Source organism: Corvus moneduloides, chromosome 15 (assembly GCF_009650955.1).
Source record: "Corvus moneduloides isolate bCorMon1 chromosome 15, bCorMon1.pri, whole genome shotgun sequence".
NCBI lineage: Eukaryota > Metazoa > Chordata > Aves > Passeriformes > Corvidae > Corvus > Corvus moneduloides.
In genome coordinates, this window is record NC_045490.1 from 317,398 (window position 1) to 453,043 (window position 135,646).

Consider the following 135,646-nt stretch of genomic DNA (forward strand, 5'->3'; position numbering starts at 1 on the left):
CAGACAACTCTTCACTGCGAGATCTTTGCCAGGAAAAAAATGTGACTGAAGGGCCATGCAAGGATATAGTCAGGAGTTTTGCCCAAGAAAAACTACAGAAAAACTGATAGCAACATTTATAACATACCCAGCCCCAAAATCCTCTTCAGAGCTCCCTCCCCATGCCAAATGCTCAAGGAAAAAGAAAATACATGAATGAGGATTATCTATTGCACCATAATTAATTCTGTTTGTGAGCACACACTGCACAAACCCTGCAGTGACACAAGCATTGCCCTTCAAATGAGGCATTTTGAGTAAGTTTTAAACAAGACCCAAGAAAATGTTAAAATCAGGTGTGCTGGGCAACAGACCCCAAGCAGCGCCAAACATATGGTCCCTGCCAGTGCCTTGTGGGGACACCATCAAGTCAGTCAGCCAAAAGAGGTGTTGGTTAAAACACCAAGGCAACCCCAAAGCATCACAGGTTGCCCAGTGCCCTGAAGGTACAAGACACTGCTGCTCAAAAAGCAAGAGACAGCGAGTGGAGCACAAAAGGATGGGATGGTCCTGCTCCCTGTTAGGCTGAGGGAGAGAGAGCAACACCAAATGATGGCACCAGCAAGCACGGAGACTACAGCTTGGGTCTCCTCTCTCTGACTGCTTTTATACTTATGCATGACCACAAAGCACCTGGCACTTACCGTGCTCATCCAGTAAAATGTTGTCGGGCTTGATATCTCTGAGAAGAAAAGCAGAGGAAAGACAGCCATTAGCCTAGAGAAGTGAGAGGAAACACGGCTGCAGGCACCTCAGGACAGCCCAGGCTCTGGGACCCTGGCAGAGACACTGCGCCCTCAGAGCCTCGGGGCTTCTCAGCTCTGATGTTCCTGTTTGATTTAGGTGTAAGAGAATGACTAATCAAACGGCATCAGCAGCAGTGGGTACCCTTCGAAAGCTGCAGGGGTTGGGGTGAGCAGCACTCAGGTCTAAGTCCACCCACAGTTAAGTTAGAGCTTCTTTTAATTGTTTTCCTCCTGTTACTTTTCAATCTGTTTCGATACTGTATTGAGAAGGGTTCTCCATTCACTCAGTACACATTAAATTATTGTAACATCTCTGTTCTAGATACAAATGGGTTACCCACAGGTTTTATTCCTGAGTAAAAGAACCCCACAAAATATTACCTATAGCAATGCTGTAGGGAAACACTTTCACTGAAGGGAGAAAATGTACACCTGATACTCTGATACAGCTGTGTTCACCTGAGTGACTTTACAAACCATTACCTGGCTTTAATGAGCTCATTACACCAGTCCCCACTGAGCACTTGGCCAGCTGATGCCCCAGGGAGAAGGTCCCAGCCGAGAGGCAGGCAACAGGTGCAGTGACCCTGTGCCAGCTGGTGCTCCCCACCAGGCCCAGGAGTTCCAAGTGAAGAAATGAGCACATTTAGGATTTTATCTTTAAAAATTCAATCCTTAAGACACATTTGAGTTCTCCAAGCCACCTGGAATCAAAACCCCACAATATATCTACTTGTCATCTAATAGCTTACAGGTCTCTGGCATCTTGTCACCCAAACTACTTCCAGTGGGTTATAAACATTTGTTACCTTGCTGGTGCCATCCCATCATACAGGTGAATATGGGGACAGGCATTGTTACCAGAGCACAAGGCAGTATCAGGTAAGTGGCTGATTTTCCCCCTAAGCACAGAGAAATGGTTTCAATTTTTTTTTTTTTTATTTTTTAATTTCTACTGTGGCTGTTTCTGATCTCCCTCAGTCTGGCATGCAGCCTCTGGAATTACACCAGCACAGTAAGATCATTCTCAGGATGCAAACAATGACCAGAGATAATTCTGGTTATTGTTCTTTTGTATACTTCTTTTTTATAAACTGGTTATATCATTTCCTAACCTAAAATATATTAATATTTCCCCTTCTTTTACATCCAGGTGGGAAATAATTCCAGCCTGAGTTTGCTGTCTCTGAACAGTTTTGTTCAGCCAAACAAAGCCATTGCTTCCCTGTCTCCTGATGTTCTCAATTACAGCTGTTTCAGTGTAATTGACTCAGCTGAATCACTTTATCAATCAAATACTATCCCACTGGGTTACAGTGTTAATTAAACAACTTGCATTACAGTGTTAATTAAATAACTTGCAATTTTTACAGCCTGCCATACATGTTTTGTTGTACTTGAGTTACCTTAAACACATGCAGCTGTGTGAAAAGCACAATGCAATCTCACCTGCAGTTTCTCCCACTCCTATTCACACTGGGGCAAAGATCCATGCATGTAAAGCACAAAACAAGCAGCATGAAAGAGGAGACTCCTGAGAATGTGGGAGCTGACCCCAGCGCCCAGCCCGGACTGCAGCAGAGCAGAACTGCTCTAGGCTCTTGTGGCTGCAGGGACAGGCAAGGGGTCATTCTGCCCTCACAACCTGGACATGGCAGCTGGACACTGTGGACAGGAACAGGCATTCATCCTCACCAGTGTGTGCCTTACCCACTAACAAACAGGACCATTTTAATTTTACACTTTCCATGCTTAATTCTTATACTGCACAAGAATGCTCATGTGGAGTGGTATTTCTAAATGAAGTGACCTCCCTGCAATTACTGATGCTATAGTCCCTCCCTGTTCATCCTCCCTGACAGCAGCTAACTTGGCTAAACTCTTGGGCCCCCAAGGTTTGTGCTGTCCATGACACCAGCAGAAGAGCTGTGTGTCCATCCATCCAGAGGCAAACCCTGCTTCCCAGCCAGGGGAAACCTCTGCCTCCTCTGCTATTCTGCAAGTTTTCAAAGGTATGGGAAAAGCTCATGCATTTTTTCACTGGCCATGAGAAATTGTGGTAGCCAAAAAGAAACTCTCAGCACTTCTAGAAAGGGATTTACCTCATACACAAAAAAGCTGTGTTTGGGACCAGTCCTCTTATTTTGGTGCAATACAGACAGGGGGGGCAAAGAGAGACATCTTCAAGCATGAACACAGGAGTTCTGGCTGCTGACACCTACCCTCCCTGGACCAGGATGGATATTAATGAGCTACAGCTAATTAAAACCTATCAGAGACAATCATTTGCAGGATCAGCGGACAACCAAATTTGCTATTTCCCAGCTACCCCAGAGGGAGAAGTCAGATGCTCTCTGCCGTATATGAAATACTTTTCTCGGGGAAGCCTTATGTTTCACATAAAAGCAAATATGTGGGAGAATATGTTGTTTATCACTTAAGCTTCTATTTGTCATTTCACATCAAAGAGGAACAAGCCTGCCCACAGCATAGCCTGTGGCCTGGCTGACCTGTGGATGATGTGCCTACTCTGCAGGTAGTCAAGGGCCAGCACCAGCTCACAGATGAAGAGTTTCACAGTTCCCTCTTGGAACCGCACATTTTGTTGGAGATGGTAGCGCAGGTCCCCTCCAAGCAGCAGGTCAACCACCATGAACATATCCTCTTCATCCTGAAATGAGTACCTAAAACAGCATACACATGGTTCAAGGACATTAGCACTGAAAAATGACAGGTAATAAAGGAACCTCTGGGAATACTAATCATTTCTTGGAATTTTTCACTTGAGAAATTACAATTTCATGACCTTTCCATGCTCCGTTTCCCACTATTGTCACACTTATGATGACATTAATTTAGTCTCAGATCCATAAGATCTGAGAACAGATTGCACGAACAACTCAAGATGGGCCTTCTGTCTTCTCTGAGCACCAATGGGAATTGACCACAGGAGCAATGCAGAGGAGCCCAGGACCAGCACAGCCCTGCCCAGACCCCCAGCACTGGAGGTCTCTCTGTCAGGCACTGGCTCGCATGGCAGCAGTCTGTCCATGAACCCATGTGCTCAATACAACAGGGGGGCAGCTGGTCTCTGCTGGTCCTCTGTAGACGACCTCATTTGATGGACTGTGTCTCTCTGAAAGGGCCTGACAACCAGCTTTCCTCATGGATTTTTCTTTATCAACATCCTGATTGCTTGATGTGATGAGCAGCACTACAAGCCAGACTTTTAAATGCAGGTGCAGTTATGGTGATAGCCAATACCTGCCTGCAGGGACACTGCAAAGGAACACATGAACAAATTATCTTGTGCTGTCTGCAGGGGACAAGGGAGATAACTGCTTGTTTAACTAAACAGGATTCCCCTGAAACAAGAGCCCCAGTCAGTGGAACACGCCAGCTGCTTTCAAGACAGGCTTGAAGCATATGACGAAGGTCCGGTCTCGAAGGTGTCTGTAATTGACTGCACTGACTCAACCAGTGAGCCAAGGAGCCATGTCTTACCATAAGTTAACCAAGAAAGGGTGTTCCAGGCCCTGCATAATTTGCAGCTCCTTGAAAACATTTCTCACTTCATTACGCTCCACACACTTCTGTTTGTTCATGTATTTCATGGCATACATCTTCTTGGTGTCAGTCTTTTGCACCACACAGACCTAAGAGAGCAAATCGGGACAAATCAGAGATGATTTGTCAGCAAATTGGGGCAGGTAAAACCCAGTGACACGAGTGCTTTCCAGCAGCTCTGGCAGTGCCCACAATGCCAAGGCACAACTCCACCCACCGATGCTGCAACACTGGACACTGCCTGGGAATCTATTGGGTATTTCACCCAAAGAGAAATTTTTGGGGGAAGAAGAGAGGAAGGAATTTATCATCACAACATGGGAGACAGGGAATCACAGAGAAGTCAACATTTTATTTAATGCCACTCAGTAACCATCATGTCCATCCCTCCCACACTAGTTACTGTTGGGAAGAGCCCCCTCCACCACAGAACTACAGGTCAAACACTGGGACCAGCACCTGATCCTCACTTTCCTGAGAAGTGTCACTCAGTTCACAGTTAATCTTGGGCTTTGTTTAAGGGGTACTGGGCTTAGAATTTTAACCTTTCTTATATGTCACCCAATCTAGAAAGAAACATGACTTCAAGGAAGGCCTCAGAACCTGTGAGAGCGCAGCACAAAACAGGCTTTGTTTACATAATAGTTCAGGAGTTTGGGAGGAACCTGATGCTTAATAACAAACACTGTGTCTCACAGAGAAACATTTAACACATTAAATAATGTGTTAAAAAAACTTGCCAGGATTTCATGTTGATTGTAGTTCTTTATCAAAAATGCATCATGATGTTCAGTGCTGATTTGTTGAGAAATAATAGAAAATGCTTTTTCAGAAATCTAATGAAATTCAGATCATTTGATTGATCAGTTTCTCACTTTAATCTCATGTAATATGATTTGTGGCCACAGAATGGATAAAGAATTGGGCTCTGATTTCCTCCTGATGACCAGGAATTAAAGCTCAGGTCAAGGCTCACTGATAGTACATGGGCTTTGGTTCTGTACTCTCATGTGAGCCTCCAACTCATCCATTTCCACTCAGTTACATCTCCAGCTGTCCACACGGTGATTAGTTCCCAAAACACTCACTTTTCCAAAGCTGCCCTTCCCAATAGCTCGCAAAATCTCAAAATGGTCGAAGGTAACTGCAAGAAAGAGCAAACATTTCAATATTAAGTGGCTGAGCAGACATTTGATAATATTATGTTATTTCTACTTTTTCTCCGTATGAGCTGAGAAAAATGAGGGATGCTCTGGAAATGTTCTGTTCCTTTTGAAGATTTGGGTGTTCTTTAAACTTGGCGTTTAACAGGGGGGTTTTTTCTCTACAGTTCAGCCATGAAGGCAAGTTCCTTAGGTCAGCCTCTGTCAATGGCAGATCAGGCAGGAAACCACCAAGTGAATGTTCTCACTCTGCCCTCCTGCACTGTTAGAGATATTAGCCTCACCTTGCTCCTGCTGAGAACAAATTCAAGGCTGAGTCCATAAAACCCTTGTATCACATAAAGATACTGCCATTACCTTTTCAGGTATGATGGCACAGTCTAACCATAGCAAAGTTTGCAGTGACCAGCTACAGCACTCAGAAGGAATGCAAGCTTTTAGGCACAGATGCCCTTTCTCAAAGCTGGAACAGCTGTAAATACCAAAGTAAATAGAAACCGATGATGATTGAGAAATGGATGTTTACCAGTCAGACCATCTGGGAGAAGGGTGGTGAATACCTGCAGAATAAAAAGGGAGAGTGAAGATGCTTATCACCTGCAAGGAAAGAGGAGAGTGGTGCCCGCTTCGGGGAGAGGTCAGCTGCTGTAGCCCCGTGCCATGACACACAGCCACAGCTGTGGGGAGAGGGGCATCTCTGGTCCCTGGCACTGGGACCCCGCATGGAGCTCTGCAGAGCAGGGCAGACCACAGCATTAACAGTTGGGCAATAACATCTGGAACAGCTGCAAATCCAGAGGAGTTAAGCTAGCAGCCACATTTTGTATGTTCACACCCTTCATCCCTATTGTCCTTTACAGGAATGCTTTCATGAGCATGTTCACACCCTCTGCCTTCTTGTTGTTTAAGACTGAGCTGGGTGTAAGAAAGCTAAGTTGCATACTTTATTAAAGACTCTCAAACTAGGTGCAAGCACATTTGCACTTCTCTCTGGTTTAGCTTTCCTACTAGCCCCAGCTTTCACAGGGAACTAGTCCAGAGTCTTGCTCCCAAAGAACACTGAAATTCGTGGTGTCTGAATCAGGAACCAAACGTGTACTCTTCATTCTGAATCCATACCTACAGATAAATCTCATTTCCCTGCCTGATAGCATATAAAGAAAAAGCCAAAGCTTTTGCCCTTCAGGGACAAAATTCACATACTCTGCCAGCTCAGACAAACTGTGTTTAAGAGATGCAAAGAAAGATAATACAATTGCCATAAAGAAGCAACTGGTGTATAATCATGAAACACTGTTTTGTAAGCAAGGGGTCATATTTCTAAACCAAGGTTTAAGGAACAATATTTAGGTAAAAAGACACGGTCCCTAACTAGCCACAAAAAACATCCTTAGCAAAGACCAGTCAACGTCGCCGAAATCCCCAGGCTCATCTGTCAAGCCAAGTCAATGTTTTCAGGGCTCAGGCTCCCCCATCCCTGTTGCCCACCCCAGCACAGCACCACATGGTCTGTTACAACTCATCTTCCTTTTCTCACTATTTCCCCAATTTTCACTGTATTCTCTCCCTGCCTCTCTCCTCTGCTCTGCAGCCTCAGGAAAACAAGTACTGCCACACGACTGGGAACAACCATGCCAATCCCTCCATACCGGGGAGCAGGATGTGACACAGACCCAGGCAGAGGAACAATAACACAGCTGATGCTCTGCTTGGTCCAAGGGAGATTTAAATCCAGAACAGCTGCTGGTGGGCTGAGCAGGACAGCACCAAAGGCCCACAGAATGATGTGCGTCCTTCTCAACCTGCTACTGTCCTCGCCTGCTATTTCTGCTTTATCTTGCAGCAAACTTTCCCCCCAGCGGGGGGAAACATCTGGCTGCCATCCCCCCAGGACACTTCCTACACCCTTCCGCCCAGGACCAGCACAAACAAAATCTGGCTTTTTGTATGGTTTCATCTTGACTACACCAGGAATCAGATCACCTTGTAGCCTTGAACCTTCTGTCTGGTTATTACATTTTCTTTTCATTTCACTTGCTCATTATCCACAACTGTCTGCTCAGAGGAAATGCTGAGAGAAAAATAATCCTGTCACCCCACTTCAGCTGAAGGTAAACAGAACCCTTCAAGAAGTTCAAACAGAAATCATGGTGCCACAGAAAATAGTGAAATTATAGCAACAGCAATTTGGAAAAACATGCAAGAATTGTTAGGACTGGAAATGGAGCACCTACACCACTTGTGCTATTCCACCGACTGTCACAGGTCCCAAAGAGAAAGTCTCCCTGTGGCACAGCTGCAGAGATGGGACTGGTTCCCACCACCTGCAGCCTGGGGGAGGGACCTGCCCATGCCAGGGAGCAGTGTGTTGTTTCCTACTGTACCCAGAAGCTCTTAATTAATTACAATTTTAATTGAAATCAGAATGAGCACAAGATTGTGACATCTAACGTGACATAGCCTCTGGTCACCGATTTGCAAGATAATGGAAAATTCCCTAGGGGACATCTCTGCTCCAGCTGGGTTCCTCTCCCCTCAGTATAGTAAAACATGACTAATTAGAGAAAAAATGTGCTACCACTTTTCAAATTTGTGCAGGGCCATGGAAACAGAACTACACTAGTCTGCATGCTGTGTCAGCATGCAAGGGTGGCCCTGAGCCCACTGAAACCTAACAAACTGACAGTGAACCACCTGACATGGTCGGGACGGGACCTTTCCTGGCATTGTGTTTCTCAGTCACAGAAGCTGATGCTGTATGAACACTGGACCCAGAGAGAGACCCAGCAGAGACCAGCCACTCCCAGGAAAATCCCACAGCCAGGGCACATCACCCTGAGGAAGGTGGTCAGGAACAGAGCTGCTCATTATCCCGAGCAAGCATAAGTGGTTGTTTATGAGAAATGCCAATACTGAGCATTTAAATGCACCAGGAATAAAATCTCCGGGAAAACCTCACAGCAAGGATTTCTTTTGCACTATAGAAACTGGGAAAAAATATGAAAAACAAAGAAAAACTGCAAGCAGTTGCATTAATAATTTGGAAACTGAAGCTGGTTTAGCTGAGCAGCTGCAGACTGGCAGTGGCACCTCATGGCACACTGGGACACTGGTTGATGGGGTATCCAGCTCCTCATATATTTTATGTTTATTACTATGTATTTGTATTTATCTACATATGCATATTGCTGTACCTAGGTAGAAGCCCATATCGCAGTCAGCAAGCTGACTCATGCAATGGCAAATACATTTATGGAGCAATCTTTCACTGACTGTCTCTCTAATCTTGGCAGCACGGGGACTCTGGCCTCCAATACTGCTCCCAGCAGTACTTTTCCAACTCTCCTTTTCCAGACAACCGAGCCTGCAGGCTTGGCCTCCCAGTGCCTGCAGGCAGCCTTGCCCAGCTGGGCAGCCACCAGGAACACCCACAGGAGCATGCATCACTCCAGCCACCTTCACACCATACTTCCTACCAGTCCTCCCTACACTGAGACCTCCAGAACGAACCTCTCTGGCCTCCAGAGCAGCAGCATTTTGTCCCTGCCTTCGAGGTGCCTGGCAGTGTCCCAGGGACACCTCAACACCAAACCTCTGCTGACGATCCTGCTTTCAGAGCCAGCTGCTGGGAGGGGAGGCAAAAGGACCCCAACATCAGACCGCAGCTCTGTAGGGACCACGAGCACACTACTGCTGCTACTGCTGACCTCCACACACCTCTGCTGACCCGGGATGCCCAGGCAGTTGCAGCCTCAGGACAGGTGCTGGCTGTGACCCTCACAGTCAGTCTGCACTGGAGAACTCTGCAGTCCCAGACAACAACCAGGAGAAGCTCTTACCATCCTCATTCCCATCAAAGGGTGGTGACTTGCTGGAGGTGGTTGCCCCCATGATGTGTTCAGCCCAGGCTCAGCACTTTCCACTCCTCTGGGTTCTGCTCCCACACTCGAAGGCTCTGGTACAGTGCTGATGTGGGTCAGTCCTGTCAGACGTTGGCAATGTCCTGCTGATGCATCCTGGAGAAGGCAGGAAGCAAAAGTTCATCATCAGTCAGGATGAAGAAACATTTACAGCTTGCGAATGTCTCACTGGAGATTCATTGCTCTGAGGACAAGACTGACTGTCAGGGAAAAGCACATTGTAATGGAGCTTACTAGAGAAACCAGTAACACCATAACCTTGTAACTCAGATCAGGACTGCTGCCCACTACAGGAAGGGTAGAAATAGACCAGCAGACCCAAAGATCCAAGGATCTGGATCATGTTTGCTGTTTCATCCAGCACCTATTTTGTAGCTTCAGGGGTGACTAATTGTAGTGAGGTCAATATCCAAGATAAATGAACATACTGACTTGGCTAGATAAAAACAAAAGGCACTTTTGACTACTGAGGTCATGCGGAAGGGTAAAAGCTATGGAAGAAGAAATTCACAGTGTCAAACTTTTGATTTAAGCAGTTACACAAGTTTTTCATTTGGGACAAAATCATACCATTCTGGTATTTTTAATGAAAAGATTCCATGTAAAAATCAAGGTATAGTTTCCACTCAGGTTCTTCAGAATTTTTTTTTGGATATGAACTATGAACAAAACAGAAAACCTGATTTCTGGCTTGTTGCTGGCTGCAGTAACTGGCTCTCCTGTCCCACTGCAAAGGGACAGGAATTTTCCAATCTCCCCTGACATATATAGGAATGCTGAAGCGTAGAACTCTGTAGAATTTAGTGACACTTGAGAGAGCCTGAACACTCTCTGTAGGATACAGCAGCCACTATGTTTTTAAAGCATTCACATGCAATGCACCTTTATGTGCTTGTTTTTGATACTGACATCCCTGTGACATACAAGTTTATTCCTTGTTGGAGGTACAAAGCCCTAAAAGAACAAAATGAGGGAGTAACAGTGCAGCAAGATCTGGACTGGGTCCAGCCCAGAGCATTCTCCAGGGCATCCGTATGTTCACTGAACATTTTCTCAGATCTACACTCCAGAAACGCCTACTAACTAACTTCACTTTACTTTAAATTAACTAAATTATGTTACTGAAGCAGAAAAGGGAGGAATCATAAGAAAGATGCTGGAAAAAAGAGAATTACTGGGAACTGGGTCTATCATGGGATACTATGAGTTACCCCACCAGCACACCCAGCTCCTTCTCTCCAGCTAACCAAAATAAAATCTGAATTTCCCACCTCAGAACTGAAACAAGATCCAGCAATAAAACAAATGAAGCAGCAAATGTTTATGATTCCCATCAGTGCTTCTGAAGAGAACAGATCAAGCCTTTAGTCTCAAAGCCACAGCGGTACCTCTTTTTGAGCTCCAAAACTTACTCTTCAGAGGAAAAATAGACTTTCAGACACAACAGCCATAAATCAGGTATTCATATCACAGGTTCCCAAGGAAACTTTCTTGCACAGCAGTTTGGAGCCGAATTCGTTTTTGAAAATACGTCAGTACATACAAGCTCTGAGGAAGGAGTGCAGATATTCCTTGAAGTTAAGCTAGCCTGAGTAATAATTACAAGGATTTGCACCTTTACAAAGTGTAGCTGGGGTATGGTAATGATAAATCTTTCACTGTTTCCCGCTGCAAAGTCACAAAATTATTAAAATCATTACTTTTCCTCGGGCCAAGCCTACTAAGGCTTCCACGCTAACATCATGCTCAGTCAGACCCTGGTTCCATCAGCAGCGTGGCAGCAGCTCCACTCCGCAGTGCTCCTCATCAGTCACAGCGGGAATTTTACAGGCGTGAAGGCAGCCTCCGGCTCCCAGCCCCGGAGCCCGCAGCACACCTGCACATGGCTGAGCACACCTTAGTCCCAACAGATGAATGTAAACCCAAAGCAAAACACAGGAATCCAGCCACCTGCGTGGTTTGCACTCGCAGCGCGAGCAGGATGTGCTCTGAGGGGGACGGGAGCGCAGGGGGACTGAGGGAGGGGCTGGAGGTCCACCCGAAGGATGGGCAGCAGCCGCACCGTTGGAGTCATCCCTGATGGGGACTGCCGAAACCCTGGATGGGGACGGCTACCTCCAAGGGTTCACAGACCATTTCTCTCACCACCTCTGCACTACCCGAACACTGCTCGGAGGGAAGCTGTGGCTCCGCCAAGGAGCCGGGACTGGGCGTTGACACAGCCCGGAGGGACATCACCCTGAGCTTTGGTCCCAGAGGAACTAACGATCACCCTGAACTCCCCCGCAGCCACAACAGCGTTGGGGAAGGACGAGAGCAGGTGCTCTAAATTTCACCATCAGTGCACTGGGCGTCTCCTACGGAGCTATCGGTGTCTTCTGCGGTTCTCCTCGCCGCAGCCAGGCCCCCGGCAGCACGGCCCCCGGCCCAAATGCGCTGCGGGCAGCGGCGGGGCTGCTGCCGGGGAACCCCGCACGTCCCGAGCCGCCGCCAGCAGTGAGCGACCTTGCCCCCCCGCCCCGCCCTGCCACGGGGACAGCGGATCAGACCCCGGTCCGGGGAGGTGCCTACCTGGGGGGAGCGGAGCGCAGGGGCCGCGGCGGGACCGAGCAGCCGCCGGCGCGGGCGGCAGCAGCCTGCGGGAGGAGAGGAGCCGAGGAACCGGAGCAGCCCCGCCCGCGGGGTCCCGGCCGGGCTCGGTGGCGGCGGGAGGAGCCTGCGGCACCGCGAGCGACACTCGCGTGGGGCCGCGCCACGGACACGCCGCCGCCCCCCGGGGCCGCCGCGCCGTCAGGAGGGTGTCCCTGTCCCCGCCCTGCGGCGAGGAGCGGCAGTCCCTCTGATGGCCCCACCGCCCGAACCCCTCTGCCGCCCCTCGCTGCGGGCTTATCCTTTCTCTTCTACAAGCGTCGTGCCGTGACTTCTGCTGTTTTTGGAAGGGTGATACAGGCTCTGCTTTCCGTGCCCGGGTGCATACACCCCCGCCTCGGGGGACAGGTCACATAGGGGGATCCCGTCGGAGCCTAGCCTCGGTCACTCTGATCTGGGTAAGGCCGAGTGCCGGGGTCACGCTGCCTCCCCTTCCTGTTCGCATTCCCACTGTAAGGATCCCATAGGAAGAGAGACACCTCACTGCCCACCTCATTGTCCATACTCTTCGGACACTGGCTTTCCCTCTCTCATTCCTGAGTGCTAGGAGCAGGCTCAGACTCCCAGGGCTCTAAGGGAGAGCAATCTTTGCCCCAGGGAGGACAGAATTTAGAGCAATTACCCAATTTTAGCCGTATTCATGTATTACTTGGAGAAGAACCAATAAGCCGAAACACAGCTGGGGCTCCCCTAAAACTATCTAAACCAATTCACATTGTCTGAAATATAGACCCGTGGGCTGCAGAGGGAGAAAGAGGCTAGATTCCTGCAGAGCTGGCCTGGACCAGGGAACAGCTGTCCTCAACACCCAGCTCTGAGGTGAGGACACGTACAAGGGCTCCCGCACCAGGTGAGCTCTATGTCAGGACACCAGCTCCTGTCCTGGGAGATGACCTGCACAGCCCTACAGCAAGGATGGGGATCCAGCAGTTACCACGCAGAAGTCAAGTAACAAAGTGGTTTAAACTAAACCATCTGTGGTGGGTAGGATAAGGTGTTCATGCTGCAGGGAATGGTTAGTGATTTATCTACAGCTCCAGCATCAGGGGATGCCCAAGACTTCCTTCCCAGCCCAAGGTCAAACTTTACCTTTCAGAGGACCCACCTGTGGTCTTCTGCATGTCCAAAGCAGCTTTTCCTGAATAGACTAAAATTTGCTGGATTGAGAATCCTTTCTATTTGACCTTTCACATGAGTGATTTAAATGAAGTTTGAAAATTGTTACCTTAAGTAATTAGAATTCTTTTCTAAACATTATTCTTCAGATTTTATTTCCAACAGAAGCTAGAATCCAGGACAAATCCAATAAAATTAGTGGACTCAGTTGTGGAAACGTTACAAAAGTAGTAGTCCAGAGTTGGTCCCTGGGTCATCTGGAGAGTTTCAGGATCTCTGTATGTTGGCAGAAATAAAATATTAAAGCCTAATTGCTGAGTAAGCCAAAGAAACAGCAAATGAGATAACAGAAGGCTCTTCTGCAACAGCTCCTGTGAAACAGCCAACTCTGTTCCCCATAGGGCAATGGGAGAAGACTGCTCTGCTTGGTGCAGCAGAGGGATTAATTTTCCATGGGAAACAGAGACCCTCGTGTCCTAGAGCTGGGGCTTTGGTCTGCAATAGAAAGAGGGCACACTTAGAAAAAAAAAATCAGTAGAACATTTCCCCCAGTTTTCTCAAGAAAACTGTACTTGTGAGTGTCAGCTCAGAAACAGGAGGCATGTCCCAAGTAGGGGAATTTTTTCACTCGTACTAGAAGAAGAAACTCAGGGAACTGAAGTGGGCTCTCTAAGTCACCCATCATGCACAACAGCCACCTCCAGCTTTCCTGGCTCGAGAAATGGGAGAGCCATGGTGGATCTCTGGTGCCTTCTAATGGAGAGGAGGCACGGCTGATCCCTCTCTTCCAAGAGGCTCCTGCCACCAACCCACACACTCTGCCAGCACATGAACCCCACCTCTCCCCAGGCCTGGCCATGCCAGGCAAACCCCTGGGGTGTGCAAAGGTCAGAGGGGGTAAAGACCCTAATGGCTGCCACTGAATTAAAAAATAATTTTTAAAAGTTTTATTCACTTTTACAATTTTAACTATTCAGCTAACTATACTTTTGGTTCAAGTATCAAGCTAATTTTTGTCAATGGCTTACAAAAACCGAGAAGTTTTGCTATACTTATTCTATGTATTTTCTGGAACCTTAAGTCTTAAAAGAAGTGAAATTATACTGAGCAGCCCTAACTCAGCTGTAATCTTCTAGTGAACTGTTAACATTATGGTATGCTTGCAATGTGTTAGATTTCAATACCCATTGCTGGCATCTCCTGTGATTAAAGTGGGCTCACCTTCACACACTGCCCACAGCTCGTACTGTGGATTAGAATGGTCTTGAATGCTTTGCAGGTGGCTGCCAGTCCCAAAGTGTAGGTATTGATATACATATTTAATCGAGGTTAAAACTCACTGCAGCCTGTGCAGAGGTTTGGACCACCCAGGGCTCCCCTCCTGTAGCACGGGCTCTCCCATGGTCAGGGATCAAGTTTTTTCTGGATGGGCAAATCTGTCCCTGGTGCCTTATCCCGTTCACAGTTTCCCCAGCCCTTGACACAGCAAAGACAATGGCACCTGCACTCACTCTGATATATGCTGTGAGGTGTCTGCTTCTGAAAATACCTTGGACATCCTTTTCATAATGCAAACCACAGTGTCCCAGAGCCTGCATTTTTAAACACACCAATCCCAGCAAGATTTCTGTAGAGTCTGAGCTCCAGTTCAGAGAACACACTGAGGAATGACTTTTCCTGGCTGCAGGATGTGAAGCACTTGGATTCCTCAGCTAGGGGTCACTAGAATTTAAGGCAGAACAGGACTTTGGAATCTAAAGTGCGTCCAGAGGGAAGACATTCTCTACAGAGAGACTACTGGATAAAAGCTTTTATATATTAATGGTGGCATTAACTGCGCCATTAATATATTAGTATTCTCCAGTATTCTCCAATACTGCTCCTGGTAAGTGAATCCACTGGCAATGCAGAGTCCTTGTCCCAGTCTCTGTCACATACGGTCAGAGGATTCTGACCTCTGGCTCTCCACATTCCCTCCTATACCAAGGGGTTTCCCTTCACTGCAGCCTTCCTTTCACACTGAATTATGCTTCACACATTCCCTTCCTCCAGCTCTACTTACACCTGGAATAAGGAGAGTCTCTTTCCAACATAAATAGATAAAAGAAAATCCACCTCACTTCACTTACGTGTTTTCCTTCTTTTGGCACAATGAAAACCACCTAACAGTCATTGTTTTGATTTTTTAAAACCCTTTCCATAATATTTACATTGCAAAAAACAACTAAGGGGAAAATCATAAATATGGAAATGAAGTTAAGTAAAGTTTTAAGTAAGTTTCTACTGAAACAAATGCTTTATGCATAGCTTTGTGCACACAAGTCAACAGTGAGTGTGTGACAGCTCTCCTCCAGCAAGCTGGGTTGTTAACAGTGACTAACAACTTCTCTGTGTGTCTGTTTTCATTGCAGTGAAGTGGAGCTCATTAGTTAACACTGGTTCGTGGTCAAACAAGGTGTCAATAGGTGGCTGGGATGTAAAAGTATTCCTCCCACTCCTTTTCACTAGTATGTACCATAATCTCTCCCACTGGGACAGGACCCCTGTGTACATCATCCACTTCCATCAGCATTCCAGGCCTGTCGTGTGCACCTCAAACAGATGCTCTCCCACAGCATTTGGACTTGTTCAGTCCCAGGGCTGGATTCAGTACAGATAAAACTAATCAATATCCATGTGCAGCCTTTCCCCAGGCATATTTGATTTTTAAAAGAGTTCTTCAAATTCTTACACTGAAAAGGCTTTTAATTTGCATGCTGGCAAGAGAGACCAAGCTTGCAGGCAAGATTTTCCTATACATCAATATCATAAGACATGCACTTCATTAGTGAACTTTCATCCTGAAAGCAAGAACTGGTGTGCTAAGAGAAAGAACTCCAAAAATTACAGGTGAGGTCTACACAGTCCAGAGAGAAATTTCAGAAATTAAGTTAGCAATAAACCTTAAAAACCACAACTTCCTTTAAATCACCTATCTCCAACATATGAAAGGGGGGCTCGGTTACTACAGGCTTTTTCCCAGCCTGGTGTCTGTAACAGTCTGGGGGTACCAAGGGCTAAGAAACCCTGTCTGCTACTGTCAGCAATTCCAGTGCAAATCAGGAATAAACCACCCCTGGTGTCAGTGTGAGAACCACAGTGGTGAGGACAGGAACAAATCCTGTCAGAGACTGTTGGGCAAAAAATACATTGAACAGCAATGTTTATGACAGTGAAGATCTGAGACAGAACCCTGCAAACTGCCCAGATGTTAGACTTACTGTCACTCTTATCGAAGTTTCTGCCCAAGCAGCAAGAAGCACCACAGAGCCTCTGGAAAATGGCCATCTCCCCATTGCCTGGATGCAGCATTTAATCCTCACCCTCCCCCTTTCGTATCCTTAAAGCTCCATCTTCCCCTTATATTTGGCTTGAATAATCCAATAAAATAAAAATCACTCTTGACTTTGTACCTATTATGTATTCCACATGATTACATTACTTTTAATATATACCTGTATTAATGTACAAAAACATAAAATCTGACAGAAATCTCACATTCAGTTAGGCTACAGCATAGTCCGTATAGCTTGGTCATATCCCTTACTGGACGTTATCTCCCAGTACCATGTTTTCCTTTTCTTTTGTAGAGAAGTAACAAGTCTGAGTCTCCATGGCATGATCCCAGACTGACCTCAATATCACACCTGTCGACTTTGAAATAATACCCACATTTTCTGTTACCCATTTCACCTGTGTGTAAAACAGGTGAGACGACATTTACTGTTCCTCATGGCTCCATTTTCCTGCTTTCTTCATGCCTGGAAATGCTTTGAGATAAAACGTGCTAGGATGAAAGGAAGCAAGTTGTCCTTTGAAGCAGTGGATTTTCCTTTGTCCTTTGAAGGAACAGTGAAAACTGTGTTACAGAAAGGGAAATTTTGCTGACCTGTCAAGAAAACAAGGAGCAGTGGTAGATGAAATCCTAATTTCTCTCAGAGAGTCTTAACACAGAGTATTGCTGCAGCATCAAACACAGTTGAAAGCACTACAGCTTAACAATATCCCTTGCAATAGAAATGTCTGTAGTAATCTTTTAAAGCAGCTATAAGGCACTTGTGATTGCAGGCAGATTTTGATGAAAGTGTTATAATGTATTGTAAAGCAGCTCCATGCTGCTTGGGTTCATTGCCAAGCAGTTCACAACTACACTGACCACAAATGGGAAAAAAATTTTTTGTGGCAGTAGTTCTTTTTCCTGTTTCACTCCCTCTCTAACAGTGCTGGAAATGACTGGGAGCATTAGTATTCTGATGGAGAGAGGCTGTGACAAAGACCATGACTATAGGGCCTCCTGACTGCTGTGCTGCTGCCAGTGATGTGGAGGGGACTGACTCCGACGGCTCCACTTCCCAACAGCCCTGCCATGGCACAGAGAGAACAGACGGGTGATTCATAACGCAGGCACGATGCTCTCAGCTTTGCAGTGTTAGCTTTGCACTTTGCATGGAAGTATGACACCAGGTGAGCAGATATTTATCTTCATGCAGAGATTTCACGTTGTATGTGCATGTGTGTACATGTATGGTCATTTAAAAAAGGACAAGCTGTGTACCTATGTGACTGTATCTTCTTTCTGAATGTGTTTTCCTGGCAGGATTTGGAAGCCTCATGCAGGATGTGCTGTGGTGCTTCAGTCAAGTAAAAGGAACTATAGATACTGGGGTGACAGAAGGTACGTTTATTTTTCCTTTTGTTGCTGTGACCAAAAATAACTTCTCACATACATCTTGCCTAGCTGGTGTGCAGGAAGGTCATTTGCGTGCTGTTGGGAGCTGCTGGTACAGAGCTAAGCTATGCTCCTTGGTTTCTGCCCTTGTTATGTACTTGTGCATCTGAAAGAGATGGGCCTCTTAAATTAGCTACTGATGCAAGAATTCATTTGAAGGTATTATAGCTTAATCATATTAATAGCCTTTGAAATAGATTTTCTTCTGGTTTTCAGCTGTTATTTACAGAGTTTTTCAGGGAATTATGAGACAGCTTCTCCAACTATAATTCTTACTGGAAGCAATTCTGGAACTGAGATGGACTATTAGATATATTTCTTCTATTTTGTTGTGGTCCACAAAGTGTGATGACTTCTTTAAAAGCACTGTCTTATGAGACTAAGAGGACTGAGTCGGCCCAGGCCTCTGACAGCAGAGCTCTGACTTCTCCTGGTGGGAATGCAGCTCTGGGAATGCCTGGAGCACTGTCACCTGTCCTGCTTCAGCGACAGTTTTGTTATGCTGCTTTTGCAGAAGAGGGTTTCAGTCTGTAATCTCTAGAGAGTACAGTGGGGCACAACACTCAGAAGCATATCTAACAATTTATTAAATCTCTAGAGGAAAACACCACCATAGCAATTAAAGTAAAAATATTTTTTTACTGAGGTTTTTTGTTGGTTTTTGTTTTTGTTTTTCCAAATTATTTACCAGTGTTTTGAGCTTTTACTGTAGAATATGCAGATCATTGTAACTGGTCAGGAGTACTTGTTTGCTACTTTAGAATTAGTGAAATGTTAGGTTGCCTCTCTTGCTCTCTTTCCTTTTCTTAATGTAACCATTTATCAGCTGAGGGCTATAAGGGTTTGTTTTGTTTTGTTTTGTTTTTAACCATTGGAGAGAGTTAGTGGATGAATCCAGAGGCATGATGGTAGGAAAGGACTCCTGTGATTTTTTCTTGGGGTAATCTGGGCTCACAGAACAGTAAAGGCTGATGGATAATACTTAAAAGCTAGTAATGAAAAGGTGATACCATTGGTGCATTCAATCTGAACAGTCACAAACAGCGTGACCATGACTGAGGAGGAAGCTCAGAGTGTTACATGTGGGATGGGCTTTGGTTCTTGTGCAGAGGTACTAATGCATGTACATACACATGAATTAAGTCATAAACGGAATATTACAGATGCCTCACCTTCGTCAGAAGTTTATCCACAACTTGTTACTATTATGCTAGTCTTTATGACACATTTTTGACCTTCAGAACTTTTGGTAACATCTAGGCATCCTGAACTTGCACAATGTGGTTTCTTTAGTGATTAGGAAGCATGCAGTCATCTATGGTCAGGTAAAAAGAGATGTTACTATTATTACAATGCTCTGCATCTTTGAATGTGGTAGAGCCTACCTCCTTCAGCAGAATGGACCGTCATTCTGGCTTTCAAATGATACTTCAAATGTTGCCAACAACAATTCTACATTAATTTTGTGATAATTGCGTGCTCTTATCCACACACAAGCCGCACAAACAGATCTACATAAACCTTAGTTGTTGCTTCATTTAACTTGGAGAATGGTGTCACAGTCCGTGGTACTTGTCCCGATAAAACCAGGGGTGTAATGGATCCTTTAACTAAAGCAACTGTGTGGATGAATGAGCTCCCTTGTGCATAGATGGGAGGCCTGGGATATGTTTCAGCTGCTCAAACACTGATTTCAGTGTTAAATGTGAAGTACATGATGTTGCTGAGTGCCATTGTCATATCACAGTGCTTTGAACTACATTTCAGTACTGCCAAAAGGAAACAAATTTTAGAGATCTTGCCTTATTCTGATATATTGATTATTAGCAATCTACTGTAGAAAACTGATTAGCGCGAACGTAAGAGGTGAAATCTCCTCGAGGCTGGTGCGGTGCGGGGCTGGCTCGCTCGGCTCCGGGCGTGCGGCAGTTTTGGGACACGCGTCCGTCTCTCCGGCCCTGCTGGCCCTGGGACGCGCTCCCGGTGCGATGCGCCCTGCGCGGCCCCGACGGCGGCTCCCGGCGGCCGGGGGGGACTGCGGCGGAGCGGGGCGGGCTGGGGCGGCCCGGGCCCCGGGCTCTGCGGCTCCCTGCGGGGCCGGGCGCGGGGCGCCGGGGGTGTGTTCGCGGGCGGGACGGGCTTAGTCAGCGCTCCCGGCCGCGCCGCAACCGATGCAGCGGCGGCGGGGCCGGGCCGGGCGAGCCGGGGCGCTCCGCTCCGCTCCGCCGGCAGCGCGGGGACCGGCCCTCCCCGCTGCTCCGCGCGGGCCGGGGGTACCGCTCTCCCCCCGGTATTGGTCGGTGTCTTAGCTCGGTCCGGCGCGGAAGATGAAATGCTTCTCGCGGTACCTCCCGTACCTCTTCCGGCCGCACGGCGCACTCCGCTCCGCCAGCTGCCACGCGGAAGGTACGCGGGACGCGGGGGGCGCGGGGCCGCGGGCGGGGGACCGGCGGACACGGCCGGTGCCTCCCTTGCACTGGCGGGGCCGCCGGTAAACGCCGAGCCGCGGGACCGGCGCGGGAGCTGCGGTGATAGTGCTGCACGGCTCCAGGTGTGTGTAGTTTGTAGATGTGGCCTTAAATGCATCCGGATATTCCCGAGGAAATGGAATAATCCTACCACGCTCTGCCCGCCTCCGGTCACCCGACCTCTCTCTTGCCGTCAGCAGAGCATGTTTGGCGAAACAGCTCTGCAGCAATTTGGGGAAAAGGAAGTGTTCTCAGCAGTGTTTCAACTTCACATTTCCAGGGTAGGAATGCAAAGCAGTAGGACTATGTTTGCCGAGACTTCCGTGGGACTCTCGCAGCGGACAGCCCATTCTTGCGGATTCATCCCCGTGTGACGCGGTGTGGGAGCTGTCGGACAGGTCTACGGGTCATCCGCAGGCACCAAACAGCTCCGTGGGATTTACATTCCCAGTACTGCTGCTCCCCGTGTGGAACCACAGCGGTTTTCCTCATTTGCTCTAAACAAAATCAGTTAATGAGAAAAACCACCACCCTGTCACCCAGTTTTCTGCAGACCCATCAGTCTGTGTATATGGCTGAATTACCAACCTGATCCAAGAGGAAAATCCAGGCAAATGCTGGAGGGATGTTTGGTTGCTGAGGATGTGGAGTGGAAGGGGCAAGCAAGGAGCACTTGGCAGCAGGTGATGACACTCTAGTCTAAGTTACTACAGCTACTCAGGCTGCTGTAGTTCAATCCAAGCAGACAGTATAGACTTTTTTGTTTTAAAGTTTCTCTGAAGTTCTAAGCAGATAAAATTATCCAATTAGATAACTGACTCTGAAGTTCTTTCTTTGAGAATTTTTCTGAAGATTTCTCTTGTTTTCATGTTGACTTTGTCCAAAGGCACAGTCCCTTAAGATATCCTGAACAAGTCACTTCTGGATTATTGTATGGGAACAAGTAACTCAGTGGAGAAGCACACCTCTGTGCTCTTTTAAGGGAGGTCATATGACAGGAATGAGGTGAAAAAAAAAAAAGAGTTAAAGAAAAAATGTCACACAGGTGTGCTATGCATTCTTCTTCATAGCAAACAACATAGAAAAAATGAAACTTGAACAGCACCCTTTCTTAGACCCATGATTAGATGCATGTAATAAACTTGGGGTAAAACTGAGGTCTGGAGAGTTTAAAAGACCCTGTTCCACCCTAACTCATTAGCAAAACTAAGAAGAGAAGGTAAGAGCTGCCTCCTGCCTGAAAAAGCAGTTTAATAAATAGCTTTAAAAACCCAGTGGGTTAAGTATTATGTATTTGGCAAAGAATGTTTCTTTCAAGGCCTCTGAAGAACGGCTGGCATCGCGCCGAGGCTCTGCCTGGGCTGCAGCTGCCGGGACACAGGGCAGGGACTGTACGCAGCGAGGGTGAGCACTGGCCCGTGGTGCAGCCTCGCTCCGCCCTGCCGCTGGGGACACAAAGTCCTTGTCCTCGACCTCCAGCATCCCCCGAGAGAGGGCACAGCCTCCGGAGTTATCCCGAGGAGCGCTAGGACAAGTGGTGGCTGTCGGCTTGGTGTCGGTGTAGTGCCCACTGCTGCCGCCCTGCCGTGAGCCCGTGGCGAGCTCGCCTGGCAGAGGGAGCTTGGCTGGCCGTGGGGAGCTCTCCTCCCGCCAGCAGTCCAGGTCTGTCCTTCAGCAGTTGAAACAGAAAGAGAATTTATATTTCATCTTCAGAAATTACATGAGCTTCCAAATTACACACTGAATGACAAGAGAGTGGCACAGATGAATTCTGATCCCTGCTGCTTGGTAAGTCACAGCAACTCCTCTGTCATCCTTTGGGTAGCTCTGTGTGTTTTCCTGTTTGGAAGTTATGATAATTTCCAGAATATTTGTGTAATAGTACCCTGGCTCACAAATGCTCCAAAGAGTGGAGCAATGCCTGTGTTTCACTAGCCCATTGGTATCTCTCTGTTTGTTTTCTCTGAAGCCTTTTACGATTTCCTGGTTTTCCACATCTCTCAGTTTGTGTCCAGGCTCTGAACCAGCATTTTAGGAGGTTCCAGTGGAGGTGACATGAAGGCCAGGATGTTCAGTCACTTATGTTAGAGCTGATACTAAAGCTTAGCTCAAAGGTGCCCTTAAACTTGAGGGTTAGCTTTGTAGGGGCCTTTAAGATGAAAGCTCAGCCAGAGGCACCTTAAAACTAAGCTCTTTACCTAGGGGCACCTCTAGGCTAAGCTTTTGGCCTTTGAAATACTTTGGAGTGATGCATGTAAAAAGTAATAATTATTTCCTCATATGCTCCAGACAGCAGATTCCTCCATGGGTAACCACAGAAAGTGTGGTTAGGTTTCAGTGGGATCAGTAGAAGAGGCCAATTAACAACATGAAGGAAGGTCTGCTTGGGAACTGTTTAAAATGTGCCTCAAAGCTCCTGGTCCCTGACGCCAGCTTGTAGGTGGGATGGAGTGGTGAAGGGACCAGCTGGCTGGTGGCTGACAGGCTCCTCCGCTGCGCTCAGTCATGTCACAGAGCACACCTCAGTCCACATGCAGGAGAGCTCTAACACAAGATCGTTCACCTGGAGTGAACCTAAATTAGTCCATTTTCTGGTTTGGAGACTTTACCTTTGTTTTTATGATGACTATTACACTTACCACCAGCTTGTAAGTTTTGTTCCTGCTGTGTTGACCACAAGTGGGTTTATTTTCCTGGTGAGTCATTCCAATGGTTCTGACCAGAGTTAATCAGGCACCAGCAGCTCGGAGCTTCATGGAAGTCCTTATGACTCTGGAGGGAAACCCACAGAAATTAAGTTTACAGCAGTCCTAATTTTACAGGATGGTGTGTGAATTTGAGGTACAGTACGATTGCAAAAGTATGCAAATATGGTTTGGTGTAATTAATAGTCTATAATTACATGAATAGAGGCCATTAGTGTAAGGCTGATGGAGGAGAACACTGAGTTAAGATTGAGCTTTCTACAATAACTGCATCTCCTGATTTAGCTGTTTTGCAGTTTCTCATTCTGAATGCCACATCAATCCTTGCTTTTGAGTGAAGAACATCAGACTGGCTGTAATTTCAGGTCTTATTTATCAGGACATAAACCATGTGCAAGAGTCCAGCTGCCTGGTCGGTTCATTTCCTAATAGTAAATGAGGTTAATTCTGTGTGGCTACAAAGAACTGGATTGTGGCTAGGGAGAAAAGGGCTAATTCCCTTTCCAAAATACAAGGCGTAGAGTCAAACTGAAGCAGTGTGGAAATTATTTCTTCTCCCAGTGAGCTTAAGTCCTTGTTTCTGTGATAACCATTTCTTCTCTTTTATTCCTCTTTGCCTGAGGGAGTGGAATCCCAGAGCACGGCCCTGTTCCTGTAGCAGTGCCTGGTGTGAGGCAGGTGATGTGCTGCAGCAGCGGACAGGAGAGATGCAGGTGAATTGTTGGGCTGCTTTAATTTGAGATGTGATGAACTGTGTCCTGGCAGGACATGGTGGGGAGCTCCCATGTCAGAACATGGCGGGATGCCCAACCCACAGCCTCAGGCTCTGGTACTGGTACTCAGGCTCGGCAGCGGTGCAGGTGGGTCAGTTTTCTCCATTGGGGATGATCAGTGCACCTGTATTTTTCTTGTGGTGACTCAGGAGCTGGAAATACCTTTCATTAAAGGCTGAACTGATTGCATTTCCCTTGCACTTTTTCTTACTCTGCCCGTATCAAGGCCTTTTACAAAAAATAACATTTTTGTGTCTGCTGCTGCTCCTTGCACGAGCAGGCCCCATCCCCATGTGAACACTGGGCTACGAGCTGGGAGCTCATGTGCGAAAGCCGGATAAACAGGAACAGAGGTCTAGGTTCACACTGTGCTCACATCAGTTCAGGGTGGAATTTTTAAATTCTTATGAGTGGCATTTCTAAACCTCTTAATGCCACATAAAAGTGCTTTGTGTCTGTAAGTGAGCTCTGATAGTATAAAAATTTTTATATTGAGGCCATGATCCCTCACATGACCTTACACTGTTGAAAGTTTACAGCCAGAAGTGATAGAACTCTGCTGAAATAGGTAGTTTTTAAAGGAGGAAAAAGTAAAAATCCTGGTAGCTCCTAGGCTCAGACACGGCCTGACATGGAGATCAGCTTCAATTATGTCAAAAGTCTGTGCTTTTTGCACCTATTTCCCAGGCTCAGGACCTCATTTGTGTTCTCTCAAAGCTGTTGGGTAGAGAGTGGGGTTGAATTTGTTTTGAGTCATGGGCATGACACTGAGCTGCTGTTTTAAACAAATTAATGTTCATGTTCCCGTGTGACCCTTCTGAGTGAGAGAGTAAGCATTGCTGAGGGCATTGTTGGGGTGTTCCCTCAGGGTGGGCAGTGGGCAAGGCCACAGGACTTATGTGGAGAACATGGGGCTGGTTTTGATCAGACTTTGAGGGTGATCAGCTGGAATCAGAGTGCTCTGCGGGCTGGTTCATGGGACCATACATTACGGGTGTGGTAAGCTGGAACCAGTCTGTCCTTTTAGGTTTTGCTCTTGAGCAATACTCTTCATGCTGGTTGGCCAAGAAAGGGAAAATTCCTGACCACAGAGTTCATTATAGAGAGTGGAGCTGAATATAGAGCAGGAGGTGATTCTGATGAGTTTGGAGCCTTGAAAGTTTTGATTAAATGCAGTTGAAATGGTGGCTCTCGATTCGCTCTGCCAGGAGTGGGTCATGAGTAATGCTTGTGGTTTGCTTAAATAACTCCTTGAGGGCACTGTGTGTGGTCTGTGCTGAAGCTTTGTCTCCAGGCTTCGAAGCTGCAGATTTTATCTTAAAAAAACAAACGAGAGGAGGCGAACTCCACCTGCGGGGAGATGTCACTGCTGGACAGGGCAGGGATTCAAAGTTCTGCTCAAAGATACCCCTGGAACAACCCTGCTTCTGGCCGCGCCCCTGGCCCCGCCCCTCCGGCCCCGCCCCCGGGTGCGCTCCCGCCGGCTGCCGCGCGGGGGCGGTGTCGGTGCCGCTGGGGGTCCCGGTGCCGGGAGCGCCCCGGGCCTGCGCGGTCCCGCGGGCGGGGCCCCCCCGGCGCGGAGGCGGCCGCAGCGCGTCCCGGCGCACGCCCGATGCCGGCTCTGTGCTTTCGCCTCTCCCCGCGGGGCCCGGACTCCCTCCGGATCGGACATCTCTCCGGGGGATGCTCGGAGTGGCCCCGCCGCGGCCCGCCTCGACCGGCGCTGACCCGCTGGACGAGCGCTCGTCCTTAATGACAGAAAATGTCGCTGAGGGATTTTTAAATCAAAAATACTTTCAGTTGTGAATGTTCCGTCCTGGCATTGGAGGATTTTGAAAATTATTTTTCTTCTCCCCCAGTTTGTGCCGGGATGCTGCTCCCCACACCTCTCCCGCGCTGATCCCATTCCTGTGTGACCATCGGCCTCTACAGGCTACCTGGACCTCAGACTTCCTGCAATTTTCCATGTCGAACGGCTCCAACAAAAGCATAAGCCGAATTATAAGCACATTTCCAAGATATCTCTGGAGATATTTCCATTCTGTGACTGTATTTTCCTCACTACAGATGAGTTCAGCTGTAGCTTCCCAGCGTTCCCCTACTGTCTATATTTAGTTAGTGCTTAAATCAGCACAAAGGTGCCTTCTGTTATCCCTCCCACTCGGAAGGGACCTGATGGAGGTTGCAGGGAAATGCTTCAGAGCGAGAAGGAAGAGCAGCTGACGGGGGCTGAGCTTCAGAGCAGATCTCGGGCTACGGCTGCCTTTAAATGGAGTTATTTTAAGCGCTTTTGGGGAGGGCAGGATGGTGAGTGTGGTGTGGTCAGGATGACCTACCAATAAGAAAAACCAGGGAAATTGTCTCTATTTGTTGTCCCTGCGACGGGCAGCTTTGTGTATCAGTGGAATTGCTGAAACCGTTCTCCTGCCCAGGCCAGGGGCAAGGGTGCCCGTTTTCCCCACCATCATGGACTGCCTTTGACACACCCACAGGCACAGTTCAGTGTCTCTGATCAGACCCAGAGATGTGTTCAGCTGCTGTACTGGCTCGGTAGACGAGATGGGAAATACCCAGTGACAGCCTGCAGCCCCTTGGGTTTTGGGTGCCATCTCTACCAAGCCCATCCAGGAATGTCACAGGTGACCACATGAAGGCTCACAGGGCCACACATGGGACTCAATGAAAACATTAAAAAAGCCAGTAGTTTGAGATTTAACCCTGTTTTCTCTGCAGGCAGCTTTACAGAACAAGGTCACCAAAAAGGTCTCCGAAATCCCTTACATATGTTGATGTTGTGGTGGAGCTGTGCAGGTGTAATTGCTGTACATGAGACGCTGCTCTTACTGTGAACTCCTTGTGTTACACCAGTCACCCAACAAACCCTGTTTGATACTACACTCTAAATAATTTTCTGACATGGATTATAAAAGAAAACCCGGCTGTCAGAGGCTGATCTGGCTATATTTGGGAAATAAACACACTCGCAGCTTTGTAAAGCCATATGGTGGATTTATTCACAATCAGCAGTTCCTTTCAAATGCAAGTTCATGTCATTTAATAATACATTTTCCAGTATACAACTCAGCACTCTGTTTTCTCTGTTTCCTCTTCCAGCGTGTGATCTGGGAGCAGTCAGCTGGCCTCAGCCTGGGCCACCTCTTGTCTCGGCAATGCACATTCAGCAGTATAATTAAGCACTTACATTAGTGAGTTCTTACCAGCTCCTGTGGACTTCATCAGCAGTTTTTGTCCCTGCACGTTTCCAGTGCTGCTGGCTGCTATTTTCCTTTCTGTGCAGTGTTGCACAACAGTGCAACTTTTGGCTTGGTTTCTTCTGAAAATAGGGCTATAAGATGCTGCATGGAGTGTGTGTCTGAGTAGCCATCAGACCTGCTCTCCTCCACTGCTTCAGGCACTTGCTTGGCCAGCTCCATCTCTGGGCTTGGGGATCTCAGAGGCACCAGCTCTGTGGGAACATGGACAGGGACATCCTCCTTGTGCCCTTTGGGGGGGGGGGGGGGCAGTGTTATCCCAAGGGAGGGGGCTCTGTGTCTAGAGCCAGTGTCAGATGCCTGATGCTGGGCACCAGGTCCCTGGTGCTGACGAGCAGGGTCTGCATGCAGGCAGGTGTGCTCAGCACCTGGCCAGGGTGCATCCAGTCCCCATCATGGCTGTGGCGGGTTTAGCAGAGAGCATGAGAGCTTGTGTAGCTGCAAGCAGTAGGGTGCACTGCTGGTCACAGACATGTGACTCTTGGGTCTCCTCCTGGCCCAGCCTTCTTCCAGTAGAAGTACCCACTGACACCCACAGGTAACTTCTGCTGTGGGCTGCTCTGGTCCATGTGAGTACTGACAGCCACGGTTAACCCTGGTGAGTGCTGTGACCTTTCTGCTGTGCAGTTTGCAGAGAGTGCTCAGCTCCTCTCCCTTGCAGGACTCCGGTCTGTACCTGTGTATCCCTTCGGGATCGTTGCTGCATGTGGGAGCTCAGCCTATCCCAGCCTGCTTCTCTTACTGCACTGGGTCTGATCTCCAGCACAGATCTTTCTCTTGTGCCAATTCCAAATGCTCTGCCCACCTGTATAATGACAGCACTTAGCACTAAATAGCTGCAAAAAGGCCTTTTACACATTAACTAAAGAATCCACACAACACATCTGTGAGGGAGCTATGCATTATGTCAGAAACTCAAGGAGAGAACAGAAAAGGAACAGCAAAGGAGGCCATGTTCAGGATTGGGTTCCTCTGGTGTAGATGCACTTTGTACTTAAATCCTGAGCTGCTCTGGTGGCCTTTTTATTCCCTTTGTTTCCCCTGAAGGAGGTGCCTCTCAGGAAGCACCACGGCAGTTCGGCTGGGAGCTCTGGCAGAGCCTGGGGGTGAGCACCCACCTGTGTGGCTCCTGGCCGTGTTTTTTATTCCTGCCCAGGGAGAGATCACTGCTGTCGGCACCTGCACTGCATCTGCTGGAACCAGGTGTGATCAGGTCACTGAGCCTGAGCAAGTGGAGGGGTGTAGTGCTCGATTCTGTTGAATGAACATTTTTTGTAGAACGCTTTGTCTTCCCTTCCTGTGACATTCATGAAGTGATTTAAAGTAGCACAGGGTGCTTACATGGTGCTGTGAAAGCGTGGGCCCTGTCACTTGTGCAGCGTGATAAGCACAGGGGCACTTGGCCATCCTGGCAGCGTGGCACAGCCATGGCCTGAGCGCTCTGTTACTGCTCACTTGTGTTCTAAGCATAAAGTCTCTAGGTCTGAAAGGTCAAGGAACTTGTTCAAGCTTATAAAATATAACATTAAGAAAAACCATGGTTGAGTCACGCAGAGGATTTTCACACATGCATCCATACAAAAAGGCAGATACATGTGTCCACACCCTGCCAATACAAGCCTGCATGCAGGTGTTACTTGTCTTTAATTTGGTTTCTCAGTAACCCTCCTGAAGTGGAAATTTCACAACAAAACCAAAGTGTTCAAAAGCAGGAGCTGATGAGAAGGCTTCCCTTTTATCTTTGCCTTGATTCTGTCTTTAAATTTGATGTTCCTCAGCTGAAATCAAAGAGTAATCAACTCACAAGCAGATGGCAACAAACCCACCACACTAACCCACAAAGAAAAGCCATGAAGGGGCATTTTTTGACCCCCTGCCATATAGTCAGATGTTGTTCCATTGAAGGAGGCTAATTGACTTGCCTGTTTCAGCTAATACTGGCTTAGGCTTCTCTCCATCCCCACTGTTAATCTGAAGTCTTAAATGACAGACTAAGGAAGAAGAAAATAAATAATACGACTGATTAAAATCAGGAGCAGCCTAAGAGCAAGGGGCAAAAGTGCTTGGGAAACAAGAGGCAGTTGTGCTCCTCCTGTGGTTCTTGTCTGTGGTGGCCCCACAGGCATGAGCACCGCCATGGGCCATTGCTCCCCATGGTGGGGAGCCTGTGTCCCCAGGATGGGGCCCTATGGGGACTCCAGGAGGGCTCCCATCCTGAGGATCTGGAGCCCTGCAGCCTGTGGGAGGAGAAAGTCAAGAGTTGCTGAGAGGTGCTCATTTTCAGGAGATGAAGGATGGCAGTGAGAATTCCTGGTGCATGAGCGGGTTCAGGCCCAAGGACGCCTGGTGCAGAGCAAGAAGCAGAGCTTGGCCTGTGTGGGGCGAGCAGGTGCTGCCCAGGGCTGTTGTGTGCCCCCATGGGCGTCCTGTGCCTTCCCCATCTTCTTCTGAGGGTTCTGTGTCCTGACTGTGAGCGCATGCGCAGCTGGACAGCAAAGGCATTGCCTGCAGAATTACAGTCCCCTGCTGCTTGGGCTGCCCTGAAATAATCTTCTTCTCTTTTTTGTGCCAGCTTTGTAATTTCTCGAGGGTAGTTGTCCTTGAGAGGAAAGATATTGCAGGTTTGTTGTGCTTGATGTCACTCTCCCTGTTGTCGAAACTGAAAAGCCATAAAATTCACACTGATGAATTTTCACGTGTGAGTCTGCGAAGGCCATGGAGAATGTGTTTGATGGACTGTCATCCCCATATTTTTCTGACACCCATTTTTGGAGGGCAGGAGTATGGGGAACCTTGCTGTTACACCTTTGACACTCTTTTCCCATAAATTTGGGCCTCAGGAAAATGAAGCAGTGGAGCCTCTTTGTCATAGCACATTGGCAAAAGATTTGTATGATGGTGGTGGATAGGTCTAAAATAGACTCTGCAGTCAGCAGGATGAAAACTGACTCTTTCTCGTAGGTTATGGCAGACTGGAGTGGAAGGGCTGATTGAGCTAAGTGTGGGAAGTGCTTGGGACAAGCTGGGGAACAAGAGCTGCGAGAGCGAATGCCTGTGGTTCCTGTGGGGGAGCGGGGTGTTCAGGCTTCTGTCCAGGATGTCCTTTTGTGGCAGTACCATGTGCATTGCTGCCGAGTGGCAGAGGGAGTTGCTAATATGTGTGACCTCATGCGAAATACACTGTTCAAATGCCTCTTTTTAATGAGCACAAGTACTTGTTCTATGTGAGCAGTCATGGTAAGACTGCTACAAGCTGGCACCCAGTAGTTGCATATATACGGTGTGAAGGAGGGGTGTGCAGCATTCCATGGACTGCGCTGAGTGTCCAGAGAACACACGGATGGATTGACAGTGTTCATGCTAACGAATTAATTACTCTCCCTGCGCAGATGTTTCTCCCTTGTTCAGAAATCACTCACAAACGTAACAGGAATTAAATCAGTTTTGTTTATTCAATTGGATTAAAGTAGCTGTATTCCCATGTTTACAGGGGCAATTTGATTTAATGTTACTTTGTATATTGTTCTGCTCTCACCTTCAGGGGAGTAGTTGTCTGTTTTAGGAAGTAATTTTTTTTTAAAGGACAATAAAATCTTAATGATCACATCATCACATTTCAATGTAGACTTCTATGCCTAGTGTCATACTGACCTCATTGCTGATGTTGTTATATGTAATTCAGAAAAAGGCCTTGGGAAAGGCATGTGTGTGTGTTCATGTGTGCTGGAGCCCATGTGCTGCTGCTTGATTCATGGCTGGGTTGGGGCTATTAGATTTCCTTCCCCAGGCATTTTATAATCTGTTTAACATAACACAGTCGTTTGTCTTGTTTGCTGACTGCTTAACAGATGGATATGTGATTTTCGTAATTACTATATGAACATTAATAAGACGTGCTATCTTTTATTAATTAACAGTTTTCCAGGTTTATTTTTCCAAATGACACGAGGGAGATTATATGTAAATATTAGCGACATACAAATATTAGTTTTACAGCATTGGCATTCTGAGAAGTCAGGCAAACTTTTAAGGCTCCCCATGGTGTCTCTTGTTTTCCTTTTCCCCTCCCCTCAGCTGTACTTCTGAAGATTCTTTGGTAGCACTGTTGGGTTTATGTCTTGTTAAAGGTTGGTCTCCTTTTAGTGTAAGCAAAGACCAGATCTGGCCAATGTCCTAGGCCATCCTCTATATTTATCCTGACAGTGCAGCATTCTTCCAGCCCATTTCTATCCTTGTATGATACTATCATCCCATCCTTCCTGTTGGAGATCTCCAGAAGTGGGAATCACTGTAAACAAGTATGAAGACCGCACACTACACAGAAGAGAAATCTTCTCTCACTGTGACCACGGCTGTTCCTGGGAACTCTCCCAGTTCCATGACTGAAGAGGATCCTGGAGAAAGGAGGTCAGTTCTCCTGGGAAGCGGTGGGAAGCTGGCAGTGCCAGGCAGGGCTCCCCAAAGCCTCACTTGTCTCTCTCACTGGGACTTCAAAAAGGAGGTATAGTTTTGTTTTGTGATGAAGCAGCCCCTTTGCTACCTGGGAGGGGGCCAGCAGGTCCCAGGGCCCTCCCAGGGTTGGGGACCCTGGCCAGCCCCAGTGCCACCTTTCCCAAGCTGCAGTTTTTTGCTGGAGGCACCTGGAGGACCCACGGGGGAGGAGGCACAGCCCCGGGAATGATGGGTCACACTGGAATGCTGAATTTCAGGTGTTCACAGAGAACGAATGACTGACCTGGGGTGAGGTGGAGGGCAGGGCAGGGCAGGGCAGAGCCGGAGCCGAAGGGCTGGAGCTGCTCCAGTTGCTGTCGTTGGCCATTCCCTGTTTGTGGCTCTGAGTCACGGAGGAGTAGTGTAACTGGGTGGATTTAGGGCCATGTGCACATAAGAAATGTTGAACAGGATCAGTGTAACACTCCCTGACCCTCTGTCAATGCTTATGAACTTCGAACACAAACTCAATTTAAGCTGGAACGTTCCCTTCTTGGGGGCTTTGTTTTGTGGGACGATCTGGTATAATGTATCATATCATAATGGCAAGTGTGGGCGTGAGTGGAGAGCAGTGCAGGCTCACCCTGCCAGCCCCCAGCCCGGGCTGCAGCCCACCAGTGCTCCCAGGCCTGGCCAGGTCTGGCGGGAGGCTCCCGGGCACCCTCAGGGCCGCGGCTGCGGTCGCTCATGGCAGTGCTGCCATGCTCGTGGCACCTGGGCCCATAGAGACCAGACTGAATCAGAGCATGCTTGTTATTTTCCCCGGCAAATACCAGAATAGTTTCATGCTTAGAATACGTTCTGAGTTAACCAAAGCATGCATGAGCCAGGCTGGCTCTCCAGTGCTTTGCTGGCTTCCAGACGTGGTTTGCTACGGAGCGTTGCCGTCTGCCAGGGCACCACGGGGTAGGCTTGGTTATTGGGGCAGGCAGGCCCTTCACTCATGTTGGCTGTTGCTTTGTGAAGTACCACTAAAAACTGACAAATTCCTGTTAATGTGGAAACAGTTGGCGAGTTGATCGGTCCTGACAGGCTCTCTTGGTTCCCTAGCTCTTAGCATTGCAGCAGCAGCAGCTGTATTTTGCTGTACCCCATTTTGCACTTCCCACCAGGGTGATTTTGGGTCACCATCTGTCCTTCTGACAGTTGTGGAACTTCAGCTAATCCGTGTGCAGGTTAGGAGTGCTGCTCTGCCAGACACAAAGTTTCCTTTTCTTTGGGGAGTTAACTCTGACTGATTAGCCTTTGTGTTTCCCATTCTGCAAGGCTGGCCAGGCTACATCTGTGTGTGCTTCACTCTGCTGCTGCTGGGTGACATCTGAGGACAAGCAGAATGATTTTTATAAGGTAGTAATCCCAGCCTCAGGTTCCCAGTGCTCTGAAACTTACTATGTTTGTGTTGCAAGACATGGGCAGCCCTATTTTAATTTATACCATGATTTCATTACTTTTTGATGTGGGACATTCAATTAACTGAAGGCTGTGAAGTAATTGCAGTTTAGGAAATACAATTCACAGTGACCTGGATGTGTTGGTGTTTCATTGGTGAACATTCTTTCAAATAAAATCCACCTTTGAGGCCGTATGAAATTTTGCATATTAATTGCTAATTTAACCGAATAAATGCTAAATTGTCATTCTCGCACATAATATCCCGGGATATGTGGGGAAGCATCTGAGTGTCCAGTGTAAATACATGACAAAGTTCACTTTTTCAGGAGTCAGACTGATCCCTGTTTCTCTTTTGTTGGTTCTTCTGACCGTCATCTGATGGGTTGACAGTCTGCAAATTGTTGACTGTTTAGTAGTTTTAAAGGTTACGGGGTTTTTTTGTTTGGTTTGGTTTTTTTTTTTATTACTGTGTGTGTGATTGCCAGCTTTGCTCTGTGGAATTGGTTTTCGCCTTTGTCCTGGTGACTGACATTTTTAAAGCAGTGGAGCGACAAAGGGGCCACAGCGTGGAGAAGGCAGGTCCCACTCACCCCTGCCCAGCCCTGATGCCTGTGTGGAGGGCCTGGCCTGTGCAGGCTGCAGGTTGTGAGCAGGGGCTGAGGTGTGCAGCCAGCTGATGGCAAGCAGTTGTATCTGTTCTACTCAAATGCACGTGTGAGTTCACATGTTCCCTCCCATAGGGTGACCTAACCTAATTAAAAACATTTTGAGAGCTGTATTTTCATATGAAATAGTCAAATTAACACAGTGATTTTCTTCCCCAACCAAAAATAAATCAACAGAAAAATCCAAGAAACAAAATACTGTCCTTATTTTTGCATTCTGTGCTTACTAGATTTAGTAATTCAGCCTGAGACGTGCTCTCATGGTTCTCTCATGAACAATGTTCCAGTGTCCTCTTGTATCCTCTTTAACCCCCTATCACATTATGCTGCAGCAGCCTGTGAGCCCTTTAGGTCAACGAGCCCGTGTATGTGACGTGGTGCCTGTACCTGGGCTGTGTGTTCTGTGTCCAGTGCTCCCCAGGACACCTGCACTCGTGCCCTGCAATGTGTTTCACTCCCAGATACCCAATCAATGCCTGTCAGTTTTGGCCTTCCACTGTCACCTGTAGTAGAGTTTGTTACTCCAGGTAAAACCCAAACCCAGAGGAGCAGACAAAACACCAACATAGACAGGCCTCACCTGCAGCATGGCTCAGAGTAGCTGTTTTCAAGTAAAAACTTATTCCTTAGCATCGACTGTGCTACAAGCATCGACTGTGCTACACTGGTTCAGATGCTCCAATGCTATAGCATGTGGCCTTAATCTTCAGAAGTGGCAAATCCTATTTACTGTGTAAGTATTTAAGCTAATTATATCTCTGATGTGAGGAACATGTGACAAACTGTTCACACTGTATCCTTTAAAAGACATTGATGTCTCAGACCCTCCTGAAATATTCTGTGCCTCATTCCATTCTTGGGGTATTGTATGTGTTCTGCAGTGTATTTAGCAATAGTATAATTTACTAATAGTATAGAGGAAATAAGTACACTATGCCAGGATGGTCTGTAGAGTAGAATAAGAAATAACTCATAGCAAGTTTTTCCAGGAAGCACCATGTTTGTGTTGCTGCTGCACAGTTGCATTATATTGTTGCTGTGTGGTTGTTGCATTATAGGAGAGACCTGATGAACGGGAAGATGCCTGGGCTTTTCTAAAGCCTGGCATAAAATGCTTAGTAGGGAAAGACTGCATCTGAAGAAAGGGCTGCTGAAATGCAGCAGAAGCTGGTTGGTCTAATGGAAGGCAGGAGAGAAAGCCCTTGGGGAACAGCTGTTCCCTGAGCCAGGCTGGGTGTGTGGCAGTACTCGTTACTGGCGTGTTGTTAATCATGTACAGCTTGTACCAGCACCTGTAACGGCGCAGCAGGGGTCAAGGCCAAGTAGATCAATTTATCATTTGACCTTTGGGAGGCAGAAGTCTTCACCTACTTTGCATTCAATGAACTGATTCTTCCCTTTTCTGCCCCGAGGTCTTGACTCTTGTTCTCCATCATTTGGGAAGAAGAGGGCTGCAGCTTGTCCTCTGCATTCAACCTGGATTCCCAATTTTCTTGATCTTGGTTAATCTGGTAAATTATTGGCCTTCTTCAAATCATGCTAATTAAGGTTCATATGATTGGGACTTCATCACGGGTATGGGTTATGGCTTCCCCAGCTTGCTTACATGACTTATAGGAGAAAACATGAAAAACAAATTGACTTAGTGCAGTGAAATCACAGTGAGGATATTAACATGTGGTGGGGGGTGTAAACATTCCCTGGGGACCACACAGCAGCCCAGCACACTGTCTGCAGGTACAGGGGATGGTCCTGCACAAGGCATTGACCATGAGGGTGTTCATCCAGAGAGGGTTCACCCTCTCTGCATGTCCCTTCATGGCTGGATGGGAATGGTCTTTGTTGGCTGGTGCAAGCTGGTGCCCTTCCTGAGCCTTGCCCAGGCTTCCTAGGCTGGAAGAGATGAGCATCAGTCTCTCTGGGTGCTCAGCTCTACTGCTGGCACAATATTTATGAACTGGCTGTGGAGGACTCAGTTGTCTGTGGTCCTCTGGAGAACTGGATCCCTGACCTGATGTCTCTGTCTCTGGCCATCCCAGGGAACCTGTGCCTATGGCAGTGGATATGTTCAGCACTGGAGATGGTGAGAAGCTCTGGGTTCCTGCAGGGTATGCAGCACGGGGGCCTCTGCCCTGAGACAGCCTTTTCCCTTTGGGGTTGTCCCTTAAATATGGGCCAGCCAGCCACCAGCCCAGGTGGCTGTCACCAATTATATGTTGAGAATAGGAGTATAATTACCCCATTTTTGCTGCATAATTAGCTCTTCAGATTTGTGAAGCTAAAGTGCTGTCTCTACTGAAATCTGTGAGCTGAAGGACTTGGAGCACATTGGGAACTGGACATGATTGGAGAAATTAAGTGCTCTCCTTCTCAGAGTACTAATTGTGTGCCATGACCTTCATCCAGATCAAAGACCAGGTGCTGGCTCTGATATGAGATGTTGAGGGGTGTCATGAAAGCCCTGGTTTCCCTTCCTTAGCAGAGATGGGCTTTCAGGTAAAGCATCTCAGACTTGGTTAGGGCAGGTGGAGGTGGCCACCCCCTGTGTTGGTCCATAGTTTGATAAGTCTACGAAGCTGAGATGCTGCAGAGTGAGAGTATGTCCTGCTTCCAGGGAGCAGTTCCCTGTCCCACCCTGGAACAGGGGGATGTTCCACCCACAGGAAGGGACAAAGAGCGGGGCAGCAGTGTCTGCCTGCAGCTGCAGGTTGTTGTGCTGCTCACAGACCTGTGGCAGGCAGAGCACAGGACCCTGGGGCTTTCACTGCCAGTCCTGTCCCCTGTGCCATGGGCATGTGCTGTCACCAGTGCTCCTGCACACAAGCTGACCTCCGGCACCGTCCAGCGAGCTGGTGCCCACTGAGGGCACTGAGCTAACAATCAGTCAACCAACAGAAATAATTCTTACAAGTTTAAAAGAAATTTTGTTATCTGTGCTTAATGGTTAAAAGATATGGGTATTGTTCTAACCCAAAACAGTAATTAGGAAAATAGATTTACTGCTCATGGGTGGGAGGCTAAAGTAAGTGCTGTGAAGGAAGTTCTGTATTGAGCATAAAATTGGAAGTTTGATTCAATTATTCTTCACACACTGTTTAGATCCCACAGAAACCTGAGCATGGAACTCTTCAGCCTCTCTAATTGAAGCAAAAATCATTGGAGTGGAAAGTGTCCTGGCTCTTCAGGAGATGTCAAAGTACAGATCATGGCGGACACCTGGGGGTTTGGGAAACAGTGACAGCTACAAGCTGACCTTTGGCAAATTTAATCTGCAAATGGATTCCTGCTTAGGACAGCTAATGCTTTTAGTTATTGTAAATGCTTGCTCCTGGATTTTAAAAAGCTGAGAATAAATGGATTTCATGATGCAGCTCCTATGCATGTTGCATAACAAACAGGTGGCTTCTGGATGTGTTTAAATGATACAGTGTGTTGAAAAACTTTGCAGGACTTACAAATGTGTAAGTATAATTCATGCACAATGGAGGAATAATTTTTGCTACTTAAAAAAGGAGAAGGGACTTGGCACTTGTTAGAATGAAAATACACTGACGACGGTGTATACTGAAAAGGAAGGGAAGGAAGTCACTGGTTGTGTTCATGATATTCATGGGCATTGCAGGGGCTCATTATTCAGCTGGGCATTGCCTTTGGCCTGGGGTTTGGCATCTGGGGTCTGATGGAAGGAGGCAATATGGTAACAACTGCTTATTCAAAATCTGTCTTTATTTTTCTTGTCTGAAGCTGCTCTTGCCTCTTACAGGACACCTGCAGGTGAATGTAGCTTGTAGACAGAGGGAGCCCAGTTCCTGGGGATAGTGTTGTGGTGCGGTTTTAATCTTTCTTTTCCATCTCTCTTTTCCTGTGGGAGGTCCACATCCTTCCCTCGGGAGACAGGAGACCACAGACAGAGGTGTCAGCTGAGTTGCCCAGAGCCAGCAGCAGTTCCAAGTCCTGTGGTGTGTTGGCGTCTGGTCTCCTGTGCTGTTGCATGCATGAGGACCTGCCAGCAACACAAAAATTATTTCTAAAGCATGATGTTAGTGCTGTGGCTCTCTTTGGCATGCAAGAGAGCTTTGGTCAGCATATCTCTCCACTGTGCCACTAAGCCATGGCCAGGTCCTGTGCCTTTTCACAGGGAGTGAATTCAGACTAACGTGCAACTCTCACCCACTGCAGCTAAGAGCAACCTCAGCCTCAAATACAGTGTGTTTTCTTGACTTAAATATGTGCCTGGTGAATATAGCATGTAACTCACATTCCAGGATAATTCAGTGAAGGCTTGGGCATGGAGACTACCAGCTTATGCCTGTCTGATGAATGCTTCTGGCTTGTCATATCAGTAATCCCTGTATTAATGAGTGGCCTGTGATGTGATGTGATTGACAAATCCTGAAGTTATATATGCATAGGAGTAAGCGCTGGAGTTCTCCAAGGTGCAGTTTTACAATGTCTTTTATCAGCCTCTGTGTGACAGCATGTCAGAAAACATCCTGGGGAGGCAGGAAGCTGTGGGCCTGGGAATTCACCTTTCCTCATAAGGTCACAATGGGTAGAACAAGCTTTCCCTCTCTCTTGCCCCTCATCTGAGAGTATCCGCACACTCCTCCAAAAGGCGTATGGTGGTGTGGTGGGTGTGCTGGTGTGGTTGTGCAGCAGAGGTATGGAACATGCTGTCCAAAAGATGCACATACTGGACGTACTGGAGTCCTTGAGCCTTCTTGCTTAGAGGTGCTCTCTCCCGTGCTTCCCCTAGAATAAGCAGCCCCCAAGCAGACAATGAATCTCAGCAGATAATAATAATAATAATAATAATAATAATAATTCAGGCTGTAAGATCTTGCACCTTCCTAATGAGATTTTAATTATGACACTACAGTTGGGAGAGGAAATCAAGCTGCAGTGCACCACTGTATTTACAATGTTATCCACCATCTTTGTCCATTCCCTTTGCATCCTCCTGTTCCAGTAACAATTACACTCCCTGCTGATGTGGCCCTGGACTGTCAAGCAGCTCCTGTGCCATGGCACGCCGAGCTCTGCAGTTCCTCCAGCTGACCCCAGTCCCATGGTGTGGGGGTCTCGAGGGGTGCTGGGTGGGTGGGCACACAGTGTAAAGGTGCTGCAGGGCCTGTGCCCGCGCGTGCCAGTTCCCCGCCTGACCCCAGCTAGTGCCCAGCACCCATGATACTCTTGTCCAGAGTGAACCAAGGCAGTGCTAAGATGGGTCTTGACAGCAATATGGTGCAGTGGGGTGCTGTGGGATGCAGGCCCAGGTCAAACCCCAGCCTGTGTCCATGTACCTGTTTCCCTTCAGCAGCTGTCTGAGTAGTGGAGAGTGGGGGTCAGAGGGGACACTTCAGGTCAGGAGTGAGAGTGGGGAGTAGTGCCTGTCCTCTCACTGCTGCCCAGTGTGCACACTGCTGCCTGGCTGGGGATGTCATGTGCCCTGACACTGTGGTTGGGTTTTACTTCCAACTTCAGGTGCTGGAGTTGAGGGAACTTGCCCCATGTGAGTTTCCTCCCTGTGTCTGCCAGTGGCTCAGCCAGTGCCAAGGCTTCTTCCTGGACTCTGCCAAGACACAAAACCCTTCCAGTGGGCAATTGTTTCCCTTTGGTGTGCACCAGATGATGAGTCCAAAATACAGCCTGTCCTATCAGAGATGTGCCCTGAACAGGAAAGCCCTCCCTTCCCCCATAGCCCTTGTGTTCATTCTCTTCTCTGGATGCCACCAATCCCCCATCCACATCGACCTTTATGGTCATAAGTCACTGAGCATTCCTACCCCCTTCCAAAGTCAAGACAGGGTGAGCCTGGGCCAACTGCCCGTGGGCACACACCTCCGTAGCGCTGCTGGCATGGTCACTTCCATGGCCCTTTACTGCATCCCCTGTCCCGGGACACCCAGCGTTCATATATTGTGGCTCTGCCAAAAAAGGGTCTGATGTCAGCCCTCGGCTGGGATCTTGTTTTTGGGGCAGGCAGGTCAGGGAGCAGCAGTCCGTCTGCCTGAAGGCTGTAGGAGCTTCCCCAGGGACAGGGGCGTCCACCAAGGGCAGTGGCGCTCCGGGCAGGAAGGAGCAATCCCCGGGCAGGAGTGTCCCCGGGGCAGGTGCGTCACCAGGTAAAACAGCATGCCCGGGCAGGAGCGTCCCGGGGCAGGAGTGTCCCTGGAGCAGGTGCGTCTCCGAGCAGGAGCGTCTTCGGGGCTGGAGCTGGGGCTGGGGCTGGGGCTGCGCCGCGCTCCGCCCGCCCGCGCGGTGCCGGTCGGTGCCGTATGGGAGGAGCCACCGGGCACCGCCGCCCCTGCGCCCCCCCCGCCGCATTTGGCGGCCGCCGCCGCGGAGCAGGGCGCGGGGGGGGATGATGGATCCGCGGCTGCGGCTGCTGACGCCCCGCGCCCGCCTGCCCGCCGTCAATGGAGGAGGACGCTGAGACCCGTAAGATCAGCAGCAGTTTCCTGCGAGACCACAGCTATGCCACGGAAGGTGAGCCCGGCCCGCAGCTCCCGGCCCGCCCGCAGCAGGTGAGGCCGCCCAGCAGCGGCCCCGGCCCCCGCCCGCATCGCCGCGCATCGCTCCGCGCCCTCCCCCGCAGCTCTCCGCGCCCCGGGGCCGCGGCTGTCCCGGGACCGGCACCGCTGTCCCTGGCCGGGCTGGTCAGCCCCACGGCGGCGGCCCCGGGGGGTCGGTGCGGGCGCGGCGAAGCCGCTCCGGTGACTCAGCAGCGCCGGGTGTCGCTGGGTGGGTTCCCCCGGGCCGGGCTGGTCCCTCGGCGGGTTGGGGGCGGCTAAGTCGGGGCACCGGGAGCCGCCCGCAGCAGCGCTCGGGACGCAGCCGCCCCCATCTCCCGCCCCGGGGCGGCCGGAGCCTCGCGTTCCCGCCCTGTTGCGGAGCCCCCCGCCCCGCCGGGCCCCTCCGGGAGCCCCTGCGCCTTCGCTCCTCCGGTTCCGGGAGAAAGGGGAGTCCCGACCCCTCCGCAAGCCCTTCCCCACTGGAGCGGAGCCCGCGAGGCCGGAGGGATGCGGAGCTCGCCGGAGCCACAGGGATGCGGGCGGCGGCCGCGGTTCGCGATCGGCTTCCTCAGCCCATGAGGGCGTTCGCGGTGCTGCAGGTGGCTGAAGCCGCGCTGTGAGGTGCGGGAATACGGCAAACGCTGGTGCAGGTCTCGTCAATGGAACAGTTGTCTCAGGGCTATTTTCACTACAAAGCGCTTCAGGAAGGTGTATGAATCCTAACTGGTGTGTTGCAGATGCAAGGAGATACCGAGGCTGTTGGACATGGATAATGTCACAGCCCTGGTGAGGCTCATGGTGCATTTGAAAGTGATTTCCCGTAACGGCTCAAGAGCGGAGAAGATGGTGTGGCCATGTTCGGTTCAGGCGTTAGAACATGAGCTCAGCCTGCACATGATGCTGCAGTCACCACAAAGACAGCTCCACCAGCGAGGGTTGAAGCAGGGATGGGGATGGAGCCGCTGTTGCCTCTGCTGTCCTCCCTGGTAGCTGTCAACTTCGCATCAGCTCTGTCACAACTGCCCTTTGGTCTCTTGCTTCAGGAGGAAACTGCAGCTGATGTAAAGCAAAACCAAACCCCCCACCCCTTCTGGTAGCACTGACACCTTCAATGAGGCTTCAAAAACCAGATTTCATACCAGAGTCTGAGCAGGCTTATTCATAGCTTAATTAGTAGCCAAAGAGGCTTTCTCTTACTGTGTCATCCTCATGAGACTTAAAGGAAGCCAGGCTTCGGGAATTTTGTCACATGGCTGAAGGAGGGTTTATCTAGTGGGAAATCTTGGGCTTGATATAGTAATAGAAAGCTTTGGATACCTGGTGAGCCACAGAAAATGGTTGTTCATGTTGCTTGTGTGTAGCTGGAGTGCAAGTGCTCAGTGTGACAGCCCCCAGATGCTGGGGAGGTGTTGTCCTGGGGCATCCCCGGCTCTGCTGCTCTCCTTGCGTGTTTCACACTGTGGGCCCGGGGTCCAGGAGGACTTGCTGTGGGGCCAGGTGATGGGTGCACTGTGGGGCTGGGGAGTGGGCAGACCTGCCGTGGGGCTGAGTGATGGACCTGTGGAGGCCACACCACACTGACGGGACATTTCTGCTGAGAGGGGTGGTGCGAGCCAGTGCTTCCAGGAGGGTGCTGTGGCCAGGATGGGGCTGAGCTCCCATACTTCCCAGTTGTCTGGCTCGCATCACCATGTGCTGTGCTCTCAGAAGGATGAATTTGCTGTTGCTGCATCCTAAAAGGCAGCTGCAACAGCCAGCAAATTAAAAATGGGGCTATAGCTACCTTGTTGTGACCTGCTAAGAACTCAGGTTTCCTGGCTGGGAAGGGTGGAGGGTTGAGATGAGCCCGCAGTGATTTCTGCCCATGACACTGGGAAGGCTGGGGATTTTCAGTGATAAGATCCAGTCTGTCTGTAATCTGTGGCTGTATGCTGGCATTTTCAGAAGAACCTTGTGTGTCGTACTAGTGAACCATAGCAATCCTCTCTATAGAAATGAAACAGTCAGAGGCGTTTGTGCAGTAGATGACCGAATCAGCTGGTGAGATCCCTGCTGCAATGTCAGGGCAGGGGGAGGTACCAGAGGGGATTTAATGGCTGTGTATCATCTGGGAGTTTTTCTTCACTTCGTGCTGTATAGGAATCCTGACTCTCTATGCAGTGGTTCTGCTAGAGGGAGGCTGAGTGCACTTTGAAATGGTAGATTCTGCTAAGATAAAAAATTTAGATAATTCAATTTTATTTTTTCTACATGTGAAAGCAGCATATGCCTAAAACACCGTGGTATCTGGTTAAAAAAGAAGAAAATCCAAATGCTGTGCAGAAAGTGCAGACTTGCTTTGGAAATGAAGGTGTCTCTGGTGTGTCAGCTGAGGGAAATAGTCGGGTTATGTAATTTGCTTTAGTGAAGTGCTGTTGTCACTTAAATAGGTCTGGTATTTTCATGCAAATGTGGGGTGAGGATGGTGTTTCACAAGTGCACATTTGAATGCCTTGTTCTTGTGCAGATCAGAGTATTGCTGAGAAGAAATGGGGCCCTTGTGCTAATTCGACTCGGGTTGCCAGGGAGGTGCTGAGGTGCAGCCCACATCCCCAGCCGTGTCATAAGGTTTGCCAGGCACAGGGTGAGCAGGTTCCAGGGCAATGCCAGCTCAGATCGCAGAGCACTGCTGCAGAACGGCAGATCTCACATGAAAAATGTCCAGAAAATATCCTTGGTTTATTCTTGTTTTGCATAAATCTATCTTCATTGGCAATTCTGCTGAGTGCCCAGCCAAAAGTAGGACAAATTGAGACATTTGAATACAAACAACCATTGGAGCAGCTTCCAATTCTAGATGTGCTTGCTGGAGAAGTGTCCTCAAGGGTCCGTCATGCCCCCTGCCCCAAGCTGGCCCATTTCAGCAGCTGAACCCAAAATGCCTGTCTCCTTTAGGCTTCAGGCTGTGGGTGTCACCTGTTTTGTGCAGCGGTGCTGTTCACCTGGCATGTCTCCGAGTACTTGCAGCGGCTGACAGTTGGGTAAATACCTCCAAACAAGAGAGGAATGACATGAGTGACCCTTTCCGTGAGCCCTGCCCTGAGCCCTACCCAGCCTGTGTGCTCAGCAGGTTCAGGTGGGACAGGAGCTCAGTCATGGTTCCCCCCCGTGGGACAGTGTCTCATATTGGTCTTCCATGTCTGTGCACACCTGCCCTGTTGCAGGTATCCTCTGATGAAGGACGGATGCTGAGCACCAGGCTGGCCTGGGGGCCACGGGTCCCTCCTGGGGCAGGGGGTTCTGGTGGCAGGGCTGGGTGGGCCAGGGCCAGGCTGGCACTGCCTGTCCTGCCCCCCATCTGTGAGCTCAGCCAGGAGCACAGCCCATCTTCTTGCAAGCACCTGGCTGTTGGGATGGAATTCACCTCTCCAGCTCTGTCCCTGCTCCCTCCTGATGTTGCCAGATGTCCTGGGCTTGGTGTGGAGAGCCCACAGGCCTTGGCCCCACAACAGCCACGGTGGAGTCACCCTTTCACATGAAAATGTGGAGGCACTGAGACATAGCCCTTCCTGCCGGTGTGATGCAGCAGACAGGAACTCTTCCAGGGCGTGATGGGTGCCCTGCAGCCCCAGGGACCTGTTCTGGGGAGGCACCAGCAGGAATCTCTTGAGTGGGGTGTGCATTTTGGGGTGTGTGCTTTGGCCATTAACACAGTGCAAATGTCCCAGGCCCAGCAATGCTGTGGGCAGCACGGGCATGGTCCAGCCCTGGCACCCATGATTTCCAACATGGCACTGGGAGGAGGAGTAGTGGTCTTGCCTGGGCTTCATGGGGAGGTGGCCGTGGCCAGGTGGTTGTGCTGTTGGAGAAGGACCCTTGGGAGAACTCATGCCCCATGGCCATGGTGTGAGGCCACTATGGGGGGCCATCCTGGCACCCACTGAGGGACATCCCTGTTTCCCAATGGCTCTGCCAAGGGACCTTCTCCCCTGCGGGCACGGGGCTGACCCAGCTGGGGCTGCATGGCCTTGGGGATGTGCCGTGCCCTCCTGCTGGGCAGGACAGTCGTGACACCTTGCAGCCACTCCTGGGCCACTGCATGGCTGCTCCCTGCACCCTTTCTCTGGCTCTGGCTAATGCCTCTGCAAATCTTTAATCTCCTGGGGGAGTGTTTCCCAAACTGAATAGGTTTTGCTGCTGAGAAATCTATCACTAAGCCTTTATTTCCTTTTCCTGCTTTAATCTTGTTACTCCCTCTGTAACCCTCTGTCAGCCTCTCTGTCATTCCCATCCTGCCTGTATCCCTGCTTGCTGTCATGCTGCAGGAAGGGGCCCTGATGCCAGTGCCTCTCTGCCCTGATGCCTGCGAAGTTTGCCTCGAGCTCTCTGTGGTACGGTGGTTGCTTTTTAAAAAATCTGCATGTAGTGTCCAGGAAAGCACCAAGTGAAGCATTTCCCACTGCTAGGTTAGAGCAAGAGCTGTGGGGAATTTCTGTTGTCGCAAATGATGCAAGTTGCTGTTTGGAGATCATCTGGATTGAGATTTAATTAATCCGGGAACCTCCATGAAGTTGTTTTATCACATACGTACTTTAGTTACGAAACACAATCCCATCCTTTCTGCTTTTTATTTATACACGTGTACTGTGTTTAGACGTCCCTTCCTCTTCCTGAGCCTGGGCTCCCCCCAGGTGGGAAGGACCCACAGGCATGTCTCCTGCCTAATATGGGATCGCTGCAGAAGCACAGCGTAACTCAGCTGTTTGCAGTGCTCTACGTCAAAGCCGATTTGGGGATACTTTAATCTACGGATTAATGAGAGAATAGATGTGCCTAGGGACTCTGTAATCTAGAGATTACTGAGAGGACTGGGAGCAGGTAATGATGTGACTGACCCACTGCAGATGGACTACAAGGAGGGTGCCTGGTCACTGGTGATGGCTTGCATCTGTCTCTGTCCCGTCAGCTCTGTGCAAGAACCAAGCTGCTCCCTCTCCAGTGCTGGGGAAAGCTGGGTCACTCCCAGCAGGCACCAACAGCAGTGTGGAGGGGTTTGGCCTTACAACCCAGAGTTACCCCAGTCCCTGTTGCTGTGGGGTCCCCGTGTTCTGAGGACCAGCTGCAGCAGGTCAGAACCCAGCACTGGTCTTTCCCTCAAGCCCAGGACCCTGGGGTGTGCTGTGGTGCTTGCAGGGTGATCCTTGGGGTGCCAGCCAGCACAGCCCCATACTCAGGTTTCAAAATGGAATTGAGGGACTTGATGAAGTGGTCAAGATTTGCTAAATGCAGAGAGACCACCTCTGGTTCAGGAGCCCCCTGAGCTAGACATTGCAGAGGGTAGGAGAATGTTAGTGGAAGCGTTGCATGGTTGTCCTGTTTGTGTATCACCTGTTGTCTGTTGGAGACAGGAGACTGGGCTGGATGTGCTCCTTATGTGACCCAGCAGATTGTCCCTGTGGCTGCTTGTGGGAACAGGAGTCGGCAGGGCTCTGCCAAACCCCTCACGCCTCCTCCCAAAAGAGCTGCTGAGATCTGATGCCTGGAAGTAGGTGGAAGGGCTTAATGCCGTGGCAGACTAGGTAATCATCAGCATTCCCTAACTCTGCAGGCTGGACCAGAGGTGTACCCCTGCCTGCAGGCTTAGAATCATAGAATCATACAATCATTAAGGTTGAAAAAGACCCCCAAGATTACCGAGTCCAGACTTGCTTGTTAGTGATTGGCTGGGGGAATAAATGCTTGTGGAAAGAATCCTTTGAGAATGTAAGTCCCACCTGCTGGGGCACTGGAAATGCAGCTGGTGTGAGTTGGTGCCTGCCGTAACCGCTGTGAGATGTGTGCTGGCTGGTGCAGAGGTGAGGCCTGCTGAGCCGGCACACGTAGTGGAGCCAAGGCGTGTTGACCTGGCATGATGCTATGCTGATCAGGCAGCTTAAAAATAGCGGCTGCTTCCTCCCCGCTCCTCCCCATCTCGACTGTGCGGCTGCGGCCAGGAGCTGGCAGCGCTCACTCCGGTGTGCTGAGCAGGCACAAAGCTCCAGCTGCACACAGGGTTGGCACGGGGCTCGGGCACCGCAGGGAGCGTCGGGGCAGTGCTGTGTGAGCACCCCCGGGGGTCTGGGCGCTGAGGGCAGTGCCCAGGCACTGACGTGCACGCACCTACCAGGGGTCTGGCAGCCAGTGTCGGTGGAGCTGCTGCGCGGCCGGTCTGCCTGGAGCTGGTGGATAAACACCAAAAGACCCACAGACTTCTCATCTCAGCATCCCTGTGTAGAGCTGCTGTGACTCTTGGGCACCTGGCAGCCCTGGGCAGTGGCGCCTGAGCTCTTCGCAGCCCTCCCAAAATCCCCATGAGTTGGGCAGCTTGCGATTGCTCTGCCCTGGAGAGGGGCAGTTGAGGCACAGTGAACTCGGAACTGGCCTGGGCCTGACCCCAGCGCTCTGGGAAAGGGTCAGACACCACCGTGGCCATCTGCCCCACCGCTTGGGCACTGGAAGCCAGATGTGTGGACATTGGTGTGTTGTTTGTATGCTGTCAGGAATGCTCTCCCCAGCTCACCTTCCTGCTGTCCTCCCAGTAAAGGTGTGATTGAGCTGTTGGAGTCAATGTCTTCATTGAGGGCAGTTCCAGCACTGGTTTTTGTTTTTCCCTGATGCATTATGAGCCTGATTTCTTGAGGGGAAAGGGTTACTCTCTCTGGCACAGGGGTTCCTGGGATGGGGCAGGTGGCTGTGTGGTTTGTGTGGGGTTTCGGTTTTCAGCCTTTATCTGCTTAAGCCGCCAGCAGCAAAGCCCTCACTGCAGCTCCAGCTCACTGTTTCAGGTTCAGCTTAGAGAGGGTGTTGTGGTACTCTGAGGTGCGATGTGTACCTTGGGAAGGAGTTAAAATGCCAGACAGGTCAGGAGCTCTGTGTTGACAGGAAGCTGCAGGGGCCCGGGCAGTGGGGCTCGGGGACAGCAGAGAGTCGCTTCCAGGCAGCTGAATATCCGGAAGGGTCCTGCCTCCGTGGCAGTGCTGTTTGTCTGCATGACACAGAACTGTTGCGCAGCCTTTTTGTTTCCTCACTTCCTCGGGTGCCACGAGTCAGCTGTTCGGCCACGCGCAGGGACCATCTCTTCTAATGTTATGCTAGGGCAGGTCCTGGGAATGGAACAGTAACCAAAATAGAAACTAGAAACCAAAGTAGCTGATTAATCCCTCCTTTTGATCTGCTCTGTCCTGCATTTCAGCTGATTCCCTGGTGCGGTCATGAAACACAACCATTATCTCAGCTTCCCCAATATGCAAACAAATTGCTGTGATTTTCCTACGCTTGGATCAGTCCATATCCATATTCTCTGAACAACAATAAAACATTAATGGAGATAAAGACTGTTATCTCCCTTGTGTCTATTTTGTCACTGGAATAACAACTTTAAATGTTAAGAGTGCTGAGATTTATAATGCCAAGCCTGCTCAGCAAAAATAAATCATGTTTCATAGAGCACATTACCATTTATTGCTGCTGTATTATCTGAAGCCAAGAGTGGATGTTAACCCTGTGATAACGTCCTCAAAGGGGATTTTAAATAATTTTGTAGTTTAATTTAAAAATTCTGTTGACTGCCTGGTTTGATCTGCGACTCATTTTAGTGCAAGGAGTATCAAAGTCGAACCTTTCCAAATGCTGATAATGAGCATACAACAATGGGAGAAGCCCCAGACCCCAAAACGGCTTCTGGTTCAGCTGTGGCTTCCAGTGAACCCAGCCCAACTCAGCCACACAAGCAGGGCTCCCTAAATGTGCTCACTTTCAAGGCTTCGTAGACTTTGGAAGACCAGTGGGTTTTTTAAGTTTCATCTTGGTGTTTTCATTCTTGATATCTGAGTCCTCATCAGCTAATATCAAGCTGATAGCAAGAGAGACATGTCTCAGTTGTGATTTGATGTGTGACCTGAGCTGGTGTGGCTCCACAGTCAGTGCCCTTGGGGTCCTGCCCTGCCCTCACCCTGCCCTGACACCCTGACTGCTGTCAGGGATGGAGCAACGCTGTGCCACAACAGTGCACAGTGATGGCCAGCCAGCTCCAGACTGCCGTTCTGTGCCCAGTGCTGGGTGTTCTGGGTGTCCCCTGGTTGGCTGCAGCTGTGTTACAGTGGTGGTGCTGCCCCTGGCTGCCTTGGCAAAGTTGGGGGCAGTGCTTGGGCCCCTGCCTGTGTGCTGCTATGTCACCAGGCAACCCTGAAATGAACAGTGCAGCCTCAGTGAGAGTTACCTGGCATTTCCTTGCATTCCCTTTGTTGGCTCTGTGAGTAATGGCAAGGCGGTTGGACCCTGATGAACAGCAGCTTCTCTGAGGAGTGCAGGCATTGACCAAACACCACATGCCAGTGCCTGACTGTCCATTGCAGCACCAGCCTCGCAGCAGCTGCAGCTGGTGAGCAGGGGTGACAGATCACTCCCCTTGCAGGCTGAGTCAATTTTACCGAGCGAGAAGTGGATGAGGTCAGGGAGCACAGGGGGCACCAGCCCTTTAGTCTGTCTCACCACAGAGCTCAGACTGGTGGTGCCAGATGCTGACCAGTGTTGGGGGGCACTGTAGCTTGTTTAACACCTGGCTCCTACCCATCAAACTCACACAGGCACACAGTGCACAACACCAAGTGTTTGTTCTTGTGTGTTTGTGGTGCAGCTCCTGCACAAACCTACCACTGGGAAGAGTGTCCATCTCATACGTGGCTTTACAGGGGCACTGGAGCCCTATGAAAGGTGCCTGGACACCTGCAGTGTCCAGATGTGCAAGTGTGAGGCTGTTCAGCCAGCATGAAATTACCTGCAAGAAAACAAGCTTTGCTTCCATGGGGTCCTGCTCTGTAGATCCCTGAGGTACTGTCCTAAAGGTGGAGTGCATGGCACTGCCTCTTGAGGCAGGAGGAGCACCAGTGACAGCTCACCCACCTATACCAGCCTGCAGATGGGACACATGCCTGCTGTTCCTAGTTCCACTAGAAACCTCTATATTGGTTAGGGGGACCCTTGCACTTGCTGTTTCAGAGCAGGAGGTGGAGTCTGCTGCTGGAGGTTAGATGTCAGCAGAGGTGGAGGTTGCTCCAACCTCAGCTGGCAAGTTGTCCATGGAAACATGCATCTCTGTCGGATCTGGGGAATGGAAGAGAGAGAATTAGAGAGGCTGTTTTGGAGAGCCCTCCCTCACAATCCCTAAATAAACTTGGCCTTCGTTTCAGCAGGCTGACAGATTCTTAATTATAATAACAGCATGAGCAGTGTTGCTTTGTAACTGGTTCCCCATTGAAAATTTCTGGCTAGCAGGAGCGGTGTGCCAGATGTCTGCTTGTGATTGCCTCTGCTTGGGAAGATCTGTTCGGGTAACACTCTCAGCTGGAGGATACGAGTCATGCAGGGATCCAGGGGTACTCTGGTTGTTTGCCTGATTTCTTGGCAGAAGCCGGAGTCCCATCACAATCTTTGCAAGCGTCTCTGCAGCGGTTTCCTTCCACAGAGTTGCTCTGTTTGAATGCATCAGAGCAAACACAGACCCACACCTCGCTCAGCAGTGACAAACTGTTGAGTTTTGGCGATGGTGTTTCTCCACCCTGGTCTTAGGTGAGGGCTCTGGTCTGGGGGTTCATGCAGCCACCAGACCCAGCATGATTTCCATCTGTAGGTCATGGCTGGAGTCCTGCAGCAATGGGGCCCTGCCTGCCCCTGGTGATGCCTGTGAGTCTCAGGAGCTTTGCTGGCTTTGCTCAGCAGTGCTCTTGAGCTGTGAGCTGTGATTCTGCTGTGCTCTTTGTGTTGAGTGGAAAGCAGCCCAGGGGGATGGGCAGAGGGGCTGGAGGCACAGTCGCTGTGGGGAGCTAGCAAGTGTGTTGTGGCGATGGAGAAAACCCAGTGCTGATGGGCTGTCATGCTGCTGGCACCCTGGAGGTATCTGATGGAAGCCCCTCTGCCCCTGTAGAGCTCAGTCCAAGCTCTCCTGCAGCAGAGCACTTTGGGTGAGGATCCTGTTTCATACTGTCATTTGGCAACTTGATGTGACATTTTTCATTAGGACTCCTGCAAAGTGCAGCAGCGAGTGTTACTGGCAGAGCATCTCCAGCTATGACAGGGCATTCAGCTTTTTCCAGCAATGGAAGTCATCAGGCAGAAAAGCATTGGGCATAAAAACAAAGCCAGAAATCAGTACCTGTGGCACTAAGTGGTCGAGTTCACCCAAGATTGTGAAGATGATGCTGTGCGGAGATTATCTTGTAGCTGGGGCTGTTTCTGGTGACAGCGGAGCCAGATCCATGTCTCCCGTGGATCTTGAGATGGTCAGAGTTCCCTGCCATTGCAGTGCCCATCAGTGGCAACAGTTCCTACTGACAGGCTGGTTTGGAGGTCAGCCTGAGTCAGACGCTTGAGAATTCGATCTGGGTGTAGCGTTGAAGGGAGAATAGTAGCTCTTGGTTCTCATCCAGCACACTCACTAGCAGGTCTCAAAGCACTTCATAAACAGGATCTTACAGATGTATTTGTTGATTCTTGCCCATTAGTGGAGTGCCAGGCTGGGCGTGAATCTTGCTTTGAAGCTGGAGCTGAAGTCTACAATGTTACCTCATCTGCATGGGGCTCTGGGGAGGACACTGAAGTCTTGTCATATTTGGACATTTGATCTAATGTAAGAACTTTCTAATTAGGATGTTTATGAGTTAATCACATGTGACATTTCATTTGCTCCCTGCTGCAAGCCTGAGATGTGTGTGAGGATGTGGGGAAGTGGATCATCCTTTTTTTGGCTTTGTGTCACCCTAATGCATTATCTCCATCTGGTTGTCTCCTCCCTCCTTGTGTCCCTCAGCTGGAAGTGTGTACCAGTGGCTATTAATAGATGAATCCTGCAACAGTCTGTTCTTGCAGATGGGATTCTCAGCTTCTGAAGCCTAAAACTCATTACAAATAAAGCAATACGCTGTGTGGTCCTTAATACAATTAGCCTTGCTCTAAGTTAGGCTTTCGGGGCCAAATGCTGCTGTCAGTTTCCGTGTGAATGTTGCCTGGGAGTGTCCTGGCCTGTAGATCCCAACCTGCGTGTTCCCTTGCCCCAGCTGATTATGGACACAGCCATGGTGCTTTGCCTGTTAAATACAGATGTGAGATCCCTGACATCTCTGGCTGTGTGGTCCCTATGTCCCTTGTGGTTTACAGGACTGGGATGGGAGGACTGTGGTTCTACACGTCTGTGTTGCAGAAGGATGTTGTCTTTTGAGGCCTTTGACTTACCACCTATCCTACCATCTCCTTGAACAGCCAAAACCAGCCACAGTGCAAGGTGCCCTCTTTGGACCAGGGTTCTCTATCAGGCAGGCAGAAGCCATCTGCACCTTTCTGATGGGGTGTTCTACCTGTGGAAGGAGGCAGAAGGGCAGAGGAATGTTCACAAGCATTTTGGGGACCCCTTTTCCCAAGGGATGAGCAGTTGTGAATCGAAAAGCCCATATGGCTGTGGGCAGTTAGTTGTGTCTGCGCTTGCTACTGTGCATATCCATGTGCTTGGCTGCACACACACACACACACACACACACTTGTCACTGCTTGTAGCGAACCTTCTTGCTGGGCTAGGAGTCATGACTCTTGCCCTTTTCCTTCACTCACCCCTGCCCCTTCCCAGCTCCCAGCTTCTTATGGGGCAAGTGGGTGGGTCCGGCCATGGGCCTGCTGATGTGAGAGCAGCAGGAGAGTGGTGCAGGGTGAGCCAGAGCCCTCTTTCAGAGGCAGGAGGAAAGATTCTGCACAGAACTGCCAGAAATTGCTCCAAATTGTGCTCATGTCTGGTGTGTTTCCCCTTGCCAGGGACCCACGCAGCCCAGGGAAACAGAGGGGCTTTGGAGTCTTATTCTTAAAGGCTTTGTTTCTTTAACTAAGAAAGCTCTGCTTTCTCTTGAGAAAGGAACCTGCGAGGCTGTTTTTAGATTCATTTTACTGCTCCTTGCTCTTTCTGGAGGGATGCATCTCTGCAGGGATGCTCATGTTCCCATCTGCAGGAAGCGTCTGTCCGCATCAGGCCAGGTGTCTTGCCCTGTCTCAGCATTTGCTGGGGATGGGCAAAGCATCTTGTCCGACTTCCTCAGTGTGTTTATAGACTGTGGCTTGGCCTTGGGGAGTGACCACAGCAGTGAGCATGGCCAGTGCCAGTGCCCCTCTCCAGACAGGGGCACCGCAGCACCAGCTCTACTTTGCAACGCGTTGTCCCACAGTGATGGTGCAGCCAGACTGAGGAATACGTGGTTTTCACTTCCTTGGCTGGGAATGATTTTCCTGGCTTGAGGGAGGAGCCGTGCCCTGGTTTGAGGTACTGCTATACAGCTGAATTCCAGACTTGGGAGGCACTTTCTTCTTGATCTCCTGAGAGCTGCTGCCTCACCAAACCTCTTTCTTTCCGTGCCGTTTCTGACAATGTGCAAAGTTACTGATGAGGTGATGAAATCAGAGGACTAGGGTTTGCCAGAAAAAGGCTTTTTTCCTCTGCACATGCAGTCTCAGGCCTTCAAATGAAACCGACCCCCTAGAAAACCTGTGTGTCAGGCTCAGGGCAGCAGCTGCTGGGCTGGTGGTCTTATGACTAGTGGGTCCAGCATTACCTTCTCAGTACACATGCAGGCCTGGGAAGAGGTGTGAGTGGTAGTCAGCAGTAGAAAAATACACCATGATATCACCTGTGCAAGTTCTGCCCCATTGGGTGCTCAGTGTACACAGCAGTGTGTTTCCACCATCATGCCCGGCTGCCTCCCATGTGAGCGTGCTAACAGGCAGCTTGGCTGCGTTGTCAGATTTAGCCTTTGTTAGTCCTTGGCAGTGCTATTTGGAGGCTGGAAAGCTATTTTAGGTATATTTAATTACAGTTTTTTCTTGCTTAGTGAGTAGCTGCAGTTACTAACATGTAGTGGAAAGGGTTACAGGGGATGGGAAGTATTCAAGGCATCCTTTTGTCCTGTCCTCCAAAATACAGAGAAAACAATACATTTATCAGCAAGCACTGTTTTCTGACTAGCAGAGTTTGCAAGCGGTTTACTGTGTGCGTTTCTTTTACTTTTCAAAAGCCATCGATTTTTGCAGTGTTGCAATTAGAAAACAAGCCCATAAACTGATGTATTCGTGCGCTTTAAAATCGAGTTTCAGTCTCCTGCTGTCTTTTTATTGGGTTCCCCCTTCCCAGCCCTGCTGAATGTTGCTTAAGTCAGCATGCTGTAATTGGCCTGTGGAAATCCAGGTCTGGCTGGTGTCACGTAAAACCCAAATGGCTTTGCAATAATGTCACTGTTCCTGGACTTTCTGTGCAGGAGCAAAGGTGCCCACTCCCACACAGCTCGTACCGCATCAGTATTGACTGGGAGCACTTGGCTAATTGCTTCCTGTAATTAAATTCTTCACTAAGAATAAAGTTAATCTTCTCAGAGCATATAAAACCTGACCCGCAGCCTGAGCAGGCAGAAACACTGTTGTTTATAGGCACCTTTATCCAAGTGTAAAGGGCCCATTCCCAAAGCAGAAGCAATTAGGATAATTAGATATTCCTTGTCCTGAGTCAGGGATCTATAATAGTAAACTATAAGTGATATGGTAGCTTTCTGCTTGAGGTTCCATAGATTTTTGAGGTTGGAAGGGACCGTTTTACCTGTTCCTCATGACTCTGCTAAGACACGACTCTGCTCAGTCCTGTTTGTCTGATTGGATCACCAGTTCTGCTTGTCAGGGTGCTGGGGCTGGCTGGGGCTTTGTTGGGTTTTAAAGTTTTTTAGATTTGCATTCTCTCAGTCTGATGATGCTCAATAAGTTTGGCAGAGAGAAATGGATGAGACTTTCCCCAACTTTTTTCTCTTTGTTTACATAAACACATTAATAAATTAATTGCCCAAATCCTTGCTGGCTGGCAGAAGCATTAAGCTTGCTATGGGCTGCTGACTTAAACCATATGGTTTGGTCCCAGGGCTTCCGTGGGTTTTTAGAAGAGGTTCAAAAAGTGCCTGTTTGCATCATCTTGGAACATTAACATTCCAAGCACAAATAGTTTTGCATAATTTATTACTCTCACTGTAGCTTTGCTCATACGCCTAAGTTTGACTTCAAAGTACTACATCCTCACTCCTAATTATTTATGTACAGCAAAACAAAACAACATTAAGTGCCGTCCAGGCGTTGCTGTATTTCATTGGATGGAGAAACTCAAACTTCTTCTGTAGCCATATAATTTCTTGTTCAATTATTAAGAGCCAAATTCAGAAGGAAGATAACCTTTCCAGCATCCTTTCCTGGAACACAGACTGATCAAAATCAAGTGCTTATGGAAAGAAAATATGTGGTACCTGGAGGATGCCAGGTACTGGCCATCAGCTGTTTAACTTGGACAATTACAGTACATTTGTCAGTTCCACTTCTATTCAGAGTGAAATCCATTTGCCAGTTCTCACGCACTGTTTCAGTGCAGCAGTATTTCATCAGCAAACAGTGTCAAGGGTGTCCGATATGACAGGGCTGTTACTGATACCCCAGTTTATTTTGTAATACCCATTATCTTTGCAGCAAGTACTGTATCTGAGATCAGAAATGTGGGTGAAATGTGCAGCAGTGCCCCAGGGAGCCAAGTGCTCGGGAGAACCCGAAAGCAGAACCCTGGCCTGCTTCACTGTGAAACCTGGTGTGCCAGTTGGGTTCCCCCACCATGATCTTGGGTTCCTGCCCATCAGTTCTGCCCCAACTGATGGACTGTCATGCAGAGCACTGGGCACAGGCTCTCAGGGGTCTGCATTCCTCCCATCATTGTGCAGATATGGGTACCAGGAGGATGTCAGGCACTGCATTAGACGGGGGCTGAATAAATCAGTGTGCATGGATCATTGAGCCTCTTTGTTGAAAACAAATGGCCTGTGGTCAGTTAATCATATAAAGAAACATCTCCCAGACCTCATGGCATTATTCATAAGTACTAAATCCTCTTGCAGTTTCATAAACAGAACCTGTGTTAAAATACGGGGAAATTACAGTCTGGAACAGTGGGTAGAGATGTGGCTGCCACATACTGTGGGACAAAAGGAGCAAGATATCTTTTTTCTTGCAAAGGTCTTTTCTCTCCCCCGTCTGAACCATCCCTTTGCCTTCAGCTCACAGGTCTCCTTGTGCTGGACACCTGTGCTTGCCGTGTCTGCCCAACCTTGTTGGGTGCTGTGGGAGCCCTGTGATGGACAACATGTGCCCTGGGCTGGCGTGTCCTTGTCCATGGCTGATGGCAGAACCTTCAGTCCCCCAGTGTCACAGCCACTGGAGTGGGATGCCTGTGGGCTGCCAGCGACCGTGGCGCAAATGAGGACTGGCAGCAGCCTGGGGCCCCGGGCAGTCTGGTTCGTCCTGGCATTGCCCCTTCCATGTGATGTGGCCATCTTGGTACTGATAAATCGCCTTTGTTTCCTGCCCTCGTTTCTCCCTGCTGGAAGGGGAATGAGTGTGCTGGAAGGTTGCCTGCTCTGATGGTAACTCCCAAAGTCTGTCTGCCCTCTGCTTCAGTGCTGTCCCCACTTCTCTGTGGTGAGTGCCAGACAAGTGGGAGCAGTAGAAAGTCACAGATTCACTGTGTTGTTTTTATCCAGATTTACCTAATTCTGTGTTAAATGGCTTTGGGGTGGTTCCCAGCCATGTGAAGCTGGGCTCTCTGGGCCACGTCCAGAGGGGTAGCTACCTTCCCATGGCACCTCTCTGCTTAGTCTGTGGTCCGTGAACATCCATTTCTTCTGCTGAAGTCCTAGAATTGATGTCTGTTGCTTTTCCATCATGATTTAAAACAAGCTCCCTAACTGTGGTGTCCCAGTTTACAGTTCGTGTTTCAAGAAAGTGGCTCTTATGTGTTGCCAGCCCTCAGCATGTTCACTTGTTAAATTATGCACATGCTAATGAAGTGTGAAAATCAGCCAAATAACAACTCTCTGTAATCGCTTAATGTCCCCAGAGCATTGTGGCTTTTTAAATTATTATTATTTTATGATTTGTGACCCATTCTGAATCATGTTTCTGCAGGGCATTCTTCCAACAACTGGGGTTAATTAGTATTTTCACTTTTTCCCCTTCTGAATGAAGCCCAAACATGCTCACAGCCCACAGTGCAGTTTGTTTTCTGTTTTGAATTAAGTAATACCTAGATTTCCATCAGAGTGGGAAGCAGCTTCCCAGCAGAGCTGTTAAAATCCAGACCCTTACCCCCAGCATACACCTGGGCATATGGGCAGGGGCTGCATTCCTGTTGAGTGTCCCGCAGTTGCTCTTGCTGTGATGGTTGTTTTGGGGAAGTAATGCTGCTCCTTGTCCCCCCCGGACAGTGTCCCCCATCCCTGGGATGAAGCACTGTCTCGTCATGTGCAGCGGCAGTGGCAGCCGACTGCTCTGCCCCAAGCATTTCTCTGGAATATGATACCATTGGTTGATTCTACATCTCTCCCTTCCCTGCCACACGACCATGGCTGATGCTGGCTGTATCTGTGTTAGGAGGATGTTACATGGATAGCGTGTCACTTGTCAGTTGAACTGCTGCTCCCTCTGCCTGCCATGAGCTGGTGTCAAATGCAGTGTTTGGATGCTGCTTCATGCCGCCTGAGGTGGGTGTGGGTGAGTGTTCATGGTACTGACCCCTCTTTGTAGCAGAGGTTGTCCCAAATCTTTCAGTGTTCCAGGACACCACCAGACTTGCAAAGGCTTGACTGGGCTGGCAGTGACACTCGGAGTCACCGGAGGTCGGTGATGCTGCGTTTGGGTGGGGAGCTCTGAGCTAAAGCTGTGTGTGACTGAGGCAGCTGAGATCTGCTCTACGGCCTTACTCAAACAATGTGATTAATTCCCTGGTGAACCTCAGCAGGCAGGAGCGTGAGAGAGGGAAGCCCAGTGCCTTGTCTTTGGATAAATATCAGGCAGACCACGGATGGCGTATAGAAGCAGTGTTGCCTAATGTCAGGTAACATCCAGTAACCTGCTTTCTCATTGACAACATGAGGAGTAACAGAGAGGAAGTACCCAGCACTCACCTCATTTTTAGAAGGTGAGGTCTGTAAGACAACATTCTGTTTATCACTGCAGCTTTTCAGTGGAAGTTGTTGGATGTTGTATAGTTATGTCTATTGGGTGTTGACCATGTGGCTGCAGACACACTCACTAACCATTCTCCTGCTGCATCCAAGCAATTTTCACACTCTCCCCACTCCTCTCATGTCAGTAATGGCCTTGTATTCAGGATTGTTATGCCTTGGTGTCACACCATTCACCTGCGATTAAAGTGGAGTCACAATCTTCACCACTAAGCAGAGCTTTGTTCGAAGTGCTGTCCTGTGCTGGCTGTGTCCTCTGCCTGATGCTACAGCCAAAAGCTGAGAGTCCCCGTTCCCCATGGACCTGGGTGGTAAGGCTGGGCAGGCAATCAGTTGATGCAGAATCACTCATAGCCTGTGACACCAGAATCACAGATTTGTAACAGAACCACAAACCACTCAATTAGAACCTTGGTGACCTGGGAACCGGGTGTTTTACCGAGCGTGTCACTGTGGCTGTTGTGTTGCTCGTGGAGCTGCTGGCAGAACTGCTGCCATGTCTGGGCAAGCAACAACTTCCTGCCCCTGCCTGGCCTCTTGTGTGCAGGAGCATTTTCTGTACTTGTCTCCACATTTGCCACTAGTTTAGAACGGACTAATCACTTTCCATGCACTCTACTTGATTTTGGTGTGTTGATGGTAAGACCTCGTTGGGAACAGCCAGGTTCAGCTCCGACTCTGGTCCCTGCACTGTGGTGGATGAACAATGTCAAGATTATCTCAGCCCAACAGTTTTGTCAAAAATATTTTGCACTGATCCTGGCTAGGGAAGCACCATGTTTAGCTTCAGTGATACAGCCCTGACACCAGAAAAAGAGCTCCCAGCAAAGACTTTTAATTCCCTGTCAGAATCAACGTAATTAAATCCCATCTGACTGGAAGAGGGTTTTGACTGGATCTAGTGAATGTCCATGCTTCCATTTGGAAGCCTCTAACATCACGGAGTTTATTCCCTGTAACAAACAAGGTTTTTGCTTCCACTAAAGATAAATGTATATATGAAATTTCTGATTTTTCAAGCAGAAATATTTGTTGCACTTGCAGTTTATAAACAAGTGGTTTTCACTCTGTGTTGCATACCAGCAGGAGGCAGGAGTGCTGCCTTGCCCACACCAACCTTTGGCCTTCCCCAGGGACTTGTGGCATTTGGGTGCTTTCCGCACCCCAAGCGGCAAAACTTGTAAAGTTCAAAGACAGGCTCATTTATAGCTGCAATCTGCTCCTTCAAGCTGCTGCACAAATCACTTTTAAGCAATTCATTTCAGTGGCTCAGGATGTCACTTAATGAACCCAACACTAAATTGAAAGAAAGAAAGTTTAATTAAAATACTGCAAGGAAAATGTCTTGAGACAAGCTCTTCCAGGAGCAGATTGAAAATGATGGCACAGATATCCATCTCCCATGGGAAGAAATGTTAAAGTAGGCAGAAAATACAGTTTTTGATGAGTTTTAGAGGAAGCAGATAAAGTATGTGTTGTGGTCTGGCCCCATGCAGGGTTACCATGAACTCTTGCATAGCCGTGTGAGGGGTTTGTGCCCCAGCAAGGAGTGGTGGGGCCGTGGCAGGCAGTGGCGCTGAGCCCCATGTGGAGGCAGAACTTGACAGTGGCCGCCTGCCATGGGTATCACTGTGCCTTTGGCACTCTGGGAATGGGGCACATCCCAAAGGGAGGACCCTGAGTGGCACCAGTTGCTGAAGGCACCAGGAGGGCAATGGTGTGTGCTAACAGGCCATGCCGCCTCCCAGAGAGGGGATCTGTGGGCAGTGAGACTTGACTGGGACGGAGGCTGGGGAGATGCTGCTGGCAGAGCGCTGTGGTGGCTGATGTCAGTTTGAAATACCCTGTCTGCCCAGACATGGGTACTGAGGTGGGGGTGGCACAGCCCAGTGCTCTGGGTGGCACTGCCTGCCCCAGTCCCATTGTGCTGCCATCTTACTCAGTACAGCCCCAGATGTTGGATTAAGGCATCTTTATCTGATTAAATTCAAATCTATGCAACAAATGCCAGGGACTGTCTGCACAGTGTTAGTGTGTTTGCTTTCCCTTAGAATTTGAATTGGAGCGTTAAGAACATTCTTTCAAATGCCACCGCTCTGATGGGCACAGCGTCTATGGGTGCTCGATGCAGAGAGGTAGATTGGGTCCCAGAGAAGGGTCCGTTTCCCCATGCAGAAGGTGTTTATATTCTCTCAGCCGCATTCCCCATTTGCCTCCTCCCATTCCCCATCATGTGCCGGGCCCATCGTGTCTCACCGCTGACCCGCTGCTGTTCCTCACTTACTGCTCCTGTTGTGGAGCACTCAGTGCCAGGTTTCTGTGAGAAGCTCTTCTCACAGTAGGTGCATGTTGTGCTGCCCATGTTCAGCCGAGGGGCTTGTTCCAGGGGCACCAAACTGGAATAATGTGACAGAGAATGACATCAGAGCAAGATGGTAACAAAATTCTGTTGTAAGCTGAAAATAGCTGCTCTACATGAGAGCAAAGCTTGCTGCTTCTGAATTTTACTCACTTAGCTGACATTTGGGTACTTCTAATTAAAATTTTTTAACAGTCAATGGTTTTTGCTGATCAGCTAACAGATGGCTGCAGCAAGATGACCAGAAAGACAGACTGCATGGCACATGAAGTGTGTTGGAAAACCTCCATCCTGGTGTCTGCACACCGACCCTTCGTCTGTAAGAACAGTCTGATGCGGGGGTGCACATCTGAGAGTTTCCTGGGTTTGCAAGGCAACATCCCTGGGACACATGTACGTGCTGAGGGTCAGACCTGGTGCTGCAGTGTTCACCACAGTGTTACCTTTTGAGAAAAGCAGCTTTTGTGTTCCTGCTGGAGATAAAGATCTTGTACATACGAAGAGCTCGGTATTGTTAAGATCTGGGAGTTCCTGCTTCCTGTGTCAGATGTTCAGGTTTTCAGCAACCAGTGATGTCCCTGGAAATCACAGGTTTCTGGAGGGTATTTTGGAACCAGGCTGCTTTTTGAGTTGCTTATGCCTTTATGCCCATGCATGAGAAGTGCCCAGACAATTCTGTGGCAGAAATCATTGGAGTTTTTAAAGGCTTTAGTGTGGAAAGGGTGGAGGACCTGATCAATGCTCAGCTGCTTTTTACAAAGTCTCATTTATTTTAAGAGTGTATTTTGCAGATGGACTTGGATTTTCCATCATGGTTCCTAAGCCCAAATCAGCCATATTGAGGAGGTTGTGTCTGCTGTGCTGCTAAGCCTCTTGGCAAAGGGATCGCAGCGTAAATCCTGCAGTGAGCCAAGGCACAGAGCAGTCAGATGAGGTGCCTGGAATGCTCTGGCATTGTGAGCCAGCTCCGCAGCACAGCACATGCAGAGAGAGCGGTAACCAGGCGGAGTGCAGGGCTGGGGGAGGCGCGGGCTGTGGGCATTGGCAGTGGGTGCAGAGGGCAGGCTGCTGCCAGCCTGAGTCACCGCCCCAGCGTTGTCCTCTGAGCCGCCAGCAGTGGGAACACTGGTGAGTCATGGAGGGCTGCCCTGATGTTCGTGTGTGCGTATGCAAGATGAGTAATGTAGAAAAGAATAGTAAATAGAGAAAAAAAAATCATTCAGGAAACTGTGGATTCAGTAACTGCCCAATTCTCAATCAGTTTGCATTTAAGCCCCTAAGGTTACCTCTGCTGGTTAGACCATGGTGCAAATAACGCCAAGCTTGTGGGTTCAATCCCCACCTGGGACAGTCACTTAAGTGATGGACTCAATGATCCTTGCAGGTCCCTTCCAACTCAGAATATTCTGTGATTTCTTAAAAGAAGTTGCTGCGCTCTGAAGAGCATGGTTTGTGCTTACCAGGGCTGGGGTTGTGTTTCCTTTCCTCGAGCTCTCTCACCTCCCTCTGACTGGTGGGGCTGCCCTGTGTCTCCTGGCAGCAGGGTGTTCTGGGACACCCTAGAGCAGCTGTTGGTTTTCCTCACAAAGTGAGGGTTATTTGCACTGGTAGAGATTCTTGGGTCCCAGGCTAATTGTCTTGATTTATGTGCTGTTCTGCCACCACAGGTGTGAAGTGTAACAGTCAATAAGGTGTTCATAGCCTGACCAATTAAAAATTGCCATTAATCCAAGAGCTAATGTGTTGTGCATCTTGATGCAGACAGAAGAGTTCTGTGTTGCATGCATATCCAGGACCAGCCAGGGCTGGTGGGCAGGCATGGGTGCTGGGTCAGGCCAGGGGCCAGGGCAGCCAGGCCAAAGGCAGCTCTACTGCTCTGCTTCGCTCTGTTCACCTCCTCAGATGGGCTAAGTTATGGTTCTGCCTGAAAGCTGTCCTTCACTTCTTTTCTGTTTTATTACTCTGCTCCTGTTGATGACCCCACGTATCACATCCCGAGGCTGCATGGTCTCTGCTGGTGCATTGGGCTCTGGAGGAGCACTTGTCCCACTCTTCTCATGTCCTTGCCCTGGGTACCTGGGGCTGTGAGAGCCTCTGCTCCCCATGAGTGTCTGTGCCGAACCCTTCCATGATGTTATTTCCTCCTGAACTCTCCTTTCCAGCAGTTCCAGTAGTTACACCTGGCCAGGATGGTGGAGTGATGTGAATTCACGTTCTTGCACGCTTGCATTCTGAAATGGGTGCGTTGGTGGGGGATGCTGCAGTGGCATGGGGGTTGCTGCCAGATGGGAGTTTTTGTCTAGGTTGGGTAGCACGAAATTACTCTTTGCTGTAACAAGGGCAGAGAAATTTGGAGTGTGCCAGTATTTTTAGCAGTTAAATTTAGGCGAGTTATTCTGTTTTGGGGAAGAGGAGCAGCTGCTGCTAGCTGTGCAGCATCATGTCATCGTGGTGAGGAACTGTACCCAGACAGCAGAGCTCAGCAGTGTGTCCAGCCCTGCCAGAAGCTGCTGGGAGGTCCCATCTGAGCCGTGACTCTAGCCCGATCCCTGCAGGAAGCAAGGCTCATGATGGGCAGAGGGATGGGCTTTCCCCCAGCCTTGGAGCTGTTCGGGCATGGCGCTTTTCTACAAAGCCTCTCCTCCCTCCTTTACCACAGCCCTGGCCTGCGTGGGACGAAGGGGTCGGGCAGGTGTAGGTGCCATGCCATACTATGCCGTGCCGTGCCATGCTGTGCCGTGCCATGCTGTGCTGTGCTGTGCCGTGCCATGCCATGCTGTGCTGTGCCGTGCCACCCTGTGCTGTGCCGTGCCGTGCCATGCTGTGCCGTGCCTTGGTGTGCTGTGCTTCACTTGGTGGTGTCAGCAAGCAATGGTGTTTCAGGGCATTTTGCTGATGCTCCAGATCCTTACGGGGCTTAATGCAGTGGAATTGATTTGTTTCCCAGGCTATCATTCACCTCAGCAGGGAATAATCAATGCTGATCAATCACATGTGATTTTGCATACCATTAGATTGCAGTTTAACCTCTGCTGTCCTCTGCCCTCCCACTTTATACCCCCGTGCCGTGGACCACACAGTTTGGGGCAGGATTGATAGTCCAGGCTCCACACACTACCCTGCCCATTGTACCTTGCCCTGTTCTGGTGGGACTTTGGTGCCGTTTCCTTGTCCCCTTCAGCTCCATGGCCTTGCACAGACTTTCTTCCTCTTTAGCCTGCCCTTTTTGTACCTGAGGGGCCCTGGAGTCCCCCCTGATTTAGTTCCTCACTTACACTTTTTCATGGGAGGGAAGAAAGTTGCATTTGAGTCTTTGAATGAGCCTCTTGCTCTGCCTGTTGGGGTGGGGGCTGGGGGTCCGGCTCTGCTGCAGCTGCTGGCTGTGCTGGGTTAAATCCGACCTGACAGAGCAGAGAGAAGGTCCTGGTTCCTTCAGGGTGCCTTGCAGTGTCCAGGCATGAGCATTGGTAAGTCCGCAGCTCCCATAAAACTGCATGTAAAGCCCTGCCATGGACATGAATTCCTCATGACTGACAGTGTGTGCCTTTCAGAGTAAACACTTCGCTGTCTCTTTTTTTGTTTGTTTTAAGAGAGGCAGACAGAAAGGGTGACCAAAGGGCTCTCTTTTAAACAGTGAAATGTAGAGTCTCACCATTTCCTGAGCAAAGCAACACCCACAGCCTGTCACTGAGGGTCAGACCTGGGAATCCTCCTTGAGAGGCTGAAGGTTGTGCTGCGTTATTCAGTTGTAATTCTTAAGTTTGTATCCTTCTCAAAACCCCTTTCTGAGCTCGGGGTCCATCTCCTGCCATGGTGTGGTAGGAGGCAGAGATTGTGGGGTGCACTGAGACTTCCACAGGGGATCTATGGGTGGGTTTGTGCTCTGGCTCTCACGTTACCAGACATTCCCTTCATAAGCCTCTTAATTTTTCATTACCTCTTTGTACTTTCTTTATCCACCTGAGGGGTTTCAGATGTAGGTTTTGTTCTCAAATAACAGGACCTGTTGGTGTCCCACTTGCTTTCTCCCTTGTGGCCAAGCAGCAGTCAGGGAGTGGGCATTGTGCTGTGGCTTGGTTGTGCTCCCCGTCGGGGGCCACATCTCCGTCTCCTTGGCAAACCCCTGCATCCATCACTCTCTTCAGGGCTCTGGTGGGGAGAGGAGGGACACGGTTGTGGTGAGTTATTATCCCACACTTATCAGTATTAAAGTCGATTTGGCAACTCATAGCCTGGGATTTGAATGATCTAAATCCTTTCTTTGGCAGCCTGGTTTGCTGTTATTTATGGTGCTTCCCAATTTATTATCATCTGCAGTTGGAGGCTTTGTGTGTGGTGCTGTCCACTGAGTGATTTATACACATGATAAAGAGAGCAGGGCGTCCAGAGCCGTGGTCCCGAGACCCCTCACAACCCTCCTGTCCCCTGGCACCAGCCCCGGTGGGCAGAGCTGAGCGGGCAGGGGCACAGCAGCGAGTCAAGGGCAGGGGGTCAGGGGCTGCCCAAGTAGGGCAGAGTTCTACCTGGGGAAGGAATCGTCTTGATGGTGTCATCAGGACAGCTCCTGGGCCTGGGTGTGGGTGTGGGAGAGTGAGCAACAGAGCTATGGGAAGGTCTGGAGCACAGGTATGATGAGGAGCAGCTGAGGGAGCTGGGGAAGGGGCTCAGCCTGGAGAAAAGGAGGCTCAGGGGGGATCTTCTGGCTCTCCACAGCTCCCAGAGAGGGCTCAGCCAGGTGGGGTTTGGGCTCTGCTCCCAGGGAGCAAGGGGCAGGACAAGAGGAAATGGCTTCAGGTTGCACTAGGGGAAGTTTAGGTTGGATATTAGGAAAAATTCCTTCCCTGAAAGGGCTGACCAGCCCTGGCACAGGCTGCAGTGAGGGAGTCACCATCCTTGAAGGGATGTAACAGATGTGTAGATGTGGCACTTGGGGACATGGGTTAGTGGTGACCTTGACAGTGCTGGGGGAATGGTTGGACTCAGTTTTAGAGGGCTTTTCCAACATAAATAATTCCATGATTCTGTGTGGTCACAGACCTTCCTCTCACTTCTTACCCCAAAGGAGGCATGTTCCACTGTGAAAGCAGGCAGGAGGCAGAGCCCCTGGGAGGGCTGGGGGGCATCCCTCTGCCCAGTGGGTTTGAGTCCAGGGATGTCTCTGCCACCATGGAGTGGCTGTACTGCTGTGGCCTGGGCCTCACAGGCTGGACCAGGGGTGTCATCCTGTGTGCATCAGGGCCACATGCTCCTGGCACAGGTGTTGGGACACGTGTGGTGTCCTGTGGCTTCCCCACCAGGACAGGCAGTACCAGGGCCCTCTTGCATGGAGATGCTGCTGAAGCTGGAGCAGATGGGATGTGCCAGGAGCAGGGATGAGGTGCCTGGGATGCTCTGGGAGCAAGGACAAGATGCCTGGGATGCTCTGGGAACAGGGATGATGTGCCTGGGAGGCTCCAGGGGCTGCCCATCAGGCTGCTCCAGGGATCCAGGTCTCAGCACTGACTGCAGCTTCCCTAGTTTATCTTCTTTCTTTTTAATAACAGATTCATTCCCTGTTCCTGGCAGAGAACATGCCTTCCTCCACGCTGGGAGAGGGGGAGGGGGGTGTGTTGTAAATTTCCCATTTTTCTGATAAAACTGTATCTCTACGGCGGAAATCAAATCCCATCTTCGATATTTTTAGCATGAGAGCGTGAAGGCACAGAGATGCTGAGGGAAGGGAGGATGGGAGGGGAGGGAGGATGGCGGGCTGGGTCTCCATGGAAACTGTTTGCTTTAAATTCCCGCATTGGGGCACTGAGCATGTAGGAGGTGATGAAGGAAATGAAAAAACAAAAAATAGGGAAGGTTTTTTCCTTTCTGTTGTCACAAGGTTCCTTGCTGAAGGAACCTTAGAAGAAATGGGCATAAATTATTGATCATCTCAGCATGAATACATGTGCATTTCCATTAATAACCACCCTGTCGTGTCTCTCGAGGGCAGCAGGTGGGGTGTGCAGCAGCCGTGACTGACCTCTGGTTTGTTCAGAGACACCTTTGGAAAGGAGCTGGTGCCACTCTGTTCTCCTGAACTGTTACCTCCATGGGACTCCTCCATTTCCCCTCTGGATGTTCTTCTGTGCCAGGCTGCTGTTACTGCCCGGAGACACCAGAGAAAAGAGCCAGTGCCCAGACCATGGGTGCTGGGGGAATGACGCTTCTGTCAGCTGCAGTGGATTTGGGCTTGGGTTGGATACTTCTGCTCAGAAGAGGTTTTTTTAATATTTAGGGCATTTTTTTTTAACATATGAAAGGTGTTGTTAGCCAGGCTCTATTGTTATCCTTGTCTGAAGTCCTGATGATGGGCATGAGTAAACAGAAGGTCTGGGAGGATCTGTGGACCTGAAACCCCCTTCTCTGGGTGCAGTGTAAATGGGTGGCTGGGCTGGGGTGGCATAAAGGTCTCTGTGGTGCCTGGCCCTGGTGTCTCAGACCACAGCCCTGCTCACAGAGTGATGCATTAGATCATGTCTAAAAAATGGCTCACTGCAGCACACAAAGTTATTTTTAATTCATTGAAAAGGGAATGACCTAAAACTGGCAGCTGGTGATGGAGAGGATTAAATAGAGCAAAACAGGTACATTTTCAACTGAGTAATTTTAGAAGGAAGCAGCATGTCTCATTATGAGGTGCACATTAGCACTGCCTGGCCATAGCCACTGAGTCCCTCAGCTGCTGCTGGAGCAGCTGTTCCAAGCCTGTTCCCCGTGCATTATCCCCATGACACCTCGGTGACACCAGGCTCAGCCCATGATACCGCAGCGATGCTCTCCAGGGTGGGGGGCACCTGCTGCAGGAATGAAAACCTCTGTGTGAGCCAGGGCTGAGCTGGAGCTGCTGAGCCAGAGCTGGTGCCAAACATAGAATTTCAGTGCTTGAAGTGCTTGCTCTGGCTCCTGTCAGCAGCTGTGGTTGCAGTTCCCCGTGGGAACGGGAGGCTGCTTTGGTTTAGCTTCCCAGGGATGTGTTTGTTCTCGTGTGTGTCACACCCAACGGCCATTCCATGAAATTGCAGCTTGCGTTCTGCTTCTGCAGGACTGTCACAGGCTGTAGTGAGGTGGACAGGTTCCAGCAGCACGGATGGAATTTGCTCTGTCCCAGTGTCCCTCCCCAGCCTCTAACAGGTGTTAAAAATGCCTGTCCTGCCCCTTGGGAGGAATTTTCTGAATGTGGTGGTTGTGGAACCTTGCTAAATGGGAATGATACTTAAGCAATTGTTCAGACCCAAACAAGAGAGAAGAGCAGGTGATCTGAAGAAGTTCAGAATCCATTCCATAACTTCAGCTCCAAAAGACTGACATCTCTGCTGGGTGCTGCCCACGCCCGGCTGCAGACCACCCCACTGGTGTGAGCCAGAGTGGAGCTCAGCCCCTTTGCAGCACTCCTCAGCCTTCCTGAGTGTTGGCAGCAGATGGTTAAACCCTTCCTGGCACTGTGTACCAGCCATGATGTCCACAAGGCATACGGGTTCCATGTGAAGGAATGAAGTGTTTTGCCTTGGAGCTCTCCAGCTCAGTGCCAGCCAGTCTAGCCATGTATGCCTGTGAGCACTGGTGTGTGTGGTGAACAGTGGTGTGTGTTTTGGTGAGTGCCGCACAACTGCCAGGATGGGTTGTCTGTTCTGACTCTCAAATCCGCCTGGAGTCTCTTGCTCAGCTGAGATGCTGTCCGGGGCACAGAGGTGTAGTTTTGGGGGAGCCCGTGGCTGTGTGAGGGGGCTCTGAGGTGCCCTGTCTGGGAGATGCCACAGCACGGGGTGTGCGTGCTGTCTAGGCTGGTGTCCTGGAAGACAGACCCTCAGTGGTGTTCTGAGCTGCACCAGGAGCCTGGGACAATCGCTGCATTTTGTCTTTTCTCATTTGCTGAGGTAACTTTCTAGTCTGTATCTAGGGATACAGGGAGGGATAAAACTCATGGGGAGGAAGAGGGGCAACTCAAGTTATGTGTTTCCGAGGCTTTCTCTGCGGGTACACACCAGAGCTCCGAGCCAGGAAGAAGCACAGCAGTGCTCGGAGGGCTCCGAGGTGCCCGCAGCCCGGGCAGTGCCATGGCCTGCGTGTGCAGCGCCGGGGTCTGCCCCTTCCCGGAGCTCCTGAGGCTGCAGCCCTGGGCCGCAACCCTGTCAGTCCTGGTGCTGCAGGAGTGAGAAGGGCAGGGAATGCAAATGGCAGGAGTGAGCCGGCAGCTGCTACGGCCAAGTGCTGTTCATCGCAGAATCCATCCTGCTCCCAGTGCTGAGGCTCCAAGGCTGCAGTCATTCTTCCAGTTCCCCAGCTTTGTGCTGGTGGAGTGTGGCTCCCCAGGCAGTGGGTGAGCACCAGTTGGGCAGTAATTGCCATGGAATTAACCTCTGACATTCTTCTAAAAATAGGCCAAATAAATCCAATCATTAGCAGCTCCTGCCTGCGTTGCCTCAAGGGTAAACACTGCAGATTAAAGCGTTTGCAGTTACAGGTCCCTGTGTGTCCCCTGGCTTCTCCTGCCACTGAGAACCCTGGAGATGGCACCCTGGTTTGTGGGGAAGGGGAGTGGTGCAAGTGCAGTGGCTTTTCAGCTGATGGAGGGCTGAAAGGCATCATTTTAATTTACGTTGGCAGGCAATGGGAGATTCAGCAATGGGCAGAGGAAGGCAGAAATGTAGATGTGGTCACCTGAGCTGTTCTGCCTGGGGAGCTCAGAGAGAGAGGACGAAGGGGCCTTAATTTGTCTGTGCCCTCTCCTCTGAGGGTGAAGGCAAACCACCACCCCAGGCAGGAGGTGACACAAGGGCCGGGTGGGAGCAAGATCTGCCCATCAGCCAGGTGCTGAGATGAGGTGCTGGGGGCACCACTGGCACCAAGCCATCCCCAGGTCCCAGGAATTGATCGTGTCACCCCAAGTGGTGCAGGCAACTCCCCAAGGCACGAAGGGAGTGTGCAGTGCCATGCTGTGCCATGCTGTGCCATGCCATACTGTACTGCCCAGCCCTGTGCCCCTGCTGCTGACAGTGGTCCTCAGGCTGCATTTAGCACAGGCACAGTGCCTGGAAATCCCACTGGGACCGGTGTTAGGGCACAGGCCAGGGCAGGGGGGCAGGAACACCAGGCAGGTCTGGGCTCATGGTCACATAGTTCTGAAATGCCAGGCCTGTTTAGTGTTAGAGACAATAGAAAACCAGGGATTTATGGAGTTGCCACAGGGTACAGAGCACCGACGAGGCACGTAGCTGTATGGAGAATGGTGCTTTCTGGATGCCTGTGGAAGTCAGGCTGCAGTTACTTAAATTGTCTTTGTCTTCTTTTTACCAGCTGACATCATCTCCACAGTTGAGTTCAACCACACTGGAGAGTTACTGGCAACAGGGGACAAGGGGGGCCGCGTTGTAATATTTCAGCGTGAGCAGGAGGTAAGTGCCAGTGAATGCAAAATGCCCATTTTATCCTTTTAAGTGAAGTGTCCTGCTGTTCCCTAATCCGCCTGCGTCACTCTTAAGCTCAGGGCTCTCCTGGCACACTACGAGCTGAAAAGCAACTATTAACATCAGCAGGGCCAGATTTTCTCCTGGCAAACACCTTCCAAACATCGCATTTTCTGCATTCTTCTGCTCCAAGTGTAACAGGGATCAGGCAGCACATCTGAGTGTGTGGCAAGTGCCCGTCTCGGGGATGACACCACCCCAAGAGCCCCTCATACCACCAAAATTCTGGAAAGTGTAGGTGGATACAACAATTACATTTCCCTTCCAAAACTTTGCCCAGGAAATGCTAGCAAATGCTTTGCTGGAAGCTGAAAGTTGTGCCTGCCAGAGAAGCGTGTGTTTGGCCCTCAGCCCTCCACATGGCCCTGCGCTGGTGGGCAGCCGGCCAGCCTGGCTGGGGGAGCTGTACCAGCTCTTGCCACCTGGGATGGTCCTCGCCATTTCCGAAGCTGTCCCAGTTAGCTGCTCTGGCCTGGCCTGAGTCAGCGGGACTGTGCACCTGCCCTCAGCTGCGCTGGAAGGGATGCATCACACCTGGGCATGAGATGTGTCACAGTTCGATGATGGTTAAAGCTTTAAAAATATTTCTACATATGCTGAAGAGAACTCAGTAGTTAACCATCACGTGTATATACACTTCATCAGCCTTTCCAGCACTATTTCATTTCTCCTTTTCCTCTCATTTCATTTTTCTACTGCTTTTCTTGAACTTTAAGCCTCCAGCATTGCTCCAAATGTATCCACGTAGCTCCTGCTCAAGGGATGTGTGGGGCTCCACCCATCCACCCAAACCAAGGCTGGGTGGATGTACCTGTAGCTGCTGCCAGCAGCTCTTCTGTGGCTGAGTTCAGCACCTGGCAGGAGCTGGCACTCAGTCCCAGCTGTTCACCAGGGACAGACAGTGGGGTGGGATCCTTTCCTGCTACATTCCCTCTCTGTTTCTACTCCATTCCCTCTCCATTTCTTCTCCATTCCCACTGTGTTCCCGTTCCATTCCCTCTCCATTCTCACTGTTTCTGCTTCATTCCCTCTCATTCCCATTCTGTTTCCACTCCATTCCCTCTCCATTTCGTCTCTATTCCTACTCCATTCCCACCGAGCACACCAGGAGTATTGTCAGAAGAGGCTGTGCCTGGGCGTTCAGCCCTGCACTCACCATCACAAACCCCAGAGGGCCCTGAGCCAGGTGCCAACACCTTCAGCTCCTCCCTGTCCCTCCGCAGAGCAAGAACCAGCCCCACCGCAGGGGAGAGTACAATGTCTACAGCACCTTCCAGAGCCACGAGCCAGAGTTCGATTACCTGAAGAGCCTGGAGATTGAGGAGAAGATCAATAAGATACGATGGCTGCCGCAGCAGAACGCGGCGTATTTCCTGCTCTCCACCAATGGTACGTGGCAATGCCGCCCCACTGCTCCAGGCCCCTGGGCTCCCACCACCAGGCATAGTCTGCTCTGTGGTGTTTCTTTGGGGAATATTTGTTGGAAACCCTCCCTGCAGGGTAACACAGGTGTCTTGGGGGAATTGGTCTGGCAGAGCTCAATCCCTGTGCACCAGGTGTATTTCTTGGCAGCCCTTTCCTTCAAGGGAGAGAGGGAGGCTTCTTCCCTGCCAACAACTTAAATTTTTTATTCTCAGGATCCTGGTAGTTTTTTGGTTTTGTTTTTTTTTTAATATAAACTGCAGGTGTTTTGGTTCAATTTGCAGTTGTGTTCAGCTCAGCAGTTCCATGTTATGTTCTGATAAATATCATGAGGATCTAGGAATATTACTTGGGATGAATGGGACCTTAAGATGGATGTGACTTAATTACTTCAGGGGAAAAGGAGGGGTCTAATTATCTTCCATAACCAACTTACTTTGTGTTATAGAATTGACTCTATTGATCATTGTAATAAAATTCAAAGACTTACTAAACTCATTTGGGGGAGAATCATTGAAATGCAATGAAGATTAATTATACAGCATAATGTTCTGTTAATTGAGTTTTTAAATAGTTTTTTGATTAACAGGGATATTACCCTTCCATTTGGGGGGTGCTCCATATGCAGGCAGGTTATCAAAACAATTAGTTTGGAAGTACTCCCGGGTTATGCTGTTTCTTTTTGTTCTTACTGTTACACTAACATTTCGTATTGAACCCCCCCTCAATAGAGCATGTTAATAAAAACAAAATTAATTGGCACTGCTTTGGAGTTGCTGTGTAAGAGAAAAAATGAAGATGGATGATGGGGTTTTGTATGAAACCTGGTGGAAGTGATGATAAACTATGGATGGAGTCCCTGCCAGGAGGGAGCGAAGAAAACACCATTATTCAGAATAACCCCACGTGTTCCTGGTGTTCTTTCTCCGGGGCTCTGTGGCACAGGGGGGTGGGGTGCTGGGAGGAGACAGAGAGCTGCGGGGGGTGGGAGCTGCCTTCAGTCCTGCTGAGTGCTGGGCTCTGCACAGTTCTGGAAGGGGAATGTCAGCATGACTCTGGGTGAGCTACAGACACCCTGTCATGTCTTTTGGGGCATGTCCAAGGCCAGTGTGCCCTGCACATCTTTGCTCCTCTGCAGGGCTGTGCAGCAGCAGCTTGCTGTGGGGACAGGTACATCTATCACCACTTCCAGCACATGGCATTGGGGGACACAGGAGATTTTTCCAGCCGGTGTGGCCTTGGCATGTCCATCAGCGGGTGGCTCAGGGAGCAGCCACCATGATGCTCTCCTCTCTCCTCACTCAGATAAGACTGTGAAGCTATGGAAGGTCAGCGAGCGGGACAAGAGACCGGAGGGATACAACCTCAAGGATGAGGATGGCCGTCTCCGAGACCCCTCCATGATCACCATGCTGCGGGTGAGTGTGGGGGGACCATGGCGGCTGAGGAGCCGTTCCCTGCAGGACTTGGATGAACATTGCTGCTGGTGTCACCTGTGTGCCATGGGACCTGAAATGCCATCCTGCCGTGGTCAGTTGGTGTCAGAGGGCATCCTTGTGGCAGAGGCCGGTGCTATGACTGGTGCATGGGCATGGGAGAGGATTGGGGAGCTGCCGTGGATGCCCGGGCTGGGCTGATGCTGGGCAGACGTGCTGCCAGCGCCGCATTGTCTCGTGTCTGGTACCCCAGTGCCACAGTGTGCTGTGCTGCCCCACGGGCTGTGCCCATCCCAGTGAGGAGGCAGGGCAGAAGCTCTCCCTTCTTGGAGCATTCCCACATGCAGCTGCTGCTGTAGGAGCAGAAGTACTTCATCCAAATGAGTTTTCCTCTTGGTCATGACACTAATCAGACCAGACCAGCTTGTAATTTATTAACACCCTGTCAGAATTTGCATTTTGAGTACTTGTGCGTTTTATATTTATACATATGAAATTGTTACTATGATTGTCCTTGCCTCACTTGGTGGGTCCCAGTTCCATTGTGCATGAAGCCGTTGAGAACCCTGGGCAGGAGGTTAATTCTTGTTACTGTACAGGGTTGCTCCTGGTGACTGGCAGCATTTTTCTTTATGGAGCAGGAGACCATTTATTTCATGTAGATATGTATCTGCTGTTAACGTTTCAGGCAGCATATCCAGCCTAACATGCTGTTACCTGACAGCCCGTTGGAGAGGTTTGCTTGGCATCTGGCTGTCAGAGCTGGGGCTGTCAGCCCTCAGCAGGCTGGGAGGGAGGATTTGGAAATGCAGCAGTGTTAAGGGTGTTATCCCAGGTAGTGCGTCCTTCTCTAGTCAAACACACCGGGAAGGCCCTGGGGTTTCTTTCCCCCCTGTAGAAATTCGTACTAAAAAATCAGAGAACTGGACACAGTTGGAGTCTACTCACTGCCTTGAAAGTTTCAGCCTTTGTTTTACTCTCAGCCCATCCACTCCTGGTAGCAGCTCAGTGCTGTGTGGCTGGAGGAGTCAGCTGCTGTTCAGTGTTTGCCACTGCACTGGGATCAGGTGCTGCCATTCCTGCTCCTGGCGAGCAGCCCAGCAGAGGCGCAGGGCACTGGGAGGTTAAACACGCTCTAAGTGCTCAGTGTTATGCTCATTGGTATCTGCTGTGCAGTGCCTGTGGTCCCTGAGGACAGAAGATTGAGGATTCTTCCACCAGCCCCATTTGATCAAATGTTTTGATGATTTTACTTAGACAGATATTTACATAGCTGTAACCATTTTGCTGCAGCTTGGTGTAAATCTGATGTGTAATTGTCCTGTGATGGTTGTGCTTTAAATTAAAGCCACATCCATCCATGGTTTAATTTTCAACCACAGACAAGTGAAAAAGGGTTTTAAATGCACCTTGCTGCCATAATTTCTCACCCATTTGGCTTAATGGTTTAAATGCACTTGATGAGCATCATCCTCTGAGGAATTTCTAACCCACATAGTGCAAAAGGAATATTTAACTCTGCTCAGGCTGTGTAGCAAGGTGTTTACTGTCGTTAGAAGAGCTCTGCTGATTTGACTTGCCCCCAGTCTAATAGCTGCAGCCCTGTGACCTTGTGTAACAGCCTCGGTGTGCCCCCGAGTACCACTCGCTGTACCTGTGCCATGGGACGTATGTAGGAGATCATTAACACAAGTAATATCCAGGGCTTAAACCTTTTCAGAGAGAGGACGTGTTTGCTTTGGTCCTTCACAGCACGGGTCAGTCTGGGGTGACACCCCAGGCGCGCCCTGCCATGGAGCCAGTGGGCACCGGGTGCTGTGGGAGGGTGCAGTGGGCAGGGCCGTTGTGTGCATGCTTCTTCGTGTTTGTAGCTGTCACAGAGCCCTCTCTTAAGACCTGCCACTTCACTTTCTCAATTCCAGCAAATTCCATCATAAATCCTGGTTTGTATCTCCCATTTTGCTGAGGCACTCAGATTTCTTGGCCCCTGTGCACAGTTTCCCAGGGAGGCTGTGCTGTGCCCCATTGCATCTGATTCCCCTGACAGCAGCCCCAGAGTGGCTGTGATGGGAGATACCTCGGAGGAGGTCTGCTGTGCTGCTGCTGCCTTTCTGCCTCAGCAAAGAGATTTGCCTCTTTTCCTTGTATATGTTCTGCCAGAGCATTTCAGTGACAAGGCAGGGACAAGAGATGGAAGCAACAGCTCCGTCAGCTGCATGGACAAGCAGTGAGGCAGCGGCTTTGTCCTCCTGCAGGAAGGTCCCTTTTGTATGTCACAGGGCAGGTCAAATGTGACAAAATGTGAGCAGTGTGAAGTTGTCAGTCTGTCATGAAAATCGTGCTTGGTGCTCATTTCCTCTGCAAAATACTAATCTTGAGGTGGCATTGGGCAGTCACAGAATGTACCTTATGTAGGTAGGAAACAAATGCTGGGGAGTGTGCCTGGAGGAGCTCAGCTGCTGGAGGAGCTCAGCTGCTGGGGCAGGTGGAAAACTCACTGGATTTATCCCTGAGTGCTTGCTCTGCTCCCTGATTTGCCAGGGACCGGATTACAGTTTCCTTCTTGGAGACTCAGGGCTGGGGTCAATCCGAGCTTCATCTTGACTAATCCCACTTGGCCAAATCCTGTGCGAGGCTGCAGAGCGCGCTGAGCACTGGCCATGCTGGTGGGGAGCAGGGGACTGGGCTGGGGGAGCGGGGCTGCGCGGTCGCCCACTGCACTGGCCCGGCGCTGCTGCTGTGCTGGCCCGGCGCTGCCGCGGTTCAGCTCTCACCAGAGGGGGATGCGTGTCCTGCTGTGGATGCAGGAGCGAGGAAAGCTCTCCCCATGTGCCAGTTCAGAGCCTGGCTGGTCAAGGCGAGCGCAGTGGTACCCATGAGCAGGTCGCAGGGTAAGCTGCCTGCAGCCGGTTCTGCCACACCTGTCAGGTAACCACAGAGCTGTGGCTGCAGCTGGTCACCCTGGCAAGGTGGGGATTGGTAGACACCTAATGGATTATTTATTGGGATTTCTTATGGCCACTGCTCTGGCTCAGGTTGGGATTTCAGCGTAAGTCCAGTGCAGTCCATCGTGCCCAGAGGGTTTCCATGGAGGTAACTGGCAGCAAAATCTTCCTCTCCACTGCACAGAAATGTGTGAGTGGTCCCAGTGCAGTCAGCCCTGTCATATTCACACCCTTTGGGACTTTCTGGCCTCTGGTGTATCCTGTGAGGATTCCCCATCATTGTTTTCACCTTGCGTGCCGGTGGTTGGGTCCCATCCTGCTGTAGGGCTGTATGGGAGTTCCATGTCCCCACCTGACCTCCAGTAAGGGGCAGCTCAAACCTGGCATGTGTGGGCCATGGGCTTTGGGAGGTTTGTGGCTGTGCCATCCCAGGAGCTGAGTCCTTGGTCCTTTCCCCCATGGATTGACCTGTGTTTTGCTGATGCTGCTGCCATGTGGCACTTCTGGGCAGAAGGTGAGGCATTCCTGAGAAACACTGAATCTCTGTGATTCCACAGGCCACATCCGTCATGGCACTGTGAATGACATGGACAGCTCGGCCACGTAGAGCTTTTCTGCAGGGAGCAGTTGGTGACAGCCAACTTGACAGACAATGAGGGGAAGCCTGATGGGGGTGGGGGCACTTACTGACACCATGTCCCCTGCACTGTGGACCTTCACTCAGGACTGGAGGTGGCAGGAGGACACGCAGTGGCAGTGGTGGGAAGGGGCTGGGACATGCCATCTCTCTCCACCCCAGCCATCGAGAAAATGAGTTTTACAGCTCAAGAAAGGGTTAGTGTCTCATTAATTCAGGATAGGGGGAGCCTTCACCAGACACAGGGAGAGGAATCAAGTGTCATGTGTGCTCGGAGTGAGTGGGATGTCTTCTGCCGGGGGTACCTGCTAAAAGCAGGAATCAAAATTAAGCCTCACTTTGTTTTAAATGAAAAGTGACTGGCATTGCCCCCCTTCCTGAAAACAGAAAGTACTTGAATTTATTGATGTTTCATTTTCTTTGACAGTCTTTTTGTGTACTTGATGCGCTTTGTTACACTGAGTTATCATTTAATAATGGGTGTGTGTGACACCAGAGCCTGCCCTGAGGTGGGCTCTGGAGCTGGAGCAGGGATGTGCAAGGAGGTCTCTGCTGTTCAGGATTGCTGTGGCACTGCTGGTTGAGCTGGGTGGGTTGGGCAGATGCTGACTTGGCCTGTGCCTGCTTCAAAAAAACACAGGACCCAGTTCCAGCTGCTGTCACATTGCGCCATTTGTTGGTGTCTCCACTATGGCTGAGGCCTGGCTGGGCAGCTGCTCCCCTTGGCTGTCCCGAGCCAGGGTCCCCTGTGCTGCAGGATCCCCATGCTGCTATTGGGGAACAAGCTCACCATCTGCTCCCAGAAAATTCCTGACTGCTCCTGCCTCAAAGTTTCAGTGTTTTCAGGGTTAAATCCTCATTGCCGATACCCTTAAGCAGAAGCTTGCAGCATGTGGGCAGGCTGGTTTCCATATTTTAGTGCAGATTCTTGCCACTGGAGCAGATAAAAATCCCTGCTTTATAAACCCATTCATGGATAACCAGGTTTGTCCCTCTTGTGGTGTTTTACCTGGTGATGGGCCAAGTCCCAGACATAAAAAAGTCTCCTCGGGATTTGGCTCTGAAGTAATGTGTGGAGGATGTTCTCGATTTAAGAGTTTGTCATAGCTCAGTGGTTGTGAGTGACTGCCTTGTAGGAGTGAGTAGGGAATCGTGCTGGGGCACCGGGAGCTGCAAGCTCCACGGTGCTGCTGTCAGCCCGGATTGCCCAGACTGGGGACAGGAACTAGCCCAGGGTCTGACCGCGAGCTGTGCTGGGCAGGGTCATCTCGCTGAGCAGAATCCCCTGCCCCAGCCCTTGCTGTGCTTGTTTCCATGCCCAGCCAGGCCCAGCGTAGTCACTGAGCCCTTTCTTTTTGCACAGCCATCGTGTTCCGACGGTCGGACTGACAGCCAGTCCCTGTGGTCCCCGAGCGAGGCGCGAGCTGCTGTCCCCAGTCCCCAGCTGGCTGAGCAGAACTGTCAGCGCAAACGATGCATCATTGGCTGTGTCAGGTGGAATTAGCGGGCAGGCTCGTCACATTAGGCTCAGGCTCTGAGCTGGCAGCACCAGTGCTCTCGTGTCACTCGAGCTGGCTGTCACTCCCATCCCCACCTCTGCGGCCGTGGGAAATCTCTTCAGGCAGCACACAGATAATACAAGTAATGAAGTAGCTGGAGGGAGCAGCTCACTGGCAAGCAGGAGCATGGACTGACACATTCCTGGTGTATTAAGTTGCCTTCAGAGCACTGTGTCCAAAGTTGTTACCGACCCCACTCTTCACACACATGGTCCCCACTGCATTTCCCCATCCCCGATTGGTTATGCTGATCTGTCTAAAGGCAAACACCCACAGCTCTGTTCCTGGTCCTTCCTTCTGTCCCTGCCTGTGTGTTCCTCGCTCTGTCCCTTCTCATCTCTTACCTCCATCACTTTGCTATGAGGCAAATGCAAAAAAGTTTAAAGAAAAAATGTGCTTACTTGGCTCTCTCAAAAAATCTATTAATGTCAGAAATGCTCCAGGAATTTCAGATCCTGGCTAACAGTGACAAAATAAGGCAAAGAGGTTTTTTGGTTGTTTTTTTGTTTCAAAGCTAGAACAGTTGCTGCAGCAAGATCAGAACCTACTGGGCTCTTACTGCTTCACTGTGCTCTAACCATCCTGGAGCCTCTCTCAAAATTAGATGGCTTTTGGGTCTGCTTGTCCTCCTGTCATAGACTTGGGAAGGCATTAGGTTTCCCTGGAGAGAGCCTGTTAGGAGTGGGTGGGTAGAAGCACCGGCAGCCAGAGCTCTGTGAGACCCTGTGAGGGCATCCCCCCATGCCAGGTGCTGGACCCCGTCCCTGGGTGCCGACGCTCTACTCCTCATCCCACAGGTGCCCGTGCTTCGGCCCATGGACCTGATGGTGGAGGCCACTCCGCGGAGGGTGTTCGCCAACGCACACACCTACCACATCAACTCCATCTCCGTCAACAGCGACTATGAGACCTACATGTCAGCGGATGACCTGAGGATAAACCTGTGGAATTTCGAAATCACAAATCAAAGTTTTAGTATCCTTTGGTGTGTGTGGTTCTGGGGACGGCCGTGGGTCCCAGTGAGGTGCTTCCCAAGGGAAGCGGCAGGGCCGTGTCCATGCCCATGGGGATGGGGACAGAGCGGGCAGTGCAGCAGCTGGCTTAGCCCCCCACCCGGTTGTGGTGCCTCGGTACAGGAGCTTCCCCCTCTGGCAAGGCTGGCAGGGGTTCAGGAGTACGAAATAATGCTGTCTGCTGGGCACCTGACTGCAGAGTGCTGGAGGTCCCCAGTCCCACGGGTCATTATCAAGGCACTGCCCTCTCATCTCTGCCTGTGCTCCTGGTGGGATGCCAGGCTGTGTCCAGAGATGCATCCAGCAGTCACATGGAGCCACTCCCTCCACGGCACAGGGCTCAGCTGGCATTGCCACCACTGCTGCTGTCACCCGATGTGTGGGTGACACATTTCTGAATTTGCCTGCAGGGTCTGGTGGGGCAGGGAGAGGGAGGGGGATGTGCAGGTGATGGAGGAGACAGATGCCTTAGGGGAGATGGAAGCACTAATGGTGCGGCCCCATTACACCCTGCAGCGGGTGACAGGCTGCCAGTCACCACTCTACAAATGAGGTTGTGACAGTCAGCCTTGTAACAGCCACATCGGAAATAATAACACAGGGCACAAATCATTGGTGATATTTATATGGTGTTTCCTGTTGAGAAATCCCTGGGGCATTGTTTAGGCAGATGGGGAGGATTTTGGCAGTCACAGGCATGTGGTTGTGGGAGCTCTGAGTGGCTGCAGGAGAGTAGGGCTGTGGTGCCTGCTTATTTTCAATGATGAGGGTGAGGAGCACTAAATCTGTGTCAAACCGCAGGGAATTCACATGACTCGAGGGACTTGGGAGTTTTCTGTTGGTTGTTGTGCCCTGGGCTTTGCTACCGTTGCTGTTTTCAGTGTGGTTACTCACCATGCCACAATGTTGCACTAAAAGGCATTTACTGAGGCCTGGGGTGGGTGGGCAGATCAGGTCTCATGCCCCGCAGAGGGTCTTCCAGCTGTGGTACCAGAGCTGGGGTTCCCAGCTTAGCAGAAGACATGCGGAATGTTGGCTTTCCCCTGTGCTGCTGTGAGCTGGTCCCGCTCCGTGCTGCGGTTTTGCGCACGGTGGTGGTGCCTGCCCAGGACACACGGTTTGCAGGGGGTGAGGGGAAGCCCTGGTGCCCAGAGACATCAGCAGGAGGGGCGCAGGGTCTGGGCTGGGCTGTATGGGCTCCTTGACCAGCCCTGCCAGACATCGTGGACATCAAGCCGGCCAACATGGAGGAGCTGACAGAGGTGATCACGGCTGCTGAGTTCCACCCGCACCACTGCAACACCTTCGTGTACAGCAGCAGCAAGGGCACCATCCGCCTGTGCGACATGCGCACCGCTGCCCTCTGCGACCGCCACGCCAAGTGTGAGTGTGGCCGCCACGGGCCCCCTGGGTTAAAAAAGAACAAAAAAGGGAGTATGGAGACCTGCCTGGGCTTGGGTCTGCCCTAGTACCTTGTCCCCTTCTCCCCCTGGTGTGCCAGGCTGCGGTCCCCATGGCCACTGACCCTCACACACCTCTGCCTGTCCCCGAGAGGAGCACCTTCCCCTGAGTCTTGGCCCCACACCTTTGGGGGAGCAGGTTAAAACCACCACAGTGATATTTTGGGTCCAAGGGGTCGTGCGGATGTCGATGTGCAGCCACTGCTGAGCTGTCAGTGCTGGAGACAGACTCAGAGGCAATGATGTGGGATTACAGAAGCAGCTGATAATGCTAGCAAAAGCAATCCTGTTTGGAAAGGATATGGAAAAGTGAGGAAAAGCCCTGTTGGGGTTCTGCAGTTATTTCCTCATAGCAAAAAGCTTTGGGCTTTCCACTTGTTTTTTTGAAGAGCCACTTGTGATTGTACCTGCCAAGCTCCTGAACTGCAGGCTCAAGGCACAGCCCACTTCCCCCAGGACCTGCTCCTCTTCCTCCTTGCCCTGCTGTCTGCGGTGCTGCAGTGCTGCTGGACGGTTGTTTTTTGCTGAAAGCATCTTCAGCTTTGGGTAGACATAAGCTGCTGTGGTCAGGTAACGGAGAGCTGCAGCTTCACCCTCTGACATTGCAGGAGTGTCCCTACCACAGTCCGTCCTCCCTGTACGTGTCTGACAGTGCTGCCTTTGGATGAACCCCAGCCACGCTGCTGATCCACGGGCACGAGGCAGAAAGGCCAGCAGCCCCTGAGCAGCAGGATCATCCCACAGACAGTGCAGCCTTTCAGGCCATCTCAGGGTTCAGTCTGCTCCCCTTGGAGAGGGAGCTGGGAAGGAAGGAAGGAAGGAGGGAGCTGGCAGAGGCAGCTGGTACGGGCAGGGCAGCACCCGCTCAGTGCCAGAGAAAGTAGGTTTGTTGTGTAAGAGAGAATTAGTGCTCAGAAATCCTTTCCATGAGCTCAGCAGCCCAGATCTGCTTCTGCAGCAGGAGCAAAGCCACACAAAAGCCTTCAGCCCAAAGCAAAAATAGTTGCCCCAAGCTCCTGCCCTGCCCGGCCACTGGCTTTGGTTCACAGACGCACTCAGGGACTGAGCAGCACCAGCTGTGTGTGGGCTGTGACCCCCACCCTGGCATCTCCTCTGTGTCTGCGTGCTGGGACCCTGGTCATGGCACTGCCTGTGTGCTGGGACCCCAGTGCCAGCAGAGCCCCTGCTGCTGCCAGTGCAAGGACCCAGAAGAGTCCACACATCCCACAGTGGAGCAGGTGGCCATGGCCTTGCTGCCCATTCCCAGAGGCACCCAGTGATGGAGCCCTCACAAGGAGACCAGTGCCTCATGACTGACCTGTTAAGAGCAACAGAGACACATCCTGGGTTCAGCCGCTTTCTGGCTGCCTGAGGTCTTTATTTTTTTTGTTGCTATCACTTTTTCTATTGAAAAAGCCTCCAGGTTTCTGCCAGTGATGAACGGCTGCAGCTCTGGGTCCTGCTGTGGGCAGTGCCTTTTCTGCATTGTAGAGATAATGTCTGAAGTGCCCATATAAATTTTTCCCACTATACTGGAGCCCCAGGGCTTGGTGAGGGGTTGATAAACCTAAGCACAGGTGGGTGCTGGGTATGGCACTGTGTGAGTGCTCCCTCCCAGAAGCTTCCTGTGGTGCTGGGACAGGGTGGCAGGTGCCTGGCTGAGATCAGGGAGCTGCTGCCTCAGCTGATACTGGGGCTTGTTGTTTACTTCTGCACAGTTTTTGAAGAGCCTGAAGACCCAAGTAACCGGTCATTTTTTTCTGAGATCATCTCCTCAATCTCTGATGTCAAATTCAGCCACAGTGGAAGGTACATCATGACCCGGGACTACCTCACTGTCAAGGTGTGGGACTTGAACATGGAGAACCGGCCCATTGAGACCTACCAGGTGAGTGTGGCACAGCCAGGTGCATGCAGCAGTGGGGCACCCACTGAGTTCCTTCTTGAGCCACACTCTGGGCCAGTGGTAGGAGCGGTGGGTATGCACCTGATGTGTGGGAGCTTTAATGCCGGTAGATGGTGGAAAGCAAACAGTTGTTAAATGTGGGCTTGAGTGGCCTGGTGAGTTGTCACCATGGCCCCTGGCTGGGGGTGGGTGAGGAGAGGAAGCTCAGGTGCTGGCAGCTGGGAGAGCCAGGGGGGAGGCCTTGTGCAGAGCAGTAGCCCTGTCACTGTCACCCTTTGCCAGGGAATGTCCCGTGGCGCTGCCTGTGGTGCCCAAGCCATGTGCAGAGTGCATCTGGAGGTGCTTGGAGAAGAATGGCAGCTGTGGGCACAGGATGCCAGGCAGTGCCCAGGGCTGCCAGCTTGGCTGTGGCAAGTGTGGGGCTGGGCTGCGTGTGCCAGCCCCCAGTGAACCAGGCTGAGTCTGCCGGTCCCAGGGTTGTGCTGGTCAGTGTGGGGGCCTCATCCTGTCCCTCCCACTGGCAGGTCCACGACTACCTGCGGAGCAAGCTCTGCTCGCTCTACGAGAACGACTGCATCTTTGACAAGTTCGAGTGCGTCTGGAACGGGTCTGACAGGTGAGCATGTGGCGGCGTGGCTGCGTTCAGCCCAGGGATGCTTGCTTTGATTTGGCCCAAGGGGTCCCAGGGCCCCTTGGCAGCCCATTCCCTGGCCTTTGGCTGGGTGTGGGATCTGGAGAGGTGCAGCAGGGACCATCCACACCTGCAGCCTCTACACAGGTGGGGACGTCTGAGGGTCCCGCTCTCCTGGACAGAATCAGTTCCGCCTCTCTGTCACCCACAGCTGGAGGAAGGTGGTAATGGGTTTAGCTCCAGATTGCCAAAATCTGGGGATAATGAGTATCCAGGTGTGACTCGTACCAAGCTGGGAGGCAGGAAGTGTGTAAGCCCCTGGCAGGGCTGTCCTGGCTTTTTGTCTGAGCTGTCAGAGTGAGCTGACAAGGCACAACTAGGCCTGAGACAAATTCCAACGCTTACCCCAATCTCATTATGCCTCTGAATGTTCAGTCTGCCTCTGGTCACCAGCAGTTTGCCTCTGAAAAGGTGTGAAAATCATCTGCCCTTCCCTGTTGCAGTGTCATCATGACCGGCTCCTACAACAACTTCTTCCGCATGTTCGACCGCAACACCAAGCGCGATGTGACGCTGGAGGCATCGCGGGAGAACAGCAAACCCCGTGCCATCCTCAAACCTCGCAAGGTCTGCGTGGGTGGAAAGCGCAGGAAAGACGAGATCAGCGTGGACAGTCTGGACTTTAGCAAAAAGATCCTGCACACAGCTTGGCACCCCTCCGAGAACATCATCGCTGTGGCAGCCACGAACAACCTGTACATATTCCAGGACAAGGTTAACTAGGAGGACCAGGTGTTCTTTAGGAGTCTCATGTACTGATACCAGTAAACACACAGTTTCAACTGTTCCTTTTCTTTCTTTCTTTTTCTCTTTCTTTCTTTCTTTCTTTGTTTTCCTTTCCCTCCTGTTCTTTGTTCAGTTCCTGCTCTGCAGATTGCGGTTGTGCAGAGGAGCACTGGGGCACCCCGGCCCAGGGGCCACTGGGGGCACCCCCCAGACACCAGATTTACATGGGGAGAGCTGAGACTTCTTGCAGGGCAGTGTGAGGATGTCAGGCCTGGCTGTCCCATGTCCCCAGGCAGTGACCCTCTGCCGCTGGCTGAGGGGGTGATGGGGAGGGGGCTGTCGGCTGGGGAAGGGATTGACGGGGTAACACACCGTGGCCTCTGGCCAGCTCTGGTGGCAGTGGTCCCACTCCAGTTGCTTTAAACCTGATCCCAGAAATATTCCACCTGTTGTGTTGAAGATTGGAATGTTGCCTCCCTTTGCCATTTTCCACATTTGTCTTTTTATTACAATTATTTTGTGTTTCACCAACAGAGACAGCAAAACCAAACAAAACAGAAAAGTTCAGTTTTGCAATGGACAAGCTTAAGGGGGGGGATGTGCTGCACCCCCAGACATGTCTGCTCCAGCCGGGTTGCCCCCCCAACCCCCAGAACCCTCCTGAGGATTTGGCTTTGTAGATACTGTGGTGCCTTCTTTGGTATATGAAATACCTTTATAAACGATGCTTCCGACCTGCATTGATCGCAAACCAAACCAACCCTGGGCTCTGCTGCAGTTCTGGGCTTTGCTTTGGTCATTTTCCTCGTTCTGTTGTGAGCTCTTGCATGTCGTGACTGACTGTCTCTCTCTCTCTTTCTCTCTCTCTTTTTTAATTAATTTATTTATTTATTCAATTTTTTTAAAGATAAAGTTGCTAATTTATGACCTAAAAAAGAATCCAACTGTATATTGCTGTTAGCCCCTGACAGCGTCAGAGAGAGGCTGTCTGCAGTCCTACATTATAATAACAATGATAATCATAATAAAACCAGTAACTCTTTGCATGGCGAGGCTGCCTCTTTCTACTGTACAGATTGGTCAGGTCCCTCTTTACTTGAGCAACTGTTCAATAAAAAAAAGATTGACTGGATTTTCTGTAAATCTGAAAACAGCTCCTGCAGCAAGAAGCAAATGAAGTCAATTACAAAATTAAACACCGTCACTTTGGCAGTGGCTCCACAAGGGTGACCCTGTTGCCATCCCTCCCGTGGGGGCAGCCGGCACCCCCAGCACCCAAGGCCTTCAGGGACACGAGTCACCAAGGGCCAGGTATCCCCTGGGACAGCCTCTCTGCGGGCACCATGAGGATCACGGCATGTCCCAACCAGGGATAGGAACTGCTACACACCCACAGAGCTCACGGACTGCGTGGAAAACCAGGAGCTGGTTGGAGGCAGGGGCCCCCCGCGCCACTTTCGGAGGAGCCATCCCAAAGGAAGAACAAAGTGCACTGGCTTACGGATTTATTCCAAGGGATGGCTTTCAGGAGTAACTTTTTTTTAAAATGAAATGGTAAAATAAAATAGCAAGAGTAAATGAACCATTTTATAAGAAAATGCTCTTTTTTGGTTCTGTAAGGAAAGCCTGCGCTGCGGTGTCAGAAGTAAAGTTGTCCCAAACGTGTGTGTGTGGAGTCCATGGCTGTTGTGCCTCTCGCGCGCAGGGGACGGTGCCTCTGCAGTGTCTAAAGGCTCCTGGGCTGAGGGTGGCTGCCAGGGCTCTGCTGATGAGGGGGATCCCCAAGTCCCCAGGGATTCTGGGTCCCTCTGAGGGCCCGGAACAGGAACAATGGGGCGCTGTGTAATGTGGGAGTGGGAGCACTTGCAGGTCCCCCACTGCACAGGACAAACCTCGGTACTTGGTAACAGCCCTGGAAGGAGCTGCTGGCCCCTCCCCAGTCACTGCCCTCATTCTGGGCTGCTGCTGGTCATGAATTTAAACAGCAGCCCTTAATTAGCAGCTGCCCAAGAGGGGAGGGACACTTGCCCTGACTTTAGGGTGTGCATTGTCAGTAGGAGCACCACAGAGCACCACATTCCACTGTCAGCAGCACAAGTTCCCCCTGGGCTGTCTCAATTTTTGTCAAACAACCCCTCTCGATGCTCAGCCTGCAAGTCCTGGCCCTGGCCACCAACACCAACTGCTGACAAGAAATCACTCGTCAGGGTGGGGAAGGGGTCTGTTCCTCCTCTCAGAGCAAGAGAGACATGGAACCACAAGCAGCAGAAAGCAGCTGGCTCTGAAAACCCCACCAGCTCATGTTTAAGCAACAGACAAAAGAACTAAACTGGAAAATCATTCTGCTCGCCCCGCTTGCCCACATGCTGACCCCACACTGCTCAGAGGCACAGGCCCTGTTCTGCCAAACACAGCCAAGAATGTAGGCAGTATCACTTCAGTCGTTTGCTTTACTCATAAATTCACAAGTCCAACAAAATCCAACAGAAATTGGGATTAGGCCTGTACAATCCATATATAAAAAGGGTTGGTTTATTGTAGTTCAAATACATAAACTGAACAATCCCAACATTTCAAAATTAAACTTTAGAAACACAAGTTTAACATTCAAAACAGGAGTATAGTTTACAAGAATTGCCCAGAGGGGGTATGCACAGTCTAACCCAGAAGTATGTAAAGATCACTTTATCGTAAATAAAAATGTGTTTATACAACCGTCCTGGCCTGCTCGGTCACCTCTGGGATTTCCAGCTTCGAGCAAAACTCATTAGACAGAACTTCACTTGGGCAGAGCAACCTGACTGCTGCAAATTGATGGCTGTGGAGGAACAGAGCAGCCTGTGAATAAACCTGGTTTGGGCTCCAAGTCCCTGTTCTCCACTCAGCTCTAACAGATTTAGTTCCATTCCCAAGGGTGGAGGCAGAGAACTGGGACTGGTGTTTCCAGAGCAGGCTGTCAGTGATCAGAGATTTAAGCTACCAGAGGCGTGTCACCTCCTCAGCCACGGACTGCGGGAACCAGAAGGCAGCTGGTGGCACACATAGGACACGCTCAAACCACATGAGCACCCTTGGGACTCACATGTAGGACACTGCTGAGAGGAAAGCCCCAGGCACCAGACACCCACACCTCACACACACCGCCCCGAGACCCACAGTCACCAAACAGCCCACACCCTGGGATTTGGCAGTCATGCTCCAATTAACTCATAAATATGTTTAATGTGGGTTTTTGTTGGTGGTGGTTTTCCCCCCAGAGATCATTTTATGTTCACTAATGCTGCTTCTGCCTCTGCTCCTCAGATGTTTGAATATATTCACGGCAATGGATGTGTGTAACCTGACAGATGGCTCATGCAAGCGTTTGGATTTAACGGACACCCTTGGATTAGGAGCATTCCGGAACTATTTCGTTGTTCTCCGCGTGGGCTCGGAGGCGGTGGGGGGCGGGGGAGGCCCACGCCGGTCCAGGTCATCCACGTAGGACACGATGAGCTTGCGCCGCTCCTCGGGCACGCAGTCCAGCACCAGGTACCGCTTGTCGTTCTGCAGGATCTTCTCTACATCCTTCAGGTGCTGATCGGACTCCTGGATCAGCTTTTTGGATCTGAAAGCAAGCGTGAGAATTACCAGTGGAGCAGGGTGGAGGCGGGGAGCCCCGGAACCCCCTCGGCCTCGGGCACGCTGCCCCACTGTAAGGAAGCACAGGGAGCCAAGGGACAGGACAGCCAGAGAAGGGTGCAGGGACTTGGCATCTTCTGAGCTAGAAAGATGTCATGTTAGGTTGGGACTGGGCATGTAACAGTGCTCTGGGCACAGAAAACACAGGCTCCTTGCCTACACTTGGCTGTGTAAATTAAGCACCACGAAAGACTTGAGTAACTTAGACATCAACTTGTGCTAGGAAAAAACAGACATCAGTTTGCTGCTGTTTGAAAGGCAAAGCACAATAAAAGCCAAGTCCTGCACTAGCATCACACTCCCCACCTGTAAGTGATGAATTTGGTCTCCTTGAGCAGCGTCCGGAAGTCGGCTTTGGCAGTGATGTATTTGTCTCGGATGTATTCCTCAAACTCTCTTTGCTTTTTCTGAAAGGTGAAAGATAAACATGAACCACTGAATGCAGCTCCAGTACTTCCTGCAAGTGAACACACTCTACACCAGCAATAATTACATGTTAATTTTACTTTTCCTTGCCTTATACATTTTTAATTTTTTAAAAATTATATTTAACTATTAGCGCCATGTCCACACAGAGCTGAACCCACTGCAGCAGCCACCAACTCACTTCTCTGTACCGTGCACCAGACTGGAAGTTGGCAAGAGCAATATAAACCACTTACCCTGTCACTCGAAGAGAATTTAATGCACCTTGGATCTTCTTTAATGATTTTTTTCACTTCCTTCCATGTTGATGTTAAAGTTATCTTTCAAAAGAAGCAAAAATAGTTAAATTAAAAATAATTTAAATTCTAAGAATATGGAATGCAAACACCACTAACCTCTGAAGCCTTTATATATATCCCAAGTCCACTGAAGAAGTTGCTGTTAAGTGTTGGGTTCTGATTACTTATACCATTACATTTGTATTTTTCAAATGAGTTGATTTTACATAGTGATTCTTCTTTCATATTTTGAGATGGTATTTTCAGATCAAGGTCCTCCAAATATAACTTACTTTCCAAAGTCTTTTTCTAGTACAGTTATATATATTGTGTTAAAAAATTACCTGCAGAAAACTTGCCTCTAAACTGAAGTAACTAATGCATTAAAAATCAGGTAAAAACCTCCAGGTTAAATGAAAGCTGCCTGAAGTTGGCACAGAACTAAAAAAGAGGAAACCTCACTAAACCCCCAATGCACAGAATTGGGGATGCATTCCACAGCATGAGCAGAGTAAAAGTTCAGGTTCAGCAGGAGAACATCAGAACAGATGAACTGGGTAGGACCATACTGATAGCCATTAAGGCAAAAACCCTGAGTATCTGAAAGAGCCAGACAGGGAAGAGTATCAAATAACTCAGTACTGAAGAAATAAAAAGAAGATGAAAAGATCACTGATTAGAAGTTTGTATGTAAATTAACTGTATGTTCAATCAAAGGAACACTCCAGATAAGCAGGTAAGGAAACATAATGCACAAATTTTGTTACGAAGGAGAAAAGAGAGTGATGAAGCAAAGAGGCCCTGGAAATAAAGCCAAACCAATCAGACTGTGGGACAGAAAAACAGAAAACCCAGTGGGCTGCAAAGACTGTCAATTTGAACATAACAGCTCTCACCGCTGAAGTTTCATCCAGAAGTTGCCTGAAATGTTCCCTCTTCTTTTTAGTAAGTGCCTCAATGTGTTCATTAAAGAGCTTCTCTTTCTCCTCTCTCTCGAGCAGGGACCCTGACTCCCAGCGGTGATCTTTGCGCAGAGTCCTCCTGGTGTCAGACCAGGACACATCTGAAGAACGCACCTGAGCCAAAGATGATTTATTTTTAAACAAGTTTTTCTACAGTTCACTGTAGAAATCAATATATTATCATTACCCTAGTATATGCTTATTTTTTTTATCTTGTTTGAAGTTAAGGTTAAAATAAAAGATAAACCCTCAGCTTTTGAGAAGAGACTGTAGCAGATTCCCCACAAACACTGAACAGGCAGCGGCAGAAGGAATCCCTCTGCATTGGTTCGGAGCAGAGAGAGGTCCCGCTGACCTGGCTGAGCATTCTCAAAACCAGAAAATCCAAGCACCCTCCTTTCCTTCCTCCTCTGTGCACAACACCCTGTGTTCACCGGAGTGCTTGGAAAGGGAGCCTCTGAGATTACTATTTCCAGAGACACCAGGAGCTCTGCAGTGCCCTGCTTGCAGCCCAGAGAGCACCCTCTGGATGAGAGCCCTAAATTCACAGCCTTCTCTTCCAACCAAGGCAAAACCCTTAGTGGGATTCCACCCGTTTGGAGCTGGAACTCCAAACGCCAAAAGACTTTTCCAGGGGCCACCAATCAGCTAAAGCCTGCCCTGACGAGCCGAGGCGCCTGTCTGTGCCTCACCATGTCCGACAGCAGTGCTTTGAAGTTCTGTATGGCCTCTTCCCGCTTGTGCTGCTCCCGCTCCCGATCGATCTCCTTGGTTTGCTCCGAGCGAGCTTTCTGCACCTCCCGCTCGCGCTCCCGCAGACTCGCCTCGATGCGCGCCTGTCGCTCCAGTTCCTTTTCTTTCTCAGAATCTAAATTCTGAAATTCAAGAACAAACTTTTCTCAATAAAAACAACACTTTTCACTAGAAAGTGAATTAAAGGGCTATCAAACTAAAGGCAGCTCAGAACAAAACACCTTAAAGGGATTTGGGATCTATGGATTACGAAATTTTGCTTCAAGAATCACGCTGATGCATTACAGGGTTTACATGGGGGAGAGACAAGTCTGGTCACAGAACAACTATTCCCAGGAGCTGTGTCCAGCGACACACTCTGAATAAGAGAGGCCAAGGGGCTCGCTGTTTGTTGGCTCAGTTTTACATTCTCAACCATTAATTGCCTGGAAGAGAAAGGTAGGAATATTGGATTAAGACGGAAGCAGCAGTGAAGGAATTGAGTATGAACACATATCCCTGAAGGTAGCTCAGTTGATAGGGAAAATCACAGCAAAGGAACTGGAGCCCATCCTAGGAGGAAGTAATCAATGTGGTGTCTGTAGCTTCTGCAGTTTTACGGCCATTTTTAGCACCAGTGATTTCACAGAAATCTTTGAGGTGTAACTTCTCCCAGATACCGTGTGTGTGTGTGCACACAGGTCCCACAAAACATCCCACCAGGGACAGAACTTCTAAGTTCCAAGCTGCCATTCTGGGGCACTGCTACAGTAACCCCGGTATGGAATTCTCTTCAGCACAGATCAGTCTGCCCACAGCACACCCGCAGCCACGCTCCCAGCGCTCCCCGCCGACCTTGGCTATTTTCTCGATGTACTGCTTGAACAGGTCCTCCCTCTGTGAGGAGCTGTCCACCGCCTTGTACCGTGGGTCAGTCTCCACTTTGTCCTTCACTTTGCTCCAGCGAGACTGACTGTCCAGGTGGTGGTTTGCCAGCAGCTCAAAGAAGTCCATTTTGATCTGTTATACAGACAGAAACAGAAAAGCAACACCTGAGAAAGACACTTTAATATCCCACAGTTTGCTCTTATGAAAAAAGGAGTAGACTTACCTTCATCAGAGGGATCACATTAACATTACATACCATTGCAATTTAGAGCAATCACTAAAACCCTGAATTTAGTCACAACTGCAGCCCAAATTCACTGTTCCTTGAGACAATTTTGCCAAAGCAGATACATTTAGGTGATCTGCTACATCGAAGATGGAACTCTATAAAGAATCATCCACCAATACCACTCTTTATTACTTTACTCCAATTTAAGCTTGTTTTTGAGCTTTTATATATAAGTCAAATCAACAAGTTACTGATGCTGCATGATAGCATTTTGCATATCAGTACTCCAGAGGCCATGCAGCTTGAAACAGGGTTCTAGAGAAATCAGGTGTTTATGGATTCATCCTCCAGGTGTACAATTAACAGAGGTAAATGCTTGGATCTGCCAGCAAAGAGCAATGTCTTAAGATGGATCTAATCAATAAAGAATTATCCGCATATGGTAATTAAGTAAATTATATTTAGGATGGACATGCACATTTCTATAAAAGCTTGAAAAAAAATGTTTTAGTCTACTTTGTCAGTTGGAAATGGCATGTTATGTTCCTGTCCTAGCAACAGCCATTGCAAGGGCTGGCAGAGGATCAATCATAGCAGGTTTTATTTCAACACAACTAGCAACATGTTTTCATCCAAAGTCCCAGAACCATCAGCTGTAAGGGCAACTACTGTGCCTTTATTAGATAGCATGATTTCTGGGGAAGATGATCTCCCTGTCCCTGCTGCACTTTAGCTCTCAGGTCACCGTGCACTCCTGGCAGGCTGCTTTGGCATTTCAGCCTCCCCCGCCCCAAAGCAGAGGCAAGGGGCTGGGTTGCCTTGCTCGCTGGGGCCAGGGGACGCTCGAGGGCTCTGCGGGCAGGGCAAAGGGTTCTGCCTCCACAGCACCCCACACCCTGCTGGGCCACAAACTCAACATGGCTTCATGGCACACAAATTAAAAACCCAAAATCCAGGAGGAGAACTGGCTGTTACTTGCTACTCATCTCCCCTCCCCGTCCCTTAAAAAAGGGAAACCAGGAGAAGCAGTTTAGCTGCAGAACACTGAGGTTCCTCAGGGAAGGGAGCAGATGGACAGAGCAGGCTCCAGCTTGCCAGAGACCTGGCACATCCTCATCCTCTAAAACATGTTTAGTTACAGAACGCAGGAACAGAATGAAGATCAGCACCAACATTCTGCAGCCTTGCCCACCAACACTTTTAGTTCTTCAAAATATTAACATAGAAACATAAAAGGCTCTATAGGCTTTCTTTACTATACCAAATGAGACTAAAACAGTAAAGCACACATCAGAGACCAGCCCCTTAGTGCCAGTGGGATGTTGTGCTACAGCTACAGGACTACTGCTTTATCTTAAAAGAGCTCAACAAAATGCTAAGCAAACTGTTTATTCATCTTAAAATTAAGAATATTGTTTCAAAACATCATAAAACATGCATGCAGTTTTGAAATATGAAGCTTTCTAAGCCATGGCATTTGAAATATTTGTTAGAAACCAAAGAGTTTCCAGCTGTTACTACAGAAGTCTCTAAGGTAAGGGTATCCCCAAGCTCTTGCACAAATCACCTGTGCATGGATGTATTCCACAGGATGAGGTGCCACACTGCCAGGAGCACCGTGGCACCACTGCCACACAAAGCTTCACCTGAGGCCACCACCACGGGCTGCAGGAAGATGCTCCTGCAGGAGCTGCCAGCGGCACCCCTCATTCCCCGATTCCCTCTGGAGCTCCTGCCCACCTGTGCAGCTGCCAGTGGGACCAGCTGCAGCCTTGCCAGCTCCCAACTGGGCAGGAGACAGGAGGGCACAGCCAATTCCCTCCCCAGGAACCAATGGCACTTCAGGCCTTGGTGCTCTAAAGCACAGCTTTCACTTCACTCGGGTGCCCTGTACACAGCACAGCTGTTGCCAGCTCACTTTAAATTTTAAAAAGAAGATTAAAATGTCTTAAATAATTGAGTCTAAAGCATCTCACCAAGGAGTAACATTTTCAGATCCCAGCTGTGGATTGTGAGCTCTGTGTGTCTGCACACAGGGACTCGCTTGACAGACAAGTATCCCCCAGAACTCCGATGTGGGGTCACAGCCACCAGCACGAGGTGCAGGGCGTGTGCAGCCCAACATTCCGGCCAGTCTGTGTCAAGTGGGACGTCAGGCTCTCTGCTGGCACAGCTCACCCCAGGGACATGGCAAAAGGCTGTGTCCTGGCCAGCACAGGAGCCGTTTGGTCACCGTTACCTGCCCACAGTGCCTTCCCTGATATCCTTAACCCCCGCTACTCCTCTCTGCCGTCTGAGAAGTGTTGGCACGGGATTTACTCACTGAGATCAGGCACAGGAATAAAACCAGCGACTGGAACAGCTGGCTGCTCCATCCCCATCCCATAAGCCGTAACTCCATGAGGCAAAATCAAACATTATATATACAATTTAAAACCCTTACCTTAAAGATTTCTGTAAAGTTGATTCTCCCTAAGTAATGATTTTGGACAGACTGAGAAAGCTTCAGGTTAAACGCCTTAAATTTTCTTTTATGTTTTAAGCACTTTCAAAATCAAAGGAAAATAAGGCTGAAAACATTTCAGGTGTATTTAGAAGTCTTTTTTTTTTTGGCAGTTAACACATTGCAGGTACAACTCTCATCACTTCACAAGGAAAAAAACTAAAAAAATGTAAAGTACCGGAACTGCGGGAGGCTAAAGTCACCACACAGAGATACCAATGCTTTCCTCACTAGGGAATCCCATAATATTTGCGTGTCAGTGATTGACAGCTGTCAGACTGAACTGATTGACAGGCCGCACAGCACATAACTGTAAAGTCTATCCACTTGTTATAAAACAGAATACATAAAATGGTTACAAAAGGCTTTTGGAGAAAAAAAACACATTATTCAAAGCAAACAAATACAATCTCTTCTGTTAACTTTTCAACTTTATAACAATCATGCAACAACAAGACTAGTATTTATTCTTTAAAGTCTTCAACTGCACTATTAAGCTGCAAAAATGCTTTAAAATTCCATATTCACAATCAAACTGCAGTATGTAAAATCTAGTCTTGAACAATATCAGTTCCCCTCTGAAAGCACAATCATTTATGGAAAACAGCAGCGATAAGGCAACGTTTGTGAAAATCAAATTACATCAGAGCACCCAGATTTTAAAAATACACAAAGCTTCCTGAAGAATGAAACTGTCCCCAAATCTGACCTGTCCCCCAGCACTTCTCTCTCCTGCAAGCATTCCAGGTAGGGAAGTCTGCAATAACTTCGTACTACATAATAAAAATTGCAAACTTCCACATGTCCAAAATGATTGGCCTTCAGAGGTGACCTTCTCCACTCACACACACACAGGGACGTGGCAGTAAGTGGCCCCAGGTTTTGGTGACCCCATTTGATGTCCCATCTCCAGGGGGGAGAGCTGCTCCCCACCACTGGCAGTGCAAGCATGTGACACTGGGAGTTCATTAATCTGTCATAGCTGACCTTTATATCTAATAAGCAGCAGTTTATACATAAGATCTACTTACTCAAAGATTAAAAAGTCCCTCCCTAAGTGCCTGCTTTGAGATGGAAAACGAACTGTTTGAAACGTAAAGAGACTATCCTCAGGAAATTGCAAGTCCTGCCTGCCCCCACTGAGGGAACAGAGAGGTAACAACCAGCTCTGGGGTTCCAGCCAAACAGGGTAAGACTCCTTTTCCTTTTCATGTGTCAGGATAAAGGAACTTAATAAAAAAAAAAAAAATCAAGCATTACTTCAGTCAAGAAGATAATGTTACTGCTTGGGTAAATGAAAAAATCAGTGTCACTGTTTAAGCAAACTCAGCTTCACAGGTCATCAAAATTTAGTTCTAGATATTCTAAAAGTCAGTAAAACTGCAAACTTGAAATTGTTCAGAAAGGCCAGGGGGACACCCCTGAAGTGTTTGCCTGTAACACTTCTAGGAAAGTGCAGGCCCATGTCTTGGGGAAGGCTCAGGGAAACCAAGCACTGGCTCTGTCCCATCTCACTCACACCACTCACACTGCTGGAACTCAAGAGTCCCCTTACCTTCTCTCCCCTGGTCTTCGAGTCTTCCTTCTCCTTCTTTCTTGCCGCTGTGATAAACTCATTAAACAAGGCCTCTCGATCTTTCATCTTTTCAATTGCCTTGAACCTCGAGTCTTTAGCATGCTTGGCTGCAAATTCACTAAAAGTAGTTCTGCAACAAAATGGCAAGTGAACTCATTTGGCAGAGCTGTCTGGGCTGGGAGGCAGGTTCAGCAGGGAAGTATTTCCTCTGCTGCAGTACATGCCAGAGCACAACTTAAAAAACCCAAAAGGCAAATCCTATGGTCTCACTTCAGAGTTGCTCGACCAATGAACTCTATAAAAGGAGTCAGCACTCACACAAGAGGTGTTTGTCAGAGACTTACAAGGGTGGGTTGGTTTGTTCAGATACAGCCACCTGCAGAAGGGGCAGGTGTAGAGAGAGATTACAGTGCAACCAAGGAGAAGAAATGAAAAAAAACTCAGTTGTCTACAAAACTCTTCTTTTCTGTGGGTTAGCAGTTCAGCCACCAGTCTGTCCAGGTATTTCACTGTGAAACCAAAAATCTCAGGTGCATTCACTTGCAGCCAAACCATGCTAAGAGTTTACCAAGAAAACCGGCCTTTGGTAGGAGTCCCCACAGAACACTGGCTGTACCAACTCTTCCCCCTGCAGTGCACATTGCGGAGCCTGAGCTTAAACCACACAGAGCTGAAACCCCTTGGAACATTATGGGCAGAGGCAGCAACACTGGGCTTTCAACCCATCATCCCACAGCGTTTCCCTGACCATTCTCTCACCTCCAGGGCCAGATTCCAACCTGTGCAGTAGGTACATTACTGCCACTTACCTCGGAAAAAAATCACTACTGTGCTTTTTCCAAGCTCTGATGCAAATCTGGCCCCAAGAATACGTGAGACACTTAAAATCATACGAATGTTTTCATCACAGCATGGAAATAATTAGACTTGGAAAATCCAGCCTACTGTTGCTGTAGGGTAAATTGAAACAAGAAGAGAATTTGGTAGCTTATTCAAAAGGATTAGAAAGTGAATGTACAGCTAGATTGAAGAACAAGAGCTGCTCAAGTGAAGTGGAACACAAACTCTTGAGCATGTTGGACTGAGATAGATGATAAAAAACCAGTCTGGCACTCACAGAAGTACAGCCATATCTTTAGACAAACACTGAAACCAGAAGACAAAGGATAAGATTAAACAAGACAGTATTTCAGCTGGAAGTCTCTTTCCCACCCCAGCCCATAATCAGGTAAAGAATCAGTCCCAACATGACACACTGGAGATATGCTGAAAGCTGAGGGTACTAAAGCTAACGTAACTGTTTCTTAAGGCATTTCCATGCCTCCAGTCTTCCAGCCTACTACTGAGTTATTAGTCAGCTCTGAAGCAATTTAAAAGTTACCATAACACTGTCACCAAAACAAGTCACTGGAAAAAACTGAGCTGAAGTGAAACAAATGAGCTGTTATTTCACTGGAAAAGAATTAATGCCAGATGAGCCAAGAGATGCTGAAAGAGGACGCTCTGGAGTTTATCTGGTGACATAAGCATGTATCTCATGACCTCTACATGCGGAAGCTGTGAAACAAATAATGCCAGCAATGAAATCTTGAACATAGATTCACTGTCATGCCCTCGCTCTTACTGCTGCCAGGGGTCTGAATGTGAGGGGGGCGTAATCATTGCTGTATTAAAGCAACCAGAACATTTTATCATATCATCAACACAGTTTGTGACAAGAAAACCATCCCTTCAGCCCCCTCCAAGCCCAAGAAACCTCCCCAGTACTTCTCAGAGACTTATTAAGAAGAAACAGGGTTATTAAAGAAACTTGTGGTGGATCCAAGGCCTTTCTCACAATCCAGGCAGCATGCTGGGGATTTCTTAAACTTGAAATATGTAAATCACTATAAATGTGTAAATCATTATAAATCACAAGTTGTATTATATCATGGATTAGGTGAATACAAGCAGACAAAGGAAGATTTCAACAATATCTCACGGTTTTTCTCCTCTTTGCTCATTTTGAACAAGGTTAATCAACCCAATACCACCCAACACCCTGCGTCCTAGTAGAGCTTATGCACATGAACCACAAAGAAGCTCCTACCTTGGATTAATCTTTGCTTCTTCCATCATTTTCTTGAAATCCTCCTTGGCCTGCATTATTTTATTTTTCTTCTCCTTGCGTTCTTCCTCTGCTCGGGTTTTCACATACTGATCAAACACCTACAGAAACACCAGTCACCCACAGCAAACACACAACTGACACACAGAAGCTCTTGGGATGAGGGAGGAAAAATCCCACTTCTTTCCCTCTCCTGTTTCCTTTCCTCTCACCACAGAATCAATACAGAGGAGGCAGAAATCTTAGACACTTTGTATTTCAATATGGAAATAATCCAAGCTGCTGCACATGCAGGGCGCTGTACCTAACACATCATCTGAGACCTAGGAAGAAGTTCTTACACACTCCAGTTAACATTTTCCTGGGTCCCATGTTTCAGACACTTCCCATGTTCTCAAAGCTTTCCATTTCCCTACATTCACTCGAAGAAAAGCTGCTGAAGCGAGAACTTGCTTAGCAATAAAAATGCACTTTAGTTTTCCCACTAAACACTTTTTTAAAAGAAAATAGCTAGATTACTTATTATGCCAGTACTTTGACACGATACTGATGACTCTCACTATTTCATTCAGGTTTCAGCAGTGCTCTGTAGACATACAACTTCCACTGTGTTAAAATAAGCGACCTTCCAACAACAGGAAATAAAGAAACTATCAACACTTTTCCCTTGTGGGTTTCTTCCATTTCCAGGCAAACCTTAACCATGACAAAAATCCCTTGCAGCACTCATTAGTCTGAATGGTTTGCAGAAACAAAGACTGAGGATTCAGACAAACCTGTAGTAGTTGTCTCTAGATGGGAAGTGAATTTGGCTTTTTTTACCTGTTTCCTTTCTTTTGGGTTGAGCAGCAAGTAACGAGGATCAAACACAATCTTGTGCAGCTCTTTCTCCCATGTTGAAAAGGCAGAGACCTTTAATTAAACAAAGACGAATATACAAATTATACAGGAGTTGTGCAGTTTTCCTTGAAAACACTAAGATGTGATGAAAAGAGGGAACCAAACTCATCCTGGAGTTTTCATCACTAATGGATGACAGAGGCTGTCATAGAAAGTTTCAACATCAATTTACTCTGAAAACTTCTTAAGGATAATACACACTTATTTACTACTGCTGTGTGATGTTAAAAATAAACCGTACATTGAAAGAAAGCCCTGAGAAGCTGTATTCCATAGGCAGCTGGAACCACTTTAATTTCTTAGTTACTATCCAAATTTATATTCAACTAGTCTAATTTATCAAAATTTATTGGCATCGAGTAGATTTCAGATTTAGTTAACTAAAAGCAAAAAGTCTCCCATTTAAGGATAAGACTGTGCAGACTAGAGTGGAAGTTGCTGCTTTTCTCAGTAGGAACATTTCTGAAGACATTAAGGATGTGTCCAGTTTGTGTGTCCTATTCATCTTCAACAGCAGTTTCCACTTAGGTAATTACTTAATTTCGGGAAAAATTGAGGGGCTGGGGGGGGCGGGAAATCTGTCTTGACCCTGTCATTTCAGTTACACAGAAATCAAAGCTTTGCTGTAAGTTTCTTTGAAATCTGGAGTCTTGTACCAAGACCAGTCATTGATCAGAGGAAGGATGAGATTGTTTCCACGCACAAAGTGTTGCAGGCTTGGAATTCACCAAGAACTGAGACCTCTGCATGAACCTCCCTCTCTCCCTTCTCACACACACACTTTTGTAATCTGAACCTCCCTCTCTCTCTCCTCACACACACACAGGTTCCTGACCCCTCTTTCCAGCAGCATGTCCTTGAATTGCTTCATCCGAGCCTCCAGAGGGACGATGGCTCTCTCTCGAGCAGCTTTAATCTCAGCCTCCATAGCAGCCTCCTTCTCGGAATCAATGTCTTTGATATCATCTTTCCTGAAAAAAACCCAAACATAAAGTTTAAGTTGAGAAGTAAAACGCCAGCCCTGGAGGTCAGAACCTGAACCATACCAGGACAAGGTAGATATCACTGATCATACCAGAAGAACAGCCTTACAATCCATGAAAGCCATTCTCAGAAGTGCACGTGAATGCTTTCACCCCCAGAGCTCAGGAGCCAAGGTACTCCAAGCAACTTGAGTGCCAACAGATGACTTCAAAGCAATCAGCACACTCTGGTTGTATTCAAAGGTCTTACCAGACATGCAGTAGATTTTACACCAACAGCACTAATTTTCTCATCTTCTGAGTGGGCCGTGAGGCACTAAGGGAGTTTGCTCAGTTGGGAACACCTCACAATCACTACACCAAAAACGCTGAGACACAGGTGAGACCTCACCCATCAAAGAGCTTCTGGAGAAGCGGGCTGATTTAGGTTTACTAAGAGCAAATGCACTTCATCCAAAACAAACCCCCGGCCCTTACTGCTAACAGCTCCATGATCCTCCCTCAGAGGACACAACCACAAATAACATGGTGAAACCACTTTTAAAACACCGTGTATATCTCATATACCACTTCCAAAAGGCAAACCAGACCAAAAGACGTTAGCCAAACTTGTAAACCTTTGTAACAGAGTGAAAATAGAGGAACCACCATGAAAATCTAGGTGGCTGGATTATTTTGACAACAAAGTCTTGGGCCCAGAAATTAATGAACAACAGAAGCAAGCTATTTAAGACACACTACACTCAAAATATTCTTTGGATTCACCAATTTACACCATTTATTTCCATTTCAAATTATTTCCAAAACATACGCTATTTCCTCTCTGCATGAGTCACAGGTATCTCAGGAAAATATCAAATACCTGAGCTGCTGAGCAGCAGAAAGCTGATGACTCTCTTCACCAACCCTCTCAGTTCCCATTCTACTCTGCTGGACACAACATACATGCTCAAGTAACAAACTTCAGTTATTTTACCTACACAGATCACTTGGTATTGAAAAAGCAAAAACTTACTTGCGCTTTTTTATTTTAATAGGCTCATCTTCATTTGCTTCCTCTGCAGCTTCATGCTCTTCTCTAACTGTAACAGATTTCAGTAAGACTTTAGATTTTATATTGATGAAAATTTTTAAACTTATGAGTGAAACCTAATGCACAAACCAAGGACAACAAGTGCAGCAATTGTGGTCTGACATGTGGTTCTCAGTCATTTTCAGAGTACCACTACGGGAATTTGGGGACAGGACTGGTGGACTTCAGCCAACTTGAAATTTAAAATGACAAACACTGAGCTCTTATTTTTAGGGGAAAGCAACTCCAGCTAAATAGTCTAATGAAGCACATTTGGATCTACCTGATTACCTGCACTTTGCTCTCCTCCAACTACAAAGCCCACGTCATCCCTGACCCATTTCCTGTAACTCAGGCCAGACAGAAATCTCATTTCATCTCAGCAGCCTTTTGAACATTCTCTGCTCTTGACAGCTATTTCCAAACTCTATTCCGACTGATGATCTCAAAGTCAACTCTTCTGTGAGAGTCATTGTACATTATGATTAATCTTTTCTGGTCTCTTTCTTACAAAGCAAACACAGTCCCTTTTTTTCAGTCAGTAAAAACTGTGGGGTTTTTCAGCCTGTTGGCATTTAGCAAAACAATTAACCTTGTTAGTATCTACTTTCTTCAATGGGCAATCTTTTCCCCAAAGGACTCTGCAATCTGCATTCCACATTTCTACACCTTTTCAGTATGTCCTTATACTCCTGTCACTTATTTAAATGTTACAAGCTTTGGAAAGCAAAGTGGTAAGTTATATTTAGGCTTCCTATGAAGGCAGTAAGATTGCTCTTACTAAGTTTTTTTCCTTCTTCCATTCCTTTTTTGTGAGGAGGTTCTTGGATAATTTTGTCCACATCAGCTCTTCCAATGAGGTCATCGGGTCGGTCCCACATGGACAGTCGGGTGGTGGGGTTGTAGAAGAACACACGCTCATCACCAGTCCACACCACACACCTGGAGATGTGACAGGAAGGCTTGGATTACCTGCACTCACTGTGGGCTTGTTACTGTGTTCACAGACTGAAGCATGAAAGCCGCAGGCAGACCCAGCTTACGCTGACTGCACAACTGCCAGACATTCCCACTGCCCAACTGCGACCCTGAATTGCTGCTTTTCTCTGCTGCCAGATTTGAAAATACAGTAATTAAAATTTGAAATTGAAAATGAAATTTTAAAAATGCTTTTTTTCTCAGGAGCCTGAGGATGCTCAGTTCTTCTCTGAAAAAAAAACACTTTAGACAGTGGAATTAGATTTTGGGATAAAACATACCTCATCTCTCCAATGCCACAAAAAATACAAGAAAAAGCAACCTAACAATCTTGCCAGAATTTTTTATGCAATGGGATAAAAGAACCACAGAGACAATTTAGAGGCAGACAGTTTTAAGTATCAAACATTAATAAAAACCAGCGACAGCTAAACTGTTAAAATGAAAACAGTATCCCTTTCCCATCAGGACTTTTACCTTTGTCATGCAAACACACAGAGATGATTTATGTATATTACATCAAGAGTCACCTTCCTCATGACATCCCATGGGCACCCGAGCAGTTTCTGGGCCAAGTTAAAAAAAACCCCAAAATCCTTGTTTTGGCCAGCAGCTGCAGCTATTTGTTCCCCAAGGCACAGGGCAAGATTTTTTTTTGGCCAGTATTTCATTCCAGATCAGGTGGAACTGGTGGCAGAGGCTGGGATATGAAGTCCTGGTAAGGGACCCCCAGGACTGCAGGCACGGGTGGCAGAACAGCCAACGCACCCCGCAGAGCGCCAGGAGAACGGGCACGGAGTGAGCAGCGCTGGCCAGAGGAACCTGGCACTGCTGGGGACAGCAGCACACGAAGAGCACACTCTTCACACACCATCCCTTGTTCTAACATCCCAGCAACCTCCCTGGTGGTTCCAGCAACAGCCGTGTCAGTCCCACAGGAGCAGTTACCTACCACGGGGTGCCAGGAATAGGGGTGGTGGCAACTGGCTTGGCCTTCTGAGCTGCCTTCTCTTCCTCTGTCATTTCTTCCTCTTTTGGCTCCTCAAGGGAAAAACAAGTTTGAGGATCAGGCAATGACAGCTGGCTAGTTATTTATTACACAGTAACCAACTTGTTTTACTGAAACCATGCTGACAAGCGGCTCACAATGACACCTCATCCATGCCTAGAACAGAAGCACTGGAATTGCAACAGCAGCTGCTACTCCAAAATCTCAATTCCAAAACCTCTAGGCATTAACTTTTGACTTCAGCAAAACCTTAATTAAATACCTTCCTAGATCTGCATGAATCCTGGAAATCCAGGAAGGCCCGGATACAGGTGCAAGGGTGTATTTTCTGACAAAGAAATTTTCATTTATTCTTATTTGATAATGAGACACAGTATGAAGCAGTGAAAACCTGAAATAATCTCTGGAGCAGAAAGCAGCAAACTGGAAACGACCTCAGAAGTAAACAGAGTTGGAACGGCAGCACAACCCAGCAGCTGAATTTTGTAGTTTTGCCTATAAACTACATTGAAGTTCACAGAAATCAGGATAAAAGCTTTAATTTTTATTGAAACACCCCTTAGCATCCTCAGAAACTGCTGTTCAGCACAGCAAAATGTCTCCAAAAGGAAAAGTTACTTTCGTTTACTGAGAACACTAGAGCCCTTTCTAGTACATGTGTTCCTAACAGCCTCAACTTAGCAGCTACAGCACAGGGGGAACGTGTGAGCTTTGTGTCCAACTGTTCAAAACAATGAAGCAATGAAATAGAGAAAAAACTACTAAATATTTCAAACATTCAGGAGAAGCTGCATTTTCTGAGACCCTTAAAATCAGTGAGAGAACACCACATCTGTGTAATGAGCTAACTTCTGTCCCGCGTTCTCACCCATGTAATGAGCTAACTTCTGTCCCGTGTTCTTACTAACTTCTTAAATGACATATTCTGTATGTTTCTTTTGAATGTTCTTTTTTTCTTATGTAAAAAAATCAACAAAAGAAAGAAAGATCTGAGTCCAAAAAGGGAGGCTTTCAAATCCCCTCAGGAATTTAAGAACTGGAATTACTAACCATGGCTCCTGCCAACCTGCCTGAGCTAAGATGCAGCCACAGCTGTGGGATATGAGACTTCAGACTGGCTTTTGGGTTTAAGGTCTTTTACCTCCTTTATCAGTTCTTTCATAGGTTCTTCTTTTGGCTCTTCTTCTTCTGTCTCCATTGGCAAAGGCTCCTCCGAGGGCTCTTTAATAGGTTCTTTGACCTTCTCTTCCATTTTTTCTAAATAAAGAAGAGTCTTCTTGAGTATTACTAAGAAACCACTATAGAACCACAACAAATTTCTTTTTATCAGTATAATTTTCCAAATACAACACCAACCCAAACCTTCTTTTCAATATATTCTCACCACTTTCTGTCCCTCTTGGGCAGTGTCTGCTTATAGTCGTAGTTATCGCCTGTGCCAAGATCTACTTGGTACTGCAAAATGAAATATTGTGAGGCAGCTATTATACTAAAAGGCTGACTAAAGGGTACCAACAGAAATGCTAAACCAGTAACAATTATCAACCAACAGTGCAACGCTGAAGACCACTTTCACATTTTAAATGCTGTGGGGGGAAAAAAAAAATCAGAGACAATGTAGAATTACCTGTGGATTTCTCTGCACTCATTTACAGAAAGTATAAAACACATAATCTTCTCTCAGCAAAATTGGTATTTGCTGTCTTAAGATACTTTCATCTCAGTAAAAAGACCTATTATCTAACCTGAATTATTAGGAAGATGGGCATTAATTGAACCAACAGCGTAAGTGTCCTGCATATATCAAAACAAAGACTTCTTGTAACTAAAAATTCAGGAGACAATAAAAGGCACAACTGTTTGGATTTGTTTTCTCACAAGGCTTTATAAACTGAGTAAGAGCCACAGGACTTCTGCCCCTTCCTCCTTATTTACGACACATGAGCAATTTCCCTCTCATATAACACCACCCATGGATCTAATGTGCATTTACATGAACACGAGTCACAGAATACGACCTGAACACAACGTAGGGATGTGGACAGGGGGAGGTGACATTATTTTACTTCATATTCCAAATCTGTTTATACATTTAGTTTTCCAGGATCTGAAATTCAGCACAATGATCTTCATTTTTTCCTGGTCTACAGGCCTTAGAATGACTGACTTTTCCCCCCAATTCCCCTCACTTTCTGTCTGCAACTGGAATCTTCTCCAGCACATGTGCAGGTAAGGTACTCACCGTCTACTGGCACAGGAACATGCATTTACCCTAGGCACAGGATTTGGAAGCAACTCTAGGACCAAGCACTCTTACAGTACAGTGGGAAACAAGCTGCAACTTTCAGACTGAAGATCAACTCATGTGTTTCCTTATAATCAGAACTTCAAAATATTCTTCAGGGAGATCAGGGACTAGAAACACTCCCACTCGCATTTTCAAACACGACCACTGATGATGGTTCTGAGCCATGTCCCCAGTATAGAGCTGTAGTAAAAAAAAAAAAAACAAACCCAAGTACCTTTTTCCTTCAGCTCTTGGGGTTTTTCCCATGTGGACTCAAGAGTCCTGTTGTTGTAGTAGTAAGTCTTTCCATCTGCTGTTTTGTACTCTGTCCACTCGGAGACCGCGGCGGCTCCGGCCAGCGTGGCAGGGGAGGCGGCGATGGCCACCTGCGGGTGGATCATGGGCACGATGGGGGGGGCCATGCCCGGCAGGACTCCTGGGCAAAGGGAAAGAAAGGAAAAAGGAAAGAAAACAGTAAGTGACAATGCAGGGCCCTAAGGACCAACACCTAGCACGTTACTGACTTAACTTAAAAATATTCAACCCATAGAAATAAAAGAAGGATTGTTTTCAAAGTTAAATTGGAAAGCAAGGCATTGTTACCAAATTTCCTTCCTGTGTTCTGCAACCAGTAATGCCCATTCCCAGGCAAACTGGATTTTAATTAATTTAATTTTAATTAATGTGTAATTCTGCAAAGCACAAAGCTTGTTAGCTTTTAGACACTCCACTATTTTAAAATTAGGTACTCTATTTATTAAAAAAGTCTTTATCAGGTGTCTGTAGCAAATAATTGGGTTTTTTTAAGTCTACTGCACTGCTTAATTATGCTGTCATTGTACAAGATATTCCTATTGCTCTTAAAAAAGGCAAGAGTGGATTGAATTTGAGCCGTAGAATGTAGAACAGAACTCTGATAAATCTTAAATACTGGCATTAATTCAGAGCCTTGGATAAAATCTGATGAGAATGAAACAGTTTCAGATTTTTGGGTTTGTTTGTACTGCAAACTGATTGAAAAAAACCATTTTGTTGAAATCCTAAAACAAAATGGAAAGTAAATATCCAAAGATAAGAAAGCCAGAATGCTGCAGTATCCTACTATTTCTCCACTCATCCCAACAAACTGAGTATAATGAACAGATCTGGAACGACAAGTTCTAGAACAACCAATTGGATAGAATTGGAACTACAATATCATAAATTTGAGCCTTTAATATTGAAAAAGTCTCATTTTAAATAATGGAAATCACACATTACACATTGCCATAACGTGTTCTCAGCAAGTGACTGTTCTTAAATCCACGACTGAAATATGAAAGTTCACACTCAGACGCACAGACACGCACACAACATGCGAGCACAGCCAGCCACTGCACATGTGGAGCAGGAAAACAAAAATCCACACAAGAAACTAGGAACTAAGTATGGGCATGAGAGTCACAGTTATTACAGAACTCAATGGTTACAGAAAACTGTACGAGAGTTTGGGTACAAAATAAGCTGACACTAACAGTTATTTGGGAAAGTTATCTCCTGACCAAATATGGTATTTGCATTTATACTGGTTTTGAAAATAAAGTATATGTCATCATTCAAGTGGGGAAGCAAATAAAGAAATAAAAGAAACAACCACATTCACTACCATGCCAACTTACAGACAAAACGAACTAGGATGGGTTTGGAAATTACCGGTCTTGGTGGTAGCGACTGTCTTTACATACGGGCAGCTGACTATTTGCATCATTGCTACACCTGCAAAACGGATAGGAAGCATGTTGGAAAGCTGCCATGGGATGTCAGCTACCACGGGGTGCTATGGACTTCCTGCCACAATTTGGAATGCCATTTGCAGCTGGCAGAGAAGAAGTCTCCCAGCAAGAAAATATGAATTACTTTTGCTCCAACATTTTACGCCAGATCAAATATAAAACTAATTTTAAGCTGCAGCAACAGTCTCTAACTATGTTAAACCAGCTGTCTAGCAAGTTATTGGGATGTCATTAAAAAGAAAAAACATATTTCAGTGAAGACTCAGGGGTTTAAGTTCATCCAAGGGGGAATGCAGCTCCCCTTGTAGGGCAGCACCACAGGAAAATATCCCACTACTGGGGCTGCTTCCACAGGCAGCCTCTGCTGGGACAGACCCACGGGGAGCAGCAGCACAATGAAACTCATTGGCTTTGCGGTTCTCAGTCTGCTGCTGCAGTTAGAGAGCAGAATAAGGGTGGAAGGACAGGTCTGAACTAGTCAGAGCAGCAAAGCAAGGCAGGCTGGACAGCCAAATGCAACTCAGAGGGAAAGCTGAGGGTATGAGGGTCATTACAGAAAGGCTGGAGATGAAAGAAAGGGGGTAAAAGAAATCAAAGCAATGAAGCTGCAGACAGAGGTACACAAAGCTGCACTAGGTCAGGGGCATTTTCTTTATTTTTCATTATCGAGAATGGCATGAGCTGAAAATGCTTTAAAAGCCAAAACTCGCCCTCAAAAAGGTGGCAGCATGCACTGGTCTGCTCTCCAGCTCAGTAAGAAATAATACAAAAAGGCACAAAAAGGCAAGCAGCTCATCCTCTTTGACAGATCCAAATCAGTGGGACATCAGACAAGGCTGAGGGGAGTGCATTTCCAAAACCTCCATTTTGGGTGTGGAAGGCAACTGTAGAAGTGCTCTCTGGCTGGTCCAGTCTGGATGCTCAGAAACTGAAACACTTCCCTTCAAAAGTTCAAATTCATTATGTGAGGTGGGAAATGCTCCAGTGGAAAGTGAAATTAAACCCCTGTTTAAAACCAAAGTAGTTTCTGGGTTTGGTCATTAGAGATCTAGTATGGAAAGCAAACATAAATACTGCCAATTTATTTGAAAATAAATTTGTGAGAAGACAAAATTGTAATGCTTTCTAAAAATAATTTCAATGAGAGAATTGCAACTAGTTTTATTTTTAAAAGTATTGAACTGAGACATAAAGACATTGACTCAAACAGCATTGATTGAAGTGTTTGTCTAAACTAGAAGGGTGGTCATGTTATGTACTTGACAACGGATCTGAAAATTCGTTTTGTTAAGGAAGTTACAGCATGTCTCCAGCACGAGTCAGCATAAATAACACTCTGTGGGATCGCTGGAGTCAGAGATGCTGCAGCGCACATTAGACTGAGCAAATACCCAAGCTGTTTCCGCTGCCAAGGTCATTCCCAAACATAAAACTGACTTAAAACATAGGAATTGAGAGAAAGCAGACTTACTTTTTAAGATCTGAGATTACGAGATATCACTAACGAACTCTTCCATTGCTCCATCTTACTACAGTTTAACAGAGAGATTAACTTTGAAATCACTTGACAGTGGTATTGTTCAGCTCTGTCCCTGTAAGTTCAAATCCTCTGGCTGATATTGTACCTGGTGCTGAAAGCCCCAACCATCTACAGTCTAACCTTTGTGAGACCTTCTGACTTCACTTGATACTGTCTTGGAAGTAATTTGACTTCTCTTCTGTTTCTTGTTACCGTAAAATATTTTACAGTTTTCCTTTTCTTTTACAGTGTTTAGAAACCATCACAACCAACTCAGAATTAGCTGAAAGAAGCTGACAGATTTCATTCTGTAACTAAGCAAACTGACAAATGAGACCCACTAGTGGAAGCAGCACTTTGCTGCCAGGTGTCCTTCCTACACACTATGGGTTCCACCTGCAGCCCAGCTCACAGGGAGAACTGGTCAGAGCCAACACTTCTTACCAGGGAAATTCTGAAAAAAATCATTTTCAAAAATGAGTTTCAGGAGATTGATGTTCCCACTCTGTCTTTGCTCTTGTACTGTACTACTCCCAAAACTTTTTGATTGAGAGCTCACAATAAAGCCCAACCTGGGCATACACCCAGAATCTCCATTTCCACTGGCACTCTTCTTCACTGTTCTGACCATCCCTATTTTACTCAACAGGTCACACTTGAGCAGATTATATCCCTCACAGTGTGTAAGGACCCTTCATTCCACGCTGAGCCCTTGCTGACAAGGTTAGAAATGGCAGCTGAGAGCACTCAGCCAATCACTTTTAAGGCTTAACCGTTTTTATTATTCTTCCAAACCTCACCAATAAACAGACTTCTTTCTCCTACCCTTTATTCATTTGTTGTTCAGCCTGGAGTATCACGTTCAGAATAGTATTTGTTTCCTGGTTTAAAACAACGAATACGACACTGTGATTTCCTTTTCCATCCAATACAGATTAAAGTAGCTTTGCCCAGTTATTCAGAATACTATTCTAAAAGCAGAGGCAGCTAAAAGCTGGTTCACTCTTCTAGTCAGCACTTTAACTGCTTTCAGGCTTTTTTCTCTTATCAAATGACTGTTCTGAAGGGTTACTTTTCATCCATCCAATTCAATGCAAGGTAAAGGCCTCCCTCCACATCCCCTGGGTGGCTGCATTAGGAGGACAGCAGGGAAGTCATCCCACTCAGCTTGTACAAAGAGTCAGAAACATGAGGATGCTGCTCAGAGCTGCTTCTTTCTTTTTAAATCTAAAACTAACTTGGATCCAATGCAACTGCAGTCTCCAACCTCCCTCTGCAACACAAAATCAACAGTTCTCGGTGCATGTTTAGTGCCACTGCGCACTGAAACACATCAATTTTGTACCAGAACAGGAACTCAACAGCATCCATGCAAATGAAATGTGGTGTGTAAGTGCTAAGTGTCATTAGTGATCTCCTGGGAGGCCCTCTGCAACAGACAGCGAGTCCAACATTTTGCCAGCCTAAAATCACTTCCTTAGGTATTCAAGTATTTCATAAAAATTTACGAAACTATGATATATCCAGAAGCAGTGTGCTGCCATCCAAGATTCCTCCTCTATGTTCTTTAAACCTAAAGCCTGTGAATAACAACACCCTGGCACCCTAAATGCCTCATTATGGTCCTCAGGTCACACCTCATCACTCAGCATCCTGCTCAGTGGCTGCAGCCTAAGAGAACTGGCAACACCTGATATCACTGGGGTCATGATTTCCATGGTAATTCTTCCTGCTCATCCATGTCCTAGTGAATATTAATGCACAAGACTTAAGGTCTAAATCAAGTAAGTAGAAAAAAATTAAAGCAATATTGCAATTAGTAAAATATAGTGCTCAATATTCTCGTTTAAACATTATATGTTTAAATGCAGCTGTTTTCTGCCAAGTATAGCAAAGTACTAGAAATCAAAAAAACGTATGTTCTTTGTTAATATTAAAAAGTCTGTCTGCTAACCCTGAATTCTTTCAGATATACTCTGAGGAGAGGATCCAGGCAAGTTCTGTACACAGTGGACACATGAGTGCAAACAACTGACAACATGGACATGTAGCAGACAAGACAATTACAGTTTGCCAATTTACCTGGAAGTGGAATAGGCATGCCAGGAAGGGGGACACGAAATGGAGGTACCATTACTGGTGGAAAAGCAGGAATTGCTGCAGTTGGTTGAGGTACTGCATGAGGAACTGCAGGAGGCAATGTCTGTGGGACTGGCTGGGGTACAGTCTGCACAGGTGTAGCAGAAGGAGCAGAGGTTGAAACACTGACTGATGGTGTGGCAACTGAAACACCCGAACTCGGGGTCTGGTCTTGTGTGGTAGGTGCTGATAAAAAAACACAAAGAACACCTTGTATCTTAGACACTGCAATATACTGCTGCAAACATACTGGCGCTCTGTTTCCCGGTACATAAGCAGGTACGCTCAGATATAACCAGCAGGAGGACACTCCTGGACAAAAAATACTTTGCCTTCTCTGGAACATTAAATATTCACAAAGGAAGTCAATTTCCAATTTCAATTTGTCCCATTCTTTACACCTAACATGTCTCTACAGCAGTAGCAGGGGTGTATCAAAGGACAACCACAGGCTGAAACGAGGTTCTATTCTGTTCAAGAGAAACAGAAAGGGAACATTACAGCAAGTTTCCAATGGCAACAGGCTGTCCTTTTGTTACATGAACACAGATTCTGCTTTTAACAGCAACTGCAGCAGCACGTGCATGACAGCAGTCTGCCTTAAACTGTGCTGGGCTGCGCCCTCAGAACAGGAAATGTCAATAAAAATGTGTAAATAAGCAAGGAAATTACTTTTCTTCAAGAGCTGCAAGAACTTTCTTGGTTTTCAGTGCCTCCCAGCAGGAAAACACACAACTGGCACTCAGTTCTATAATCCTTGCAGCATGACTGGTTTCAATTTCAAATTGTTTTAATTGGGAGCAAACAGTCTCACAGCACAGGCCAACAGGAACTAGAGACAAGTCTGCTTAAACTTGTAAGCTCACTCTGTAAGATTTGGTGCAGAGGAGGAGAAGGGGAAAAGAAAAATAAAGAAATCACACCAATTTACAGCCATATTCCAATGCGCACACCGTGCATTTTCTATTACTACCAGAGACATTCCACACAACATACCAGTATTAGCATATTTAAACAAAGATTTTTGATCTTTTGTTAAGCGTTTCAGAAAGGGTGAAAGTTCTTAGCAGTGCCTAACATTTAGGGAAACAGAGCAGACAGTCAGTATGTGATTTGTAAGACCTAAGTAAAATCAGTACAAGGCAAGAATGAAGCTCAGCCAGAAGTCACAGGGTTTTTTTACAGGCCTAAGTCTAAGAGTTATAAAATTATTTTAAATTATAAAATTTCATCACCTAGGCACAGACACCAACAGTAACAGTTCTTGAAAGCAAAGACAAAGTTCAGCAGATAGAACAGGTAGAAGTGGAACAGATTGTCAGCATTCAATATTAGGAAATTTAACTTCAAAGAAGGTGCATAAAGTGCTGCTCCCAAAGCATGACTAGCTCTCCCAAGCCTGACATTGGGTCAAGAGCTAACATTTACCTCCCAACTGACTTGTTACTCGGCACAACAGTTAGAGCAGACCACAGTTCAACACAGCTAATTAACATCATACTGAGTTACCTTTCAAATTAAACAAAAGCCCTAAAATGCTTTGAGCAATACAAGTTCTTTGCTGCTCTAATGATGGGTCCTCCCTCCAGTCTTAATGAAAGCAGAATTGAAGTGTTACATAAATTTGACTCTTTGACACACAGATTCTGAAGTTTGGGTTAAATGGTGAGTTAAGCTTGACTTGTCTCACCTGTTACAGGAAAAAGATGAATTCCAAAGGATGCAACTCCTACCCCACAGTGGGAGTTGGAAGAGTTCACCTCCTGCACACTCTCTGGCCTGGCTCAGTGCACATGTCTGAGCCAGTGCAGCTACAATGCCCAATGCCCCAGTGCCAGATTCCTGCTCAGCACCAATGCTGTGCTGTCAGTCTGTGGCCCTGCACACAAGACAGGACGCTCTCTGAGCTGCTCCTTCCCCTGCACACCTGGCTTTGGGGAGTGACCTCACTCGCTGTTTGCTGCTGCCACACTCACGTGCAAAGAGACCCACAGCACCTAACACACATCTCTATCAAGATGCACCTGAGGCTCCTGGGCAGCACACACGTGCCAAAGTGCAGTGCAAACCACGCTGCCGTGTGCACAGCCATGCATTTATGTGCATGCTGCATAAATTCAGTCCCCTTTCCTTAGTTGGAAAACCCCTACAAGCAAAGGCTCAGTCCATGGAAGCAGCAGTAATCTCCAGACTATCATTCAAAGGTCATAAATGAACAAAAATGGCTCCTAGGACTTTCCTCTTCCTCTTTGTGGAACTCCAGAAAATAGGGACTGAGAAGGCTTAGGCAGAAGAATAATGCTAATAAAAGTAATACAACAAATCTGTGTTACAGATTCTGTAATCAACCAATGCTCACAGACCGGCAGCTCTGAGAGCCGACCTTCTACAGAAACAGATGCCATGGAGAAAATGAGGAAATTGCTACAACTAAACTCGTACCTCAGATCAACGTTTCTTGTGAAACACTTTTTAAAACAATTTAGCTCTATCTGTAGTCAAAAGGAAATAGATGTGTAATAGCTCTGAGATGATGTAATAACAGCAGAAGAAAAATATACAAAGACCTGAAGAATTCTTTGAGATTGGTGGGGAAAAAAGTTTGCATGCAAGGTTCTTCCGGACTAAACACTGTACTTTAAATTCACACTCCACCTCATGCTGAAACAACTTCCTCCTGGATACCAAGGCTTTGCTGCAGCAATTCCCCATGCAGTATCCCCACCACCTGCTCCCAACACCGCGAGGCCTGAGACACCCCCAGGTACTCACTGGAGTTGGTCTGGGACACTGAGGTGGCCGTGGTGGTGGTGGAGGTGGTGGAGGACTGCGTGCTAGAAGAGGTGGATGGAGATGCTGCAGATGCAGGGCTGCTGGTGGTGGGGGTGGAGGCCCCCACAGCCTGGGCCTGGGCTGCCAGCATCGGCGTCAGCTCCGACTGCTGGATGACCTTGACCCCGTCCGGCTTCGTCCACGCTGACTCCCGTGTCCGTGCGTTGTAGAAATAGACCTACGGCAGGAGAGTGGCCCCGTCACACCACAGCTCACCGTAGGAGGAGTGGCCCAGTTCCTCCAGTGGAATTCCAACCCAGCGCCTGACTGTGTGACCAGGGCTCACGCAGGACCACCCATGGCTCCGCTGGTCCCGGCACCCATCTCACCTTCCCGTCTGGAGTTTTGTTCTCTACCCAGATCTCCTCAGCTGGGGGCATTGCTGGTGTTCCCGGCGCAGAGACCGGCGGCATTCCTGGAGGGAACATCATACCAGGAGGTGGTGGCATGCTACCCATGGGAGGAGGCATAAATGGTGGTCTCTAAAGGCATATAATAACAATAATGATGATAATGATAACAACAATATAATTTCAAGCAGTTTTCCTTTCTTAGAGAACCAACAGACAGTACACCAGCAGTAAGGACAAGCTGTGCTGGGCTTGGAGGCTTCTCTAACAATCCAATGCTCCCAGCTCAGGGAATGTGCTTCCTGCCAACCCCCCACCTATGGCAGAACAGCTGAAGCCATCACTTCACTTCTGAGATACAAACATCAAGGCACCTGAAAATGGTGGCATGAACAGAAATGTGGTCAAAGAAAAGTCCTCTCCTGAAAAGGAGAAAATATCTCAATGCAAGGAAGAGAAAGAATGGAAGAGCTGTTCCTGAACAGCTGCTGCTCAGACATCCCCACCTGTGAACCAAATACCCCAGAAACCCAATGATCCTCCCAGGAAAGAAATGTTAAAAAAAAATTACAAGTAAGCGTCCAATTTGTCAGCACAGCTGAGCAGTGGGCTTTATTAAAATCCATTGCACACTCCCAAATTTCCCACTAACTAAAATTCTAATTCATGCCAATTAAAATAAAAATAAGATGAAATTGAAATTGCATGTTCATTATCGCATGATAAGAAATCCTGACCTGTCCTGCACACACAGTTACTTGAAAGCCTGAACACCTGTTTCTAACTCAAAGTACATTTAGTTCTTTCATTTTTCTTGTTTACTTGGACTATTTGAAATTCCCTACGTGCAACAAGTACAGTACAAGTACACTTTCCTATAAAAGCAGTTGACAAAACTCACCAAGTTCTTTAGCTTACTCTGCAAACACCTACAACTGCCCTAATTATCCCCATCTCTCTAATGAGCTCTAATTGAGTGACAGCCTCGAGTGCTGCGGTCACCCTGAGCCTGCGGCGGGGCTGGGACAGCCCAGGACATCCACGCCACAGGGAGGGGGTGGCTCGGTGACAAGCTGCACACACAGGCCCTGAGCTGCAGCCCTGCACCCACGACTGCAGCTGTACCCCCGGCAGCCGCCAGTGCTGCCACGTCCTTGGCTTCTGGCAGGAGCTTCCCCGAGATCCAACTTTCTGCTCTAAGAGTGGTATTTTAAACTGCTCTTTAAATCCATGTACCAAACTAGTAACAATTATTTGCATTAAGTACTATTAAAAAAAGAAGCCAAGAGCGCATGAACAGCATTCTACACAAACAAAAAAAGCCCTCAACTCAGCTGCAGCCTGCTTTCCCTCCCTTGTTCCTCCCCAACAGCTCTTGCACCTGCCACACCATGAGCTTCCTCTTTCTTGCTCTTATAACCTGTAGGAAGAATCCAGTGAGAAGAAGCTCACTTTCCACCTGCTACATCTGCTTTCCCCAATTCAGGAGTAAAATCACATGGGCAGCGAGTGCCAGGTGTGCAGCCAGGGTCCCAGCACATCCTGAGCCCCGCTCTGAACACAGCTTCCCCCATTCTGACCACAGGTCCTTCACCATCACATTTGCCCTCGCACTGGGCACAGGGCAGGGAGTGAAGCCCAGCCCTCAGTGTGGAGCAGAGCACAGTGCGAGCACGGCCTGAGACACCCAGCCATGGCTGGTGCTGGTGAGGAGCTGCAGAGCTCACGGCCTGGCACAACAAACCAGCCCTGTGTGACAGCTGGGAGCAGCAGCACACTCCGGATGTAAATCAAACACAGAAACCAGGAAGATGCCCACAGCCAGGCCTGGGATCCAAAGTAAAGGTTGGTTCTTCAAACTATAATTACAACAGTGGATTTAATCCATTATTTACAGCACGTGGTACCATTCAGCTCCTCAGCCTGCCCACAGCCCACACTGCACTTACACTGCCCTGATGAGAATACATCCTACAAAGCAATTAAATAACAGCACAAGGCAATCAAAACAATCCATTTCTCATTCACAAAAGTGCTGTCCCTTGCAAACTGTTCAGGCCTTTGAAAAGCAGACAAAAGACCTTAAACCGTCCATCAATTTAGCAGTGCCTCGAGGAGCTGAGCGGAAGCTGTATTTGCATACCACAGGTATGCAGTGGTATACAACACCACACCTGAGCCCTGTGTTCTCATCTTGCCCTGCTGTTTCCTTCACCCATTTCAATGTCCATTCTCATACTATTTTCACAAAATCAATTACATTGGAAGAGACCTCCCAGACCATCGAGTCCAACCTGTGCCCAATCCTCACCTTGTCGCCCAGCACAGAGCACTGAGTGCCGCGTCCAGTTGTTCCCTGGATGCCTCCAGGGATGGGGACTCCAGCACCACCCTAAGCCTCCTTTTGACCAGGCTGAGCACCCCTAGATCCCTCAGCTGCTCTCATCAGACTTGTGCTCCAAACTCTTCACCATGCCCTTCTCTGGACATGCTCCAGCACCTCCATGTCCTTCCTGAATTGAGGGGCCCAGAACTGGACACTTCCACGTGTGAAAGCAAACGAAAAATCCCTAAATCCCACTTAACCCAGGAGAATTCCCGTTCCTTACCTGTAGGTGTGGAGGCCCCATGGGCGGGGGGATCCCCCCTGGCGGCGGCATCGGGGGCATGCTGGGGTCAAAGGGGGGTCGGCCGAAGGGGGGCCGGGGGGGCGGAGGAGGGCCCCGCATCATCCCGAAGGGCGGGGGCGGCCGCAGGAGGGGCGGGGGGCCCCGCAGCACCGCGCTGGGGGGGGGCGCGGGGCCGCGGAACCGCAGCGCCTGCTGCTGAGCCATCCTGGGGAGACAGAGGGACACAGGGAACACGGGTCACTGCCATGCGCTGCTGTGATGTAGGAAAATCAGTTGTTACAAGGAACAGGGAAAAACCCAATAAACACCAACAGGGTGTACAAAACATGTCACGTTTGAGTGGGTAAACTCAAGTGTGCAACTACTTCAAGAGCTTGTTGTACTTCACAGTCCAAGGTTGTTAGTTCTCAACTGTGAATCTGTACTCATGAAAATGGATAACCAGAGCTGGGATGGGGTAGGCAGCCATTGGGAAGTGCATCCTTCCTTATCTGCTAAAGCTCCCTGAACGTGACCTGGTGCTCTGACTCCTGCCTGCAGGTCCGTCCAGAGCCTCTCCAGCCGCTCGTGCGCGGTTCGGTGGTGTCGGTTCGGCAGCACCAGACACTGCCAGGAGCTCTCCCGCGTCCCTCGCAGGTGGGACCAGGGCCTGGCCCCGACCACCGCTATCCCCGCGCTGAGCCACCCGGCCTTCCGCACGGGGATCTCGGGAACGGGGAGACAGAAGAAAACTTAGCCTTCGGGACCAGCAAAAGCTCCTCTGCGGCTCTGGGGGGACAGTTTTACCCACCGCTGAGTGCAGTGCAACACAGTGGTCGCATGACGACTCACACTCGAAAAAATCGAAGGTTATGAGACGGTGAGCGGCAACAGACACGGTCTATCCGGACTCCGAGGGGACGCCCCGGCACCTGGTCCCACGCCCGGGAGCGGCCCCGGCCCGGTGAGCGGGAACAGGGCCCATCCCGCCGCACGCGGGGCCGGGAAATGGAGGCGGGAGAGCTCCCGCCGGCCGGCCCACCCGCCCCTGCCCCACCCGCCCCGCCCCCGCCCCAGCTCGCTCGGCAGAACAGCTCCAGCTCAGCTCCGGCCCGCCGTACCGGAGGTCGGTGCCGAAGCGCTCTCCCGCCGCCGCCTCCCCGTCGCCGCCGCCGCCGCCCCGCTCCGCCATGGCCGCCACCGCCGCGCGCACCCGCCCCGCCCCGCGCGGGCCCCGCCGCGTCCCATTGGCCGCCGCGAACGCCCGTCAGCGCGAGCAGAGCCGAGCCCGCCCCGCCATTGGCTGCCGCGCCCGCCGGCTTTGAATGGGGGGAGCCGGGCGCGCCGCGATTGGCTGCGCGCGGGCGGCCCGCGCCGCTCGCGCCTGGGGTCACGTGAGGCGCGACCCGGGGAGAGAACTGGAAGTGACTTCACGCCGTGGAGGGAAGAGGAGGAGCAGCATCCAATCAGCGGTCGGAACCACGTGCGCCAATCACCGCCTGCAGCCGGTGGGGCGCGCCCCCCCGAAACCAAATGGAGAATGTCGCGCCCCGTGACGTCACGGGAGCACGGAGCCAATGAACGATCCCGGCGCGGGGAGCCGGGCGGGCGCTGGGGGGCGCCGCGGGGTGAGGGGGAAGCCGTTCTGGGCGAGGGGGAGCCGCCCCTCCTCCGGGGACAGCGGGGGAGCCGCGGAGCCGCCCCTCCTCCGGGGGACAGCGGGGCAGCCGGTCCTCCTCCGGGGACAGCGGGGGAGCCGCGGAGCCGCTCCTCCTCCGGGGACAGCGGGGGAGCCCGCTCCTCCTCCGGGGACAGCGGGGGAGCCGCTCCTCCTCCGGGGGCCGCGGAGCCCCGGCTCGGCACTGGCACTGGGAAACCTCCGGATTTACGGATGAACCCTGCGGTGACCCACTGCCTAGACCGCGAGCTGAGCTCTGGGAACGGCGTTGCGTTTGGAATGGGATGGGGCATCAAACACTGCTGGGCAGCTGCCGGCAGCTGCAGCGCTCGTTGCGAAGGAACATCCGAGTGGCAGAGAGCAGGTCCCTCCCCCGGGACGTGTTCCCGGGACACAGTCATGTGGCAGGAGGACGCCAGAGCCTTGCTGAACCGTCGGGCCTTTCCATCTCTTAACTGGTTTTGTGGTCCCACATTTCCCATTCCTCTCCTCTCAATAAAAAGATGTGTCTTTCTTAAATAATGAAAATAAGGAATTGCTAGGGGGCCTTTGGGCAGTGCTGAGCCACAAAGACTCTTACACACTTCGAGTTCGCTGCTCGGCGGTCTTTATTCATGTGTTTTGCTTGAAGTTGCTGCCACTGTGAGGATTTGGGACAGGTCAGCGGGTGCTGGGGCTCCCCGGGAGCCTGTGTGTCCTGCTCCATCCCTGCGTGTCCTGCTCCATGTCCAGGGTGACAGCAGCTCAGGGAGTCGGGGCCCTCTGTGGTCCGCGGGAGGGAGATCTCTGCCTGGCTCTGCCCGCGGGGTGAGGGGCACAGTGCCTGCTCCGCTCTGCCAGGGGAGAGGAGATGGAGTCGAGTGTCTCCCGCCGTGTCCCGACCGCATCCTCCCATCAGCACTTCTGATGGCAGAGATTAAAACAGGTTTTGCCCACGATGTCTCAAATCCTCCATACACAGTGGGGCTGCCTGTCTTGCATGCCTCTTTCATCCTCTTGTTATCTCCCTGTTCCAGGGTTGTCTCCATGTTTTATTGATGTCAAGCTAGCAGGAGGGAGCAGCTGCAGGGCCCTCTCCCAAGTTCGGGGGGACTGGTGCGGCTGCTGTACCCCAGCCCCGCTCACCTTTGTTTTCTCAAAATATTCCAGTCAGGAATTCTCAGACTGCAGCTCCTCCAGGAGCAGTTAATGGTGAGCTGCAAAACACGAATCATTTTGACGAATCTGCTGGCAGCTCCCTGTGCTGCAGGACGTGGCTCTTGGCAACAGTACAATTTACTGTGATTGATATGCACTTCCCTGGATTTCATTAAAACCCGGAATTCCAATGGCTCAATTCACTGTCTGCCTGGACACCCTCCCTAACTACCAGTGGACTCCGGGGGTGTAGGTACGAGGGGACCAACTGGCAGGCTCGTTCATCCCCTCAGGAAGCTTTGGCACTGCTCCCAGAGCTGGGAGGTTATCACTGGCCATGCTCCTTGGGGAACGGGGCTGTGGCAAGCACAGGAGCCAGGGAAAATCTCTCTGGGGGAATCCCAAACCCCCACTTACTGCAGAGCTACTGGATCTGCTGATGGAGTTCTGCAAATGGAATGGCTGTGGGTACACTGGGTATCCAGGCAGTTTTCCAGAGAAGTTGCAGCTGGGACCCCCACTGCAGCCCTGGTTCCCCTGTCTCTCCTGCCAATCCTCCCTAGACCCATTGTTCCCTGGCTGGAAAGCTGCTGGCTATGCTGTGCCAGATACCAGCACAGAGCTGCTGCGCTGCTGCCACTGCTGCTGCTGTTGCTCCAGAAAGCATTTCCAGGGACGTTTTAAACTGGTGAACCTTTTCAAATATTTGGATTTCTGTAGTTTTTAAAAGGCTGTTTGTGACATGATCTGACTTCTCTGCCAGGCATATGGGAAGGAGTCCTGAAACCCCACGGTGTGGATGCTCCCTCTCAAACCTGCCCATGTTCTTGCATTTTCTTGGTCCAAGGTGACTTGCCTTCTTCATCCTCGTTGCAGCTCTGTGCCATAAGCTGGTTTCAGCATGAAGGTTCCCTCTGGTGTAGTGTGGCAGCCCTTGAGCTGCTGTGGGCTCACACTGCTGGGATTGGCCTCTGTCATGGAGCTGCAGCAGCCGTGGGGTTGTGCCATCTTGGAGATGCCGACATCTTGCCATTCTTTTTAAATTTTTTTCAGATGTCATGTTGAAGTGTGATGACAAATTAAAAATTTTGCCCTGGGCTGTCTGCAGGGCCTCTGGGCTGTTGCGGTGCCAACATCTGCCGGCGAGACCCCCAGATCCCGTGCTGGAGGGCAGCAGCGGGGGGAGGCTCCTGCTGCCACTGAGGTGCCTCCTCCTTCCCAGTTCCCCTCGGCCTCACAGTTCACTGCTGAACTTGGGGGTGAAGCCATGGGGCTCATCCCCCATCCCCTCCAGCCATGGGGGCCTTGGGGACCATGGGAGCTGTGCCCCTGCTTGGCCTTGGAACTGGGCTGGCCCATTCTGAGGCCACGTGAGGATTCATCTGGGAGTTGTGGGGAGCAAGTGGGTCTGGGCATTACTGAAATTTAGCAGGGCACCTCCCTGTCTGTCAGCACGGCACAGCACGGCATGGTGTGGTGCACGCAGGCTCCAGGCACAGAGCTCCCCAGTCTGGTCCAAGGCTTTCCCTGTATTTACATGAAAACATCTAGGTTTTTTTCTGTACATATGGAGCCTGCAGATTCCCTCCTACACGGGGAAAAGGGGTGCAGGCTCAGCCAGAGTAAGAGCAGAAGATGGGTGGGAGGTCTGGAAGGTGCCCTGAGTCAGCCAAAGCAGGGGTTTGCCCAGATGAGCTCAGAGGTGATGGCTGGAAAGAGCCCAGCAGAGTCGAGCCTAGCCTGGACGCCTGCAGCATGTTACCTCTTGCAGCTCCTTGTCCAGGAGGGACAGTGCCACCGGCCCTGCGAGTCCTACTGAAAGCATCAGAGTCCTGTGACTGCATCAGCCACCGCAGAGCTAAGAGCAGGCCCTGCCCAGGAGGGTGCTCGGCCCCACCCTGAAATTCTGGGAGCATCCAGGGAAAGTTCTCCTGTCTGAAACCAGCCACAGAGCTGACACTAATAGAAAAAGACCACTAAAAAGCTGTGTGATATTCTGTTCTGCTCCCGGTCCCTCTCTCCCTCTATTGCTGCTAGCATTTTATGAATTATTGATATGCCTAGGTGCTGCCGCTCTCCCGTTTTCTCCGCGCCGCTGCCGCGGCCGCGCCGGCCCGGGGACGGGCTGCCATGAGGGATGCCCGGGGACGGGCTGCCATGAGCGGCGGTGCTCTGGGACGGGCTGCCATGAGGGGTGCCCGGGGACGGGCTGCCGTGAGGGGTGCCCAGGGACGGGCTGCCATGAGGGGTGCTCTGGGACGGGCTGCCATGAGGGGTGCCCGGGGACGGGCTGCCGTGAGGGGTGCCCAGGGACGGGCTGCCATGAGGGGTGCCCAGGGACGGGCTGCTGTGAGGGTGCCCAGGGACGGGCTGCCGTGAGGGTACCCAGGGACGGGCTGCCGAGCGGCGGTGCCCAGGGACGGGCTGCCGTGAGGGGGTGCCCAGGGACGGGCTGCCATGAGCGGCGGTGTCCAGGGACGGGCTGCCATGAGGGGGTGCCCAGGGACGGGCTGCCGAGCGGCGGTGCCCAGGGACGGGCTGCTGTGAGGGTGCCCAGGGACGGGCTGCCGTGAGGGGTGCCCAGGGACGGGCTGCCGAGCGGCGGTGCCCAGGGACGGGCTGCTGTGAGGGTGCCCAGGGACGGGCTGCCGTGAGGGGTGCCCAGGGACGGGCTGCCATGAGGGGTACCCAGGGACGGGCTGCCGTGAGGGGGTGCCCAGGGACGGGCTGCTGTGAGGGTGCCCAGGGACGGGCTGCCGTGAGGGGTGCCCAGGGACGGGCTGCCATGAGGGGTACCCAGGGACGGGCTGCCGTGAGGGGGTGCCCAGGGACGGGCTGCCGAGCGGCGGTGCCCAGGGACGGGCTGCTGTGAGGGTGCCCAGGGACGGGCTGCCATGAGCGGCGGTGTCCAGGGACGGGCTGCCATGAGGGGTACCCAGGGACGGGCTGCCGTGAGGGAGTGCCCAGGGACGGGCTGCCGTGAGGGGGTGCCCGGGAACGGGCTGCTATCCGGGGCTCAGAGCCGGGTCCCACGGCGGAGCCGAGCGCTCCGTCCCGCGGTTGGGGCGCAGACTGGGGCTCCTGGCCGGAGCAGTCGGGGGCTTCCCACGGGCTTGGAGATGCCATGTTCATTTCTCTTCTCATGCGAGGCTCTTCTCCTGCTCCTGACCACGACTTCTGTATCCCCGAGTCCCTCCTCCAGCCCGCACTGCCGCGGGCTTCTCCTCCGGGCTGCCTCTGCTCCCTTCCGCAGAGCGCACAAGGTCTGGCACAGGAGGCTGACCGGGCCCCCAGAGGCGCCTCATGGAGCCCCGCACCGGCGTTGCCCCAGGAGCAGGGTCGGGGCGGCCGTCGGGCATCGCGGCAGGGTCAGCTGAGGGGACAGCCCGCCAGGCTCCGTGTCCCTTCCCCGCGGGGGACGCGGCTGGGGGCTGCGTGCTGGCCTTGTGCAAGTGCGCGTGACAGGGCGTCAGGGAAGGGAGATCATCCTCGGAGCATTGCAAATGTGCGTCTTTCCCTGGGAGACCAGGAATGCTCCGGCTCTGGGGTTAATATTTCATGAGGTTTTAGGACAGAAGCTGGCTCTGAGGCACGGAGCAGACGTGCTCTCCCGTTTCCGCAGCAGTACGGGAGGGTCGCAGTGGCCCAGGGGCCCTGGCACGGGGGAGGGGGCTACGGCAGGCGACGGATCCGTGCGATTCCAGAGGGCTGCCCCAATCCGGCGCTCCTTTGGCTGCCTGGGACTGTGGTGAACCGGAGCCAACCCACTCCTCAGGCCTCAGCTCTGCTGTGCTGTCCTGTCTCAGGAATGGCATCAGTGTGAAATCCCAGGACGCCTCATCTCATGGCCAATTTGCTCAGGTTTCCTTGACGGGGGCTAATGTGTTTTCCATGTTAATGTGCCTGCACGTGGCGTCCAACCTGACTGCAACATGGAGCCACTAATACTACATGACTGGCTCACATGCCCCGTTGGCAGGGGACAGGGCTGCATGCGTTGCTGCCGCTCCACTCCTCCAGCGGCTTTTGCCTGGGCTGACCCCAAATTTACAATATTTCAGGTTTCCTCATTAAAGAAGGAAGCAAACAACTTTTCCCACCCCAGTGTCTCTGACAAGGAAAACATTTGCTCTATCCAAAATATTTCAGGTTCCTTCACTGCTCCTCCCCTGACCCCTGCTAAAGAAGCTACCAAGAAAAAGCACAAAATCTCTCTTTGAAAAGTCCAGCATTTAAAAGATCATTAAAGCTTTTCCTCAACATTTCCTTATGTCTCTAGATGAGAGTTATTTTGGGTTTTGAGGAATTTCAGCCTGTTGGCAGCATCAGAACTTGGCCAAACCATCCCGCTGGTGCTCCCTTGGAGCCAGCCCCAGCTCCCTCTCAAGCTCCATCCCATCTGCAACTGCTTCAGAATAGTAATCCTTTTCCAGCCAAGAGATCCACCCTTGTTGCCAGCTCAGAATCCCCATCCCTAACCCTCCTGCCCTGTCCTATCCGAGGAGACCCACAGCTCACTCCTCTGTTCCACCAGAAGGTGCCTGCATCTCCCATCCTCCTGTGAGTGCCCAGAGCCGCCAGGTATCAGCCAGGGAATCACAGGGTGTAAAACCAACCAAGGAATGAACAGGGGTTCAGATGTTTTCCAGAGGCTGTTACGTGTTCTCACTGTGGAACCTGAAGGAGGATCCTTGACCTGTGCTGGTTTTCCTCGCAGAGATCCTCGCTCAGGCCATGATGTGGTGGCAGCTGCAGACTAATCTGTTTTGGCATTTGGGGAAAAACAGATGTATTCTGGGGCAACCAAGGTATCAAACTTTAACCATGTCTCCAGATCCTTGGTGTGTTTTGTTCCTGCTGGCAGAGACTGTCAGGTGCGGGGTCATGGGGGTCTGCAGGAAGCCGAGGGGGTTGTGGGGGGCTGTGAGGAGCTGTGGAGATGCTGCACACAATACTCGAGGCTCTGGCAAATGAGGGGCAAGCACAGGATGCCCAGCTGAACCTTCCTTAGCTCTGCATCACACAGAATTCTTGAAAATGTAATCCCTCTCCCCAGATAATGTCCTGATTTTTGGTGGGTTTATCCTCTGAACCCCTGTATGTGCTTTTGTGGTGTGGATTGCAGTATTTGGGTGTGCTCCGTGCAGAGCTGTGACTCTTGGTGGAGCCTGCAGGGTGCATCTCTCTGCAGCAGCCCTTGGCCCTGCCAGGTGGGCACCTGGGGGAGGATTTGTCCCCCATGACACAGTCCCTGCCCCCAGTGACATCCCCAGGGCCTCGGGATCCAGTGTCAGGCTTTTCTGGGATGACCAAGGGCCCTGGTAAGCCAATACATGTGTGTTAGATACACCAGCCTCTGGAGGAGGAAAACCAAAGTTTCCCTGCCTGTCCCCCTGCCGTTCATCTCTCTCCACTTTAGCTCCACACTCATGCAAGTTTAAAAGCAAGTAAATGCTGGTGATGTGATTCACCTCCCCACCTGCTCCCTCCTCCTTTTGTCCCTGGAATGAGAAGTTCAGCTCACCTGCCTGGTGGGAGCATCCACTCCAAGCACAAGGATATGGGGAATTGCACCAAGATGATTCCACTGAAAGCAAAAACCTCTCCGCTCTAAACAGGGACTGAGTTATTCACTTCCCTCACTGAGCTCTGAATGCTGAGCTCTGATGGAAGACGATGCCTTGGTTCCTCTCCCAGCTCGTCTGTTGACAGTGTGTAAATGGACAGAGATCACACTTCTCCAACACTTACGAATAATGACCCACACTGGGGTCGGGCAATGCTGCTGGGAACAGGTGGTGCCAGTGGGCTGGTCCTGGGACCAGCACAGTGCTGGATGCTGCCCAGCTGGCAGAGCTTCCCCTGCCTCTGCCGTGGGTTGCCCCCCTCACCCCTGGACTGCCCCACCTCCAAGGGTGACTCCAGCATTGCCCTTCCTGATCCATGGGCAGTGAAAACCATGGTCAGGCACTGAAACGACCCTGAGCACCCACAGACTGGGCTGTCCATGGGGGGCTGAGGGGTCCCAGTAGTTCTGGCACCATCTCTGCTTTGTACTCAGCATTTGGGACCATCATTTCCACCCAGCAGGTTGAAGATGTTTACCACGTGTCAGTACTATTTGACAGCAGCTGATCTAGATTTGTGTAGCATTATTATTGTGTGCATTCTTAATTCTCTTTGGAGAGAGAGCATTTCATTTTCCTCTGTGCATTGTTTTTCTCCTCCATATAAAACTCTACTGCAAATGCAGTGACATATTTTTCCATACACTGTTCTAAATTTGCTTAAAGAAAAAAAGTCTAAAGCATCTTGATGGTGAAATAAGTTTGTACCTAACATTTCCAGGCAAACTGCAAAGCATGAGTGCCACTAAAGACAAAATTTGCTTAATTGCTTTAAAACACTGTTCTGAAAATAACTCAAAGCTGTACAGCTGTAGCGAGTTCCTTCTGTTTTGTACCAGCACAAAGCGGGACTTCCCCTGTCTCGATGGGTCTCCACAGAGCATTTGGCTGTGGATGCCCACTTGAAGCCCACGGCCACGTGCTTTTGGCACCTTCAGGCTGCTCCTGGTGAGCTGGTGGGTGATGGAGGGTACAGCCCAGCCTCTGTGCTGGGCTGAGTACTGGGCTCCTTGGGATCCCTTCTCAGGGTTCCCCTGGACTGGCTCTGGCCTCTGCTCCTCACTGAGCTGGGCTGCGTTGGTCTGGGCTGGGTGTTGGGTGCTGGGGCTCCCAGTCCTCTGGCCCCAGCACCCTGGCGGTCTCTCATCCCAGAGGCGCAGCTCTCCCCAGTGCAGACACCGGTCCTCGCTCCAGCCCTGGGGACCAGAGCTGCCAGCCCAGGGCCTGGAGCAAAGCCTGGGCAGCAGCAGAAACCACTGTCCTAAGGAACATTTTTCATCTCAAACTAAATGTGTCTCCTTGGGAGGACAAATGCCTTTGAAAACTCAGGAGAAGGGAAACACTGAGGGCAGATGGCATGGAGGCAAAAGGAACTGGAAGTTTGGAATTTTTCAGCTGAAAACCAGTTTTCTCTGGGAAAGCAGCATGCCTCCAGTTCCAGCTCATTCTCTCCTTGCCAGTGGCTACTTCTTGGACCTTCTGGTGCCATCATGAACATGGGCTTGGCTCTACATCAAGCCGGGACCCTCAGCAGGTCCTACCACTCCCACAGGACACAGGTGGCTGGACCGTGCCCTGATGGGACATGCACACACACACACACGGGCCTGCCAGGCCATCAGCCATTCCCACCTGCACCACAGCACCTGCTGCCTTGCTCACGAACCCCTCAAGCCCCTGAGCCCTCTCTCCTCTCTCTCCCCTCCTCCTCACACATGCTTTTGTACATCTAGGAGCTCCCTCCAGCCCCCCTTGTGTTATCAGATGTGCTGCTATTGATTTCCTCCCTGCATTTGTTTTTGTTATTCATTATTAATGGGATCATTTTTCCATCTTTTGTGCATGAAGGCAAATTTTGTGTAAAAATCGATTGAGTGAGCAGTGCAATTGGCTTGTTTGGTTTTCTGTGCTTTCATCTCCTGTGCACAGGTCCCGGGAGACAGAGAGCAGGATATTAAGGAACAAGCATGGAATGGGAAAAAAAAAAATCAATTGTTATTGGTTCAGAAACCATAGACAGGGGTTTGCCTGTTGAGCCTCTCACACACGTACTGGGCATTTCCTATTTCAGCAGGTTTCCCTTTCCCCTTTATCTGGGCTGTCACTAAAAGGGAATTCCCTTTCTCAGCAAATTTCACCTGCATTTTTCATTTTACCTGTGGGAGATAGGTTTGTCCATGGGGTGTATTTTGAAGAATCAAGTGTCCCAGGGTGGGACACAGTCCTACCACCCAGGACAAGGAGGCCCAACCCTCCAATAAAATTGGGAGTTCTGATCCCCAGGCACCTGAAGAGACCGATGAGGCAGGAGGGGGCTGGGGGGGGATGGGCTGTGATGTGGTGTCAGCTTCTCACAAACCCGGAATTCCAAGCACTGGCTCCCTCCTGCCTCCCATCTCCCGTTGGCGATGCTTACTGGCTCCGGGGCACTGCTCGCCATTCTAGGGGGAAAACATGGGCAGCTTCTTTGTGCCTCTTCAGCGTTAAATACCGGTTCTGAACTATTCCCACTGAGGCCGAAAGAAGCTCATCCCCAGCTCCAGGAAGACTAGATGAGTATCCTGTGTCACAGTGGGTTTACCCCAGAGCACCAGAGCTTTGGGAGCCAAACGCAGGGACAGACTAAGGCACCAGTGATGACCAACCGACACGTACCTGACCTCCAAAGTAAATCTCAAATGAAGCGATCATATCCTGTATGAGATGTCTGGGCACAGTAAGGCGTGAACCTGCACACGCAGAGTAAAAATAGATCCTGGATTTGCAGACTGAAGTCTGGGCAGAGCCCCCTCTCCAGAGCACTGCCGGGAGAAAAGGAGCCGGGAGGGTGAGCTAAAAGGTCAAGGGGCTTCAGGTTTCCCTGGTGAACGTGTTGGAGGTGAGGAGGAGCTCACAGGAGCTGCTTTCTGGGACAGTAGCTGCGGGTTTGAGAAACTTCGTTTAGGATTTGTTTTACATCTTTAAGGCACTCTCCGTAGCTGTGCAAAAGGGACAGACGCGGAAACGTCACAAATCCACAAAGCTAGGGGACACCAGAACAGCCACAAGTAAAACCGCGGTGATTCCTTTGCCATTGTAGGAACAAGCCCGGTCCGATTTTGCTTCTAGAGGTGAACAGGGACAGAGGTGTTGGCCATGGAGCTGTGAGGGTGTTCTGCACCGCCTGGTAGGAGCGGGGGCTCGGCGAGGCGCAGACTGGATTTAACCCAAATCGGGGAGGACACTAATCCCGCCCGGGAGCAGCGGTAGCGGTTATTTCTGCCGGACGCTGGAACACAGAAGACGTGAGCCTGCGGTGCCCCGCGGCAGTGGCACCGCCTGGGATCTGGGCTGGATCTCTATTCCCGTGCCGGGAAATGCTTCCGGCCCCGCGCCCGCTCCCGCCGCCGGCCCCCGGCCCAGCGCGGCCGTACCTGCTCGCCCGGCGCTCCGACGGCCGCGGGGCCAGTCCTCAGCCCGGGGGCGCGGCGGGGGCAGCTCCCAGACACACACGGGGACGAGGGAAGAGATAAAAACACACCTGTAAAAACACGAGCCCGGAGTCCGCGGCCGGTGGCTCCGGGGCCGAGCGGCGGACAGCAGCTGCAGGGGAAGATGCCGTCGGAGTTGCCTTATTTATAGTGCAGAAGGCGATTAATATTGCATCTCCCTTACTCTAAATTTTCAAAGCTCACAATATAATGTAATGACCTAAGGGCATTTATTATTAAAGGACATTTGATTGGGGAAAAATCATTGAGGATGGTTGGAAAAACGCGGTGTGAGGATGCGTTACCGGGGGCCCGCGAGGAAAAGGTGGATTCATGAAATCGTTTCCTAATGGGGGAGGAGGGTGGGACCCGGTTCTCAAGTTCGATGTTTGTCACTCATTGAAACGCTAAAGTGGAATATTCAGAGGAGGCTCACGCTTCGAACATTAATCTTTAATCGTTAAGGTGCTTCTGGGAATCGCAAATAAAAGCCCTTTCCCCCTCCTGAACAGCTTCAGAAACGAACCTGGCATCGGTTTTGGTGGGGGGATGCTTCCGTTTCCCCGGGGCCGGTGGCAGCGCGGGGCCCGGCGGGGCGAAGCCCGGTCCCGTGTCCCGGGGCGTCGCCCCGCTGAGGGGCGTTTGTTGAGAGTGCGATTGCTCTCGCAGGTTATTTCGGGTATTCCCGTCGGCGCTGCGGCGCGGCGAGGAACGACACGTCCCGGCGGGTTGAAAAATAAAACTTTATTGGGGCGCGGGCCGCGGGGCTCGCTCGCCGCGGCGGGACGGAGCGGGACGGCGGGGCGCGGTGGGAGCGGCGCTGCCCGGGGCGCGCCCCGGAGGCCTTGCCCGCCGTGAATGGAGCTCGGGACCCGCGGAATTCCCGCTGCGCCGCTTCGCTTCCCAGCTCGCCCCGGCTCCGCGCCCCGCCGGGCTTCTGTCCCAGGCCGGGCGGCGGGTCCGGGCTGGCTCGGCGGGGCGGGGGGCGCTTAGGGCCGTCCGTCCCGTCCCGGGGTCCACGGGGCCGCGCCGTCAGTGCACCGCCGAGTACTTCATGCGCTTCTGCTTCTGGCGCTGGTTGCAGAACCAGACACGCACCACGTTCTTCTTGAGGTCCAGCTTCTCGGCGATGGCCGCGATCTTCTCGGCCGAGGGCCGAGGCTGCAGCGCGAAGTACGCCTCCAGCGAGCGCCGCTCGGGCGCGGCGATCGAGGTCCGCCGGCGCTTGCGCTCAGCGCCGGGCGGCGGGTCGGGGCCGGCGGGGCGGGCGCGCCGGGCGGCCTCGGCGCCCTCCAGCCAGGCCTGAAGCACCGGCCGCAGCGCCGTCATGTTGTTGTGCGACAGCGTCAGCGACTCGAAGCGGCAGATCGTGCTCTGGCTGAGCGAGCCCACGCCAGGCAGCTTCAGCGCCGCCAGCGCCGCCCCCACGTCGGCCTGGGTCACCCCCAGCCGCACCCGCCGCTGCTTGAAGCGCTCGGCGAACGCCTCCAGCTCCCGCGGGTCCGCGGCGGGCGCGGGACCCCCCGGAGCGCCCACGGGCACGGGCAGGGGTCCCGCGGCGGCGCCGGGCAGCGGCGGCGGCGGCAGCGGGGCGGGCAGCGCGGGGGGCTCGGCCAGCCCCGCCACGGCCAGTGACGGCGAGAGGTGCTCCAGCAGGTCGCCGCCGTCCAGCGCCGGGTGCGGGAGCGGGTGCGGGTGGGCGGTGAGGGCGGCGGGGTGCGGGAGGGCGGCGGCGGCGCAGGGGACGCCGCTCATGGCGTGGAAGGCGGCGTCCGGCTTGAAGTGGGGGTGGAGGTGGTGGGCCTTGGCTTGGGGGGCGATGTCCGCGGCCGCCAGCGCCTCGGCGCGGGCCAGCAGGCTCTCATCGAAGCTCCCAAATATATTGCCCTGCAGCTGCGAGCAAGAGCACGCATGGCGAGGTCAGTGGGGAATTCTGTCATCTCCGCCTGAAAAACCGGCCCCGGCACCGCGGGTCCTCCCCGGAGCTCAGGTCATAAAAATTAATAGGAAGGCAGCGGCCCCGCTCCGCATCGCGCGGATCAAGGGCGGGCACGGGGGGTGCTGCCGACATGAAAAAAACATTAACCCGGTGCCTGTCAGAAAATGTGGCTTAGAGCGGTAATTGCGCTGCATCCACGTACCTGCGGGGCCGGGAGGCAAACTCTGCGCATCGCCTCGGCGCCGGCGTGCAGGCTGGGAAACTTGGGGTCCTGGAGGGCGGCGGGCACGGCGAAGGGCTGCTTGGCGTCCATGGCCATCATCTCCGCGCGGCCCGCGGGCGGGAGGCCCCGGGCATGGGCGCGGGACTGTGTCTGCCCTCGGCACTGCCCGAGTGAGCGGTGTTCGATGGCTCAGCTCCCCCGGCGCCCGCCCCCCCCACCGCTCCCTCGCTCATCTTACACGCCGTCCGCCCGCACGGGCCGCGCACGCGTGATGCGCCCGGGCAGGACGGGCAGGGCACGGGCGGAGAGGCGCTCCGGCCCCCCGGCCCGGGCCCCGCCGCCCTCAGCCCCCTCTCGGGGCTCGGGGCCGGACGCGCCGTCGCGGGTATCCGGCTACCACGTGCGGCCGGGAGCGACTCGCAGCCCCCGGGCCGCTCCCGCTCGAATCCCGCTCTTCCCTCGGCCGCAGGTCCCGGGGGAAGAGGGGAGGAGCGGGCGTTTCCCCGTGGGCAAAACCCGCGGGCTGACGTTTGGAGCAGAGGGACCGGCGTCCACACACCCATTCCCCGGGAAAGCGGTCCTGAAGTTGGCATTGTTCTGCTATTGAGCGGTCCTTTCATTTTTGCTCTCCCAATCTTCACACATCTTCAGACATTACTGGACTTTGAGGGACCAGAGATGTAAACATTTTGCAAAATTCGAAGTTCTTAAACAAAATTAAAGCCTACTCCAAGATTTAAAGTTTCCAAGACTTACAAGCCTCGGTAAGCATGGACCAAAAGCCGAAGGAGCTGCTTTCTGACAAACGTACTGACTTGATCGCGGGCAGAGAAAAGAGGCGGCACCGCTGCTGTGGAACGGCTTCCTTTGGGAAACACGCACCGAGCAAGGCTCACAGAATCAAGGACCGGGCTGGGTTGGAAGGGGCTCTCACCGCGGGTCGGCCCGGCCCGAGCGGGGCGCGGCTGCGGCGGGACGGGAGCGAGGGGCGCTGCCGGCGGCCGGGGGCCAGCACCGCGGACAGCGCCGGCCCCGGGGCTCGCCGGGCGGGGCAGTGCGGCCGTTCTGCTCCCGCCCCGCTCCGCTCCCGTTCCCACTCGCTCCGATCCCTCCCCGCTCCCGTCCGGTTCCGTCCCGCCCGGGGTCCGCCGCCGGGCCGGGGGCGAGGGGCCGGGCCGGGCCGGGCCAGGCTAGCAGCTCCCTCCCACCGGGGGGAACCGGCGCGTTGTGGCGAAGCTGCGTGCCCTGATTTATGATAAAACATTTAAAGGAAATCATTTATATTTCAGAGGCCCTAAATAGCTGCATGAAAGTTTCATCTGAAGTGGCACAGCTTTAAAGGCGGCCCTGCTTGCTGGAAGTAATTAATAGAGGGATAAATTTCAGGCCTTTGTTTTGGTTTGATTTTAACCCTCCCTTTATTTAGTGTTGCCTGTTAACGCCAGTAAACAAGAAGATGCGAAGGGTGGATGCAGAGCCCGATTAGCGCCTGCTCGTCAGAGTCCGACTCCCTGGCCCCGGCACCGAGGGTGTTCGCACAAGATTGGCAGCTTTTTCCGTCTCTCTGCTGTTGCTTCATTCTCTCTCAAGTAAGGAGAAGCTGCCGGGGACCCCGCAGCCTCCTCCCGGTCCCGTTGTCACTGCACGGACCGTTCGCTGCCACAGCCGAGCACCACCTGTGTGACCGCCACGCTGGGCTCGGGGCTGGTGGCACTGCTTAGAGGGTCCTCTCCCAGGACACCTCTCCTAGCCACCCCCTTGAAGCACGGTCCTTCCCTCCCACAGGCAGCCGGGCTGGGCAATACAGCTGCTGAGCTCCCTTTAATTAATGCTGTAAAATATTGATGCTCCTGGCCCTGTCTGCTGCCGTTACACCTTACAGCCCGGGGAGAGGAGTCCAAAGGATAAACAATAACAAGTTAAAGGAGCCCAGATGGTTTGCCATCAGAAACTGCCTGCAGACTCAAAGGTGTCACTGCAATAGATTTCAGAGATCATTCACCTACTGGTAAATAATTAATGGCATTTCTGGAAGAAAAAACCCAAACCCATACCCCGATGAAACATTGCTGGTGAGTCATTGGAAATCTGGAGGCAAAAGTCAGATTAAAAGCATGTGCTATTTTATCCTTTCTCACAGTTCATGGATTGTTATCCATTTTCCCAGTACATCAAAGTATTCTGTTCTTATTTAGATTTTAATTCAAAGCTCATCACAGAGTGGTGCCAATTGTATTAGCTCAATTTAGTTTAAAAAATATGCAGTACATGCTGACACAGGACTGATGGGAAGTTTGAAATAAAACCACGAGTTATTTAATCCACAATTCATGCTGATACCCTCTCCGCCACGGATAGGGAGCAGCACTATGTGTTACTGTCACAGAGCTGACAGAACTTGCCTCTCTAAATGTTCTTCAATTGCTGTTTAGAACAACCACACAATGTCCTGCACACCCAGCTCCTCCGGAGGAGGCTGCTGCAGTATTTACCTGTGAGGCAACTTAAGCACACACAGCTCACACAGGGACACCTCCCTGCTGGGACACACAGCACCTTCCACCCCCTTCTGCTCATGCTTTGGAGGCTTTGCTCCCCTCCCCAGCTCACCTTGTGGCCTGGCCAGGTCTCACTGTTGTGCCCTCATGTTTGTCTTCACTGCAGATCTGGGAAAGAAATCATGTTTCCAGACCTGAGTCAAGATTCATGTGATAAAAAACTTCTGTTGCTAAAATGCAGCCAGTTATCAAAATCATAGAATCAGGGGATGGTTTGGGTTCAAAGGGATCATCACTAGGCTTTGCTGAACCTCAGGAAGTTCCGTGGGCCTACTGCTTGAGCTCATGTGCCTGGTCCATGTGAAGGAAGAGGATGAGAGCTGACTGTGGAAGGTTCCTCTAGACCCTGAGCTTGCACAGCACATTTCCAGTACCCCAAAGTTGTGAGCCATGCTGCACCCCGGATGATATGGTTGTTCCACTGCACAATCTGATCGAGGAAATATCTCGAGTTACCCAGACAGTCAATTATTCATCAGCTAAATGGCCAAGCATCAATTACCTGGCCTGATTCTCTTATTCATTAAGGAGATTGAAGAACCCACCTTAACAGAACAAAAAGAAAGTTGCTAAGTTACAGGAGCTGCCTGTCGCCGAGGCAGTGTCGGGCTTCCAAAGGAAGGGGTCTGGCACTGAGGAAGTCTTTGAGGCTACGGAGTGTCCTCCAGAGCACTTGGTTTTGTGGAGCCTGTTCCACTGCAGGTGTGGAAACAATGGGCTGGGGGAGAGCAGCTCGAGATCTGACTGTGCCTTGGTCAGCGGGGCCTGGAAGGGAGTTTTGAAGAAGAACTTGGAGGGTTAAAGGGAGGGGCCAGGGCAGGACCCCCATCGCTCTGGGAACTTTTTAATACAGGTGGGGGTGAGATGGAAACTGTTCCAAAGAGCACAGCTGCCAGTGGCATCTCAGCAAGGATGCGCTTCCTTTGCAGACAGGGAGCACTTGCAGGTCCACACTGTGAGAGCCACCCCACACAAACCCACCAGAGAGAGCTCCAGAGGGACTGCGTATTGGGCCAATTGCTGAACTTCCTTCCAAGGAGAGGGAAGGGGAAGCGTCTGGGGTCTGTGCATTGCTTCAGATTAAATTAGAAGTGCTTTCTCTCCTCTTCTATAATTAAAATCCAAGCAGAGCTTTACCTGCTGCAGAGGGGCTCTCAGAGAGCAAAGCCTTGGGCATGTCCTTGGCCTCAGGCGGTGGCACAGGTGGCTCCAGGGACTGAGCGGGTGTTTGTGGGTGCTAATCCCAGACCAAACCCCAAAGCCTTTGGCATTAGCAGAGCATTGTGGCCACATTAGAACACAAGAAGTGCCGAAGCTGTGCTGTAGCTTTGCTGTACTGGGTAACGGGGTCAGGACAAACAGCCTTGTCCAGCAGCAGCAGGTGGAAAGCTCATCAACTTATTTTTGAATTTTTCAGGAAACAAGGTTTTGATTTGAGGTCCCAGGAAAACAGGAGGCCATGTTCACTCTTGGGAGGGGCATCCTTTACTCACTTGTAATGTACAGGAATTATAGAATTTGTTTCTTGTATCATTCACTGTAATTAAAATTGTAATAAAGGATGCATCAGTCCTTGCTCAGAACAAACACTCTCCTTCCTGCTGGAGAGGATGGGAGCAATGGGGCAATGCTTTCCAGGGGTGGAACAGAACACTCAGCTGCCTGGCCTCTCGTTATGTTTGCTCCTAATTCTGGAAATACATCTAAATGCATCTAACAGGACTCTGCCACAAGAAGTTAATGAGGAACAAACATTAATTATTCATGCCCTGAAACAGTAGGTCTCCTAATGTTTTTGCTAATCAACAAGTCAAACAGCTGTATCTTCATCAGGGCAATCTTGAGGGGACAGAAGAACAGCACTAACAGGTTGGACTGTCCCCAAAGTCTCACCCTCTGTCTAACCCAGTGAAGGGTATTTGTCCCCAGCCCAGAAAAGGTGTCAGAAGTGTGGGAGCATGAGCAGTCCTGGCCCTGCACGGCCCAGGAGCAGCACCTCTGCATCCTCGGACCCTGCTCCTACATCCAGGGACACTGACGGGTGGGCTTGTCCAGGGGTGTCCCGGGAAGTGCAGACAGAGGGAAGATGCAGTCTCCTCCCAAAGCCAGTGAGAGCTCAGAGTATTTAAAGTCAGAGTTAACTCTCTGTGGGTACCGACGCCAGCAGCTGGGAGCGAGCTTGTTCCAGCAGTCCCCTTCACTCCTCTGCGCCCCGCAGGTAACCCAAAATCACGTGAAACAGCAAAAAGGAAGAGTGGATGGAAGTGTTGTCTGACAGAGCTTTTGCCACGAGAGAGCACACAGAGGTATGTGATGTTGAGTTGACTCCAAATAATTTTCACATGAATTACTAAAGAAATGTATAATTTATCAGTGTTTAAATAAATCACTGGCAGGAGTGCTTTAAGGTTGCCGACGCAGGACGGGCTATAATTAACTCGCACGTCACGGGGCGCAGGGCTGCTCCAGCAGCGCCACGCGACACCATCGAGGCTCAGCAAGACGAGGTACAAAGGGAATTCGGCTCCTAAAAATAAGATGAATGACACCAGAGCAGTCAAAGCCCTGAGCTGGGGGCGATGCTGGTGCCCCCCCGGCCCTGGGCTCCTCCCCACCCCCGGCGGTCCAGGGCTTTCCCCCGGGGTCCAGCACAGGCGTTTCCCCCCTGCCGCAGTCCCTGCGGGCTCCCGGCAGCGAGAGCCGCGACAGCCCCGGCCGAGCCCGGCTCTGTGGGGAGCGACCCCGATGGAGGCTCCTGTTCCTGACCACCCACAGCCGGCACAGGGTCACTGACCCTGCTGTACCGACAGGGGTCACTGCTCCTGCTCCTGCTCCTGCCGGGGGTTCCCCTCTGGCCTTGGTCAATCGTCCCTACCCCAGCTGGAGGCACCGAGTGGTGACAGCCCCTGTTAGGGGCTCTGTTTGGGCTGAAGTGTATTGACCAGGTAGAACACATTTTTGAACTTCTAATTCAAGAGATGTTTCTGACAAAAAATGTATTTGCCCAATGCTATGAAAAAGTAGTGAAAAAACTTGGGTTTTTTTGTAGGAAAAAGGGGGAAGCTCCAGGTGAAGGAGGCACGTGGCAACGTGGCAGATGAGGCCTTACCCCAGCCCCACTCTCAGCCCTGCCGTGGCTTCCCCCTCTGGCTCCGTGCACCCAGCATCCCACATGGATCAGCCTACCTGAGATTACCAAGCAGCCATTGGAAATTGTCTGTGGAATTATCCTGGGGAGAGAGAGAAAGAAAGTGCTCTAGTTTATGCATTTAGGTTTTGATCATCACAGTTGTAAGTCTGTTGTAGAATAAAGCGGTGGAAGCACATAAAAATCTGCGGAGAAACATCAGAGAAACTTATTTTTCTCTTTTAAATGCCCCTTGTGTCAGTGATCTCATCAGTAAAGGCCCAGACACATTACACAACCTGCTCCACAGGACAGAATTGGGTCCCATGTTTCCAGAGATGAGTTAAAATTAGACTGCCACCTTCGGGAACCCTCTCCAGAAGTTAGTGCCACATTCCATACAGCCTTGACTGGAGACAACAGAGAGATCCTCGGCCTGACAATCACACCAACAATTTACCTTCATATGACTGTTCCCTTCAGACAGTTCCTGTGGACATTTGCTTCCTTCCAACAGGCTCCCAAGCAGGATTGCAGCCCATGGCTGTGGGAAGAGCTGTCCCACCCTGCTGAACACTGCTGCTGTGCTCAGGGAACTCTCAGATGGTATTTGGAATGGCTGGGGGGAAAAAAATATATCCAAAGCCACACATAAACAAATGCTCCACCCCTTCTGATTTTTTTATATTCCCTTTTTCCATTAAAATGAATTTTAATTGTATAGGAAGCAGTAAGTGCTTTGGACACTGAACCTTTCCTGCTCCATGTCAGGATCTGTCTCCTAAAGGACATTGCTGCTTCCCACAGAACGAGGCTGGTTGGTGGCTGTGGACAGGGAAAGGGTCTGGGGAAGATTCCAAAGTTTAACTCCTGGCACTAAGATGTCTCAAAGCCACGGGCTGGTCATGGAGACGCTCTTCAGCAGCACAGAAGAGAAACACAGGTTTTGTATCATCCTCCAGCACCTGGACACAGCAGGTACAGGGAGGGGCTGCAGGAGGGAATAACAGGAACTGTGGAAAGGGGCAAAGACCCAGAATAAAGGTAATAATAGAATAAATTAGTTTTCAC

At 50.1% G+C, this 135,646-nt stretch overlaps 4 protein-coding genes and 1 long non-coding RNA gene across 11 annotated transcripts in view; 2 read left to right on the top strand and 3 right to left on the bottom strand.

Moving 5' to 3' along the window:
• STK32A (serine/threonine kinase 32A) overlaps window positions 1-12,131 on the bottom strand; it is a 24,491-nt gene extending 12,360 nt beyond the window's left edge. Inside the window, exons 1-6 of the mRNA XM_032125343.1 lie at window positions 12,007-12,131; window positions 9,355-9,531; window positions 5,441-5,496; window positions 4,290-4,441; window positions 3,296-3,469; window positions 684-721 (exon numbers count right to left, since the gene is read on the bottom strand). Coding sequence (XP_031981234.1) covers window positions 684-721; window positions 3,296-3,469; window positions 4,290-4,441; window positions 5,441-5,496; window positions 9,355-9,406 — 472 coding nt within the window. The 5' untranslated portion in view covers window positions 9,407-9,531; window positions 12,007-12,131. The remainder of the gene's footprint in view (window positions 1-683; window positions 722-3,295; window positions 3,470-4,289; window positions 4,442-5,440; window positions 5,497-9,354; window positions 9,532-12,006) is intronic.
• Window positions 12,132-17,603: 5,472 nt separating this feature from the next.
• Window positions 17,604-84,649, top strand: PPP2R2B (protein phosphatase 2 regulatory subunit Bbeta). Of its 3 annotated transcripts, XM_032125320.1 has the most exons (10): window positions 17,604-17,703; window positions 17,837-17,914; window positions 69,020-69,117; window positions 70,413-70,578; window positions 71,917-72,029; window positions 77,986-78,163; window positions 79,420-79,584; window positions 81,380-81,549; window positions 82,092-82,183; window positions 82,702-84,649. In XM_032125320.1, the coding sequence occupies exons 1-10, from the start codon at window positions 17,694-17,696 to the stop codon at window positions 82,979-82,981; spliced, it is 1,350 nt and encodes a 449-aa protein (XP_031981211.1). In that variant the 5' UTR covers window positions 17,604-17,693; the 3' UTR covers window positions 82,982-84,649. The 3 variants fall into 3 exon arrangements, with proteins under 3 accessions (XP_031981211.1, XP_031981212.1, XP_031981213.1); XM_032125321.1 differs by lacking the exons at window positions 17,604-17,703; window positions 17,837-17,914 and adding an exon at window positions 20,218-20,374; XM_032125322.1 differs by lacking the exons at window positions 17,604-17,703; window positions 17,837-17,914 and adding an exon at window positions 40,044-40,223.
• On the top strand, window positions 22,231-26,914 carry LOC116451660. The gene is made up of 2 exons (XR_004243269.1): window positions 22,231-23,854; window positions 25,774-26,914. It is a non-coding gene; the product is annotated as an uncharacterized LOC116451660 (long non-coding RNA).
• A 767-nt stretch (window positions 84,650-85,416) lies between the features above and the next one.
• TCERG1 (transcription elongation regulator 1) lies at window positions 85,417-116,019 on the bottom strand. Of its 5 annotated transcripts, none has more exons than XM_032125316.1 (21): window positions 115,938-116,019; window positions 114,817-115,042; window positions 112,187-112,339; window positions 111,798-112,035; window positions 108,969-109,211; window positions 105,288-105,350; window positions 103,831-104,031; window positions 102,450-102,565; window positions 101,252-101,337; window positions 100,103-100,263; window positions 99,265-99,331; window positions 98,102-98,237; window positions 97,189-97,278; window positions 96,349-96,467; window positions 94,239-94,389; window positions 89,919-90,083; window positions 89,024-89,206; window positions 88,266-88,445; window positions 87,328-87,411; window positions 86,972-87,072; window positions 85,417-86,591 (listed from the first exon to the last, which is right to left on the bottom strand). In XM_032125316.1, exons 1-21 carry the CDS (start codon window positions 116,006-116,008, stop codon window positions 86,390-86,392), a joined length of 3,036 nt encoding a protein of 1,011 aa, XP_031981207.1. In that variant the 5' UTR covers window positions 116,009-116,019; the 3' UTR covers window positions 85,417-86,389. The 5 variants fall into 5 exon arrangements, with proteins under 5 accessions (XP_031981207.1, XP_031981206.1, XP_031981209.1 ...); XM_032125315.1 differs by having other exon boundaries at window positions 101,252-101,340; XM_032125318.1 differs by lacking the exon at window positions 108,969-109,211 and having other exon boundaries at window positions 101,252-101,340.
• An 11,657-nt stretch (window positions 116,020-127,676) lies between these two features.
• POU4F3 (POU class 4 homeobox 3) lies at window positions 127,677-129,089 on the bottom strand. The gene is made up of 2 exons (XM_032124974.1): window positions 128,870-129,089; window positions 127,677-128,621 (listed from the first exon to the last, which is right to left on the bottom strand). The coding sequence occupies exons 1-2, from the start codon at window positions 128,987-128,989 to the stop codon at window positions 127,761-127,763; spliced, it is 981 nt and encodes a 326-aa protein (XP_031980865.1). The 5' UTR covers window positions 128,990-129,089; the 3' UTR covers window positions 127,677-127,760.
• Window positions 129,090-135,646: the final 6,557 nt, after the last annotated feature.

Coding starts and splice junctions, on each gene's coding strand:
- PPP2R2B (XM_032125320.1), top strand. Junction 69,118..70,412: donor TATTTCAGCGTGAGCAGGAG/GTAAGTGCCAGT, acceptor GTCCCTCCGCAG/AGCAAGAACCAGCCCCACCG. Junction 79,585..81,379: donor CTGCGACCGCCACGCCAAGT/GTGAGTGTGGCC, acceptor ACTTCTGCACAG/TTTTTGAAGAGCCTGAAGAC.
- POU4F3 (XM_032124974.1), bottom strand. CDS start 128,989: ATGATGGCCATGGACGCCAAGCAGCCCTTCGCCGTGCCCGCCGCCCTC. Junction 128,622..128,869: donor TTTGCCTCCCGGCCCCGCAG/GTACGTGGATGC, acceptor TCTTGCTCGCAG/CTGCAGGGCAATATATTTGG.
- TCERG1 (XM_032125315.1), bottom strand. CDS start 116,008: ATGGCGGAGCGGGGCGGCGGCGGCGGCGACGGGGAGGCGGCGGCGGGA. Junction 90,084..94,238: donor CGAAGACCAGGGGAGAGAAG/GTAAGGGGACTC, acceptor TCTGTATAACAG/ATCAAAATGGACTTCTTTGA. Junction 87,412..88,265: donor TTCTGGATGAAACTTCAGCG/GTGAGAGCTGTT, acceptor TTCTTTTGAAAG/ATAACTTTAACATCAACATG.